The sequence below is a fragment of the Marmota monax genome, unplaced genomic scaffold, assembly GCF_021218885.2.
Source record: "Marmota monax isolate L192 unplaced genomic scaffold, Marmota_monax_Labrador192_F-V1.1 WCK01_AAM20220418_F8-fsc00149, whole genome shotgun sequence".
Lineage (NCBI taxonomy): Eukaryota > Metazoa > Chordata > Mammalia > Rodentia > Sciuridae > Marmota > Marmota monax.
The window spans coordinates 3574979-3704270 of NW_026693170.1; the positions used below are offsets into that span (position 1 = coordinate 3574979).

General features: G+C 53.4%; 8 protein-coding genes across 29 annotated transcripts in view; 4 read left to right on the plus strand and 4 right to left on the minus strand.

Annotated features, from left to right (window-relative positions):
* Positions 1 to 1573: 1573 nt before the first annotated feature.
* On the minus strand, positions 1574 to 11609 carry Gsk3a (glycogen synthase kinase 3 alpha). Its single transcript, XM_046455446.2, has 11 exons — positions 11303 to 11609; positions 9490 to 9677; positions 7334 to 7417; positions 7050 to 7160; positions 5261 to 5391; positions 5061 to 5167; positions 4028 to 4125; positions 3851 to 3946; positions 3258 to 3444; positions 2824 to 2916; positions 1574 to 2263 (listed from the first exon to the last, which is right to left on the minus strand). Exons 1-11 carry the CDS (start codon positions 11592 to 11594, stop codon positions 2190 to 2192), a joined length of 1461 nt encoding a protein of 486 aa, XP_046311402.1. The 5' UTR covers positions 11595 to 11609; the 3' UTR covers positions 1574 to 2189.
* Positions 11610 to 16465: 4856 nt separating this feature from the next.
* Erf (ETS2 repressor factor) lies at positions 16466 to 23414 on the minus strand. Of its 2 annotated transcripts, none has more exons than XM_046455447.2 (4): positions 23276 to 23414; positions 18503 to 18737; positions 18022 to 18137; positions 16466 to 17925 (listed from the first exon to the last, which is right to left on the minus strand). In XM_046455447.2, the coding sequence occupies exons 1-4, from the start codon at positions 23295 to 23297 to the stop codon at positions 16649 to 16651; spliced, it is 1650 nt and encodes a 549-aa protein (XP_046311403.1). In that variant the 5' UTR covers positions 23298 to 23414; the 3' UTR covers positions 16466 to 16648. The 2 variants fall into 2 exon arrangements, with proteins under 2 accessions (XP_046311403.1, XP_046311404.1); XM_046455448.2 differs by lacking the exon at positions 23276 to 23414 and adding an exon at positions 21762 to 22002 and having other exon boundaries at positions 16467 to 17925.
* Positions 23415 to 35494: 12080 nt separating this feature from the next.
* On the plus strand, positions 35495 to 62195 carry Cic (capicua transcriptional repressor). 7 transcript variants are annotated; one of them, XM_046455616.2, is made up of 21 exons: positions 35495 to 35627; positions 38784 to 41564; positions 53333 to 53482; positions 53569 to 53803; positions 53889 to 54018; positions 54110 to 54292; positions 54375 to 54540; positions 55411 to 55613; positions 55701 to 55926; positions 56351 to 56454; positions 56679 to 57912; positions 58004 to 58191; positions 58520 to 58641; positions 58734 to 58900; positions 59000 to 59293; positions 59394 to 59716; positions 59997 to 60253; positions 60352 to 60506; positions 60585 to 60716; positions 60985 to 61116; positions 61202 to 62195. In XM_046455616.2, the coding sequence occupies exons 2-21, from the start codon at positions 38795 to 38797 to the stop codon at positions 61567 to 61569; spliced, it is 7539 nt and encodes a 2512-aa protein (XP_046311572.1). In that variant the 5' UTR covers positions 35495 to 35627; positions 38784 to 38794; the 3' UTR covers positions 61570 to 62195. The 7 variants fall into 7 exon arrangements, with proteins under 7 accessions (XP_046311572.1, XP_046311571.1, XP_046311573.1 ...); XM_046455615.2 differs by lacking the exon at positions 35495 to 35627 and adding an exon at positions 36284 to 36413; XM_046455617.2 differs by lacking the exon at positions 35495 to 35627 and adding an exon at positions 36284 to 36413 and having other exon boundaries at positions 60355 to 60506.
* A 929-nt stretch (positions 62196 to 63124) lies between these two features.
* Pafah1b3 (platelet activating factor acetylhydrolase 1b catalytic subunit 3) lies at positions 63125 to 66000 on the minus strand. Of its 4 annotated transcripts, none has more exons than XM_046455848.2 (6): positions 65873 to 66000; positions 65399 to 65492; positions 65126 to 65215; positions 64369 to 64485; positions 64168 to 64290; positions 63125 to 63451 (listed from the first exon to the last, which is right to left on the minus strand). In XM_046455848.2, exons 2-6 carry the CDS (start codon positions 65474 to 65476, stop codon positions 63164 to 63166), a joined length of 696 nt encoding a protein of 231 aa, XP_046311804.1. In that variant the 5' UTR covers positions 65477 to 65492; positions 65873 to 66000; the 3' UTR covers positions 63125 to 63163. The 4 variants fall into 4 exon arrangements, with proteins under 4 accessions (XP_046311804.1, XP_046311805.1, XP_046311808.1 ...); XM_046455849.2 differs by lacking the exon at positions 65873 to 66000 and adding an exon at positions 65658 to 65796; XM_046455852.2 differs by lacking the exon at positions 65873 to 66000 and adding an exon at positions 65689 to 65789.
* Positions 66001 to 68263: 2263 nt separating this feature from the next.
* Prr19 (proline rich 19) lies at positions 68264 to 69605 on the plus strand. Its single transcript, XM_046455846.2, has 2 exons — positions 68264 to 68988; positions 69074 to 69605. The coding sequence occupies exons 1-2, from the start codon at positions 68367 to 68369 to the stop codon at positions 69544 to 69546; spliced, it is 1095 nt and encodes a 364-aa protein (XP_046311802.1). The 5' UTR covers positions 68264 to 68366; the 3' UTR covers positions 69547 to 69605.
* Positions 69606 to 71983: 2378 nt separating this feature from the next.
* On the plus strand, positions 71984 to 80657 carry Tmem145 (transmembrane protein 145). Of its 7 annotated transcripts, none has more exons than XM_046455493.2 (15): positions 71984 to 72144; positions 72891 to 72965; positions 73082 to 73159; positions 73242 to 73328; positions 73412 to 73513; positions 73613 to 73697; positions 74243 to 74314; positions 74419 to 74487; positions 74756 to 74836; positions 74935 to 75013; positions 75144 to 75237; positions 75905 to 76077; positions 77022 to 77142; positions 79188 to 79775; positions 79888 to 80657. In XM_046455493.2, the coding sequence occupies exons 1-15, from the start codon at positions 72025 to 72027 to the stop codon at positions 80134 to 80136; spliced, it is 2073 nt and encodes a 690-aa protein (XP_046311449.1). In that variant the 5' UTR covers positions 71984 to 72024; the 3' UTR covers positions 80137 to 80657. The 7 variants fall into 7 exon arrangements, with proteins under 7 accessions (XP_046311449.1, XP_046311453.1, XP_058438990.1 ...); XM_046455497.2 differs by having other exon boundaries at positions 79188 to 79394; XM_058583007.1 differs by having other exon boundaries at positions 79188 to 79394; positions 80346 to 80657.
* Positions 80658 to 81078: 421 nt separating this feature from the next.
* Megf8 (multiple EGF like domains 8) lies at positions 81079 to 121412 on the plus strand. Of its 3 annotated transcripts, none has more exons than XM_046455490.1 (41): positions 81079 to 82038; positions 86926 to 87089; positions 87343 to 87549; positions 88226 to 88406; positions 88488 to 88576; positions 89056 to 89471; positions 89843 to 89988; positions 90114 to 90236; positions 92174 to 92328; positions 92635 to 92754; positions 93121 to 93265; positions 93349 to 93512; positions 94431 to 94631; positions 94983 to 95183; positions 95709 to 95945; positions 96658 to 96776; positions 96860 to 96991; positions 97083 to 97196; positions 97520 to 97768; positions 98216 to 98415; positions 98743 to 98953; positions 99049 to 99298; positions 99803 to 99935; positions 102077 to 102324; positions 102402 to 102512; positions 102670 to 102788; positions 103113 to 103320; positions 103793 to 103973; positions 104520 to 104683; positions 105287 to 105431; positions 106807 to 107038; positions 108192 to 108315; positions 108499 to 108712; positions 108838 to 109052; positions 112553 to 112760; positions 112938 to 113097; positions 113524 to 113716; positions 114177 to 114347; positions 114488 to 114618; positions 115039 to 115171; positions 118449 to 121412. In XM_046455490.1, exons 1-41 carry the CDS (start codon positions 81852 to 81854, stop codon positions 119715 to 119717), a joined length of 8370 nt encoding a protein of 2789 aa, XP_046311446.1. In that variant the 5' UTR covers positions 81079 to 81851; the 3' UTR covers positions 119718 to 121412. The 3 variants fall into 3 exon arrangements, with proteins under 3 accessions (XP_046311446.1, XP_046311447.1, XP_046311448.1); XM_046455491.1 differs by having other exon boundaries at positions 81079 to 81495; XM_046455492.2 differs by lacking the exons at positions 81079 to 82038; positions 86926 to 87089; positions 87343 to 87549; positions 88226 to 88406; positions 88488 to 88576 and having other exon boundaries at positions 89334 to 89471; positions 90080 to 90236.
* A 5984-nt stretch (positions 121413 to 127396) lies between these two features.
* Positions 127397 to 129292, minus strand: part of Cnfn (cornifelin) — a 2096-nt gene continuing 200 nt past the window's right edge. The window contains exons 2-5 of one of the 4 annotated variants that reach the window (XM_058583018.1): positions 128792 to 128924; positions 128234 to 128344; positions 127701 to 127837; positions 127397 to 127605 (exon numbers count right to left, since the gene is read on the minus strand). In XM_058583018.1, coding sequence (XP_058439001.1) covers positions 127516 to 127605; positions 127701 to 127837; positions 128234 to 128344; positions 128792 to 128828 — 375 coding nt within the window. In that variant the 5' untranslated portion in view covers positions 128829 to 128924 and the 3' untranslated portion in view covers positions 127397 to 127515. The remainder of the gene's footprint in view (positions 127606 to 127700; positions 127838 to 128233; positions 128345 to 128791; positions 128925 to 129292) is intronic. The other 3 variants (XM_058583020.1, XM_058583019.1, XM_046455823.2) reach the window with 3 other exon arrangements.

Here is a 129292-nt window from a genome sequence, read left to right on the forward strand (position 1 = left end):
ATTCATTCTAATTGGAGGAAAAATAATCTAGTGACAGAGAACAGTTGGGATTTGAGACCTTGAAAGATCAAGTTTTGGGAGCAGCTGGGTGTGATGGTACACACCTGTAATTCCAGCGGCTTGGGAGGCTGAGACAGGAGGACACGAGGTTCAAAGCCAGCCTCATCAACAGCAAGGCACTAAGATCCTGTCTCTAAATAAAATACAAAATAGGGCTGGGGATGTGGCTCAGTGGTCAAGTACTCCTGAGTTCAATCCCTGGTACCAAAAAAAAAAAAAAAAAGTATTGGGAGCAGAAAAGAATCTCCACTGTTTTACAAAAACTGGAGTAACAGTCTTTTGCTCCCTAAGCAGATGGGGGTGTTGTATGGCAGGTCGATAGGGCAGGCTCCCCCAGGCCTCTGTAGACCAAGGTGCTGGGAAGAAGGAAAATGCATCTGGGGCTCACAGTTGTCCCACAGGGATACCTAAGTAGGCCCTGGAAGTTGGGCTCAGTAGTTCAGGGAGGTATGTATGGTGGAGGAAAAGGTGTCATAACAGGGTGTCAAGTCTCCCTGGGATCAGAGTGAGGTGAGTGGGAGGGTGGCAATAGTCTAGCAAGGAGAGGATGGGGCAGAGCTGGGCAGAGGCTGTCAGGGAGGAGAGTGAGGGCCTCATGGCCAGCCACTGGGGACGAAGGGGTCCTCAGGAAGCTGAGGCCTCTCCTTTGATCATGTAATGGTCTGTGTATCCAATTTACAAACAGGATGGTGTTGAGCACAGGTGATACAAGGTCTGTCCTGGGCAATATAAAGATGCAGGTGTACACTGCTTGGAGAGCCCAGAGCCCTCAGGAACCATCCTGGCACTCCTGGGACATGTCCAAACCTTTTCCTTTTGTTCACAAGTGGATTCCAGCAGAGGACCCCTTCCCCTTCTGGAGCCTCCTGCCCACACTCATCACTTGGCATGATGTGAAGGAGATAACATTTCCTTCTGCTCATGGCCCCCACCATCTGGCCGCAGCATGTTTTAAAAGAGGAAAAGCCAAGCTCTCCACCCCAACCTTCCCAGGGTTATCATTTTCCAATATCCCCGAGAGGTGGAACAGTTAGGTATACCCTGCTGAAAACATGGAAACAAAACCTTGGGCTTGGGTTCTGGCCCTGTCCATAATCATGCCACCAAGAGTCTACAGGCAGGCTGTTTTGTCTTGAGTGACTCATCATCCAGTGTCCCTCCAGCCCCTAAAGCAGCAAGCAGCTTGGGCTGAAACTTATTTAATTCTTGACTTTGCCACTTGAGTTCTGTGGCCTTGACCTTTGAGAGGGATCCCCAGTTCTTGACTGGTCACTGAGGATGCTAATCCCTCCCTCAGCAAAAGCAGATGATTTGTGCTGAGTCAGGCAAGGCTCCTCCCAGGAGCATGTGCAGAGGGAAGCACTAAGGTGCAGGAAGGTTGAGTACCTGAGCTAGGGACTTAGGCCTCAGGCCTCCTAACGATCCCCTGCCTTAGACACAGCATACTCCTGATCTCAAATGGCTGTCCAAGTACCCCCCTCACCTTGGCAGAAACAGGTAGCCAGGCAGAAAGCAGGTTTTCATGCCAATAATTTATTGAACGGAGGTCTGTACACAGGCAAACCTTACTGTGGAAACTAAGACATCAGGAGCTCTCTCTACTCCCCTGGCCCTCCAGGGTGGGGAGAAGAGGGAGAAGGCCTTGGGAGCAGAGGACAGGAGGGGAGATACAGCTGTAGGAAGGGGCGGGGCCAAGTTGGATGGTGCGAATCGACGTTTTTCTTTAAGAAAAAAATTATAACAATCTATTTACACCCAGGGGCCAGGGAAGGGAAGAGGAGATGGGTTGGGCTGGTTCTATTTACAAGGGACACAGGAGGGGAGAGGGATTTGGAAGAGGTGGAGGCTTGGGGATAGGGGAGGGGGCCAAGGGGGTAGGAGGTCCTCATGCCCCCAACCCCCTGTCCTTCCTTCTCTTCCCTCCCCGCTACCAGTTAAAATCCTCTTAAAAAGCCCACCACAGGGGTGAGGCTGGTGAGGGAGGGACTAGAGGTGGGGATAGGGACTCATTTACCTCTGCCCTCTAGTCTAGATCCCCAGCCAGGGCAGGAGCTTGATGGGCTATGGCCCCCCTTCCCAGCCCCACTTGGAGCTCCCAGATGGACGTGGAAGGGTAGTTGGTGGGGCCCTCAGGAAGAGTTAGTGAGGGTAGGTGTGGCATCAGGCGCCTGCCAGTCTGGGCCGGTCTGAGTCTCAGTTAAAGCTGAAGGAAGGGGAAGGAAGGAGTTAGGCTTTGCCTTTGAGGACCACCCTCCCAAGAGTAGGAACTCAATGTAAGATGCTACATTAAAAGCTAAAAGCTGCCACTTTGGGTCCACGGTTGCAAACTCAAATACCAAGAGGCCAGCTGGATAAATGAGTGCCTCACACCAGAGAGCTAGGCTCCCCACAAGAAGGGGCAGCTGGATGCAGCTATGAGGACAGGCAGGTCCAGGACTGCTGCTTCTGGTTTTCTATTCCAGGGGAAAGAGGAAACCTGGATTTTAACCCAAAATTTCCCATTTTCAAACATGAACAATAACTGTTTGCTTGCTTAGACCAAATGCATTTCTTTGGTTCTCCAGTGAGGATTTAAAAACAAATGCAGGTAACAGTTCTTTATATAGGGTTGTTGACATGTTGTGAAATGCTCTTTCTATGCCATCAAAAAGTCACTAACTTAAAAATACCTGCAGGACACTCAAGTACTGTGAGTATAGTCCTGTCCCACCCCCAGGCTCACAAGTGCTATTTTAGCCCTCAGCAGATGGCCTCCCAACTTACCTTGTGAGGATGGGGTGAGGGTAGTAGTGCCCGACGGGGACCTCAAGTGAGGAGGGATGAGAATGGCATTGAGAGACGGTTGGATGGAAAGTTCTAAAGACAGGAATTGACAAACCTAGTCAGGGAGGAGGCAAGGGCAGGACTTCTGGAAACGCAGTTAGGTTTATGACTGGGCACCAAACAAGGAAATCAGTTTGTGGACACTTTTAGCTACAAATTTCTTTAAACATAAAACTGGAAAAAGCTACCAAAAGACAGATGGTGGAGTGCTACTGAGGCAACTATGGCTCTCACTCAATTAGGGAGACATCTTCCCAAGCCCAAAGCCTGCCTCATACCCCCTATAGAGCCCCATTCCTGTCTTCAACACAAAGTTCTTCTCCACATATCTGGCTGCCCCTCCAGCTCCACAGGTTCCCAAGCTGTGCCCTCACCACCAGGACTGAAGTTGAAGAGGGGGGGAAGCGGGCGATTGTTGGGGAGCTGGGTTCCGAGACATCGCAGTTCATCAAAGAAGCTGTGGGCGCAGGCCTCTAGTGGGGAGAGCCTTGAGGACGGCGTGTACTCCAGCAGGCTTGAGCAGAGCGCGATGGCCTCGGGTGGTGTCCGAGATTTGAACACCTGAGGGTAGGGTCTTGGAGTCATGAGGGTGAGAGGTGCCCCAGGCACCGGAGAACCATGCACATCGCAGATATAACCACCTGCCTCCCACAGACCCAAACTTCCAAATATGAAAACTGAGGCACAACCACAAAGAGGAAATCTGTTTTGAGTGGGCAACCAGCCCAGGTCCTGTGACTCCATGAGACCTGCTGTGAGCCTCAGTTTCCCTGCCATAAAAATGGGACTCTTGAATTCACCTGTTGGTCCTCAACTTTTAAAATACCATAAATTTTGAAATCTGATGAAAGTTATTGACTGACTCCCTGGATAACTTCAAATCCTCCCAATGATTCTGAAGCGAGGTCACCAGACCAGTTGGCCTCCAAGGGGACCCCCCCTTCAGCCATGCTACCTGAGTCCCTACCTTTGTCCAGGGGTGAGCTTTAATCTGGGGGAACTTGAACTCCGTGTAGTTGGGGTTCATCTCTCGGATTTGTTCCCGGGTTGGTGTTCCCAGTACCTGCAGGGAAAAGGAGAAAGCTGAGACAAGGGCCCCTTATCCCTACCCCCCACCCCCACCCCTCCCTGACCCTGCCCTCACCTTGATGATTTCCACCAGCTGGTCCACCCCACTGTCCCCAGGGAATATGGGCTGGCCGAGAAGGAGCTCAGCCAGTACGCAGCCGGCTGACCACACATCTGAAAGGGAATAGGGGAGATTCAAGGCTAGGCAGGCAGGGCCACCAAGGCCATCCCCTTGCAAACACGGCCATACTTCAAGGTGTCAAAGAGCTCCACGTTCTCAGGTCAGAGAAGAAGTGAAGTACCTGGCCCAAGGTCACACAACTTAGGAACATTTAATCCTGACCTTGACTCTCCAGGTCTACCCAATTTAGCTGCACTTTCCAGTCTAGGTGTGCTTCCAGTCCTCATTTCCTCGGCTCAGTAACCCGAAGGGTCCCTTTCTCTGCCTCTAGCCTAAGTCTATAAAAAGGTCTTAAATTTAAAAGGCTTAAACCCTGAACTGCCTTTTTTACCGCCCATCTCTCTGTTCCTCGTGGGAAGGGCTGCAATATGGTCCTCTTACCCTTCCCTGGTCTGTACCTTGATCCTACCACCCCAGTTCACATCTGAGGACCATATAGTCCCTCCTATATTTTGATGTTCTTTCAAACTTCTTCATGCTCATTCCCTCATTTCAGCTTTCCTCTCATGCCTGGTAGGTGGCATTGCCATCCCCACCAACAGAGAAGGACACAGAGACCCTGGGAGCAGGCTGCACCCTAAAGATGGCAAAGCCTTGCCTGCCAGTTTCCTCCAAGGTCACTGACAGCCCCTCCCCTCCAGCTGAGAACAGAGGGCTAACTGGGAAGTTCCAAAGCTGGGATGGACTCTAGAGTCGGGTCAGTTTTCAAATCCTAGCCTTGCCCAGTCCCAGCAATGCAACTGCAGGCAGGTGGCCTCACACCTCCCAGCCTTAGATTGCTTGTCAGGTATGAGGACTGATTGAGGACTAAGATTGAGGACTGGGTAAAAGAACAGAGGTTAAGCTTTTATCACCAAGTCTGGCAAACAGAACACAGAACTCAAAACTTACAAGACACATTCCCCAGCCACACCCTCCTATAACTAACCGATGGACGAGGTATAATCAGTGGCTCCAAAGATGAGCTCCGGGGCCCGATAGTAGCGAGAACAGATGTAGGAAACATTGGGCTCCCCCCGGACCAACTGCTTTGCACTGTGGGAAGAGATGGACAAGAGTAAACAAAAGCTGAAGGATGAGGCCCCCTCTTACCCTTTGAGCCACCCAGCACACCAAGGTCAGGCCCACCTGCCAAAATCACAGAGCTTGAGGACAGCAGTGTCAGGGTCCACCAGCAGGTTCTGGGGCTTGATGTCACGGTGACACACACCCTGGGAGTGGATGTAGGCCAAGCTCCGGAAGAGCTGGTACATGTATACCTGGGGCAGACAGAGGACAGCTGAACTCCAGCCCAGCTCTTCGCCACATAGCACACCACTGGCCCACTGTCTCAGCATGAAGAGCCCTTCCACACCATTCTCCCTGCTGGCCAATCAACAGCCTCAGGAAACTAATGTTTGAAACCTCTGGTTTTCAAACTGTAGTGTGCAGCACAATCACATGAAAGACTAGTTAAAACAAACTGCTGGGCCATGCTCCTAGAATTTAGATTCTGTGACCTCAGGATGGGCATCTGCAACAAGCCCTCTAGTGCTGATGCTGGTCCCTGGACCACACTCTGAGAACTACTGAGGTAATCGCACCCCTTAGCAGAAGCCTGATGAGTAAGACAGACACATCAGAAGGCCTTGTCATAAAGTAGGCTGGGGAGCTATACACTCAGCTTCCCCCTCACCAAAAACCATTGGTTCTCTAAGGGCTCAGCCTCCTCCATCCGACAGTCAAAACCACCCACGAGCCAACCCCCTCTCCAGCTCAATTTTCCTGCCTCTCTCTACCCACTGACTAGAACCTAAGTGCCAAGAGAACACGGACCTTTAAGTTTCAATCACTCTGCTTTCCCCAGACCCAGGCCACTACCTGGTGTGTACTAAGTGCTCAATTTCTTCACCACATGTAACCATTTTGAGTCCCCTCCTCTTTTATCCCAGAGATACCACAGATGCTGCTGCTTCTCCCTGCACCAGATCTCCTTCCAGAAGTCCTCCTTGACCCTTCTCAGTCCCAAGCCATGTTGGGCTAGGGCATGCCTGTTTCCAGAATTCCCTGTGCTCCCTCTAGTATAGGAGCAGCTGGTTTTACTGTTTCTGGACAGTGTCCGTCATCTCCACCAAATAGAGAGCTCTTCAAGGGCAAGGCCAGGGTCTCAGTCAGCTGTGCTTCTGGAGTTGCTCACTTCTGGGCCCAGTATTCAGACAGCATCAGCAAAACTTCACCCAACCAGAAAATTGCCCTCCCAAGTGAAGTCCAATAGCAGCAACCATGGGTACTACTGACACTGGCTCAACTAGGTATAGAGTGCTTAAAGCTAGTGGGAGAAGCAGCTGGGCCTGAGTGACCACTAGCAAAGGAATCTACCCACCTCACAATGTAGCAGCCTGTTCTCCATATCAACCCTCATTCACTAGTTCATTAATTAATTCATTCAGAGGATCCATAAACACTCAGGGTACAGTGCCACACATGCAAATCATCCCACAGAAGATACAGACAGATGCATGCCTGCCTCTGTGGTAGACACTAGACTTCCTACAATCACAATCCTAAATCCTTTCTAGCTGCCCCCAGATCAGACTCCAAAGGCTTAGACTCTGACCTCAGCGGCTCCCCCTCTACATTCTTGGCCCCCACTAACCCCAATACTACTGGTGTTACTGGGCTCCCAGTGTGCGTTACACCTTGTAGCCTCCTCAGCTCCCTGGTCAGGTTGCTTTCCTGATTCAGTCAGCCCTTGCCTTGGCCCACCCCTGTGTTTGGTGAACTCCAGCTGGGGAGATATGGGGACAGAGGTAGGGAACATGGGGACTCAAGAGACCAACATAAACTTGGAAGATGAGGGAATACAAAAAAAACCCCAGGAAGCTCCAGAGTCCCTGGTTTTGTGGGCCTAGGCCCAAGCAACCTGCAGTCTTCCTACCTTGACATAGATGATAGGGATGGTCAACTTGGCCTTGGTGAAATGGCGAGCCACCCGGTACACTGTCTCGGGCACATATTCCAGCACCAGATTTAGGTAAAGCTCATCTTTCTGTACAGAGCAAAGGAGATTTCGTGAGGCACTGTGAGGTTAAGAGTGAGGAAGGAAGAAGGCAAAGTGTATAGGGAACAGCAAGGGAAGGACTGGCCCTCATGAAAAAGGCAGGCAGGACAATAGAGTCAAAGTACGGCCACACACTCACCCCTAGCATCCCAAGGTCTCACCTTCTCCCCACTGGAGTAGAAAAAGTACCGCAGCCTCACAATATTGCAGTGGTCCAGTTTACGCATAATCTGCAGCTCTCGGTTCTTGGGGGCAAAGGGAGAGAATCTCAATACAACCAACCCCTGTCTCCCTTGCCTCATACCATCATCACCTAAGCTCTACTCCCACTCCTGCCAGCATAGCAGGAAGCTGCTCCCTGGGTCACATCAAGTTTCAAGGCCCCTTGGAAAGGGCATCCTTTAATTCCTTATCCCCAACCCCTTCCCCTCACACATAAACTGAAAGTCTGTGGGTTAATCCCAGACTACTTAGTTCGAGGCCAGTCTCAGCAATTTAGCAAGCCCCTAAGCAACTTAGTGAGACCCTATCTAAAAATAAAAGAGGGTTAGGGTGTAGCTCAGTGGTAAAGCACCCCTGGGTTCAATTCCCAGTACAAAAAAAAAGTCCTTAAGGGTCTAAAGATATAGCTCAGTGGTAGAGTGCTTGCCTAGCAAGTACAAGAATGCCCTCAGTTCCATCCTTAGCACTATAAATAAATAAATAAATGTATGTATGTATGTATGTCAAACTCCTGCACTTATAAAAAGCTAGTTCTCAGTCTTCCCTGAAAAATTAGATGAGGTGGCCACATGGCAACACCACATATGGCAGAAGCAACTATAGATCAGTGGTCATCCAGTCACCCTGGTCCCCACACTCCCAAATGCTTCCCCTTGGAAGCACTGGGGATCTTGAATGCTAGCTTGGATCCTGAGGCCCAGAACCCAAACATCTAATCCTCATCTTCTGATCCATATCTCAACCTCTTCCCAAAAGGCCCAGTCACAGTATTTCCCCCAATTCTTTTATTTCTCTCTGGGGCATCAGAGCTTCCTACACCTAGATCCCTCCCACTTATGGAACCCAATTCTAATTAAGTTATGTCTAACACCCTTGAGCTCCTCCTGCCAGAAAGTTCTCATTGCTGAGACCCAGGCCCTGATTGAGGCTCAGTTATCTCCCATCCGGACTTAGCCTAGGCCAGTCATCCAAACAATTATCCCTCTACTTCCATTGCCTCCTAGTGTCCTGGGCCTCTGCTAGCTCCTGCATTCATGAAAAAGGGCACTCTTTCCTCAGGTGCCACAAAGTTCCACACCAAGACAAGTGGTTTAGTGAGCACAGCACTGCAAAACACCTGGGCAGAGGGCAACCTTCAGAACCACCAGGATCAGCTTGATAGTTTCCTTTCACCTCTGGGAAGAAGTATAATCAACTGGTTAAAGTGAAGGGCTTGAGAGTCTGATCAGATGCTACTCTTGACTCGGACACTTACAAGTTTCATTTCTGCTTACTTAGAATGGGAATAACAATACCCAGGTTCAGTGGTGCATGCCTATAACCCCAGCTACTTGGAAAACTGAGGCAGGAGGCTAGCAAGTTTGAGGCCAGCCCCAGCAACTTAGCAAGACCCTATCTCAAAATAAAAAGGTCTAGGGCTGGGGTTGTGGTTCAGTGGTAGAGTGCTTGCCTAGCATGTGTGAGGCCCTGGGTTTGATTCTCAGCACCGCATATAAATAAATAAAATAAAGGTCCACTGACAACTAAAAAAACATTAAGAAGAAAAATAATTTCTTAAAATAAAAAATAAAAAGTTCTAGCTGGGCATGGTCGTGCACATCCGTAATCCCAGTGACCCAGGAGGCTGAGGCAGTGGGATTACAAGTTCAAAGCCAGCCTCAGCAATTTCACAAGGCCCTAAGCAACTTAGGGAGATACTGTCTCAAAATTAAAAAAAATTAAAGGGCTGAGGATGTAGCTCAGTGGTTAGGTACCACTGGGTTCAATCCCTGGTGTCAAAAATAAATGAATGGGTTCTATCCCCAGTACTGCAAAAAAAAAAAAAAAAAAAAAAAAAAAAAAACAAAGAAAAGAAAAGAATAATAGCATCAATCCTCAAAGAATCTTGTCAAGCACTTATACTAAATAAATGTCATCTATCTGCTCTCCTGGAATCCATGTTTCCCATCTTCCACACAACTTGTTCCTTTCCTTCCCCTTCTCCTCTGGTCCATGTTCAAGTCCCCCTCAAAACTCCAGGCTCCAGCACTGTTGCTGGGTACTCTCACCAGTCATGCCCAGTCCCCAAATCACATCTCCATTCCCCCCAAGCTACCTTGAACCTCTTGTCCTGAAGAACCTTCTTTATGGCCACCAGTTCCCTTGTATCTGCCAGCCGTGCCTGGTACACAACCCCAAATGAGCCATTGCCAATCACTTTGATGTCTGTGTAAGCCACCTCTTGGGAGCGCTCTGGGCCTTGGCCTACAGTGGCTACCACTGTAGTCACCTTCCCGCTGTCACCTGGGGAACAAAGGGGACACACAATCCATAGACCTTTCCCCTCTTGTACCACTCAATCGGAGAGCTGTGGGAGGGAAGGAAATCTGCAAAAAGTTCACTGGGGCTTCTTTGTCCCTTTTTACTCTCTGAGGAAAGGTGGCTGCTAGGATGCCCTCCCCCACCTGCCCACTGACCTTTCCCATTTTCCTTTCAAGGATCCCTAAATCCTGTCTCCTCCCATGTGAGAGGACAATGACACCTAAACCTCTCTGCTGTTCAAGGGTTGGCATCCTTTAATTTCTATTTCTAGGAAGCAGCAAATCATGGTATTGGGAGACACTAACATCCCCAGATGTTGAATCCAACTATTGTGAGCCCACTGTCCTCCAGCCCCTCCTGTAATCATGACCTAACATCTTCCACTAAAGGGAGCAGAAACCCTTAAGTACTCTTACTTTGGGAAAGCCCTGACCATTTTCAGAGCCTGGAGGACAGTGAGCTTTAAATCCTCCCTGGAGGAGCTGGTTCTTGGTGACAAAAATGAATGTACTCTCCTGGCACTAGTGCAGGGCACTTTGGGGGATAGATATCCCTGCCAAATACTTTGTAGTACAACAGACAATGACCTGATCTCTTCATCTGTGTGATCCAGAGTAGAACCAAATGTGAGAATGGTGAACCTGATCTCTCTCTTTAGTGGGGCTAATCTGGCCTCAGGCCTCTGAAGGAAAGCTCTGCTTCCCAATTCCGGTTTTCTTAATGGCAACACAACTTGGTACCATTCCTAGGGGATAGTTACCCCTTTCCTATGGAAAACTGATGAACCAAATCCATTTTGAGGGGCCAGTAGCACATTCTCTTGGAAGGAGATAACCATACCTTGCTGTTTTTTTCAGAACTAATGACACCATACTCCAGGAATGATTACAGTTATCATCTTAGATCCATATTTCATGGGGAGTTGTGACCCACCCTAATTCCATTTTTTTTTTAAGGAATACTAACAATAGATTTGGTCTAAAAGGTATGCTTATTCTCAATCTGTCCTTACTGCTAAGCAAAAGTAACAACTATTAATTGCCACCACTGGCATAAAGCTCTATATATTTTCAGTGGATAATAATGTCAGGCCTTGTTTTAAACCTGGCCCTGTTCTTTGGGGACAAGTAACCACAAATCCCTAATTCTAAGAGATATTCAGTCCAAATCCCCATCCTCTGAAAGAGAAAATGCTGATCCCCTTTTTGTGGTGGTGGTGGTGGTGGGGTGCTGATAGTGATCTTATTCTTGTTTTCTTAGGGGACAAAATCCTAGATCCCCATTTGCAAGTGACTATGACCTCTGATCCTGTTCTCTAATGGATGGCAACGTCAGATCTGTTTTTAAGGCTCAAGGATCCAAGACCTTGTTACTAGAAGAATAAGAACTTGTGACCCCTGTTTCTCTGAGTGTTAGTAATTCTGATCCTAAACTGTAAGTGATGGCAACCCCTAAACCCCTTTCTCTGGGAGAGAGAGAATTCAAATCCCAGGTTGGAGAAGCACAGTGACCTCGAGCTCCTATGTGGGCATGTGAAAGAACCCGAACGATGTTTAGAGAACTAGGGAAACAGATCACCATCCCACACGGGGTCCCCTAGTACTCACGGCCCAGCTTCACTCCGGGCGGCGGGAAGCTAGTGCCCGCGCCGGGGCCACCAGGGCCGCCGCTGCCTGTTCCGCCGCTGCCGCTGGGGCCACCCCCGGAGCTCGAGGCTCCCACGCCCCCACCCATGGCACCGACCGACGCCTTCCCACCGCCGGTGCCGCCTGGGCCAGAGGCCGAGCCCCCGGGGCCACCGCCACCGCCACCGCCTCCGCCGCCTGGCTCCGCGAACGAGCTGGTCCGCGCCCGGCCCGAGCCCCCAGGGCCTCCTCCCGAAGGCCCGCCGCCGCTCATGGCGCCGAGCGCAGGCCCAGGTCGCGGGGCTCGGGCTGCCCCCGCCGCCGCCGCTGCCGCCGCCTCCCCGGGGCTCCGGCCTCTTCCAGGCCGCGCCGCTCGGGCTCCGGCTCCGGCCCAGCGCCCGCCGCGGGGCACGCCGGGAGATGAAGTCCGCCTGCCGACCGCGCCGCCGTCGCCGCCCTCGGCAGGCACAGAAGCCCGCGTGGCACGCCGGGAAATGGAGTCTGCAAAGGCCTCAGAGTACACGGCGCGGGTGACGGGTCGCGCAGCACGTCGGGAAATAAAATCCTGGAAAATCTGTCAGTCTGCTGTGCCGAAGGCGGACCCTCTAGTTTTTAGGAAATAGAACCGCGCACTCCCTCCACTGCGGCAACAGGAAGCCTCGAGGAGTACCTCAGAAATGTAGTCGCAGCCGCTTTGAGTTGTGCAGTCCTGAAGCACGCCGGGAAACGGAGTCCAGTCGTTCACTTAAAGTCTTTTGGCTGCGTGTCTCGCGCAGCCAGGTGCCCTCTGGGAAATCGAGTCGGCGTCGGTAAACCTGCAGACCTCCGGCCGTAAGGCAAGCTGGGAAATGGAGTCGTCACCACGCCCTCACCGCATTGCAGGTGTAAAGCGAATTCCAAAGCACTACGGGAAATGGAGTTCCAGGTAGTCCTCAAATCCCAAGAGGATATCGCAGTTCCACAGATAGGCCAGAAGCAGGGTAGGCATCGCGCTCCCCATGCCAGGTACGCTGAGCCGCATTCCTTGCTGGGAAATGTAATCGGCGGTGAAATGTAGTCTAAGGTTTCAGGGCAGTTGTTACAGCAAACCCCGGTGCCTTCTGGGTAATGGAGTTCAAGGCAGCCTCCCCATGAACGAAGGGGGCGTGATCGACCATGCGCCCGAAGCCTGCTGGGAACTGTCCACAGCGGATCCTCCCTCTTTGTGAGGCTAGATTCCGAGGCTTGCTGGGAAGTGAAGTCCACTGGGTACCATCGGGATAGTGTGGGTAAAAGGTTAAGGACGGCAGATCTCTAGGGAGACCGGGAAGTGCCTATGCTTTCTTCCTCGCCCCCAAGTACTCAGAATGAGTCCAAGTCGGTCAGTGACTGCTGGAAAAAGGTTCAAGCACCTCTTTAGATCCACGTGCACACATATAAGGAAGGGAAAAACCCCCTCCCCGTCCCCAGGAAGGGCTTGGGAAACAAAGTTCTTTCTCCAGAGCACTTGTCTTCGGATACAGTCTAGCTTTTTTCTAGCAATGTGGAAGCGGAGCCGAGCATTAAAAAGACAGAACCTCTTGTCTTGAACCCCCATTCGGCTTTGTTTTTGTTTTGCGTTCTCGCGCTTCCTAAATTAAAGGATTCTGGGCTGGGGGTGTGGCTCAAGCGGTAGCGCGCTCGCCTGGCATGCGTGCGGCCCGGGTTCGATCCTCAGCACCACATACAAACAAAGATGTTGTGTCCGCCGAGAATTAAAATAAATAAATAAATATTTAAAAAAATAAATAAATAAAAAAAATAAATTAAAGGATTCTGGATAGCCCAAACCAAGGAAGACAGCTGAAAGAAGTAGCTTTGGGTTTGAGAGCTCGTTCACTCGCTCCATTTATTGATTAATACCCGGAAGAAGAGCATCCCCAAAGGGCGCTGGGAAATAGAGTTCTTGTGTCTTTCCCCTCACCCTTCCCTCTCCCGGAAATGCTTGGAACTAGAATGAAAGCGCTCTCCATCCCTCCCACCTAGAGAATGGTGGGAAATGGAGTCTCTGAACTTCACTTTAATCCAAGCCTGGGTTCATACTGTCTTGGCCTTTCTAAAGCCTTAAAAATAAGTCCTGTTCGCTAGGTCTGTTCCTGACTGCAATTCCCAGAGGACACAGAATGGCGACAGATGGTAACGCTAAAGCCTTTTCAGACTACGTTATCCAGAAGGCAAAGTACGGACACTCTCCTGCTCCCTTTGCGAAGCCTGCAGGCGAATCAGCACAGATCCAAGTGGGTGTTTCTGGGACCTGTAGTTGCCCAGCCAAACGGTGGTTGCTGCCCTCTGATGGCAGTTCCAAGTCGAAAAAGTTAAATTTTGAGTTAAGCCCTAAGGCCTAGGGAATCGCAGAAAGGACCTAGCAGGGCGGCGGTGCATGGCAAGATAGCGACGTTACTTAACCGCCAGAACCCGTGGGACATGCGTAGTGGGCCGCGCGTGGGCAACCGCCACAAAAGGATTGGGGTCCGTAGGAGTTTGAAGGCGATGGATGGAAATCTAATAGGATGTCAGTAGGGAATGCGAACATTCTCAAGAGAGGTGCTGGGTCGGGGGTGGGGGGTAGGGGAGTTGTAAGTGTGTAAAAGGGGCCGTGATGTGTGGAGGGACTGACGGTAGTGGTGAAGAGGTGCTCTTTGATGGGCTATGGAGAACAACTACTGGGAGTCAGTGGAAGATTCTGAGGGGATTTAGGTTTTCTATGAAAGATCTGTGGAAGACTGAGAAATTACTGATCACTGAGATCTCTAACGGGGCAAAAGATGACTAAAAAACATCAAGGGCTTTGGGGATCTATATAGGTGCCAAGGGGCTATAGGTGCAAAGGGGGTTTATGTCATGGTTCCTCTGTGTCCCTGAGATCTGTGAAGGGCTTTCTGCTTGAAAGCCAGGATCTCAAAGAGTATGGGCTGGACCAAGAAGTCTTCTGTAGGAACCTTTCAGGCCTGCAAATGGATTTTGGTAAACCATTTAAAGATTGAGGGAGCCACTGGAGATTTTAAAACCTCATGCTACCTGTGCCATCCCATACAGCCGGGGCAGCAAGTTTGGTGAGACCACATTCTGACCTGGAAAGTAGTCCTGGAGCTGAGCCTTTAGGAATCATATGGTTAAAAGTGTTTTGAAGTCACTGGGGTCAGGTTAAGGTTAACCAGGGTCCTGCTACCCTCCCTCCAGTGACGACATCCACCTTTCTCCATCATTGCACCACCAGTTTAGCTGCATCTATGTTGCCAGGAGATATGCCTCATCCCAACTTCCAGAAATAGCCCAGCGGCCCCCACCCTAGGGAGTGACTTACATCACCCAGGAGAGGGAGCAGTTGCCCGTAGGCCGGAATAGAAGCCTCTGTTTCTTGCCAGTACCCCAGCCCTGGATCCTCTCCTGCCAACCAGCAACATCATCTGGGACCACACACCCTAGACTGCCAAGGTTTAAGCTCAAGTGGGTAGCAGTTACCAATGTTCTGTCCCCTCTTGAGGTTGCGCAGGGTGGGGTTTCACTGTGAAGCCAGTTCAACAGACCCTAACCCTCAGTTCCCACTCCATCTCTTAGCAGCTGTGACCTTAGGGAAACCCCTTCCCTTTGGCTATTCACCTGCATTATCCAGGTTGGGCTTGTCTCTACAGGCAATTCCAGCCTGAATTCCTCTTGACTCAACTCCCCAGTCTGGGATCCTAGCTTTATGAGCTCATCTCTCAGATTCTGTGATTCCCAGAGACCCTGATTTAGATCCAACAATCTTGGCTTTAGGGAGGAAAATTCAGGAGTTGTCAAAAGAACATGGCTCAGAATTAAGGTCCTAGGCAAGTCATTTAACTGAGCCAGTTGCTCTTCCTTGTATGATGAACTAAAGCACTGCAGGTTCTAATTAGGTCTATGGTCCATAGTAAGCTAATCAGTGCTGACTAATGAGCCAGACCCTTGTCAAGCAGTTTGGCTAGGAGTGTTAGGCTGGTAAAACTCAACAGTCAGTTACCCTGCAAGGTTTACATTTTAAGAAACACTGCAGGCCTTGTCTCCAAAGGACTCCCAGCTTAACCCAAAGCACCTTATGGGCACTGATGTGGGCAGAGTGTACAAAGAGTGCAAAAAGGAGCTCTTGGCCTTCACTGGGAACCTGGGGATATGGCTAGGAAATCAAAGTTGGAAAGCATTTTAGGAAAAGGACCAAGGTCAATAGGGTGGTGGTGAAGGTAAGGAGTTTCCAAGGACATGCAGATTCCCATAGAACAGGACCAAATATAGGCCTTAATCATCAATTTCTGGAGTTTGTGACACCCAAGGTCAGGCAATCATTCCCCAAGCCTGGGTTCGACCCATTCAGAGGGACTAGGCCCTCTGGCCATAGAACTACCAGGGTCCAGCCTTGCCTTGTCCTTCCCAATCAGGCAGAGACCATCATCCTGCAGCGGCTGCACCTAGCACCTAGGACAGATCACCGCATGCAAAGGTCCAAAGTTTTATTGTTTTGAATACATTATCCAGCAGCCCCCTACTTCCCTCCCCCGCCCTCCTTCCCAATACAGAGTAAGGCTTGACCCAGTCCCCCACCACCCCAGGGGCCCCAGCTGGGAGGCAGAGGGGGCTTCCAGTTTGGTTTCAGGGTACCCCCTTCCCATCCTCTCACCCGCCTGCCCATGGGCCAGTCCTAGGAGCAGCTGGGGGTAAAGGGATTGGACCTATGCTGGGGTGGGGAGGGAGAGCAGGCACTTGTAGTTTTGTGGCCCATGGGCGGCACCCCTCACCCTCCTCCACCCCAATCCCCCACACCATGGAATTTTTGGTTCATCAAAAAATTGTCCCTCCCTCCCCTGTTGCAACCTTGTGGGATATGAAAAACCCAGGCACTCACGGCCCCTGGAGGGGCAAGGAAGGCAGGGTTGGGGCTGAGGGTGCTCGTGGGGCAGAGAGGGAGAGGTACAAGAGGCAGAGAACAGGGAGGGAGACAAGGCTTTACTTCCTAAGCGATTGTAATAAAAAATTTCCTGGGTTTTAAGGCCAAAGCCTCAATTCAAATATAAATTCCCCAGAATGGAGGTGGCCCCCTTAATGCCCCCCTCCCTCCCCCAACCACCACTTTGCCCAGAACTTAGAAACAGGACAGCCCCTAGCCCTGGGCACCCACCCACCCCCACCATTAAAAAAAAAAAAAATTAAAGTTTTATACAAAATGTGGGGAGGGGAGGGGAGAGGGAGGAGGCAGGGAGGAGACTAGAGAGCTGCCCTCACCTCCAGGACTTTGGGGGGGTTAAGGCAGCAAAAGCATGGGGAGTGGGGGGAACCTCAGCCCCCTGCCCACAGCCCTCAGGAATCTCGATGCTCCAGTGAGAGCTGGGCTGTTGCATGCTGGAGGTCAGAACTCACCCGCCTTGGAGTGAGGGGACCCCCTGCCTCCCCAGGCCCATCCCCACGCACCTTCTTGTCCTCACCCTCATCCTCAAGGCCCCCAGCAGGGCCTCCACCCCCCTCTAGGCGACAGTCTTCACTCCAGCGCCGCTTAAAGCGCAGCTTGAGGGGCATGCACTGGGCCGCCCCAGGTGCCTCGCCAGGCTCGGGCTTGGGGGGTGCGGGTGGGGCACGGGGCGTCTTGAACACCTCCCCATCTTCCTCATCCTCATCGCTGATATCAGTCACCTCCACCTCCTCTGATTCACCTTCTGAGATGGGTTCCACCTTGATCTGTGGTGGTGGTGGTGGTGGGGCCAGTGTCCCCGGCCCCTCAGCCAGCCCGCCAGTGCTGCTGCCACTGCTCTGGTCAGCACCTCCTGAAGCCTTCTCCCCAGCTGCCCGCTGACGGCGTCCTAGTGGGGGCGGCTGGAGCTTAAACTTGAATGGGGAAGAGGAGGAGGAAGAGGATGACGAGGCTGAGGAAGGGACCGGTGGGGTCTCAGGTGCCATGGGCGGCAGTGGGCACTTGTCAGGACGCTGTGGCTGGGGCACCACCAGCCCAGGGTAGTGCAGAAAGGCGCGGGGGCTGAGGTGGTAGTTGTAGACGCTTTGGGTGTGGGCCTGCAGGTACCGTTTCATGTCCTCAGGGCTAAAGGAAAAGTGGGAGCCTCCACCTGAGCCACTGGGGCCGCCACCACCACTGGGGTACATAGGGCTCAAGGTGGGAGAGGGTGTGTAGGCCAGGTGAGTGGGTGTCATGGGCAAAGCCGGTGAGAGCTGAGGGGGTAGCAGGGAGCCAGGCCCAGCCAGAGGTGATACAGGAAAGGGACTGAGGGGCTCAGGGCCACCCCGGGGCCGGGGGTAGACTCGGAAGACGCCAGGGTCATGGGGCAGGCGGGCCAGAGGGGGCCCTCGGAAAGCACCCAGCTCTGGAGGGCCAGGTGGTCGTGCCCGGGGGTCCTCGCCCAGTGGTTCTTCCAGCTCTGATGTGCCATCACTACAGTCACTGACTGAGCCTCGGCCCAGACGGCGGGCCACCACAGCTGAGAAGAGTGAGGAGGAGGACGAAGAGCAGGCCGGTGGTGAGCGGGGGTCCTCGGTGGGGGAGAGCACCTCGGAGGGCGTTGAGGGAGGGAAGCGGAAGTGGCTGCCGCCCGATGGCACTGGAGGGGCACTCTGCGGCACCGCACCCCCTGACAGAGTGGGGATACTTGGTGTCAAGGCCCCTGGCCTAGCCTGGACAGACAAACCCTCTCTTCCCTCCAAGGCCATGCATCCCTGGTACTCACCAGCCAACCCCACATCGATGAAAGGATAATTAACCAGCACCAGTTTGTTGAAGTTGAACTTGTAAGTGAACCGTTTCCCCTTGGTCTTGTGCAGAATGCGCTTATTATAATAATATCTGTGGGTGTAGAGAGGCCATGATATCATTGATCAGTCAGTACTTATTGGGACTCAGTTCTAGACTCCATACCTTGATGCATGCTTGTGTGCTGCTCACAAAGGTACAGTAACCAAGAAACATGAGCCATTTAAAGAAGCTAAGTACCCAGAAGATGGGGCCCAGACTAGAGGCCTTGTGGGTGATGCCATTCTCTCCCCCAACCCCTTTGTTACCAATGGACTCAGAAAAGTGCTAGGACTTGTCCAAGGTCACACAGCTAGGATCTGGCAGAGCCAGGTGCCAAACCTGTTCCCATGGGTCAGGAGCTTCCTAACCAGTGGGAACTGACCACATGTGCTCCAGGGCCCACAGTCCCTCCTTACCGCAGGGCCCGGCTCAGCTTGTCATAGTTCATCTGGGGCTTGCACTTGCGAACACCCCAGAGCCGAGCTACCTCGTCGGGGTCTTTGATGACGAACTCCCCATAGTCACCCTGCCAGGCAATGACACCCTGGTACTCCTCCTTCCTTAGCAGCTCCAGAATAAAGTGCCACAGCTGAATTTGCCTTGAGCCAGGGGACGATTCCGGCTTGTAGGCCCAATCCGGGAAGGCAAACCCTGGGGATGGGAAGCAGGGAGGGAGCGGCCTGGGGTCAGGATGCCAAGTCTGGGATCTGGGTCATTTCCCAGGATCCACCTTCTACCCCACCCTCATGGTAGGGAAATCCCTTTTCTCTCAGCCAAGTGAAGACCTGAGTTAGGAAGACTGTGTGTCTGTTTGAGGGGGCTAGACAGGAGCTGGGGGGAGGGGAAGCTGGAGCCTGCTCCAGGGACACCGGGAGAAACAGGAAACCGTCGGCGGCGGGTCCCGGGGCCAGTGCCAGGGGGCCAGGCACCAAGCCAGGCCGGCGGGCAGAGCTGCCAGTGGGGGAGGGGCAGGAAAGGGCACACGTGGCCAGTCCAGTTGAGGCACAGTCCCCCAGTCCACCCCCATATCCATCCAAAGCCAAATTGCACCCCCCGAGGTCCTCTGGTCCCCTCTTTAGGAACATACACTATCTTCCCCAACAAAACCTAAAAGAACCCCCTACTCCCACCTCAAGACCCAGAGGATTTTTTTTTCTTCTTAAAAGGACCAGGAGGGGTGGGGTGGCTGGTTGACGATGAGGTCAGCACTTGCACACACAGAGGCTTCTGTCTTCCCTGGAGAGTGAAACCCAGACTGTCTGAGAGCCCCCCCCAACCCGCACCAAGCCCTGGACCCTCTAAGTTGCACTGCCCTCCCCAGACCCAGAGGCATCCAGGCCAGACCTGGCTAGAGGGCCCTGTTCAGGGCAAAGACCAAGCAAGCACAGTGGCGTTGTCACCCTCTTCCCACTTCTGCCTTCTCATCCTCAGCTTCTTCCCTGCCCACCTGCCTGCCCGCCCCCAGCATTAACCTTGGGTAGAGGTTGGTGGTGGGCTGGCTGGTCCCTGGAGGGGGTGGGCAGCCTGGAGTGGGGGGGCTGCGGTTGTTGTCATTTCCCAAACCCCCGGGTAATCAGGGACCATCAATAATTCAGCACTAGGCAGCCGGTAATGGAGGGGTGGGAGGAGGGAAAGGGAGGAAGAGAAGGAGGGGGAAGGCAGGGCAGAGGCCCTGGTGCCACTAGTGAAGAGAAGGCCAAGGTGGATGGTGGGTAGATAAAGATGGATGGTGGTAGATGGGTGTGGTGGTACACACATTTTGTCCCATTAGTGGGGAGCCTGCAGTGGGAAGACTGAGCTCAGGAGTTTGTGACCAGCCCAGGCAACACAGCAAGACCTCCTCAAAAAAAAAAAAAAAAAAGATGGGTGGGGTTCCAAAACCTGGTCTGCAAGTCTGAAGGGGTCAGTCTCCCTCTCTTGGCCCTAGCTCAAACAGGTACCAACCAGGCCTCTGGGCAAAACTGAGCCTCCCCAAACACTCCACCCCAGTCTGGAATTCAACCCAGGATCCTTCCTCTTGGGAACACCAGGGATCAACAGTACCTGCTCACACTGGGACCACCCCCTTCAAATCCAAAGCTCACTGTCTCCCACAGGGACCCAAGTGCCCAACTCCTGATAGACTATCATGGCCAGTACTGCACTCCCTACCTAGTCCCTACCCTATTCAGAAATCCTAGTCTCAAACCAGCCCCTCAGGGCTCCAGGAATATGACCTCCAGCTGGTCAGGCCCAGAGTCCTGGACCAGGAACCCTGCTCCATTTAGCAGGGATAGTCCCTGAAAACCTCTCCCAAGGACCCTAGCATCCAAAGCCCCATGCCTCTCTTGGGAATTCAGTTGCTCACCCCATTATCCTCATCCTGCTAGACAGCAGAGGTCCCAAGGTCTCCCTGTGCCCTGAGGTTTTTGGGAACCCAAGTGACCAAATCACCAAGGTACAAACGCAAAGTACCCTGAGAGCCTTCTCAAAAAAGCTCCTGGCCCTCTCAGGGTACCAAGCTCCATGCTGCTCCCACTTCAGCCCCAATTTGGCTCCCAGACCTAGGAGGGGGGCTGAAGCCCCTGAGACATCCGTTTGGGGGTTTGAGGGTAGAGGAGTATATTGACTTCTACCCTCCCCCCCCAAATTAAAGCCACCCTTCCCAGCCCACCCGCCCCAGCCTCCATGTCCCGGTAACCAGGCAACGTGTGTGCAGCGACAGTCCTGGGAGCGGGGGAGCAGGAGGCTAAAAATAAACTTTGCAGAAGAGAGGGAGTGAGAGAGACTACATGCAACACAAAGGGAACTCGCAAAGGAGGTGGGGGGGCTCTGGAAAGGCCTCAAGCCGCATTCTGAGAGCTGTCCCAGGCCCCCTAGTTAACCTCCTTCCCTGAGAGACACCCCCCAGGGCCTAGACCCTGGCTGCCACTCCTGGCAGAGACCCTTCCCCACACCCAGGCCCACCCCAACACTAGTTTTCCTCATCGGACACAGCATACATGAGGGCCTGTTCCCAGCTTTGGGGGGGCAGAATGAAAGGGGGTGACGTCAGGGAGTCTCAATGGGGCTCTGTTCCCCAAGCCTTGGAGCCAGGAGCCAGGCACGGGCAAGGGGAGCATGTGTGAGTATATGCTGTATGTGGGTCCACGTGCTTAAATCAGAGAAACACCAGCTCTGCACCGAAAGCTTGGGGGGTACAGTACTTCTGGAGCATGGGGGACCAGTGAGGCAGGGAGATGGAGAAAGCAGTTGCACTCAAAGAGAGGTTCAAGAAACACAGATCGGGTGTAAAGGTGGCAGCAGACAGGAAGGGCTGAGATGGCTAGGTCCCAGAAAGCACACCTGGATCTCAGAGGTAGGGTAGGGATTCTCCCAGACTAAAAGACTGGGTGGGGGCAGAATTCCTGGGCACCCCCCAACTTCATGTGGCTGCCCAAACTTTTTCAAGAGACTATGGGGGTCGGAAGGGAGGGGTGATGGTAGAGGAAGAGCCCGCCGGCCTCCAGGGGGGCCCCACCACCTCCCCCACTCTAGGCAGCCCTCGATGGCGCCAGAGCCGGGAAGAAAACAGGAAGTGGGAAACAGCCGCGGCAGAAGAGAGGGGCTGGGATGGAGAATCAGATGGAGGGGCTCACAGCCGCCGGCACACGTAAAGATCGACTGATCCGGAGGCCATTCCAGGCGCCCTCTTACCAGCTCCCACTCCCCGAAGCAGAGAACCCACACACGACTCGAACCCTAACCAGGGTTGTAAAGCTGCCCAGCAGGTCCCAATGGATCAAGGCCCCTGGTAGGGAGGAAAGGCAGGCGGAGTTGTTTGGGCGCCTCGGTCCCCTCCCCGAGTGAGGAGAGGCTCTCGCTGCCCCCAAGGCCCAGCGGCCCGGGAGCCTGTGGGAGCCAGGGAGTAAGTGGGACGCACGTGACTGACCCTACAGCACTCCGCACCCCTGCCCCACCCTCAGCCCCCCTCCCAGGCCCCAATCCCCTGGCGCCGTAGTCCTGCTCCGAGCCCTTTAAGAGCCGCCCCCACCCGCCGAGCAGGGGGGGGGGTGGGGTGGGGTGGGGTGGGTGGGCCGGTCGGGGCACACACCCGCACACTGGAGTCCTAGCCGCGGCCGCCGCCGGGGAAAGGAAACAAGTTTGAACAGCGGCGCCCGGCCCCCTTCCCCCTCCCCCGTCCCCGCCCCGGGCCGGATTCCGACAGGGTAGACGGGCAGGGGGCGGCTAGGACCCCTCCCCCCGCGCACCCGGGCGCAAAGTCCAGCCCGCGCGAGCCCGGGGGCGGCGGGGGAAGGGAGGGGGGGAAAGTCCGAGCGGGAGGGGGGTTAATCCCGATGCCCCCCGCCCGCCGACCAAGGGGGGAGGGGAACCCAGGCCCCTTAAGGAGGAGCAAGTTGGCGGGGAAGAGAGGCGGAGGGAAAGACGGCCCGCTGAAAGAGAAGAGCTGGATCGGGAGGGAGAAAGAGGGGGGAGCGTCTGCGTCCCCCCCCGCCTTCCCCACCCTTCTCAACCCCGGGCCTCCGACGGCGCGGGAGGAGGGTACCCAGGTCTTCCCCCGAGCCACCTTAAAGCAGCGCGTTCTAAGGTCGGAAACAAAAAGTTCCTTTTTCGAACGTTCGGGCTGCGCTTTGGAACTTTGCGACTCGGTGCGGGCGGGGGAGCGAGGAGCCGGCGGAGACGGGCGGGGGAGGGGCAGCGCAGCCCGGACCCCGAGTCCCGGGCTCCCCACTCACGCCCTCCTGGAGGCCATCCGTGTCCCCCACTAACCCGGTGCGGGGCACGCGCAGCTGTGAAGGTCACGGGCCGGACCGCGCAGCGCAGAACCGGGGATAGCGGGCCCCGTGGACCAACCTCCCCCCGCCCCGCACACGTCCCGGCCCCCAGAGTGCAACGTGACAGAACGGCAGGGAGGGACCCCGCCACCCCCGTGATCCAAGGAGTGGGGGAGAGCCCAGCTTGTGAGGTTCGGGCATGAGGAGACGATTAGGATCCGCAACACCCACACCACTCCGACCGGAGCCCAAAATTGGGGGTCCCAGGCAGCACCCCCTTTCGCTCCGCAAGAAGCAACAGGTCTTGAGTGCTTGGGGGTCCCCCAGAACTAGGAATCACTGGGGCTCCCCCGGACCCCTTTAGCCCCCCCAAAGTTTTCTGCCTGGTTTCCCGGGGCAACAAGTCTCCCCCACACGTGCTGCCCCCGCCCCCACCTGTGTCCGCCGGGGTCTTCATGCTGGGGGGCCCGGGGCAAGGCACCCCGACTCCGGGCCGTGGCTCCGGCTCCCGCGCTGCCCCGTCCCGTCCCGCGCCCGTCGGGCCGCCCTCGCCGCCTCACCCGGCCTCGCCTCTCTGAGCCTCTCCCCTCCCCGCCGCCGCCTCCCGGGTTAATATCGCACTCCGGGGCCGGGACGCCCACGCCCCCCGGCCGGCGACGTCACCGCCGCGTCGCCATGGAGACACTGCGCCCGCCCCCTCCCCGCGCACTCACACACACGCTTGCCGGCGCGCAGCCACTGAGGACCCGCCGGCTCTGGGCTTAAAGGGGCCGCGCGGCGGGGGAGGGAGGAAGAAGAGGGCGGGTAGAGAGGATGGGGTCCTAGGGGTCATGACCCGTCATGGAGGCGCCCAGTCTGCTGATAACTAAAGTCCTCGGCGCTTGCTACCTGCAGCGCCTCCTCCTCTCCTGCCCTCTGCGGCCTGCAGAGTTTCTTTGGGGAACCAGAGGGTAGGGGAGTACCCTATAAGTGGGGTCAAAAACTTTTGTGGGGAGGGACATGGACCTTTGGGGAGGAAGCAGAGTCTTCTCTGCAGGAGGACAGAGTCAGGGCTTGGAGAATAATAATCCAGACCACCGCATTTTCCAGCCTGGCCTTACCCAGCCCCCCAACCCTGAGCCTGAATGGGGCAGCTGTCCAGGGGTGGGGTAGAATGGGTGGGAAGCATTTCCCAGCATCGGAAATGGAGAGGCGGTGTGCCCTCCGCTCCTGTGGGGATGGGGTCTTGGCCTTCCTGTTAGCCCCCAGTCCAGCTGGGGAGGAAGTGATCAGAGAGAATGAATTCTGGAACCTGCAGCTGTCCTGGAGACACGACTGGCGCCGGAGGTACCTCCACCTCCTCCATTAGGGCAGGGGGTTCCGTAGGTGGGGCCAGGATGTGAGGAGGCGATCCAAATCTGAACAAATGTGCTCCCAAGGAGAACTGAGGGTCGCCAGGAGAGAGGAAGACAAGGCTTAAGACCTAAGGCTGGAGCGTAGGGGAAGTGTTAAGCTTGTTGTCCGCAGCAGCTGGGAGGGATGGATGGAGCCTGAGGCTCGGGAAACAGGAAATCAGAGTGCAGATCGGATGGACTGAGGCAGGGAGCCAGAAGCAGGGTAGAGGGCAAATAGAAGCAATATTCACAGACGGATCCTAGACACAGTCTCAAAAATGCCTCTTAAGGGGGCTGAAGCTGTAGCTCAGTGGTAAAGTGCTTGCCTCATATGTGTGAGGCACTGGGTTCAATCCTCAGCACCACATAAAAATAAATATACTGTGTGTTCATCTACAACTAAATAAACATTTTAAAAAATGACTCTTGAGTTACCAAAGGAGGAGAGTATGGGGACAAAGAGACAAGAAGGAAATCCAAAAGTTGGATCAAGACAAGCCAGAAGGAGAAAAAGCCAACCAACAGGGGCCACACTCTGAGTGTTTAGGACTTCAAACACAGCCTCCTCCTTTGCTGGGTTCCTAGTCTGCCTTAGACTAGCTCCTCAGCGGGCCCTCAGACAAGTCTCAGACCTCCTCCTTGGGGAAACCAAGGTCTCCAGGGAAGCATTCATCCCCTTGGGAAATTATGTAACCTTGCCTACGGACACTACAGCTCCCCCACGGATATTGTAACCCTCTGGGAGCAGTGTGGTCCAGCAATAATAATAATCATCATTGTTAGAATAACAGCTCCTGATTCTGAGTGCTCACAGTGTGCCAGGCACTGGGCCAAGCATTGTCAGAGGCATCTTCTAGTTTAATCCTCACAAAATCCTAGTGAGGGAGTTACAATTGTTATCCCAATTTGCAGATTATGAAAATGAGGCTCTGAAAGAGGAAATTAGTCTGACAAAGTTCTTTAGCGAGGAAGTGCTGGGATTAGGGTTCAAACCCAGATCCATACCCTTAACCATTACACCACCTCCCCAATACAAAGTTTCATAGATATAAGACCAGTAACAGCCCCAGTGACTCCCCCGCACTCCCTTCAGTAAGGAAGAGACCTGAGTTACAACCCCAGCTCTGCTTTCCTGTGTCTGTGAAAAAGGGCAAGCGACCTTCTCTGAGCCTCAGATTCTTCATCCATAGTGGAGCAGGGTGGTGCATGCCTGTAATCCCAGCAATTCAGGAGGCTGAAGCAAGAAGATCCCAAGTTTGAGGTCAGCCTGGGCAATTTATTGAAGCCCTAAGCAACTTAGTGAGACTCTGTTTCAAAATAAAAAATAACTAAATAAAAAGGACTGGAGATGTGGTTCAGTGGTTAGGCGCCCCAGGTTCAATTCCCAGTACTAAAAAAAAGAAAAGAAATATTCATCTGTAAAATGGGGTGCTTTTTTTTTTGTACTGGGGATTGAACTCAGGGATACTGGACCACTGAACCACATACCCAGACCTATTTTGTATTTTAGTTAGATACAGGATCTCACTGAGTTGCTTAGCACCTCGAAGTTGCTGAGGCTGGCTTTGAACTTGTAATTCTCCTGTCTCAGCCTCCCAAACAGCTGAGTTACAGGCATGCACCACCGCTCCCAGCTGGGGAATATTTTTTAAAAATTGTTTATTAGTTATTGATGGACCTTTATTTATTTATTTGGTTGTTGAGAATCGAACTCAGTGCCTCATACATGCTAGGCAAGTGCTCTGCCACTGAGCCACAACCCCAGCCTCCAAATGGGGCTATTAATAGATCCTACACAATCGTTTTATTATGAGAAATCAGGAAAGTGAAGTACACAATAAATATTGGGCTGGGCATGTAGCTTAGTGATAGAGCTTGTGCTTGGCATGTGGTTTGATCTCTAGCACAAAAACATAAATAAGTAAAAATAAAAACTGGTAATAATTATTAGCAGAGGAAAAAACATATTATTAGATATTATTAGCAGAAGTAACTATATACCCCATAGATAATGTGAGCACCCTTATCCTATAGCCTACAGACTCCAACTATAAACTAAATAAACACACAGCACTGACAGTGTGAAATTGCCTATTAATGTCATAATCCCACCCAGACCTAGTTGGCCAGTTCATTGCCACTGTTTCTTTCTTTCTTTTTTCTTTTTTTTTTTTTTTTTTTTTTGGTAACAGAGATTGAACTCAGGGTCGCTTAACCACAGAACCATATCCCCAGCCATGGGCATTGTGTCTTTGGTGGTTTATGCAAACTTCTCCACAGGTATTGTAATCTGTCAGGGGTCTGTGTTACTCCACCACAGAAATATGGATCCTGTGGAATAGTTCAGTTGACTCAGGGATGCTGAGACTCATCCTCAAAGATGATAGCAATGGTGATCCTGACCATTAATGAGATAACCTGGATAGTGTGAATTTGTGATCAGAACTATTCCTCAGCTGGGCATGATATAATACCAGTGAATTGGAAGGTTGAAGCAGGAAAATCACAAATTCAAGTTCAGACTCAGCAATTTAGTGAGTCCTGTTTCAAAATAAAAACCCAGGGTCTGGGTTTGTGGCGCAGTGGTAGAGCTCTTGCCTCACATGTGTAAGGCACTGGGCTCAATTCTCAGCACCACATACAAATAAATAGATTTTTTACAAGTCCATCAACAACTAAAAAATATTTTAAAAATAAAATAAAATAAAAACCCAAAAGGCCTGGGCATGGTAGATCACATCTGCAATCCTAGAAACTCAGGAGGCTGAAGCAGGAAGATTGCAGGTTCTAGGTCAGCCTCAGCAACTTAGTGAGGCCCTAAGCAACTTATCTAGACCCTGTCCAAAATAAAAAATAAAGGACTGGGAAGTGACTCAGTGGTTAAGCCCTTTGACCCCCACACTCCCACCCTGGTTCAATCCCTGGTATCAAAAAAAAAGGGGCGGCCTGGGAAGTAAAGTAAAGTGCCCCTTGGTTCAATTGTCAGTACCAAAACCAAAAACAACACCAAAAAAATGTTCACCACTGTTCAGTCCTTGAAGAGAGGCCATGCAGTGCAACCATTGGTGATTCAGCTCCAATGAACGAGAGGTCACCCCTACCCTCATTTCACTATGGAAAGCCTTCGCATACCCAGTGAAAAGTGTAGCCTCTTCTGTACTCAAGACACACTTGCAATGAAAGGTATAAACAACTCTGTCCAGACAGTGAGGACACCCCTCCTCCCATAGCCCTGGTAGTCCTTGTTCCAGTTTGCCACCCTGGCACAGATAATATTTAACCTGCTGTTGTCAGGCAGAGGCATTGACAGGACCTGTCCCTATAGAAGACTCAAATTTTTTTTTTTTTTTTTGATACTGGGGATTGAACCCAGGGACATTTTACCACTGAGCCATATCTCCAGTCTGTTTTATTTTTTAATTTTGAGACAGGGTCTTGCTAAACTGTTGATGGCCTCACTAAGTTACAGAGGCTGGACTTGAACTTGTGATTCTCCTGCCTCAGCTTCCTGAGCCACTGAGATTATATGTGTGTGCCATGATGCATAGTGAGTCCCAACATTTCAGACTCGTCACCTCACTTCTGAAAAGGAAACTATGTGGACAACCCACTCTTCAGCCATATGAGCAACAATGAACCATCAAGACCTCAAGACCCTAAGAATAAAGAGTAGGAGTAGTAGCCTACTGATAGAGCACTTGCCTAGCATGCACAAGATCCTGGGTTCAGTCCCCAGCATGAGGGGGAACGGGGGAGACAGACCATTAAAGCATTGTACTTCCCTTAACAGCAGTATGACCCACCCAACAGTAGACATAGTAGACACCACAAATGGTGGACTATTCCTAGGTAGAGGATGTAACTTCCCTATAGTATCATCCATTCTCCTCTCCCTGATTCAGATGTGGGAGGCCTCAGGCTCCATCCCAGGCCCTCTACTCCCCCATTTACACTCATCATTTACACTCATTCCTCCATGGCTCCATCCTGTGGGAGATACCCTGATTACTGCCACATTTTTATCTCTAGCTAGAGACTCTTCCCTGAATTCCAACCCTATACATCTCTCAGGAACATGCAATTCCATTTTGCTGGTTGCTCAGAATGAATATTTTGGAATCATCATTGTGTCTTTTCTCTCATCCAACATCCAAAGTGAAAGGAATTTCCGGAAGTTCTATCTTCAGCTATTCCAGAATCTGCTCCCTTTTTCCCCTTTTCTGTTCCTTTTTTTTTAATATTTATTTATTTAGTTTTCGGTGGACACAACATCTTTGTTTGTATGTGGTGCTGAGGATCGAACCCGGGCCACACGCATGCCAGGCAAGTGCGTTACCGCTTGAGCCACATCCCCAGCCCTCTGTTCCTTTTTCTGACAACAGGTCTCCCGATGTTGTTCAGGCTGGCCTTGAACTCCTGCACTCAAGTGATCTTCCCACCTAACCCTCCAGAGGAGCTAAAACAAGTGTGTACCTACTTCCATTAAAATTGCTACTCCATTGATCACCACCCTCTCCCTGGTCTGGGATATTCTCACCGTACTTCCTGCTGCCACTGGCCTCTAGTCTACACTCCACCCATAGCCAGAGGGATCCCCAAAAATTAGATCACATTTCTTTGATGCCCCAAACCTCCCAGTGGCCCCTCTACTCATTGGGAGTAAAAGTCATGCAATGGTCTTGCAAAGACCTGCAATGCTCTATGAGGCCCATCTGGACCTCACCTCCCAGCTTTCCCCACCATTTCCACTTCAGTTCCACTTTGTCTCTTTGCTGTCCCTTGGACATGTCAGGCCCATTCCTGGCTCAGGGACTTTGCCTATGCTGTTCCGTCCAATAGGAAAGCTTTTCCCCAAGATGCCTACATAGCTCTGTCCTTCATCCCCTTCAGGCTCTTACTCACAAACAAGCATCCCAATAAGACCCAGCCTGACAACTTGATTTTAAATTTCAGCCCCCTTTCTACATCCTTCTCTGTTATTTTTCTCCACAGAAAATCCTTTCCTGATATATATATATATATATATATATATATATATATATATATATATATATTTCCATAACGTTATTACCTTACTGCCTGAATCCCTTCCCCTATGGTAATAGACCAAAGGATTTTTTTTTTTGGTACCAGATTCTGAACACAGGGGTCCTTAACCACTGAGACACATTGCCAGTTCTTTTTATATTTTATTTTGAGAGAGGGTCTTGCTAAGTTGCTTGGGGCCTTATTAAATTGCTGAGGCAACTTTGAACTTGTGATCCTCCTGCCTCAGCCTCCCCAGCCATTGGGATTACAGACCTGTGCCATCACACTCAGTGAGACCAGAGATTTTTCACTTGTTTTGCTTCCTGCATTAATCCCCAAACTTGGCACAAATGTCTGGTAATCTATGATGAATGAATAAGCCCATGGTTAAACAGTGAACCCCCAGATACTGCAATATGATAAATATAGCCCCATACACAGAGGGATCCTCATGGACAATCGGTGACAATGCAACCCTCTAAAGAGGGTGAACCCATGGGGCTGGGGATGTGGCTCAAGCAGTAGCGCGCTTGCCTGGCATGCGTGCGGCCCAGGTTCGATCCTCAGCACCACATACAAACAAAGATGTTGTGTCCGCTGAGAACTAAAAAATAAATATTAAAAAATTATCTCTCTCTCTCTTAAGAAAATAAAAAAATAAAGAGGGTGAACCCATAAATAGAAGCCTCCCCCATACATAAGGGGGGTGATTGTCCTCTCAAATATCAGCTCCATGAAGACCAGCATTTGCCCTGTTTTTTTCCCTGCCTTATTACAGGTACCTAGCCCTTTGTCTGGCATTAAATAGATTGACAATATCCACTTGAAGTGAACAGAGTCCACCACATACAGTGGTACAGCCTCATGATAGTTTGAAAACCATGCGGATGGCAGTGTCTACAACTAATATAATCCCAAATATGTGGTGTAGCTCTCAGACACACAGTGGAAATCCCAGACACTCAAAAAAGTGTGAATTCCAATATATGTAGTGTGATCCTCATAAATAATGTACCCCCCCATAAAGATAGTATGACCCTCATAAATATCCTGAGCTCCATGTAACTGGTGAGACAGCATATAAACAATGTATGTTCCCATGTAATTCCCTCATTAGATGATCTACCAGAGGCAATACAACAACAATCACCCCTCCTCCTCCTCCTCCACTCCTGAACCAAGGGGTTTTACCACTGAGCTACATGCTCCCTCTTTATTTTTTTAATATATTAAACAAAATTTTAAATATATTTTAGTTGTTGATGGCCCTTTTATTTTATTCACTTGTTTGCATGCGGTGCTGAGAATTTAACCCAGTGCCTCAAATATGCCAGGCAAGTGCTCTACCAAAAAGCCACATCCCAGCCCCTTTTTACTTATTTATTTTTTTATTTTGAGACAGGATCTGGGCTGGGGATGTGGCTCAAGCGGTAGCGCAGTTGCCTGGCATGCGTGTGACCTGGGTTCGATCCTCAGCACCACATACAAACAAAGATGTTGTGTCTGCCGAAAACTAGAAAATAAATATTGAAAAATTCTCTCTCTCTCCCTCTCTCTCTCTAACTCTCTTTAAAAAAAAAAAAAAAGAGACTGGATCTCACCAAATGCTGAGGCTAGCGTCAAACTTATGATCCTCCTACCTCACCCTCCTGAGTTACTGGGACTACAAGTGTACACAACTGTACCCAGCTAATTAGCTAATATTACTTCTTTAACATGATAAAAATTCTTCTCTCAACTGGATCAATTCCCATAACCTGGGTAACCCCATATACACAGTGTAGACAAACATATAAATAGGGTCACTTCCAACTGGGTGCAGTGGCGCATGCCTGTAATTTCAGCGGCTCAGGAGGCTGAGGCAGGAGGATCACAAGTTCAAAGCCAGCCTCAGCAACAGCGAGGCTCTAAGCACCTCAATGAGATCCTGTCTCTACTAAAATACAAAATAGGGCTGGGTATGTGGCTCAGTGGTTGAGTGCCCCTGAGTTCAATTCCCAGTATCAAAAAGTAAATAAATAAATAGGGTCACTTCCATAAACAATGTGACTCAGTGTACACAGTGTGAACAGCGTAACCCCATAATCACATGGCTTTACACGGTACAACCCATGGACAATGCCACTCCCCTGGGTGGACCACCAATGGGTACATTATAGAGTGTGAACAATTTAGACTCATCAATGGTTGCAGCAAACCCTAATATTAGTATGTCAATTTCATTAACATTATAGAGAAAGAAACTCTTATATACAGGTAGAAATTTCATGTTCTATTTAATGATGAATGAATAAGCCCAGGATTAAATAATGAACCCCCAGATACCCAATGTAATATGATAAATATAGCCCCATACACAGAGAGATCCTCATGGACAGTTGGTGACAATGCAACCCTCTAAAGAGGGTGAAACCATAAATAGAAGCCTCCCCCATATATAAGGGGAGTGATTGTCCTCCCAAATCTGGGAGTTTGTAATCTTTATAACATTGTATGATCTGATCCCAGCCAAAATTTACTTCTCTTACAAAAATCCAACTTCCCTTCTACACATACATATTAAGACACTATGAGTTTGCTGGGCATGGAGGATGCACACCTACAATTCCAGTGATTTGGGAGGCTGAGGTAGGAGAATAGCAAGCTCAAGGCCAGCTTCAATAACTGAGCTGAAATCCTATCTCAAAATAAAAACTAAAAAGAGTTGGGTATGTTCAAATCCCAGCACCACAAAAGATAAAACAAAACACATACATTATTATTATTAGAGAGAGAGAATTTTTATTTATTATTTTTTTAGTTTTTTGGCGGACACAACATCTTTGTTTGTATGTGGTGCTGAGGATCGAACCCGGCCAGGGCACGCATGCCAGGAGAGCGCGCTACCGCTTGAGCCACATCCCCAGCCCCATACATTATTATTATTAAAAATATTTAGTTTTTAGTTGTAGTTAGACACGATACCTTTATTTTATTTATTTTTTTTTATGTGGTGCTGAGGATTGAACCCAGGGCCTCGCATGTGCTAGGCAAACGCTCTACCACTGAGCCACACCCCCTGCTCCCATACATTATTATTTAAAAAAAAAAAAAAAAAGAGTTGGGGATGTAGCTCAGGGGTAGAGTGCTCCTGGGTTCAACCCCAGTACCAAAAAATAAAAAAAAAAGTAATCACAATAAGCTAATATTTTTGAGAACTTACTCTGCTTACACTGATCTTTTTCTTTCTTTATTTTTTAATTTAATTCGCTTAATTTTGGGGGGGAGGTGCTAGGGATTGAACATAGGGTCTTGTATATGCTAAGCACACTATTACTGAGTCATATCTCCAGCCTATTTTATTTTTTAAATTAAATGTATTTATTTTAAATGATACTTAAAAACTGTTGGGTACGGTGGTGCTCACCTGTAATCCTAGCAACTCAACAGGCTGAGGCATGAGAATCATAAGTTCGAGGCTAGCCTTAGCAATTTAGTAAGGCCTTAAGCAATTGAGTGAGACCCTGCTTCAAAATAAAAACATAAAATAGGGCAGGGGAGGGCTGGGGTTGTGGCTCAGTGATAGAGCACTTGCTTAGCATGTGTAAGGAACTGGCTTAATTCCTCAGCACCACATAAAAAATAAATAAATAAATAAAGTTAGTACATCCATCTACAACTAAAAATTATATATTAAAAAAAAGGCTGGGAATATAGCTCTGGGTTTAATCCCTAGTGTTGAACAAAAACAAAAAAACCATAAAGACTGCACACATGTGTGGGGTATCATGTGATATTTCAATACATAAATACATTGTGTCATGTACAAATCAGGTTGCAGTATCTCCTTAAACACATATCATTTCTTTAAATTTATTTCATTTATTTAGCAATACTAGGAATCAAATCTAGGGTCTCATTTGAAACCCTTTTTAAAATATTTTATATTTTTTGATACCAGGGATTGAACCCAGGGATGCTTACTCACCTAGCCACATCCCCAGCCCTTTATTTTATTTTTTATTTTGAAAAAGGGTCTTGCTAAACTGCTGAGGGCCTTGCCTCAGCCTTCCAAGTTGCTAGGATTACTGGCATGAGCCACTGTGCCCAGCTACTTTGTAATAGCATATGCTTACACTCTTCTAAATGTTTTGTACATGTTAACTTATTATTATTATTATTATTATTATTATTATTATTATTATTACATGTTATCTAATTATTTAATTTTTAAAAATTATTTTATTTTTTGTAGTGCTGGTGATGGAACCCACGGACTCATGCCAGGTCAGTTCTCTGCCACTGAAGTACACCCACAGACTTATTATCGCCTTTTAAAAAAGGGTGGAAATCAAGGCACAGAGGAATTAAGTGACCTTCTCAACATCACATAGCTGGGAAGAAGCCCACCTGGGATTTGACCTGAGGGCAGGCAGCCTGGTTAGACCTGTGTTATTCTACCTCCTGTAACATCACCCCTCACCCCATTGACAGTGTAATTTTAATGAACTGTGTAACTAAGTTAACTATGGTTTATGTAATTCTCCCAGGGACAGGGTGCAGCTCCCTGCTTTCCTCTCTGACATGACAAGGGAAATAGGCCTTTGACATTGTGAATTCCCACTGATAGGTTTCTTTCATGCATGATATAACTTGCATAAGCAATGGGGATCCCTCTGTGGACATTATATATACATCAAGGCCAGGGGTTGGGAATGTAGCTCAGTAGTAGAGTGCTTGTCTAGCATGTATGAGGCCCTGAGTTCCATCCCCAGTACTGTAATAAGCAAACAAACAAATAATAAACACATCACAGCCAGAGACAGTCCCTGATAGTGGAGACCCTCTTTCACTGCAGCAGAATAGTCTAGGGAGGATGAGTTCCTTTGTGGAGAATACAGACTTCCCCCCAGTCTAATTCTCCGTCACTTCTGATGCTAACTGATCTTGCAACATGAAACCCATTCTGATCAATAGAAATCTCCCTCAAACATAACTTAAGCTCCTATGGCAGTGTGAACTTCTGCCCAGTATTAGCCTTCCTATGGATAGTGTAATTTTTGGATCTAGCACAAAGGTAACACAGTTTACATCTGCATGCATAAGGGAACTTCCTGTGGCAGCTGTGAAATTCTTTTGTGACAGCATACACCATTCCCCAACTGTCTACCTAAGTGGACAGTATAAACTCTCTCTTGAGTACAAAATTTTCCCAGACTCAGCGTCTACCTGATATGCATAGCATAATGGCCTTATAAAATTTTCTTCAATTCTGAGTCAACCTAGTATGGAAGTAGGAATGATCTTTAAGAAAATTAAAATAGATACAAGTAGTATTAGATTATGAAAGCAATATACCAGAATAACTATTCCTTCTTAGTGCATGCGAACTCCTTGTGGACAGTGAAAAATCTCCCAATTTCTGTGGACAGTGGGAGTTTCCCAAAGATAATGTGAATCTCTCCCATAATCAGTGTATCCCATTGGACAACTAATCATTCCTCCAGGCCCTGTGAAAGACTTATGCTACAGCACTTTCACAAGCAATGCGAATGTTACTTGCACAGTATTACCTGCAATAGGCTAAATGCATTTCCCTCACAGCTATTGTGAGTCTTGAGTAGATAAGTACTGTGAATTCATCGCAAAAAACAGAAACCTTCCCAAAGGCCAGTGTACATTGTTCCCCATTTCCCTTGATGCACAGTAAATCTGATATGAAGGATATGCATGTACATAGACAAATTCACACCTGGTGTAAACCCCATATTTGGACAGCAGGCATCCATTACTAATACCCTCTCCTCTACACTTCCAGTGTGATATCTCATCCCACGACCTTTAAAAAATCTCCCTTCTCCAGGTGAGAACACTACAGTGTACTTCCCAGAATGCAGTGTGAAGTACCATGAAGCTTCGGGGGGTTGTCAGAAAACCGAGCTGACCTAAATGTCAAAATCTTTGAGGTGATGACTTGTCCGCAGGGCCCCTAAGCCCCAGGCCGTGAGCGTTGCCTACACAGTAGCGCGCGCCACCCGACAAGCGCGCGTTCTCTCTCCTCGCGGTGGCAACAGGGCTTTCCGCGGGGCCGCGCCAGACTTTTCGAGATCGTTGATTGGTTGTAGTCTTGACCACCCGACAGCCAATCGAGCAGGGGAAAGGTGACATCACTGTCTCTCCTCCCATCCCCCCCCACCCCAAACTTCCCTACTCCGGCTACCGGCAGCAACAACCACGTGGGGGAGGGGCAAGAGAGTAGAACCGGTGAGGTCATTGCACCGCCCAGGCCCCTGCTGATTGGCTGCGGGGCTCGTGGCTGGCGGTTGGCTGCTCCTCGCACCTCCCCCTCGTGCCGCTACCGCCGCCACTGAGAGGAGCTACTGGCGACGCCAGAGCCGAGAATCCAGGTGAGTTGGGGCCCTGGGTCTAAGATGTTCTTGGTGTCCAGAGAGACGCACAAGGAACAGCCCTTTCCGACTTTTTCTCCTCGCCCGGGTTCTTTGGTGCTCTGGGCACTCTGTCACATGGGAGTTGTAGTCTGCCTTGTACTGTCGACTACCTGCTGGAGACGTGAGAAGACTACTATTCCCAGCAGGAATTGCGACTAGCCGGTCAACAAACGCTCGGGCCACGCCTTCTAAGCCTGCTCATTGGAGAGTCTGTTCCTTAGCCCCTCCTTCGTTCATTAATTGGCTACTGTCCCTCACAGAGGTTGGGTTCCGGCCTAGAGTGCATGGTGATTGGGTACTGTATTAGTCATTGGGCACTAAACTGACCTGCAATTGGTCAAGGCTAGTGTCCATCACTTGTTGTAGGGCCGGGCTCTAGGCAGATCAGGCGGTCGTAGGCTCAGGTTGGTGTCGGTCCCGGAGGGAGGCCGGTCTTGGATTTTGGCCCTTCCTCCTAGCGCTGCCGCAAGGGTACGATTGGTCGTTGCGAGCGTCGCTCGTCGCTGGGAGGCGGAGCCGACTAGGCTGCGAATATCTATTGGACTAGGCTGGCGCCAGTCAGCGGGGTTGTGACCGCTGATTGGCTGGTCACTCCAGCTGTTGCAGGTCCATTCACCATTTTGTGTGTTGGAGTAAAAAAAAAAGGGAGAATCGAGAGGGAGAGCTGGAGGGGGGGCGGGGAGGGACCGGACCGGACCAAGCCTGGGCCACGGCCCCCCGCCCCGAAACCTCGCCGAGTTCAAGGTGAGGGGCGGGGCCGGGGCTGACATGGGCAGCGGTGGTGTGGGGGACTGGGGGTCGAGGGGGGACAGGTGGCAGGACACGGAAAAGGGGGTACAGGGGGAAAGAGGTGGGAGGAATGGTGGGAAGGGGACACGGAGTGGAAGAAGTGGTGGAGAGAGGAGTGATAGAAGAGGGTTGATGGGGGGGAGGGGTGGTAGGCAGAGAACCGGTAACAGGAATGGAGGGGTGACAGGACTGGATCAGGGTGACAGGGGGAGGGAGGGGTCAGAGTTGGAGGGGGTGACTAGGAGAGGTGATGGAGAGAGAAGGTGTCAGGTCCAGAGATGGCTGACAGGAGGGTGACTGGGAGGAATAGGTGATAGAGATAAATGGAGGTGCCAGGGAGAGGGTAACAGAGGAGGGGCCTTAGGGCCTGTGAGGAGAGAGGTAGAGGTGGTGACAGGATAGAAAGAGAGTGGCAGAGAAGCTGGTGCCAGGAAGGTTGATGGGAACAGAGGGAATGAGACTCCACAGAGCCAGGGCCTAGGCTGGCCTGGGCTTCAGGAGTTGCTGCTCAGATCCTGAGGGAGGGGAGGACCCTGAGTGGGAGTTTTCCAGAGAGGGGTGGATGGGAAGAAAGCAGGCCCTCAGGGAAAAAAGGGGCTTAGCTTCTGGGGTGAAGAGGGTGGGCCGGGCAGCAGGGTCTAGGGGTGCCTGGCTGTGGTTGTAGGCCCAGGGTGGGGTATCTAAAGGTTTGTGTTTAGACAGGACTGGGGCCAGATCTTAGTCCCCAGAAATGTTGCCTAGCCCATCAAAGGGGAGAAGGTGGTGATGGCTGTTGAACTGCTGGGCATTTGGGTGCCATTCCCTGGCCTTCTATGCTTTGCCTATGAGAACCACAGGATTGGCCCATAGAAGGGACAGGCCTGGGACTACAGGGTCCGTAGGAGGAACAGGGCCCAAGTGGGAGAGCATGAGGCCAGGGATCCCTGGGGAGCCTGAAGACTGTCAGGGGTGCCTCTGACTGTGTTTATCTTCTGCTCCTGGGCCCTCCCAACCATCCTGGAAGCCCTCTTTTGAGAGTGACTTGAGAGTAAAGTTTTTTCCCTTTCTCAGGGCAGCTTGAAAGGGGGCGGGCAGTAATGACTGTTCAGGAAGTGGGTGAGGTTGGTTTATTGGGCTTGTCCTGCTTTTTTTGACCTTATCCTATTTATCCCCACCTGGATTTGGAGGGCATATTTGGCGACCCCCGGGTGGGGGAGCAGCCTACTGGGCCATACTGTCAGAGCCAGCCCAGTCAGGGTTGAGATGCATGCAGGCCAGAAGGAGGGGGCTGGGCTTGTGGGTATCACAGTTGTGCTGTGGGGGAGGGGCAGGTTCCTGTCCAGTGGGTCAGAGAAACCCTGGGGTACAGCTCTGTGTCCCACTGTGTGATGACTGATGACATGAGTGTGTGCCTGTGTTTGTTTGTGTACATGTGCTTATGCATGGCATTGTGGCAGCACTGGCTGTGAGCTCTTGCCCCAGATATGCCCCTGGCTGCTCCCTGCCAGGATCTGGGGAGATGGCTGTATCTGGCAAGCTTGAGGTGCAGATCAGAGTGGGCAGCCATCCTTTGAGACTCTCTTTACCCACTCCTTTCCACAGTGCCTGGCCATGCCCAGCTGCCCAGAGGGATGAAGGGAAGGTAGAGGGAGAGAGGCTCACATCACAGCCCAGTCATCTCCTTTTCTCTGGCCTGGTGCTTATATATGTGTGTGCATTTGAGTGTGTGTACTCTCTGGATGGTGACAGTGAGACTAAGCATGCCCTCTGGATCATGTGACAGGCAGCACACTGAAATGGTTAGGAGTGCAGATTCTGGAGGCAGATTGCTTGGGTTCAGACCCTAGCTTTGCCATTTCCTAGCTGGATGATCTTGGTCAAGTTGCCTAATCTCTCTGTGCCGTTTGTTTCCTCAAATATAAAATGGGGCTGATAGTAGCACCCACCTCTTAGGGTTGTTGGAGGATGAAATGAGTTAGCAAAGGCAAGCTTAGCACAGGGCTCAGACAAAGCGGTGCTCCATAGGTGTGAACTGTCAGTGCTCCTCACATCCCCTTGGGGCTGTTGGAGCATGTGCATGCACATTCTGTGTCCTCTGCAGAGAGAGCAGGTACATGTGAGTATTCCCCAAGGAGCCAGAGTGTATATGCTCAGGGAATGCAAGTGCCAGTCTGTATCTGGGTGACAGCTAGGGCCCACATGAGTTGAGAACAGCCAGGGAGAAGGCTCTGGGGATCATGGACTTGAGGCAATGGACTCAGCAAGTAAGAAATATTGGGGGACACTGGGTCTGGGGGGTTTCCTAAGTTTCTCCCAGTGATCCCCGTCTGCTCTCCCATGTTGTAGGTGGACAAAAGATGAAGCCAATGAAGAAAGCATGCACTGGCCTTTCAGGTCCTGGCAATGGCAACAAGTCCCCACCAGCCACCAGGGCCAAGGCTCTGAGGCGGCGAGGGGTTGGGGAGGGTGACAAGCCAGAGGAGGAGGATGAAGAGGCACAGCCACAACAGCAACTGGGGCTAGAAGAGGCTGAAGAAGGCGAGGAGGAAGAGACTGAGCGGGGCCTTGGGGCTGAGGGGCCACCCCCAGAGCTACACCCCAGTGACCCAACCCCAGGTCCAGCTGAGGACCCAAAGGGGGATGGGGAGGCAGGCCGATGGGAACCCTCACTCAGCCGTAAGACAGCCACATTCAAGTCTCGTGCGCCCAAGAAGAAGTATGTAGAGGAGCATGGGGCTGGCAACAGTGGGGTGGCTGGGGTCCCTGAAGAACAAGAACGGACCCCTGAGGAGGCCAGCACCTTGGGTGTGCCTCCACGGCTACCCACCTCCACCCGTTCTTCCTCCACTGACACAGCCAGTGAGCACTCAGCCGACCTGGAGGATGAGTCTGTTGAGGCTTGTGGTCCAGGTCCCTGGCCCCCTGGAGGCACCAGTGGCGGCTATGACCTGCGGCAACTGCGGTCCCAGCGGGTGCTGGCTAGGCGTGGTGATGGCCTCTTCCTGCCTGCTGTGGTGCGCCAGGTGCGCCGAAGCCAGGATCTAGGTGTGCAGTTCCCTGGTGACAGGGCCCTGACTTTCTATGAGGGGGTGCCAGGTGGTGGTGTGGATGTGGTTTTGGATGCCACACCACCACCGGGTGCACTGGTGGTGGGTACAGCTGTCTGTACCTGTGTGGAGCCTGGCGTGGCTGCCTACCGTGAGGGCGTGGTGGTGGAGGTGGCTACTAAGCCAGCTGCCTACAAGGTCCGCCTCAGCCCTGGCTCAGGCGCCCTACCACAGCCCCAGCAGCCGCTGCATCGTGAACCTGAGGAGGCTGTGTGGGTGGCTCGCTCTAGCCTACGCCTGTTGCGGCCACCATGGGAACCTGAAGCCCTGCTGAGGAAACCCCCCATAGGCCCTGAGGAAGAGCAGGCCGAGGCTGGGTCTGCCCTTCCACCCTGCCCTGCTGCCATGGACCCCAAACAGCCCGAGGATGCTGAGGTCTCCAAGATCAGCTTCGGTGGCAACCTTGGGGCTCACTGTGAGGAGGGTGAGGAGAAGCACCCACCAGCCCTGGGCACCCCAGCCCTGCTCCCACTGCCCCCACCCCAACTCCTGTCACCTCCCCCCAAATCCCCAGCCTTTGCTGGCCCTGGCCGCCCTGGTGAGCAGCCCTCGCCCTGCCAGGAGGGGAGCCAGGGTGGCAGCCGGAGTAGCAGTGTGGCTTCACTGGAGAAGGGGGCTGCACCAGCAGCCCGAGCCCGCACACCACTGACGGCTGCCCAGCAGAAGTACAAGAAGGGCGATGTCGTCTGCACACCCAATGGAATACGGAAAAAGTTCAATGGCAAACAATGGCGGCGGCTGTGTTCACGAGATGGCTGCATGAAGGAGTCACAGAGGCGGGGCTATTGCTCACGTCACCTGTCCATGCGGACCAAGGAGATGGAGGGCCTGGCTGACGGTGGGCCCGGTGGGGCTGGGCGACCAGCTGGCGTGGCGGCCCGTGAGGGCAGCACCGAGTTTGACTGGGGTGATGAGACATCAAGGGACAGTGAGGCCAGTAGCGTGGCAGCCCGGGGAGACTCACGCCCACGCCTGGTGGCCCCCACTGACCTGTCACGCTTTGAGTTCGATGAGTGTGAGGCCGCTGTGATGCTGGTGTCCTTGGGCAGTTCCCGCTCCGGTACACCCTCCTTCTCACCCGTTTCTACGCAGTCACCCTTCTCGCCTGCCCCGTCACCCTCACCCTCACCACTCTTCGGCTTCCGCCCTGCCAACTTCAGCCCCATCAATGCCTCTCCAGTCATCCAGCGCACCGCTGTTCGCAGTCGTCATCTGAGTGCCAGCACCCCTAAGGCAGGCGTTCTGACACCACCAGACCTGGGTCCCCATCCACCACCGCCTGCCCCTCGAGAGCGCCATTCCTCTGGCATTCTACCCACTTTCCAGACCAACCTAACCTTTACCGTGCCCATCAGCCCCGGGAGACGAAAGACCGAGCTGCTGCCCCACCCAGGGTCATTGGGGGCCCCTGGCACAGGGGGTGGAGGAGCTGCCCCAGACTTCCCCAAGGGCGACAGCTTAGACTCTAGTGTGGACTCCGTGTCCCACACACCTACACCCTCCACACCGGCTGGCTTCCGGGCCGTATCACCTGCTGTGCCCTTCTCTCGCTCCCGCCAGCCTTCGCCATTGCTGCTGTTGCCCCCACCTGCCGGCCTAACCTCGGATCCAGGGCCCTCAGTTCGCAGGGTGCCTGCTGTGCAGCGGGACTCACCTGTCATTGTCCGTAACCCTGATGTGCCGCTGCCCTCCAAATTCCCTGGGGATGTGGGCACTGCTGGTGAGGCACGGGCTGGGGGACCTGGGCGGGGCTGCCGTGAGACCCCAGTGCCCCCTGGGGTGGCCAGTGGGAAGCCTGGCCTGCCCCCACCTCTGCCGGCCCCTGTGCCCATCACCGTGCCTCCAGCTGCGCCAACTGCTGTGGCCCAGCCGATGCCCACCTTTGGCCTGGCTTCTTCGCCCTTCCAGCCTGTGGCCTTCCATCCCTCACCTGCTGCCCTGTTGCCTGTCCTGGTGCCCAGCAGCTATACCAGCCACCCTGCCCCCAAGAAGGAAGTCATCATGGGCCGGCCTGGAACAGGTAAGAGGGCAGGTGGGTGGGCTGGGCAAGGGCTAACTTTGAATAGGCCTCTTCAAGGTTTTGTGGAGAGGCTGGCTTCCCTCTCTGCTCAGATGTTGCTGTATATGCCTCAGGCAGGGGACTGGACTTTCAAGGTTTGATGTGTGTTTCCAGATGCTGCCTATTATGGACCATGCTCTCAGGGGGTCCATCAATCAGCAGTTCTCTATTGAATGTACACTCCATGTCAGGCCCCTGTTGGGGCTGATAATCATGGTGACAGTTCCCATGTCTTGGACTGGGCAGGGGCATCTCTGTGATAAGCACTGCATGTGGGTTATCTCAACAAGTTTTCACACCCATTCCATAATATAGCATTCACATACATGTCCTATTCTAAACACTTGTAAAATGTTAGCTCCTTTTGTTTGTATAACAACTCCAACAGGAGGCTGACATGATTATTCTGGTTTTTTTGTTTTGTTTTGTTTTTTTGAGACATGGTCTCGCTAAGTTGCTCAGGTCCTCATTAAGTTGCTGAGGCTGGCTTTGAACTTGCAGTCCTCTGCCTCAACTCCTGAGCTGCTGGGATTACAGGCATGTGCCAATCAGCCCAGCCTGTTTATTCTTGTTCAGAAGAAACTGAGGCCAAGTTAGTGGCTTGCCCAGGGTCTCATGACTAATGAATCCTGGAGCTACCCTTCAAACCTAGGCAGACCAGCTTATGACCACTGGATTATAATACTGTTTTGCAGATGGAAAAACCAAGGCTTTAACAGGTCCTTTCCAGGCAGTGGCAGGACCAAAGACTGGAGCCCATTAAACATTACAGATGTGGTCAGTACCATGGAGGGAGCCAGGGTGTGCTGCACACCCCTCCAGGTGTGAATCCAGTCTGGCAACACTTGGGTCAGAGTGGGTAAACCAAGAGTTATCTTAATTGATGAGTCCAAACCAGCAACTCTAGGGTTGGAAGAGCCTCCTGAAGGGGGCCTGTGGGAAGGCTCCAAGGTGGAAGGAGGACAGCCTAGGAAGAGAGGGGAGGAAGTCTGTGGCTGCAGGGCTGAGGCTGGGGCTGGAAGAGTGGCGCTTCTGAGATGGTGCTGGAGAGCCAGGGGTCCAGACCAGCTTGGGCCTTTAGGAGCAACTCAGAGCAAGGATGACAGAACTGTCACCAGCCCTAGCAACCATTTTATTTATCTATTGTTGGCACAAGGCCTCCTCTTTGTCTATCTGTCCCCAGCCCTGTGCTGGATGATGCTGTAGACACATCCCTGCCCTCACATGGCTCACAATCCCTGGAGTCAACAGACCTATAATGGACAGTGACAGTCTAGCATGGTCAGGGATAGGCTGGGGGAAGTCCAGGAGGCCTTGGAAGCCCAGAGAAGAAGCTGATCCAGTCTGAAAATTCAGGAAAGGCTTCTTGGAGCAGGGACCCGAGGCCTGTGAACTAAAACCTGAAGGCTCTACAGGTGTGAGCAGGGCGAGGTAGGCAGGCAGAAGGAAGAGTCTGGGCAAAGATTGAAAGGTGGAAGGACATAATTACAGGACATTACAGGACGTTGAAGTCAAGGGCTATGGATGGTGGGTGAGTGTTGGGATGTGCAGCTGTATTAGAGAGCAAGGGTCCAGTTGCAGAGGGCCATTAGAAGACTTATGAACTTTATCCTGAGAGTACTAGGGAGCTGTAGAATGTTTTGAGCAGATTCAACCACAGCTGCACCAAATCCCTGAGACCAGAGGCAGGGTGACCATGGATAAAGGAAGGTGTGGATGTGGGTAGGAGTTGCTGTAGCTTCAGCTGGGACAGTGCCAATTCAGGATGGAACCAGGCCCTGCCTTCACACAGCTCCAGCCCAGGCCTGTCTCCAGAGCCAGGGCACAGGGCATGGGCTATGCCTACTCCCCAACTCACATTTTGAGGTAGTTAGCATTGTGTTTCACCCCTCCCTTGACCCTTGCATTTGTTGGTATAGTTGATATGAGCAAAATTCCTCAGAAGTAGGCATGACAAGATTTCTGCCTTTGGGCAGAAGAAGAAACTAAAGTAGAGGGTCTCCAACCACCCCTTCACTACCCACCGCCCACACGCCCACAATCCCTTCACTGGCCCTAGAGCATTGTCTCAGATGACCCTCACTGCTGCAGAGTGGGGAGGGTTGGCACTGCTGCCGGTGATGCTGAGGCCTTCCAAGCAGGTGCTTTTACCATCATTTTCCAAAGTAGAAGTGAGGTCAAAAAGGAAGTCATCCCGTTTGAGGTCTCCAGCCAGGGAGGGGCAGGCCCAGACCTTGAACCAGGTCTGCCAATCACCATATTGCACTAAGAGCTAGTAATGACTTACTGAGCACTGGGGATGCCTGTGCCTCATAAGCTGTTCCAGATCCCTGCTGAGCTTTTCATGATTGAGTCCTTGAAACGCCCCCTGGAGGTCAGTTCCATTGGCCAGAGAAGGAAACTGCAGTCCAGAGAGGTCACCAAGCTAAGAAGCAAGCCAGGATTTGAACTCAAGCTATCTGACCCAAGATCTCAGGCTTTTAAGCACTATCAATAAAAACAATAATAAACCTTTTTTTAATTGAGCATATAGCATAAGCTCAACCCCAGGCTTGGGGACATTTCATCAAATCCACCTGATGCTGTGAAGCAAGGATTACCAGCCCTATGGTCCAGGGATAGAACTGAAGTTCAGAAAAACGAGGCCTTTTGTTGGAGGCTACCTGGTTGTCAGAACTTGTCCAGTTCCTGTCCTGGCAGTTCTGAACAGCGCCTCCCTAACAACACTCATGCTGAGGTATCCAGGCTGTACACCCCCGCCCCCCCAGTCAGCTGGCCCTTTCATTCTTCTCCCAGAGACTTCTCTAAAACCTTGGGAGGTGGGTACCTTGGGACCTCCTCCCTCTCAGGCCCAAATAGAGCAGACTGCCTCCATTGGCACAGTGAGACCGCAGTCCTGGCCCCCTTTACCCATCTGTGCGAGGGTTAGCAGGTGTGAGGGGGTGGCCCAGGGCAGCCTGCCTGCTCCTGCCCCCCGCCAGGCATTTGCTTCCTCTGGGGGATGTGCTGGGGCAGGCTGCCGGCATTCTCTGCATTCTGTGCATGGCATGGCTAGCCAGCTGCCTTTGCCACCTCCCTCTGACTATTCCCGCCTGCTCTCAAGGAGAAGAACCCCACCCAAGCCTTTAGTCCCAGCCTAGGAGGCCAGATGTCTCAGTTCCATTCCTGGCGCAGTCTCCCTCCCAGCTCCAGCTTCCTGCATGGCTTCCCTTTATTGACAAGCATTGCCTCTTCTCTGGACTTCTGTCTCCCTTCAAACCACTGTATGTCTGTCTTGCCCCTGGGTTCCTACATGTCCCTGTTCTCTTATTTCTCTATTTCTGTATCTCTCTTGAACCTCAGGCTGCCTGAGTGAGTCTGGCTTTTTACCTTTGTGGGTTTGTCCCTCTCTAGACTTCAGTCCTTGTTAGAGCTTCCAGCCCAAGCTGTTTTGGTTCTCAGTCTTAGGGTCCTCTTCTCCCTGGGCCTGCATGGCCTGACCCCTTGGCTCTCTCCTAGTCTTTACACATTGTTGCTGCCCCCATCCCAAACTCACACCCCATCCTATACACACATCGCATACACACACACACACACATTTTTTTGGTACTAGGGATTGAACCCAAGGATGCTTAGCTAATGCACTACATCCCTAGCCCTTTTTGAGACAAGATCTTGCTAAGTTGCTTTGAACTTGGCAATCCTCCTGCCTCAGCCTTCCAAGTCACTGGGATTATGGGTATGCACCATTGTGCCTGGCTCTCTGATCTTATTTTAAGTCAGTGAGCAACTGCTAAGCACCAGGTCCCCTATTCCTTCTTGGGAAGTACTGGGAGGTTGTCTGGGCATGGGGGCCCCCCTCTTACTCCTTCACAAATCAACTGCCCACTATTGTCCTCATAATCTCCAGAGAAGTGTTAGGCTCCATCTTGCAGTCATCCGGGCACCTGTTCCCCAGACAGGCAGGAAGGCGGGGGCTGTATGGGCCAAGCTAGGAGATCCGGCTGTGGAGGGTGGCAGGAAAGCAGCTCCTGTGGCCACCCACCTGCTAGAGGGCATGACCCAGATCAACCCCACCTCTGCCTCCCAGGGGATGCTTGTGGTGCCAACTTAGAGTCAGGGCAGTACCCATCAACTATAGCTGGGCAGGTAGGGTAAATGAGGCCTGGAGAGGGACTGAGGGTGTTGAGCCTGGGTCTCCTGACTCCCAAATCCAGGCTCTTCCTAGTACTAATTTCCATTTTTTCTCAAACAGTTCTTTCTCAAATCAGTTCTTTCCTGCTACCTCTGCCAGGTCTAGGACTGAGTAGTCTTGGGACAAGTGCCTGGGGAAGGCAGATGTGATGATGGAGGCACAGAAAAGGATGAGCCAAAGGAAGTATTGACTATAGGGAATCCTGAGGATAGAGGCAACTCATTTGCTCATAGGGGCTTGAGAAGGAGGTTCAGGTAGACTTTTCATCGGAGGTGCCATTTGAACTGAAGTATGAAGAATGAGCAGGTTTCAGAGTAGTGAAAGGAAGGACAGAGCAATCCAGGCCAAGGTAGGTTTATAAGCAAAGGCCAGGCGCGGTCAAAGTGCATGAACTCTTTGAGTGGCTAGCTAAGGCTGGAACCGACACAAGAACCCAGGCTTGGTGGAAGGGTGCCATGGACATGGAGGACAGGTCCAGCCAGGTCAGGCTTGAATGCCAGACTGAGAAGCTGGGGCTGTATTCTGGAGCCCCTAAATAGCCAAGACAGGGTTTAGAGCTGGGGAGGGAAGACGTGGTATCTAGGTGTCAAAGATCCCTGGAGACTGCTCTGGAAAAGGAAGGAGACCCTAGTTTGGGAAGAGCTTGGGGGAGAGGACTGGAGGGGGAAGGACAATTCGTGAGGTTGCAGGGGTTTATGAGTCAATGGTGACTTAAAGCTTGCTCCCCCAGTTTAGCAGACCCCAGCACTAGGCCCTTGAAGGGGTCAGGCTGCCTCCTGGTGGCTGCAGGCCGCGGGGCAGCAGGTGCGCGCATGCGCAGCGGGGGAGGTGGGGGGGTATGTCCTGGAGCCCCCAGCGCCCGGGCATTAATGACTCCATTAGTGGCCGGGAGGGAGGCGCATTAGCGGCGGCGACGGCGTCTGGCTCTCATTACCAACGGCGGCAGCGGTTGCACCACAGGCGGCTGGACCCTCGCCCACCGAGTCGCCTCCTCCGCCCGCACTCCGTCCCTTGTTCCTGCCCCCCACCAGGTTGCGAGCAGGCAACCCCCGTCCCCTCATTTAGGCAGAAAAGCCAGGCAAACGGGTTCAAATGTAGGTCGTGCCACCATCTGACTGCGAGATTACCCCCCTTTGAGCCTGCTGATCGCGAAGTAGATAGAAACCGTGCACCTGGAGCTTCGTAGATGCAGACAGGCTCGGTGTGAGGACCGCGCCCTACCCCGGTCTGCACCTAGGGGTGCAGGTTCCCGCGCGCCTCAGGGGGTAGGCCCCAAGCGTGAGGCATTGGTCCTTCCCATTGGCTGACGTTGCACCCGCCGACCGCCGATTGGCCGAAGCCCACTCCCTCCGCCCCGGCGCAGTTAACCCCTACGCGACTGCGTCTTCGCGCTGGGTGCCCCCACCCCCGGGCCCTGCAGACGGCTCGGGTGCCAGCTGGCCCGCGCCCCGCAGCGGCCCGCGTGGGTGTCAGGCCGGTGGGGCGGCCGCCCGCCTTCCCAGCACAAAGCGGCTTTGTGGGGCCTGCCGGGGTCTGGCTGGGGGCCAGGCAGCGAGTGGAAAATCTCGTGAGCGCTGGGAGGGGAGGGGAACACAGGGCGGCGCCCCCTCCTCCGCCCGGGCGTTGGCGCCTCCCTTAGCTCGCGCCGACCAGCCTTCACAGTCCTGGCGCCTGTACACCCCTCTCTGCCCCGCACCTTTCCACCCACAAGGCCCTATCCCGCTTTTCATCCACATCCTGCCCTTCTTAGACCCTGGGGATTTTCCCTTGCTCCTTTCTCTTGCCTTTTTTCGCTCCTGGTTCTCCTGCCTACCCCAGCCCCACTCACACTGACTCACTGTGGCGCTATTTTTAGGCCCCTATCCCTGCCGAGCCTCACCAGCCCAATCCTGGGCTCGTTCCCCAGGCAACCCTGGCCGTCGCCGACGCCACCCGGGGTGGGTGGGTGTGTATGTGGAGAGCGGGTGAGGGGAGCTGGGGACACCCAGGCGGGGACTGGGCCTAGAGAGCAGGGTGGGGAGCCGCGGGTGGGGGCGGAGTGCCTTGCGGGGTCAATAAATGGGGCCCCGTAAGTTCAGAGCTTGTCTGCTAGTCGCTCTGCCTGTTAGCATCCCTGGCTGGTCGCCCCAGGCGTCTGGGCAGGCTCATGCCTGCACTAACCTTGGTGGCTGTTGGTGTCTCTGTCTGGCCTCCCTGTCCCCAGGCCAGGGTGGGGTGGTACTGTGGGAGCTGTTTAGTTTAGGGGTCAAACCTATGTGGAATTAGGAGTAGTTCACATCACAGTTCTGCCCAGTACCTGCTTTGAGTCACAGATGGCTGTGTACCTCCTCTCAGACTGGGCTGGGGCCCTGGTTTGGGGAACCTCAGTCTTTTCCAGCTAGGGAGGACCCAAGTAGGGTTGAGGATGGCTGGAGAGAGGGAGTTGTCTGGGGATAGGTCCTGCTCCCTCTCCTCCACTCCTAATCCACCCCCACCCAGGGTTCCTCCACCCTGAACAATAGAAGCTAAGTATAGGGCTGGCCCTGCGCCCAGGGCAGGGGGGCCCTTCCCGCCCGGATTCCTGCCCCTCCCTGCCAGGCTGGGCCCCCACTTGGTTGTACCCTGTCCCAAAAGGGGCCTCTTCTCATACTTTTTCCACGGGCACTGTGTATTCTAACAGATGTGCAGTCCTCCCAGATGTGTGGGGCCCTCTTTCCCTGCTGTGCCATGCCTGGCTCTTCTCTTCCAACAGAAGTGGAGGAGCATGGTTCCTCTGAGCTCTGTCCCTGAGCTTCACTGTAGTGGAGAAGGGGTTAACTTACCAATAGGTGACTCACTCACCGGTGGGAAGAGGAGGGGGCAGTGGTGGGGAGATAGCAGGCCACATTGATTTCAGCCTCAATTTCTGCCTCACATTGCAGTCCCTGGGGCAGTGAGGTAATGGAGGGTCTGAGTCTGGGGCTGCATGGGGAGGAGGGGGCAGTCACCTAATAGTCCCTCTGGTAGCTCCTCCAGGCTCAAAGCCAAGTGTCTGGCCTTGCCATCTTTGGAGGTCAGAAGGCTGCAGACCTTTCTTTTGCCTCTTGATCAGGTTACCCAGTTTTTGCCCCATTTCTATGTCTTCAGCTCCTTATGTAGGTGGGGCAGGCTGGGAAAGGGGTTTACCTGCTCTTGTGGAAGTTCTGCCTGTGTAGGAGCCTAGTCTTGGTCCATCTGAGCCTGTGCAACCTTTACCTGCCCAGGTGTGAATTCAGGCCCCTACCTCTCCTGGGTGTGGTCTCAGGATCCCTCTTGGGTGATACAGGGCCTCTGCATCTTTGTCTGGTGGTGGTTTCCAGACCCTTCCCTGTATCTCTGTGTACCTGCTCACATTTCTGTAGTTCACTAGTCTCTCTGTATCATTGATTGATCATATTCCTGGGCCTCTCTTTGGAATTCTCTGCTTGTGTCCATCTTGAGGATTATTTTGAGTAAAGGCCAGAACACTTGAGTTTGAGCACTGGACTAGTATCATCCATTCTGCATGATCATATACACTTTATTCAGCCTGACTCTCATTTTCTCACTAGAAAAACAGGCATAATAAAGCCAATTTCCCCAGGAGGCTGTGAGGATTCAGTGAACAGGAAAATACAAGCTCCCAGCACAACAACCCCAGTGTTAACTTCCTTTCTTCCTCTTGGCCCTTTCCTCCCTTTCCTGGAGGTAGGATGTTGCAGGAGGGATAGCCAATTGTCCCCTGCTTTACACTGCTAGGTAGTGTCACAAGTGGTAGATGAGTCAAGCCTGGTAGCTGAGTGATGATGGTGCAAGGCCACAGGGCTCTGTACAACTGATGGGTCCTGGTACTTAAGTATGAATATAGTGTCTGTGAGGGTAAGTTTATAGAGTGTGGTGTGTTGGTGTCGGGGTGTGAGTGCTAGGGAGGCTTTATGAGAATGTGTGTGGTTGTGTGGGAGGAATGTGGGGTGTGTGTAGTGGACAAGCAGTGACTGTGCTGAGGTCTGACTGTTTGACGTGTTGTTTTGCAGGCTGGGGAGTGAGGCCATGGCCTCATATTAGGCAAATGCTGTTACACTGAGTGTGGAACCTGATATGTTAGTTTGTGATTCATGTGGGCTAGTGGAAGTGTGATGAAGATGTGTTGGTGAAGTATTGTGACAGGGCATGTACAAAATGGGTGATTTAAGGAGTATGGGAGTATGAGAATTGAGTGTGCACGACTGATGGGGAATGAAGGACCTTGAGTGTATGTTAGTACATCAGTATGAGCAGGTGTACGGGGTATGACTTCGCGTGTGACAGTGTGGGTGTAAGACGGAGGGCATATGGTGCCCGTGCTGTGTGTGATAATGGGGTGTGGCATGGAAGTCTGTCTATGAGGAGTGTGTGCGCGTATAAGTTAGGAGGCATCAGGGATGGCTCGCCCACCCTACGCGATTTGTCTGCCCAGCGTGGCCGGACGCGCCCAGGAGAGCCGCGCGTGAGCGTTTCTATTGCGAGCTGGACACAGAGCACCGTAGTCAACCCAGGGCCTCCGCAGCAGCGCAGCACCCCGAACCGCCCCCTGGCTCACTGCCTTTGCTGCAGTGCGCCCTCCTGCCACCCTCCTACCGCGGGCCCGCCCCCGGACGGCTCCGGGCCAACCGGAGCCCGCCCCGCCCTGCCTCTATTTGCATATGACTGACGTTCCCCCGGGGCGGCCAATGGGGGCGGGCGCGGCGGGGCCTGACCCGCGCGCGGCAGCGGCAGCCAATGGGATTATTCGCGGGGGGCCGGGCTTGCGCGGAAGGCCGCGGGGGAAGCGGGGAAGGGGCGGGGGGAGGCGCGGCGGGGGGAGGGGAGCGCGTAGTAGTGGCGGGGCGGGGAGGCGGCGGTGGTTCGGCGCGGGGCTTGCTCGGAGCGCACGGACACACACACGCTGGTCCTTCTGCCTGCCTGGGGCCGGAGGTCGACCAGGCGCTGAGCCGCGGGCCCGGGGCCTGGAAAGGCGGGGCGGGCGGCGCTAGCAGCCGGGGCGTGCGGGGCCAGAGCCGTTACCCGCCGGAGCTTCGAGGGAGGGAGGGAGCGAGAGAGCGAGGAAGCCAGCAAGCCAGCCAGCGGGGAAGGGAGGGGGCCGCCCCCGCGCACGCGCGCCGCGCCCCGCCCCGCCTGCCCCGCCCGCCGGACTCCGCGAGGGAGGAGGGAGAGGGAGGGGGCGGCGCCGATGGCCCCCGTGCCGCGCGCCCCGTGACGGCCCCCGCGCGCGCCGGGGGGCGGGGCGGGGCCGGCGCGCTCTGACCTCCCCCGCCCCCCGGGCGGCGGGAGGCAGGCGGCGCTGTGCGCAGGCGCGCCCGGCGGAGACCCCCGCGTGGGGCGGCCGAAGGGGGGCGGTGGGGGGGGCATGCGGCGACGGCCTCCCGTTCCCCCCGGGCCCAAGCGGCGACGGCCGAGGAGCCGGCTGCGGGCGGAGCGGCAACGGTCGCTGAGGAGGTGCGAGCCCCTGCCGGGGCTCCCCCGTGCCGGACCATGTACTCGGCCCACAGGCCCCTGATGCCCGCGTCCGGCGCGGCCTCCCGTGGCCTCGGCATGTTCGGTCAGTAGCACCGGGTCCCTGGACTGCAGGGGTCAAGGTGTCGGGGTGTTAAGTCTGGAATAACGGTGATGGGGCTGTAGTACGAGAACCGTAGAGGCAGAGTAAAGGGGTACCGGGAAAGTTACGGAGCCCGACGGGGCCGAGCGGTTAGTAACGGCAGGTGGGAACGTGATGGAGCGATAGGAGTGAGAGGGGAGTACCTGGGGACAGCTGTTTTTAAGTGATGGGGTGAACAGGTCCGTGGTGAGATGGGAGGCGAGGGTACAGAGTGTCTTTGGAGCCTGAATTAGAATCGGAGCTGCCTGAGACCTGCTGGTGGAAGGTGTGGAATCGGAAGGGGGAGGGTTCTTTGAGTAGTGGGCTCAGGATAAGCGTAGCTCGGGAAGTGAGACACTGTTGCTCAAAACAAGACTGGAGTGTTTGTGTGCACCTTGACAAAAAAGAGATACAGACTGGGACACCTGGAGGGTAGTGTACTAGAGAGGTTGTAGGACCAAAGGACTGCCCGCCATTGTCTGTTGAGCCCCTCTTTTCCCACTTCCTAGGAAAGGAGGAGGCCCTGATGAGATTTTGTGAAGAAAGGAACAGGTCTAGGTCCCTGGGGGCTGCTGTGGGGTTGGAGGGCCCAGCAGGCTTTTGGGGCCCCCAAGGGTAAGGGACAGGGTTGTCATTTAGTCTTGAGTATTCTCCAGTGCTGTCTTCCAGATCCCCATTTCTCTGTTTCTTTGAGAGCTACTTTTTCTTTGTTAGTCCCTCAAAAATCAGGTCTTGAGGCCAATTCCTTACACATAGCTCCCCCAGTCTAGGTTTCTGAAGGCATGGGGGGGTCACCTCAGGTCAGGTTGATCTGGATCAAGGGGCTGCCTGGAATGATGGAGACCAGGGCTAGGGCGTTTCCCTCCTTTCCTCTTAGTCTTCCCCTAGCGGGGGCCTCTCTCCTCCAGTGCTCTGCTAGTTCCACTTCTCCCCGGACCTGGGCAGTGAGAGGGGAAAACCCCCTCCTGGCTAGGCTACCCAGAGGTCTAGCCGGGGCGGGTCCAGCTCAGGCCCGCCCTCCTGTGCCAGCTCAGGGAGCTGAAGGTTGGACCCCTGGGGTGGCCTCTTGGTGAGGGTAGTGTCTTCCTGTCTTAGCCTCAAGGAAACACCTGGCACTTTTTGCCTTTTCTGAGCAGAGACTTATAACAGTTCTCTCTTTTGCCCTATTGTCTGTGCCTTTTCTTCTGAGTTTACCACACCCTCGCCTCTTTCTGGGCAAGGAGGCTGGATACTGGGCTGAAGATAAGCTTGGGGGTTTAGGGGAGGGAGGGAGGTTGGGAGGTTTCTTTATGGGCTCTGGAAGTCTCTGGGGAAGGGGGGAGAGCTGCTGGAGCCACCTGAGCCCCGCCCAGGAAGGGCAGGTTGGCCCTCTGGGGTCTTGGGGGAGGAAGTCCAAGAAGATCTTATATACCAGGGGCTGGTCTGTGTGAGACCCCCACAACCCTGGGGGAACAGAGAATTGAAAGGGGAGGGAAGACAGGGCCATCTGCCTCTGGAGAGGGAAAGGGAATTGTGAACCCAATGTGAGGGGCTGTCAGATGGCAACATGGGGTGCTGGGAATGTGTTGTGACAGGCATGGGGGTCCCCAATCCCATAGAAGTCTTGGGGCATCAGGAGTGTGGAATGGCAGCTGAGTGACCTCATTTGTGGCAGGAGCCAGTCGTTCCTCTGGTCTGTTCCCTGGTGGCAGGGCTGGTGGTGGTGTGTGTGTGGGGGGAGTGGGTTGTGAGTACTATTCCCTTTTCTGTTTTCTTTTTTTCTTTTTTATAAATCTAGAGATCTTTCAGGGAGGAGTTTTTCCTGAGTGACATCTCACTGACAAGCCCAAGAGGCTCTAGGGTTTAGGGAAAGGGGTGTAAAGAAGGGACAGAGCCACCTTACCTTGTCCAGGGTTGGGCAGAGCTTCAGTTGGGGGTCAGGGCCAAGTTCTCCTGCTACCCAGCTCACCTGTCTCTTTCCCACAGTGTGGACAAATGTGGAACCTCGCTCTGTGGCTGTGTTCCCCTGGCACTCCTTAGTTCCCTTTCTGGCACCCAGCCAGCCAGACCCCTCGGTGCAGCCGAGTGAAGCCCAGCAACCTGCCAGCCACCCGGTGGCCTCCAATCAGAGCAAAGGTGAGGGGTAGGGTTCTGTGGGAAGGCCTGTGGATGGGGAGAAGTAGGTGGTTCAGTGGCCCTCTGATGTACCTCTGTGTTTTCAGAACCTGCTGAGTCGGCAGCTGTTGCTCATGAGCAATCATCAGGAGGGTCAGGGAATGCTGACCCTGGGCAACCTCCTGGAGCCACATGCCCTGAGAGCCCAGGGCCTGGACCCCCACATACTTTGGGGGTGGTGGAACCTGGTAAAGGTCCCCCTCCTACCACTGAGGAAGAGGCTTCTGGCCCCCCAGGAGAGCCCCGGCTGGATAGTGAGACAGAGAGTGACCATGATGATGCGTGAGTGCATCACAACTTGGGACAAGTTGGTGGGGGGAGAGGGTAGCCAAAGCCATGGTCCTCATTGTCCCTGATGCTCCCCCAGCTTCCTTTCCATCATGTCTCCGGAGATCCAGTTGCCTCTGCCACCTGGAAAACGTCGGACACAGTCCCTCAGTGCCCTGCCCAAGGAACGAGACTCATCTTCTGAGAAGGATGGACGCAGCCCCAATAAGGTGCCTCTTTTCTATCTGTTTTACTCATAATGTGGTCATCCAAGCATGTTTCCCTGGTCCTAACCACCTTGCTCTGGACTGTTTACTATAGCGGGAGAAGGACCATATACGGCGACCTATGAATGCCTTTATGATCTTCAGTAAGCGGCACCGGGCCCTGGTCCACCAGCGCCACCCCAACCAGGACAACCGGACCGTCAGCAAGATTCTGGGAGAGTGGTGGTACGCCCTGGGGCCCAAAGAGAAGCAGAAGTACCATGACCTGGCCTTCCAGGTAATGCTTCCTCCTCTTGACTGTTCCTGATTTGCTCTGGTGGGGCGGGTAAATGAAGGGTCGCCCTGCCCTCTCCTGCCAGGTGAAGGAGGCCCACTTCAAGGCCCACCCAGATTGGAAGTGGTGCAACAAGGACCGAAAGAAGTCCAGCTCAGAGGCCAAGCCCACGAGCCTGGGGCTGGCAGGAGGGCACAAGGAGACGCGGGAGCGGAGCATGTCGGAGACGGGCACTGCCGCCGCCCCTGGGGGTTAGTCAGCCCCTTGGCTCTCCCACCCCGCCACCTCTCTCCCTGAGAGCTGCCAGCTACCTGCTTGCTTGCTCACTCCCTGCCCCAGCAGCATCTTTCTGCTTTGTTGCTTTTATTTGAGGAGCATTACCCATAAAGGAACTTGCAGTTGATGTATGTGAAGGAGCCAGGGAGATACAGATGAGATATCCAAATAAATCTCATTATGAACTGCTGTTTATTGATCATTTTCTACATGCCAGACATCATGGGGCATGTGTTGTCTTGTACTCAAAACCACAGCCCTTTCCAGATGAGGAAACAGGCTCAAAAAGACAAAGTCATTTGTTTAAAGTCACCAACTGGTAAGCGGCACAGCCAAAATTTTAAACTTCAGCTTGGTTGGTTCTCAAGACCATAGTTGGAACTGCTGCAGCTCATAATGCCCCTGATGTGCTGCTTCTACTTGACAAAGAGTATCTGGAGTGCCCGGCAGTGTTCTGGGGTGCTTTTTTGGTGTGATCTTTTGGATTTGATCTTCTGACTCTTTGAGGGAGTGATATTACTGCCTCTCTGAGGTGAGAAAACTGATGCTCAGACAGGCCAATTGTTAGCAGCCATCATTACAAGGATAAGTCTCCAGGCTTGCTTGCTCTTAGAAGGTCTGCCTCCCTGGGAATGGACTTGCTTCTTATAGCCCCAGAGGGCAAGAACCAGCAGGAGGGAGATGCTGGGCTGGTGGGTGATTTATTTTTCCTACCAGGTGGCCCAGGAATTCCAGCCTGCTTCTCCCTAGTATCTAGAATTATCTGTGGGTGGATTAGCTAGTATAGATGCTGGTGAGAGGCTTCTTGCCTCTGTGACAGCCAGATTTCCTCTTCTGCTTTACAGTGTCCTCTGAGCTCCTGTCCGTTGCAGCCCAGACACTCCTGAGCTCCGACACCAAGGCTCCAGGGAGTGGCTCCTGTGGAACAGAACGGCTGCACACAGTTGGGGGACCTGGCTCGGCCCGACCTCGAGCCTTCTCCCACAGTGGTGTACACAGCCTGGATGGTGGGGAAGTTGACAGCCAGGCACTGCAAGAGTTGACTCAGGTGTGGGGTGCAGCCACCAGGGGTGGACAGGGAGGGCTTCCAAAAGCAATAGACCTGGCTGAACCCTTCTTGCCACTTGTCTTGCAGATGGTGTCTGGCCCCACGTCATACTCTGGCCCAAAGCCTTCCACCCAGTATGGCCCTCCAGGTCCCTTCACAGCCCCTGGTGAAGGAGGTGCCTTAGCAGCCAGTGGGCGGCCTCCACTGTTGCCTACCCGAGCCTCTCGTTCCCAGCGTGCTGCTAGTGAAGACATGACAAGTGATGAGGAACGCATGGTCATCTGTGAGGAGGAAGGGGACGATGATGTCATTGGTGAGCAGCGCAGGGCTGATAATCCTGCTGGTGACCAGAAAGCTGAGGGTTGGAGGGTGAGCAGAATTCAGGCTGATTGGCTCCTTATTTCTTTTTTACATTTGTTTATGACCACATGCCATCCGTGCGGGTCAGGCAGAGTGAACCCAACCCTACCCTCAAGGAAGCTATCATGCCAGGCAGGAGACCTGAGACAGGCATTGTTGAGCATAGCACTAGATGCTGTTATGCGTTACTCCTCCCCCAACATGCTTTTAGGCTCCTCCAGTTGGGCAGGTATTCATTGTCCTGGGTTTAGGACTAGTGTCTTGGACAATACCACCAGCTTGGGGCAGTTGAGACTAGAGCCCAGGTTCCAGACTATAAACTCCTAGGCAGACCTGCACCTAGCCCCTTGCCCACACTATTCTCTCTGTTTCCTTAGCTGATGATGGCTTTGGCACAACTGACATTGATCTAAAGTGCAAGGAGCGGGTGACTGACAGCGAGAGTGGAGACAGCTCTGGGGAGGACCCAGAGGGCAACAAGGTGAGGCTTGGTGCTGTTCAGTCACACAGGGGATGAGGGAGGTTAGGATCTGGAAAGGGCAAGCTCCTACCCCCTTGGAGTTGGGTCACAGCCAAGATGAATTGAGGCCTTCAGCTGGCAGGGGTGTATTAGGCTGGCCTGGCCAACAGGCTTGCTGGGTATCTAGGGTTGTCCAGGTGTCTGCATTTCTTTGACTTGAATGTCTCTCTTTTTCTTCAACCCAGGGCTTTGGCCGCAAGGTGTTTTCACCAGTGATCCGTTCCTCCTTTACCCATTGCCGTCCAGCATTGGACCCTGAGCCACCAGGGCCCCCAGATCCACCTGCAGCCTTCAACAAAGGCTATGGTCCCACCCCATCCTCCTCCTCCTCATCACCTGCCGTCTCCTCAGCCTTGGTAGCCACTTCCTTCTCTCTGGGCTCTGGAACCTTCAAGGCCCAGGAGTCTGGTCAGGGCAGTGCAGCAGGACCACTTCGGCCTCCACCTCCTGGGTCTGGCGGCCCAGCTACACCTTCCAAGACCACCCGGTTCCTCCCAACGGATCCTGCCACTTTCCGGCGCAAGAGACCTGAAAGCGTTGGGGGCCTGGAGCCACCAGGTCCCTCAGTCATTGCAGCACCTCCCAGTGGAGGAGGAAACATTCTGCAGACATTGGTCCTGCCCCCAAACAAGGAGGAGCGGGAGGGCAGTGGGGCCCGAGTACCCTCAGCCCCAACCCCATCGCTGGCCTATGGGGCCCCAGCAGCCCCCCTGTCCCGCCCTGCTGCCACCATGGTCACCAATGTGGTGCGACCTGTTAGCAGCACTCCTGTGCCCATTGCCTCTAAGCCCTTCCCCACTTCTGGCCGGGCTGAGGCATCTCCAAATGACACGGCAAGTGGCAGAACTGAAGTAGGCACTGGGTCTCGAGTGCCTGGGGGCTCCCCACTGGGTGTTAGCTTAGTGTATTCGGACAAGAAGTCAGCAGCGGCCGCCCCACCAGCCCCACACTTGGTGGCTGGGCCCCTCTTGGGCACTGTGGGGAAGGCACCTGCCACTGTTACCAACCTACTTGTGGGTACCCCAGGCTATGGGGCCCCTGCACCCCCTGCTGTTCAGTTCATTGCCCAGGGAACCCCTAGTAGTGGGACCACTGTGGGCTCAGGAGCAGGTGCTGGGAGTGGACCCAATGGGCCAGTACCCCTGGGTATCCTGCAACCAGGTGCCCTGGGCAAGTCTGGGGGAATCACCCAGGTACAGTACATCCTGCCCACGCTGCCCCAGCAGCTTCAAGTGGCACCTGCCCCAGCACCAGCCCCTGGGACCAAGGCAGCGGCTCCCAGCGGCCCTGCACCCACCACCAGCATCCGTTTCACCCTTCCGCCGGGCACCTCCACCAACGGCAAGGTCCTGGCCGCCACTGCACCCACTCCTGGCATTCCCATCCTGCAGTCTGTACCCTCCGCCCCACCCCCTAAAGGTGAGGCCTGGCCTGGGCAGCAGCAGGATTGGGGCTGTAGGCCTGTTTGGCTTTCTTGTAACCTTTCTCTTTCTTGCCTCTTAACTTCCAGCCCAGTCAGTTTCTCCTGTGCAGGCCCCGCCCCCAGGTGGCTCAGCCCAGCTGCTGCCTGGGAAGGTACTAGTGCCCCTGGCGGCCCCTAGCATGTCAGTGCGGGGTGGCGGGGCTGGCCAGCCGCTGCCCTTGGTGAGTCCACCTTTCTCAGTACCTGTGCAGAATGGTGCCCAGCCACCTAGCAAGGTAAGGGCATGTTCGCTATGGCTCCACGTTTCCCTCCTCTTTCTGCTGCATGTCAGTCCCTATAGACCATTGTTTCTGCTTTCTCCTGATTCTTTCTTCCTGGGGTTCCACCTTGCCATCTTTACTTCCTGTCTGTGTCCAGCTGTTTTTCTCAGTATCTTCACCTATTCTTTTTGTGTGTCCTCCACCTCTTTGTCAGCTTTCCTATCCTGTCTTAATCCCAAATTCTGAGGTTCCCACTTTTGCTTAGCTCCCACCTAGGTGTCATTTCTCTCCTTCCCCCTTTTGGTCCTAGCTCACCTCAGCCTGTGGGTGCTTCTACCCACAGATTATCCAGCTGACTCCCGTGCCTGTGAGCACACCCAGCGGCCTGGTGCCGCCCTTGAGCCCAGCCACACTCCCCGGACCCACCTCACAGCCTCAGAAAGTCTTGTTGCCCTCCTCTACCAGGTGAGTACAGTTGAGCCCTTCCCCAGAGACCAGGGGAGGGGTGGGATAGGGATGGCTCACCTCACTCTTCCTTTTTCCTCTCCCTATGGCAGAATCACCTATGTGCAGTCGGCAGGTGGGCACACGCTGCCCTTGGGCACCAGCCCTACATCCAGCCAGGCTGGAGCAGTCACCTCATATGGGCCTACAAGTTCTGTAGCTCTAGGTTTCACCTCACTGGGGCCCAGCGGCCCTGCCTTCGTGCAGCCCCTGCTCTCAGGTGAGGGGTGGCCTGGCAGGCAGTGCTGGGGACCCAGGGTGGGGCTGAGACAGCCTGGGCCCTGACTTGGTCCCCCACCTTTCGCTTGCTCTCTCTCAGCAGGCCAAGCCCCATTGCTGGCTCCCGGCCAAGTGGGCGTGTCACCTGTGCCCAGCCCTCAGCTGCCTCCTGCCTGTGCAGCCCCTGGAGGTCCTGTCATAACAGCATTTTATCCTGGCAGCCCTGTACCCACCTCCTCAGCACCCCTGGCCCAGGCATCCCAGGCACCCCCCAGCCTGGTCTACACTGTGGCCACTAGCACCACCCCACCTGCTGCCACCATTCTGCCCAAGGGCCCACCGGCTCCTGCCACTGCCACCCCAGCCCCCAGTAGCCCTTTTCCTAGTGCCACAGGTGGGTGTCAGACCAACTCAGGGCATGGTATATTGGGAAACCCAGGGGATGGGCCCCCAGTTAGGCCTGGCATAGCAAACACATTTGTACCCACCAACAGGCTCCATGACCTACAGCTTAGTGGCCCCCAAGGCCCAGCGGCCCAGCCCAAAGGCCCCCCAGAAAGTGAAGGCAGCCATCGCCAGCATTCCCGTGGGCTCCTTTGAGGCAGGTGCCTCTGGGCGGCCTGGCCCTGCACCCCGGCAGCCCCTGGAGCCTGGCCCAGCCAGAGAACCACCTGCTCCAGAGTCTGAGCTTGAGGGGCAGCCTACACAACCAGCCCCTCCACCACTCCCAGAGACCTGGCCTTCCACGGCCCGGAGCAGCCCCCCCCCACCCCTGCCTGCTGAAGAGCGGACTGGCACCAAGGGCCCTGAGACCATGGTGAGCATCCAGCAGCCCACAGGCGGGTTTCCCCTGGTGCTTTTCACTGCACTCTGCTCATTTTTGTTTTTTGTCCTGCTCCTCATCTCTTCATGCCTGTTTGTGCTTTGTATTTTTTTATTGTATGCCTTCTCACCTGGGGCCTATGTCCTGGCCTTCCTGAGGCCATGGGACTGGGTTTTCTCCCAGGTGTTGGGGTGTCTCAGCATTTATCTGTTTCTGGCCATTGCCCCCATGCATCTGATCCCAGTGTTGTTCTCCCTGTCTGTCTGCATCCCAGGCCAGCAAATTCCCCAGCTCGTCTTCAGACTGGCGCGTCCCTGGGCTGGGCCTGGAGAGTCGTGGGGAACCCCCCACTCCTCCCAGCCCGGCCCCAGCTCCAGCCTCAGCCTCTGGTGGCAGCAGCAGTGGCAGCAGTGAGGGCAGCAGTGGGAGGGCGGCCGGGGACACACCAGAGCGCAAGGAGACGGCTAGTACCGGCAAGAAGGTGAAGGTGCGGCCCCCGCCCCTGAAGAAGACCTTTGACTCTGTGGACAAGTGAGCAGGGGCTGGGGTCCTTGGAGGAGTGTGTGGGGTTGGTGGGAAAGAGGGCACCACAGGCCAAGGCAGGGGAAGTGATCCTGCCTGCCTTCCAGCAGGGTCCTGTCAGAGGTGGACTTTGAAGAGCGCTTTGCTGAGCTGCCTGAATTTCGGCCAGAGGAGGTGCTTCCCTCACCCACCTTGCAGTCTCTGGCCACCTCACCCCGAGCCATCCTGGGCTCTTACCGCAAAAAGAGAAAGAACTCGACTGGTAGGCAAGCGCTGGTTCCTAGGTAGGTAGCAGAACAGACCTGGACCAATTTTACTGAGCTTGCTTATGTTTGGACAGACCTGGACTCAGCACCTGAAGACCCCACCTCACCCAAGCGCAAGATGAGGAGACGATCCAGCTGCAGCTCAGAGCCCAACACCCCCAAGAGTGCCAAGTGCGAGGGGGATATCTTCACCTTTGACCGCACAGGTGCAGGCACTGTGGGGACCCTAGGATCTGTAAGAGTGGTGTTGGGGGGGCAGTAGAGGAACAGTGGAGTGGGTATTGCTGAGAGGAAGGACAACAAATCAAGAGTAAGTTCTGGAGACCAGGTCCCTAATCACCATGCGACTTTGGGTGGGTCCTACTCTGACTCCCCTGTGAAATAGAATTCAAGGAGCATTGGTGGACACTTGGATAGTGGTCGGGAGACTTGGCTGCTGCTGTGGCCCTAACCATGCTCCTTGTGCCCTCACAGGTACAGAAGCTGAGGATGTACTTGGGGAGCTGGAATATGAGAAGGTGCCATACTCATCACTGCGACGCACCCTGGACCAGCGCCGGGCCCTGGTTATGCAGCTCTTTCAGGACCATGGCTTCTTCCCATCAGGTATGTCTTGAAGTCTTGGGGGTTACTTGGACAGATCCTGTCTGTCTGTATACCTCATCCTGCCCTCTCTGCTTTCTGTCCCCAGCTCAGGCCACAGCAGCTTTCCAGGCCCGCTACGCGGACATCTTCCCATCCAAGGTTTGTCTGCAGTTGAAGATCCGTGAGGTGCGCCAGAAGATTATGCAGGCAGCCACTCCCACAGAGCAGCCTCCTGGAGCTGAAGCCTCCCTCCCTGGACCTTCCCCCACTGGCACCGCTGCTACCCCTGCTCCCACTCCCAGCCCTGCTGGGGGCCCTGACCCCACCTCACCTGGCTCGGACTCTGGCACAGCCCAGGCTGCCCCACCACTGCCTCCACCCCCAGAGCCAGGACCTGGACAGCCTGGTTGGGAGGGGGCCCCCCAGCCCTCTCCCCCACCCTCAGGCCCCTCCACAGCTGCTACAGGCAGGTGAAGGGTTCTCCAGTAGATCCCAGGGCCCACAGTACCCCCTCAGGACACAGAGTGTAGGTGGCAGGAATGGGGGTGCAGTAGGATGGTTACCTCCTTCCCAGTAAAGCCATTTCGTCCTTTCCAGTTTGGGGCGGAATGAGGCCTGCTCCCATTGTATGTACTTCCTCCTCCCCAGCTCCCTCCCTGTGCTGGGGGGCAGCTGAGGGAAGCCAGGGCAGTCTCCTGCCACTGAGCCCCTGTATATAACCTGGAGCGTGTGACCTTCAGAGCTTTTCACTTGTACTTTATGCAAAATGGCTCATGTGAGGGCTGCAAGCTGGAGGGTAATGTGGGCCTTGGGCCACAGGGAGGTGCCTGTGGAGTAGGGGGGAGTTCATGCACCCCTTTTTTCCCCAGAGGGGCTGGACTCAGGTTAGTTTTGGGGGTTGGGGGCTCCTGCACTTTGCCACAGGCACGGGGAGGGTTCTCTCCCCACCCCCTCTGCCCTCCCAACTTGGGTTGTACTTTCTAAGAAGGTGATTTTCCCCTACGATGCCCCCATCCCCAGAACAAAACATGTTGATCATGTGCAATATTTCTTACTGTGCCGAGAAGCCGCAATGACTGAGATTAAAGCTGTTTAACACATGTGTGTGGCTGCTTGCTTGGAAGGGGAAGGAGTGTTGTGCGTTCCAGGCTGGTTCCCAGATGGTTGTGGAGCAGTGCGCTTTCCTACAAAGTGAAGGAGCAACTCCTAGACCACCCCAACATCAGAGGGACACCATGGACAGAGGTCCCTACCTCTAGATAAGGCAGCCTCTGCAGTCAGGGCCATTGTTTCCTCAGGGAACCTCATTACCCTTCTCAGCCACCCAGTGAGGAAGCTTGGGGAAGGCCTGAGATGAAGGGCTGCAAGAAAAGCAGTTCACACTTACCAGTCCAGGAATCTTACTCAAGAAAAAGGCCCCAAGAGATCCTAGCTCACAAGTAGCACTTGAGGCCAATCTGTCCATCATACAGGGCTGTCCTCAGAGTGACCTCTGCTACCCCCATGTGGCCTGAGCTAGCACTGCAGCCACATATGAGCCTCTTTGGGTTTGATCATTTTGGCTCAAGCCTGTGGACTATACTAAGTACCAACCTGAGACACCCACCCATACCTGCACTGTGTGGAGGGACTTACTCAGGAGGGACTACCAAAGGGTCAGGGAACCTACACAGGAAGTGGTAGGTATCTACTTAAGAGTGGGCAACAGGAAGTTCCAGCTAAGGGAATGGCATTTGCAAAGATGAGGGATGGGCTTTGACTGTTGGATTGCTCAGTTCCAAGAATTCCTGCTTGACCTTGATCCTAACAAGGTAATGCTGACAAGCTAGTTTCACTCAGTGTTTACTAATTGACCACCTGCCTGAAGCACACAACTGTGATAGTGAAAATTAAACTAATTGCAAGAACAAGTGTGCCTTGATATGTTAGTGATACCTCAGGCAGAAAAAAGCACCCCAGAGAACTGCAGGCTCATGGATTATCTGGTGGTGGCACCCTAAGAGCTTGGCCATAAAAGCAGGAAACAGGAGACTGAGAAAGAAGGATTTAATGTGGGAAGGCAGGATGTCTAGGATGTGGGTTCTGGCAGAGGGACACCCTGGCCCTGGTCTTGGGCCAGCAGACGCAGAAGCAGGGAATGCAAGGCCCGGCAGACCGGTGTATAGCCCAGGCGACTCAGATGCAGGTAATCATACATATCATGGTGGCTGATGGTGCCATCGGAGTGCACGAACCCAGGATCTGCATCCAAAAAGTGGGCACGTGGGTGGCCAGCCAGTGCTGCCCGTACCAGCTCATTCACCTGTCGGTTCTTCTCCCGAAGTGGGTTGGGGTGCTGACCCCTTGGAAGCAGGCCCTGAGGAGGAATTCCAAAAATTTTAAGATGTCCTATCAACATTTGGCTATTAAGCTCTGTACTAAACTGCTTCTTCCCATTTTATTCCCAGCTGCAAAATACACCAGGTATAGGAAAGTGGGGAGGACAGAAGGGAGGTTCCTGAAACCATGTCCTAGCTCCCATTCAGCAAGAAACTTCTGGGTGTCAGTCTCTTTCCAATTCAAAAATGCTGACATAGGAGCTGGGATTGTGGATCAGTGGTAGAGCACTTGCCTAGCATATGTGAGGCACTGGGTTCGGTTCTCAGCACCACATATAAATAAACGAATAAAATAAAGGTCCATCAACATCTAAAAAATTTTTTTTAAATGCTGACATAGCAAGGGGTAAATGCCCTCATTCAAAGGAAAACCTTAACTAGAAGTGATGGAGCCTACACTCTAGGAATATCTGACAAATTTTAGCTATGCAAGTGTGTTTTTTTTTTTTGTTTGTTTGTTTTTAGTTTTTCAACACTCCCAGTATCTCCAGCAGTCTCTTGAATGAAAAGGGCTAATGGTTCCTAAATACATCCTCAATCACAGTCAATCATGAAAGTAGCAATCTTCCATGTGTGCTTTTGCCTGAAAGTCACTGTCCTTTGCCATAGTTGCCCAGAACTGTGCCTGCTGGTCTATATCTAGGATGTCCCAGACCACCACCATTCTTCTTTTCCCACACTCCCAGCCTCTCACCAGCACCACGACCCGGGCCTGGGGCTGCCTCTGGTTCACCAGTTGCACAATGGCCTTGATGCCACCAGTCACCTGCTCTGCTGTATGCCCGTGGTTGTTGGTGCCCACCCAGACCACCACGATCTGTGGAAAGAGGGGTGGGAAGCAGTGGTGAAGAGGCAAGCAAAGGGTGCTTCAGCTCCCCAGCCAAGCCCCACTCACCTTGGGCCGGATGTGTTCCAGTTCCCCATTCTTCAGCCGCCACAGTACATGCTGTGTGCTGTCACCACCAATGCCAAAATTGAGGGCATGCAGGGGAGAAAAGAGCTCCCTCCATATCTGTGGATGAGAAATGGTGTGAGCATAGGCCTAGGCTCAGGCTGGGTCACCATCCTCTGTCCAGGTGTTAACCAAATACCATTATAGAAAAGCCTTGCTTTATGGAAGTGGTCTGGTTAAATGTCACCTTGAGCAAATCCCAGTATGGCTTAACCTCACTTCATAAAAAACAATATGGTCTCACTTTAAACCAAACCCCGCAGAAGAAGACTTACATTATGGAAATCCATCTGCTTGAGCCTTGCATGGAGCCAACAACATTATATTTGAAACTTATTTTGAGGAATACCATTATGGCTGAACCTTGCTTAGTGGAAAGTTTATGATTGAGCCTTTTTTGTGAAGCACCATTACAGTTAATCTTTACTTTGGGTAAACCTAAAAGTAGGGCTGTGAACTACTTGAAGCAAATGAAGAGCTTCACCTTAGGCAATCTTGTAGGAAAGCGTCTAAGTCTTTTATACAGAGACTCAATCTGACAAACTCATTTCCTCCTCCACATTATGTTGCACTTACACGGAGATTCTTGATGACCAGCGGCCTCAGGCCATTTTGAGCACCCCACATCTAGCTGGCCTGGATCCTGAGCTTAGTTAGGGCACAAGCCAGGATGGGGCAGGAGGAAGGGGACAGCCCTCACCTCACATTGGTGCATTAGCTGGACCAAGGAGTCCCCGATGAAGACGACTTCGGGTTCCTTATCTTTGCTGTCGGCCACGAACCGATGGTGCTGGAGGACACAACAGGAGGAGTCAAAGGGACGCGCGATCCAGGCCCCGCCCCACTTCCTTAGGCAGCACGACCCCAACAGTTCTCAGCTTCTCAGGTGGCAGGTGTTGAGACCCGCAAGAATCAGCATTTTGCTTTAGCCCCGAAACCACCCGACCCGAACGCAATGGGCGGAATCGCTCACCAGGGACATCCAGCGCCCGTCCCCCTGCACGTCTTGCACCGGTGTGGGCCTGCTGGCTGGATTCTCCTCTCCGCTCATGTTGGCGTCGCAGCTCCTGCGGAGGAACAAGTGAGGTGGGCCCGGGAGTGCTCCCAGGAGGAGGTGACTCCGCCACGCCCACTCCTACCCCTCCAGGCAACAATGGACTGTCCCGACGATCTCTCTCAGGCAGAGGACGAAGGCCGATCTAGGGCGCCGCCTCTTCCCCAGGGGCGGAAACCTTCACTTTGGAGCGAGGTGGAATTAGGAACCTTCGCTTCCCCCACGGCGGCCGCGCGGTGGGCTCGTCCGGCGCTTCCCGCCCGGGCCACTCACTAGTTGGCGGTGGCGGCGGCTAGCGCACCCCGGTACGGGGGGAGGGACAGGCGAGACCATCCCTGTGGCGGGGGAGGTGGGAGAAACCACCCACTGGTGCCACGGGGAGGGGCGATTTACCTGAAAAGCCGAGAGTGGGCAAGGAAAACCTATCGCTTTTCCTTGGTGGAAGAAACCATTTGCAGTACGAAAAGAAAAGTGATGAAAGGACCACCTACGGTGTGGGGGGGTGTGCCTCATTCACGTGTTGGCGGCGGGTGGGGGGGAGAGGCAAGCGAATGGACGAGTTCATTCTTAGATCCCTTGAGGGGGCGGCTCCTATGCACCTGGCAAGAGGGACGTTCCTATTTTCTACTGTTGTAGGGGACAGAAAAGATGGCAAAACGTGAAAATGAGAGGAACAGTTCTTTGGAGACACTCTAAGGCAGAACCAGAGCTTTAGGGAATCTCTCTGTTCGTGGGTTTCACTCAAAACACCAGGGTGTTTGTTTTTGTTTTATGGTATAAAATCTAACCTACGTATCTGTAAGTTTAAAACACCAGAATACCTACAAGGTGCAGAAAAAGAAAGGAAATTGGAGATGTCTGCAGGGCTCAGGTCCATCTTGGCACTTCTTCTGCAGATCAACTTGCAGATCTGTCGCCTCTGCTCCTTTTGTAAACATAGAGGCCGACCAACACCTTCAATTGGGTGTGTCTGTCCTCTGAAACAGATCCACAGCCAAGGCCACCTAGGGTTGCACCCCTCCACCTCCCTGCTCTAAATTAATCTCAGATTTTAATGTCTTCTCACATCTCCCTGTTCTCAGGGACCTGGTGGGGGGTCTCACTCTCTCCTACACATTTTGATCATTTTCTTGTGGCCCACCTCCAAGTTGGACCTTACCTACTATTCATTGCTTCTGGATAGATTAATAACGGAGTCAGAGATGAGTGCTATTTATTGTGTTTATGTTCTGCTGAATCTACTTTCCTGGAACCAAGCCTGGCATAGTGGCTGCTCAACAAATACAATACTTGCTGAATGAATTTTGCATGAATGTGTCGGATCCTGGCCTTATCCGTGTTTTGGGGAGACAGATAACAAACATGGAGCTATGAGAAGTCAAAGTTGAGACTGAGGGAAGTACAGGGGACTTCTGGAGGAGGAAAAGAAGCATTCTGAGTGCCATTTTTTTTTTTTTAAAGAAGCAGTATCTGAGCAGGATTTGAGATATAATGAAGACTGGGCAAACAGAAAGAAAAGAAATTTGGTTATACTATTACTTATGCATGGGAAATATCTTGGCATTGTTTGATTTTAAAGTCTGAGGAAACATGTACAGACAGATAACCTGGAGAGGTGGGGGATGGGGTAGTTCCTGAAGCAAAGCTGAGTGAGAAACAAAGCTTCCAAGCATTCATTCATTCATTTATTCAGTAGGCACTGTTTCAAGTTAGATGTATTGATTCTTTCCAACCTTCTAGCAACCATTTGAGGGAGGCTCTGAGCAATTTAAAAAATTTCCAAGGTCAAATATACTTGTTTGGGTGTTTGAACCTAGATCATTAAGCTTCAGAGACTGTGAATGACAACACCACAGTATGATTCTCCAAGGATCAGGTCTGTGTCAGGAAACTGGGAAGACAAAGCTCTTCTCCTCAGCCCGCTCATCTTGACTTCTAGACAGTCCGCCAATAGCTGTCTAGACCAATCAGCAGTCAGGAATGGGGCGGGCCTAGGGTAATCTCACAGCCAATTGGTGGGCAGGAGATGCTGAGGCCAAGTAAGGCTGGGAGGGCGGGGCTATAACTGGCACTTTGGGAGCCTCCCTCCTCTATAGGGCGCCTGAAAGTCAAAGGGCGTGGCAGGGACACACGCATGCGTATAATGTGCCTGAGGCCCGGAAGAGCGCGGGCGGCTTCGAGGCTCGGGTGTGAAAGAAGCCATTGCTCTCCACAGCCACGTGGAGTGAGTTGGGGGCAGGTTCGTTGGTATAGAAGAGGGTACGGTGCCCCTCCCCCACTCTGCCTCTACGCACTCCCCTCATTCTGCCCCCCTGCTCTGCCTCAACTGCGCTAGTCTGCCCCTTGCCCCAGGCCTCCCCTCATAACCAGTCCCTGTCCCTGATAGCTCTCTGTCTTCCTTTCTGTCCTCCAGGGTCTTTCAGGCTCTCCAACTTCTTTTGATGTTCTTTCTCCTGTCTTTCTCTAAGGTTTTTATTTCACTTTCTGCATCTTCTTGTAACCCCTCAACTCCTGGATTTCTCCTCTGTCCAAAATTCCATTCTGATCCCTAGATCTCTCCAATTTCATGATCCATTTGTCTGTCATGTTTCATCTTTTAACTATATCCCCATGTTCCAGTTCCCAGTTGTCTCTTCTCTATCCCTTGACATCTCTTCTTATGTTACTACTATCTCAACCTCATTTAGGATTCCTTCTCTGGACAAATCCTTTTCAGCTGCTCTCTGTTCTCTGTCCACTTCTTTCTTTTTTTCTTCTTCTTCTTTTTTTTTTTTTTTTGGCTTTTTTCTTTAAATAGTATTCCTCACTCAACTATCATTTCTCACTTTACTACTACCCTGACTTACCTGCATCTGATGACTAGCCTATTTTCATCTTTCAGGACATTATGGAGTCCCTGCGGCCAGCACCTCAGCCTTTCCAGCAACCTGAGAAACCTGGCCGTGTCCGCCGACGGAAGACCAGGAGGGAGAGAAATGCCCTTGTGGGCAGCCGCCGGGGGAGCCGTCAGGATCCTGTGGCTCCCTGGAATCCTGTGGCCCCCCGGGATCCTGTGGCCCCCCGGGATCCTGTGGCCCCTTCTGCCTCCAAGCTTGTGGTCATAACTCAGGGCCGGCTGAGCCGGGAGCACCGGGGTCTCTTCAACCATGAGGTGAAATCTCTGGATGTGGCCCGATTGCTTAGCAGTGGGTCCCTGGAATCAGGAACTCTCTTTCTCCAAACCAAACCCTCCCCAAACCCAGACAGGGTCCAAGAACCAGAACAGTCAAAGGGCAAGGAGAATCAGGTGCCTGGAGACTTGGGTCCAGGCCCCCCACATTCCCCAGAGCTCCCTTGCTTGGGGAAACTGTTGGGTGAGCTGCAGTGCCAGCTGATTCTGCCACAGGCCTTCCCCAGGAGGAACCTGGTACAGGAGGCCAGGGATGTCATCGTGGGAAACTTACAGGCCTGCCATGGCTGTGTACCTGACCTTTCCCTGGTGCTCCGAGGCTGCCACCCACCCTTGCCAGGTGAGCCCACTTCCTGTTCCTGTGTTTCCTTTCCCTTCTCTGCTGTAGCTCAGCTCTCTCCCATACTTTTTTTCCTCTGTACAAGGGACCAAGCCTGGAATCTCTGAGAAACAAAGGATGACACCCTCCTGGATCAACAGCCCTGAGCAAGCCCCAAGGGAAGAGAGGCAAAGGAGACTTCGGGGAACAAAGGAGTTCACCTTTTCCATGCCTCATACCTCCAGCCCTCCCGTTGCACACAGGGTTAGCCTGGTGCCACCAGGAGGTCCCTGGCCACCCACTTTGCCCTCCTTGCCTTCACCATCCGGGGCAGCCTGGGGCCCTCCAACAGCTTTTGACCTACTGAAAAGCATCTGGCTAGTAGCCACACCATCCCTTCCCAGACCCTGGGCTGTCGGCCCACCTCAGCCCCTGCCTCAGCCACTATCACCCTTGTTGCCCAGAACCTCTGCTCTGGACTGGAGCCCCAGCCCCCTTGCCCCACTGCCCAGCCTCTCCTGGGTGGTAGCTCAGAGCAGTCCAGAAGCCTGGTCCTTTCCACCCATGAGACTGTACTGAGAGTGCTGAGGCCAGGATTGGGGCAGTTACCTGCACTCATTCACCTCAATAAAGTAACTTCTTCATGGTCCTCTTGATTTTCAGTGACTGGCTGATCCAGCAGAGCAGCTTTCCTTAGCACTGAGTCCTTAGGCTAAGATGAAGGGGAAGGTACTGTCATTAGTCACCTTCCTGGAGCCTGCGGGGTTAGAAAAATGGAGGAACTTGGGGAATAGTCCTTCTAACACATATACTCACTATGGCCAAATACGTGCCTGACTCTAAGCTCTGGTGATGCTAAACCCCAGAGTCAGTGAGACCAAGATGCCCAGTCTGGGGGCGAACACACACAATCCCAGCTCCAGAGATTGCATCTGGAAGAGAGGATCAGGGGCTGGGGAATCCAAGGAGGAAGTAATGACTTTACAGAGGAGCTAATAGATCTGTATTAATAAAAGTTGGTAGAAACTGCTAGTTGGCTAAAAAGAACATTTAAGGCAATGGGAACAGCATGTACAAGACCTGGAGGAGGGCAAACAGGGTGTGGGACATTTTCATTCAGCCCATATCCTTAGGCCATGCTGGGACCTAGAGTCACATCTAGGCCTGTCCTTGAGAAATTCCTGCTCTGATGAACACAAGGAACAGTATATGTGCAGGATCAAGGCAGGAGAGGTAGATCGGGGCTGAATCTGGACCACAGGCTTTTTTCTTTTGCACATGATATATTAAATGTTAGATCCAATTGTCTACATTAGGCATCAAGTAGTTTTGCTTCTTAAAAAAAAAAATTCACTGGGCACAGTAGTTTATGCCTGTAATCCCAGTGACTCCGAAGGCTGAGGCAGGAGGATCTCGACTTCAAAGCCAGTCTCAGGCCTTCCCCAGGAGGAGCCTGGTACAGAAGGCCAGGGATGTCATCGTGGGAAACTTACAGGCCTGCCATGGCTGTATACCTGACCTTTCCCTGGTGCTCCGAGGCTGCCACCCAAGCAACTAAGTGAGACCCTGTTTTTAAATAAAATACAGAAAACGGCTGGGGATGTAGCTCAGTGGTTAAGTGCCCCTGGGTTCAATCCCCGGTACCAAAAAACCACTCAGGAGGCTTAGTCAGAAGGATCACAAGTTTTAGCCTTGCAACCACTGAGGGAGACCCTATTTCAAAAGAAAAACTAAAAAAAAAAAAAAAAAAAAAAAAGCTGGGATTGTAGCATCCCTCAGTGTTCAATCCCCACTACTGAAAACACACACACACACACACACAGAAAACAAAAAGGATGTGGCAGCAGATTTCTCCTGGCAACAACTGGCCATAGAGCAAAGACCTCATGTTCTACATTGAAGATATTTCATGCACTGGTTTTCCACTTGGCCTTTTGGCTTAGAAAGTGTAAAAAGATGTTTTTTTTTTGTTTGTTTGTTTGTTTTTAGGTATTGGTAATTGAACCCGGGGGTGCTCTACCATTGAGCTGTATCCCCAGACGTTTATATTTTTGAGACAGGGTCTTGCTAAGTTGATGAGGCTGGCCTCAAATTTGGAATCTTCCTGCCTCAACCTCCTGAGTTGCTGGAACCACAGGTATGTGCAACTGTGTCTGGCTAAAAAATAGTATTTTGAGCAGCAGGAAATTTTCTCTAGTGGAGAGGCGGGGACAAAACTAGGAATTTTGTTGGAGTCTGGTAAGAGAAAACAAGCCAAAGTGCATTGATTCTACCCCGAATAGCCTTTCTAGGCTTTTGCATTGCTCATTGTGAAACCACAGGCCAAAGAGACTGGGTGATCACAGGGCTGAATGACTTGGCTAAGGTGATGGTGGGTAAGTGGCAATGCTGGAATTTGAACCCAGACAACTTGAGTCTCTGCTCCTGGATATCTCACACTTCTGTTTCACAGCAACCATGTTTCACACTTTAGTAGAAGTGATAGGATAGGGTCAGGCATTCAGGTCTGATGGTTGTGGTATAGTGCTCTGCCACCTCCACCTCCATGTTGTGTGACCCAGAACAAATAGCTTGTCCTCTGTGCCTCTGCAGAAACTTCACATGGTGCATTGGAACTAGGGCCCTGGCAACCCAGAGATGGGTATGGAGCTAAGGGGGGCTGCATGGTTGGAGGGATGGTTAATCGAAGAATCTTTTGGGGAGTAAAGGGTAGGGAGGTCAGGATAGATCTCGCATCTGGGAGGTTGGTGCCATGCTGGAGTCTGGAAGAGGACAGCTAGAGGAATTTGAGTTCAGTTGAGGACTCAAAGAACCAAAGATTTCCGCGAGACCCCCAGAGTAGAGAACTGGAGCTGGGGCGGAGTGCCAAAAGATGGGCAAGGGGGCTTCCCCTTTCTAGTGGGAAGAGTAGGCTCCAGCTTGGGTAGGAGGGGGCGGGGACCGCTGCGCCCGGCGGCCCCTTTAATCGGGGGCGCGCTCTGGCCGGCCCGCGCGCTCTCGCCTCCGTCTCCCGGCCGGAGCGGGAGCCGAAGCGGAGCCCGGGCCAGAGCCGGCGGAATGGAGCCCCCGCGAGCGCCCGCGCTGCGCCGCCTGCTCCCGCCGTTGCTGCTCTTACTGCTGCCACTGCCCCCCCGCGCCCGGGCCAAGTATGTGCGGGGCAACCTCAGCTCCAAGGAGGTGAGCACGCCGAGCCCTCCTCATCGGCGGCTGAGACCCGGGGACCTGAGAGGAGAGGGTGCGCCCCGCCCCCTGCTGCCCCTCCCGGGTGGACCTGGGACTGGAGCCGGGCGGATGGAGGATTGGGCAGGGTCGAGGCCGCGGGGACCCTGGGCTTGAGGCCAGACTTGGGGGTTGTATTAGGGACGTTGAGGTCAGCTGGGTGGGGTGGTGGCAGGGTTGGGAAAGGCGGAGTTGGTGGGAGTTGGGGGCGCACCGAGGTGGTGCTGAAGGGACAGCACTCTTCACTCCTGCAGAGAGCCCGAGTTCACCGCACCCGCGCTCAGGGCCAGGAGGGGCGGGGTGGAAGCATGGATGGTCTTTGGAACCACCGGGGTGTGTGTGTGTGTGTGTGTGTGTGTGTGTCCGCGCGCGCGAGCTCGGCTAACTGGGGTAATGCTGATGGGACGGTGGCCTGGACAGAAGTGGCTTCTATGGGCACCTGGCCCTCCAGGGCCCTCCATGGGAAATGCAGGAAGGAGTGCTCAAGGGGAGGAAACTTGGGGGTCATCTGAGGTAGAAAACCGGGGCAGCAGGAATCCTGGACCCATGCAAAAGGGAAGTGAAAAGAATTTTGGAGGTGACTTGGTCTCCTTGTGGTATTGGGAAGCCAGTTATCTGGGTAGGGAAGACAAGTTGCGGGTCTATTAAATGGAGGAGCGTTCTGGATGGACTCAGAAGAGAGTCTGATTGGGTCCCATTGCCAGGACTGGGTATTCTTGACAAGATTTTGTTTCCTCTCGGATTATGGTCGACTGGACTTCCGCTTCCGCTACCCTGAGGTGAGTCTCCCCCAACTACTTGCCAAACTGAGGCTGGATAATCCCTAGGCCTCCCATGGTAAGGGCTACCATAGCTCCATGCACTTCCCCAAACCCCCAAATCTCTGGGTTTGCAGGCCAAGTGCTGTCAGAACATCCTCCTCTATTTCGATGATCCATCCCAGTGGCCAGCAGTGTACAAGGCAGGAGACAAGGTGAGGGCTGTGAGGAGGGTACAGGGGGAGGAGGCAGAGGTTGTGGGTGACCACAGAGTGACCCTATCTCTGCCTTCCTCAGGACTGCCTGGCCAAGGAATCAGTGATCAGGCCGGAGAACAACCAGGTCATCAATCTCACCACCCAGTATGCCTGGTCAGGCTGTCAGGTGCGGGGGAGTGGGCAGGTGCTGAAAGTTGAGGCCTGGGGACATTGAGGACAGGCTTCAGCCTTTTCCTGGCTCCTCCCCAGGTGGTGTCAGAAGAGGGAACCCGCTACCTGAGTTGCTCCAGTGGCCGAAGCTTCCGCTCTGTGCGTGAAAGGTGGTGGTACATCGCACTCAGCAAGTGTGGGGTATGGGGCTGGGATGGCCACCTGGGCCTTCTCCTCTTTATCTTCCTGCTGACTCCCTACCTGCCCAGGACCCCCCTTAGGCCTCCACTTTCCCTACAGGGAGATGGGCTGCAGCTGGAATATGAGATGGTCCTCACCAATGGCAAGTCATTCTGGACAAGGCACTTCTCTGCTGATGAGTTTGGTGAGCAGATATCTGGAAAACAGGATTCAGGGTCTCTGTGGGAGCCAGGTGCATTGGTACACACCTGTAATCCCAGGAACTCAGGAGGTTGAGGCAGGAGAATCACAAATTAGCAAGACCCTGTCTCAAAATAAAACAAAAAGGGCTGGGGGGTGTGGCTTAGTGGTAGAGCACCCACAGGTTCAATCCCTAGTACCACAAAAATTAACCAAGTAGCTGGGCTCTGTGGCGCATGCCTGTAATCCCTGTGGCTCAGGAGGCTGAGGCAGGAGCATCGAGAGTTCAAAGCCAGCCTGAGCAATTCGGAGAGGCTCTAAGCAACTTAGCGAGACCCTGTCCCTAAATAAAATATTTTTTAAAAAGGGCTGGGGATGTAGCTCAGTGGTTGAGTGCTCCTAAATTCAATCCCCCATACCAAAAAACAAAAACAAACTAATCAAATAAACAAATATTTTTAACAAAAGAATCTCTATGGAAGCCCAGAGTGGGTACCTGCTGAGAGATACCCACTCTGGGAACCATGTTCTCCTTCCACCAAATCCTAGGGATCTTGGAGACAGATGTGACCTTCCTCCTCATCTTCATCCTCATCTTCTTCATCTCCTGTTACTTTGGATGTGAGTCCAGCACATAGAGGTGGGAGAGGAGATATGGGGGAGCAGGGTTGGGGAAATGGGCTACCCTCCCCTCTTTGAACAGCCTTTCCCTGCCTGCTTCCCAGATTTGTTGAAAGGTCGTCAGTTGCTTCACACAACTTATAAAATGTTCATGGCCGCAGCAGGAGTGGAGGGTGAGGTTTAGTGTCCCAGCTTTTGAGTCCTGGGGGAGGAGGGACTTGTGGCCCAGACATGGGGATCTAAGGCAAGACTCCTGGGTCTGATGGAGAGGGGCTGGAGGCTGTGGACTCCTGGGTATCCTAGCAGGTAGGTGCGGGTGGGTGGTCTAGAGTCTTGATGGGGGTGGAGGAGGACTCAAACCATATGGATCACAATGCGAGAGGACAGTGATGCTCCAAAGCCAGTTTTTGTCCTTTCCTCTCTCTGCCCATCCTTTTCCAGTCCTAAGCCTCCTGTTTTTCTGCATCTACTGGGGCCAGTATGCTACTGATGGCATTGGCAATGAGAGTGTGAAGATCCTGGGTAAGAATGGAGTGGGGCCATGGGAGGGTGGAGCCCTTGGCTCAGGTCTGGCATCTTCTCTGAGCTAGTCTCTGAGCCACCCTCTCCTCCCTCCCCAGCCAAGCTGCTCTTCTCCTCCAGCTTCCTCATCTTCCTGCTCATGCTCATCCTTCTGGGGAAGGGATTCACGGTGACACGGTGCCCGGGCAGGGAGTGCTTGTGGGGTGGCTGGGCTGGGGAGTAGGGCAGGGAGGGTGGGCGTGGGGTGGCTTCCCCCTCTCCCTGACAGCCCCCACTCCTGCTGTCTTTCTTCATGGCCTGCTGCCAGGGGCCGCATCAGTCATTCGGGCTCTGTGAAGTTGTCTGTGTACATGACCCTGTACACCCTCACCCACGTGGTGCTGCTTATCTACGAGGCTGAAGTGAGTCCCCATGGCCCTGCCAAGCCTCACCCCCTGCCCCCGTGCTTTCGGTGGCCTCCTCCTCCTTGACCTGTATGTTGCCCTTCCCCACACAGCATCCTCCCGGCTCGCTCTCTCTCCTACTCTGCAATTTTCCACCTTCCCATTTGTCTCTAAGTGATTCTTTCCCTCTTCACCATCTGAGTAGGTTTCTTCCTCCTCCCTCGGTTTCTTACTGTCTGTCACTTTAAGCTCCCTGTCTGTGATTTCAGGAGTTATACAGACCTGGATTCCACTCCTGTAGCCTTAGCTGGCTGACCTTGGGTGATGACCCCCTCTTTGACCCATTACCTTCTCTAAAAAGTGGAGGATCTTATCCTCCCTAAAGGCTTCCCTCCTAGCCTTACTTTCCTCCTCTGTGAAAAGGGGTGACAGTAAGACCTCTCTCATTGAGTTGATGCTAATGGGAAAGCTCATTCATGGTAGGTGTTTGGCCCCATGTTGGGCACAGGGTAGCTAATGCATGTCTTCTCATTTGTTTCATCCTCTCTATCTATATTCTTCTCTCTCCATCCCTGACTCCCCTGCTGCTTCTGTCCCGACCTGGTACCTCTGCTCCCTGGGTGCCCAGGGGTGGGGTCCAGGGCAGGAGGCCAGGGCTATGATGAACCCTCTCCTTGGGACCCAGTTCTTTGACCCAGGTCAGGTACTGTACACCTATGAGTCTCCGGCGGGCTATGGACTCATCGGGCTGCAGGTGGCAGCCTACGTGTGGTTCTGCTATGCTGTGCTCATCTCCCTGCGACATTTCCCTGAGAAGCAGCCCTTTTACGTGCCCTTCTTTGCTGCCTACACCCTCTGGTGAGAAGTGGTGTCCTCCATTGTTTCTCTCCCCCACCTAACTCAGACCCTCCTCAGTAAGGAAGAAGAGCTTTCAAGTTAGGTAGTTGTCACCTGAAATCTGTCACTTTTTCACTTTATAACCTTGAAAAAATTAGTCTCCCAAAGTAAAACTCAGCAAAGGTTAAAAAAAAAAAATAAAAACAAGAACTTACTTTTGGATTGGTGATATAGCTTAGTGGTAGAGTGCTAGCATACATAGGCCCTGGGTTCAATCCCCAGCACTGAAAAAAAAAATTACTTTCACAGACAGTGCCTTAGATTGTTTACCCACAAAACAAGGTCTTCAGTAATATCTTGGAAATAATTATCTCGAGCATGCATTGGGTAATATTGCAGACTTAGTATCTGGCACACAGTAAATGCTCAATAAAAACTCATTACCATTCAACAATACAATAGTAAAATAGGCAAACTCTGAGCCAAGTAGCTTGGGTTTGGATCCCAGCTCTAAAGCTTATTAACTGTGTGACCTCAGATAAATTCATTAACTTCTTTTTGCCTTAGCTTCCTCATCTGTTAATGGGGATGGAAACTGTACCTACTTCATAAACTCACTGTGAGAGTTAAAAGTTTTATATGTAGAACACTTAGAAACAGGCCTGACATGCAGTAAATTCTTGTTTGTTAATTCAATCATCAAACATTTACTGATTTCCAATCAGATGCCAGGAATTTGGGTGGGTGGAACCAAGTTAAATTCAACCTAGTCTTTGTCCCGTAGGATTTCCAGATTAGTAGCATTTCTGTTCCTTTGCAATCTCTGGCTTTTGAGGGCCACACTGGCTGCCCTTTAGTTTGGGACCTGCCTAGGGCCTGTGTATATGCATGGTGTGGTGGGGGTGGGGCTAAGGGATGGCGGGAGGGCAGGGGCAATCTCTACGCACCCAATACCTCTTGTACAGGTTCTTTGCAGTTCCCGTCATGGCCCTAATCGCCAATTTTGGGATCCCCAAGTGGGCCCGGGAGAAGATTGTCAATGGCATCCAGTTGGGAATCCACCTGTATGCCCATGGAGTCTTCCTGGTAAGGATGGGCCTCCAGGGAGGGATGGGAAACTGAAGGGCAGAGGATGGGTGAGGCTCCCACCCCTGATCTGCCTGAGTGTCTGAGCTCTGGACCCATCTCCCCTTTAGTCATTTGCCCTTTAGTCATTGAGGAGACTCCTCAATTGATAGCCTGCTGGGTAGTCTACTGTGTCCTCTAGAGTCTACCCTCTTCTACTATTCCTCTCTGCCGTCTCGTGTCCTGCCTTCTCCCCCACATCTTTATTTTCATTCCTGATCCTGTCCCTGGTCTCTCACATTTCCCTTTGTGTCCCTTCTGCCCTTCTGAAACCCCTAATCTCTACCCCATCCTTCCCCCACGAATTCTCATCACAAGCCATTGTTCAGGAAGAAGTAGCTGGGAAGGGACAGGATGGGGCTTCTGGGACCCTAGATCTGAATGGTGTTGTTTAGACAGAGGCATCAGGGGTTCCCAGCACCACATCTATTTTTTGTCTTGGTTCACATCCTGTCTGACCTTCTTGACAAGGGTTCTCATATTCATTCATTTATCCATCCATCAACTGTTCGCTGGACACCTGTCTTGAAGCAGCCTATTTCTTGCCAGGGACATCCATGTTCATTTATTCCTACTCTCCAATTGTCAGAGCAACCTCAGGAGAGGACAGATAACAGTCATTGTACCCACTATACAGAGAGGGAAAGTTAAGGCACAGAGAAGGAAGATGACCTCCAGGGCTCCATGGCCTTTAACAGCCGGGCAGGCACTTCAAACCCTGTCCTCTGGCAGACCACAAAGTCTCACATAGGGGAATCCCAAAAGGAAAATAGGCATCACTGAGGGCCCCAGTTCCTGAGGGACTCACAATATGTGTTTAGGGAAGTACTCAGCTTGAAACTCTGTAGGAATTCAGAACGAGATAAAGAGAAGAAATGATGCCAGAAGCAGTGGTACATGTCCATTAATCCAGCTGCTCTGGAGGCTGAGATAGGAAGATTGTAAGTTCAAGGCCAACTTGGGTAATTTATCCAGGCCTTGTCTCAAAACAAAACAAGAGGAAGGAGGAGGGTTGGGGACATAGTTCAGTAGTAGAGTGTTTGCCCAGCATGCACCAAGGCCCTGGATTTGGATCTCTAATACCGCAAAAAAAAAAAAAAGAAAGAAAGAAAAAGAAATTCTGAGAACCCACCATGTGCCAGGCTCCGCACCAGTGGTTTTCATTTCCACCCTCTCATCTTTCCAAATAGGCACTATAATCCCTCTTGGCTGGTGAGGCTCAGAATTTAATCATTGTGTCCCAGATCCCATACAGAGAGCGATGGAGCCGAGATGTAAAGCAGGCTCAGACTGCCAGATGCAGTGCCCTTACTATCATTTCACCTTCAGCCAGCTTCCTTCCTAACATGCTCAGCAGGCATCCAACTGCTCACTGGCTTCAGCTCCTTGCTAACGCATTCAGCACAACTTAAGAAGGGTTGTGCTGTGTTTCTGGGGTGTGGTGCAGTCCCTGGCTTCATGGTCTGCCCGACTATAGGGAGACATCCAGGCACTGCTCTGGAAGGTTCTGGGGATTCAATAGGGAACAGAAGAATCAAGTTCCAGCCTCCATGGAGCTAACATTCTAGAGTGCATTAACTGCTATTTAATTGAACTTTGGGTTTTATGGAAATATTCTGTTATCTGTGCTCTCCATTATGGTGGCTTATAAGCACTTGAATATGGGTAGAGTAGTGCCCTGTGAATGAAAAGCTAAACTTTATTTTGATGAAGCCACATGTGGCTAGAAGCTATCAACTTGGACCACACAGGAGAAGAACCTTAACAAGTGACAGCCCAGGGCTCTGAAGAAGGAAGCACAAGCAGAGTAATAAAAGATGTGTAGAGGGGAAAGGTCAGAATCCCGGGCACCATGGGAGCCCAGAGGTGACAGCTAACCCAGTCTGGACATTCGCAGGAAAGTGTGGGGGATGTCACCTGGAGGGAAATCTTTAGAACCCCCAAGTTTATGGAAACATCCCGGGCCCTGGATAGTGATCTCCAACCTGTCTTGCCTCTTGCCCCAGATCATGACTCGCCCATCTGCGGCCAACAAGAACTTCCCGTACCACGTACGCACATCGCAGATCGCCTCCGCAGGGGCTCCGGGCACCGGAGGGAGCCAATCCACAGACAAGGCCTTTCCGCAGCACGTCTATGGGAATGTGACCTTCATTAGCGACTCGGTGCCCAACTTCACGGAGCTCTTCTCCATCCCCCCGCCCACCTCCTCCGTAAGCCCTGCGGCCCCGGCGCCCGAGGAGCTGCTGGCGCCGCCCCTGGAGTACCTGACCCCTCTCCCAGCCCCGCCGCCGCCCCCGCCCCCAGTGTTGGGGCGCCTGAGCCCGCCCCCTGCCTTTCGCACGCCCCGCGCCCCAACGCCGCGCCGTCACCGTCCCCTGGCGCCCGCGCCTACCCTTCCGGACTGGGTCCTGGCGCTACTGCGCACGCCCCCTCAAACGCCACGCGCGGTGCCCCCACCGCCCGCCTTCCGAGGCTCTCCCCCAGCTCCCAGGCTGCAGCCGGAGTTTGTCCGGCGCACCCCATCGCCTCCCCTTGAGTACCTGGCTCCGCTGCCCAGGCGTCCCGCTACCCACTCCTTCCCTGACGGACACGTGCGTCCATCCTTGGGGTAGTTGGGTCTTCTTGGGGAGGGGGACGGGCCTTCGGGGCCGTATCTGCCCCCTGAGGGTTCCGAACGGCCTCTGACCCTGACCCCCCTCCCAGGCCGGGAAGCAGGTGGAGGAGACAGCGGTAGCGGCGGCAGTGGCCCCGAGGGGCCGTGTGGTGACCACGGCCGAGCCGGGCGCAACCTCCCCGCCCCCTCCCGCTCGGTTCCCCAAGGCGGCCGACCCGGGCTGGGATGGCCCGACGCCGCCTTACCAGCCGCTCGTGCCCCAGACGGCGGCGCCACACACCGGCTTCACCGAATACTTCAGCATGCACACGGCCGGGGGCTCCGTACCCCCGGTCTGAGCACCCCTGGTCGCCCCTGTCCCATGGGCCACGCACCGGGCCCCGGCTGGGCTCCGGACCCCCAGCTCTGTCCCTTCCCCAGGGCTTGGCCAACCCTCCCAACTCTCCCCACCCCGCGTACCCAGGTTGGGTGCGCTGCGTCCCCCCCCCCCCTTCCCCTTTGTGCCAAACGGTCCCGCGGGAGCCGCTCTCCCCGTCCCCTCCCTCAGCCCCTGCCCCGAACGGCGCCGGATTCTGGGCTCCCGCTGTTCCGTGATCTTCGACCCCCCGATCCCCTCCGAGACCTCTGACCCCGTCGGACTCCGGCACACCCACGACGACCGCCGGGACCCAGCTCGTGACTCCAGGATTCTGCGACCCCGAGGACGGATATTGTGAAGCTGGTCTGACTCAAACCCTCCCTCGGACCTGTGACTTCGGACCCGTGCTCTCTGCCCCTATCAGCATCCGGGGGCCTTCCCTCGGTCCCTTGCACAAAGACTCCCCCGCCCCTTGCCAAAATAAAAGAGGATTCGTTTTTATTTATAATGTGGCTTCTTTTACATCTTGATGGTGCTGAGCTGCAGGGTTGAGCAAGAACCGTTTCAGGTTCGGGATTACAGTGTGTCTGTCTGTGAAATGACATTTTGGGACCCGAGGCAAGGGGTTACATAATCTGAACTTCGTGTTGACTCGGAATCTGGGAGCACAGAAGATTTCAATCATCTGGCAGAGCCCTGTATTGCACTGCTCCTTTATTTTTACCTTCTTTTCCAATCGGATGTAGAGGCGCCCTCCAGTGGCAAAAGCTTTGCTTAGCTACTGCTTTGCTCTCCCAGATTTTGCGGTATGCTCTTGCCGCTGCGCATGCGTGATTCTCTTGCTCCGCCAGCCACAGAGGTCGCTGATGCGCATGCGGTCGAGTACAGATGGGCGGGGAGATCTCCGGAAGTCTCTCTTTGCGGAGGGGTGGGGTTGGATCCTCCGTAGTCCTCCCAGGGCCGCTCTGACCTGCCGGTCTTCAACTTCTCGCCTTCTCTTGGCGGGTTCTCCCAGAGCGGCCTCTTGGTTCCCGCCCCCACGCCCTCCCGGCGGGTCTTCCCCAGGCCTCTCTGGCCCGACCATCCCCTAGTCTCTCTGGTCTGGCCTATCCGGCTCGGGAGGGAGGCGCCGGAGGGTGAGAGCTAAGTGAGTGCGCCTATGGAATCCGGGCCCGAGCCGTGAAGACAGGCTCCGCCCCTGGCACCCGCTCGCGCCCCGCCCCCACCTGGAGGGGTCTCCCTGGGACCTACCTACCTGGCCGGTCCGGGCCTGCACCCTTTATGGAGCCCCTGCCGGGCCTTAGAACCCTTGGACCCTGGGGACCTTCCCGTCTATAAGGTCTGTTTTGGCCTGCAGCGGCCTGAGTTTAACCCCTGGACACTATTTATGGGGTCGGCCCCCCTATGGGGGCCCGTGTCTATCAGGGACCCTTTCGGTCCCTAAGCGTCGACCCCATCCAAAACGACCCTGTTTACAGGGCCTTCCATGGGTGGATAGAGCCCGCTCCTCGGCTTCCAGAGCCCATCAACAGCGGCTGTTCCCTTCGCGGGGACTGCGTCTGCTGGACCTCCCCGGTCTACAAGGCCATGCTACCCCTATAGAGGTCGCATTTGCAGGGACTCACCCCAGTAGAGGGTCCTCTCCGGGTCTTTAAGGCCCTTCCCGTCTCCAAGGAGTCAGTGCCGCAGGCGGCGATGGCCTTGGGCCAGGCTCTGGGAGCGGTACTGGCCCTGGCCTTGGCTATGCTGGGGCCGCTGTCCCCTGGGGCCCTGGCCGGGGACTGCAAGGGGCAGCGGCAGGTGCTACGGGAGGCACCAGGCTTCGTGACGGATGGTGCGGGCAACTACAGCGTCAATGGCAACTGCGAATGGCTTATCGAGGGTGAGTGGGGCCGCGTGGGTCACTCACTCATTCGCTAGTCCATTCATTTGTGCATCCATCCACCCAGCACATTGCCAGAGCCCTGATCTGGTCCAGAGCGGTTACTCTAAAATGCAGGACACCCAGTGTTGTAATCTGAGCCCCATTCTGGAGGTCTGAAAGTCTGGTGGGAGAGGTGTGTGCAGACCAACCAACAGCATCAGTGAGGGGTATTCTGAGTAATTGCTGAACACTAAGGCTCTCGGTTCAGTCACTTGGTTTAGAATTTAGGCTATGTATGGTCTGTGACTTTGAGCAGTTGACTTACTTTCTCTGAGGTTTGACTTCTCTTACCCCAAATGGGGATGACAATTGTAGTCACCTCCTAGGGATGTTAGAATTAAATGAAACCAGGTATTTAACATACCCGATGCCTGATTCATAATAAATGTTTAATAAATGATATTAGGATTATTATTATTATGTTTAAATTATTTCAATAAACGCATTTGTTTTTAGTCATTCGTGTGCTACACATATTTGCCACCAGAACATAACAGGAGTGACTTAGGGCTTGGAATCTAGTGGGGGAGACAAATACAGCTCAGAGTGGTCTGTGATGGTGAAACCCTAGGGCCTGGGAGAGCAGAGAGGCTTCCTGGAGGAGATGTCAAAGCTGAGATCTAAGTGACCAATGGGAATCAGCCAGGAATGGGAAGAAGAGCATTCCAGAAACAGGGAAAGGTCTGTACAAAGACCTCAACCCTACTCTTATGGGCTCCCAGAGAATAGGGGGCGGGGCAAAGCCATTCCTGGGGAGTGGGAAGCCCAGAGAAGACATCTGACTTAACCTGGGGATTGGCTGAGACCAGTGACATGGGTAAGAAGTGGAAAAAAACATTCTTGGCAAGGAAAGCAGCCTGCAAAGGCCTGGAAGTGGGAGAGTGTGATGCTTTTGAGCAACTGGAAATTGGATATACTGAAACAGAGTGTCAGATAGTAACCATCAAACCAGAGTTTGGGGGGTTGGGAGAAACTAGAGGGTATAGGACTTTGTGATTTTGAACTGTATCCTGAAGGCAATATGGAGGGAGAAGAGAAGTCCAAAGACAGTGTCTAGAAAATTCCAGGAAGTCCTCACAGGGCAGTAGGTTTGGCAGTAGCCTACAAGGAGAGGTAGGAGACCCTGGGCAAAGGCCAGAGGGATAGCAGAGCCTGAGTCATGTAGGACTTTCTTTGGTTGGTAGACTGTGGAGCTTGTTATTTTTTTAATCTTGGGGACACTGGGGAGCTTCAGAAAGGTTTTGATAAGTAAGAGGAAGGGCATGATTTATGTTTTAGAAGATCTCTTTGTCTGCTTTGTGGGGTATGGATGAAGGCATATGTCTTGGGGTAAGCATGTCTGCCTGACCCAGTATGGGAGCCGTTTCTGTCAGATTGTAGGATGAGAACAGCATGAGTGTGGTGGTGGGGGGCGGAAATCACTCTCTGACCCTGAAGATTCCCAAACGTGTTGGCAATGGTGGGGCTAGGTATGACATGAGGCCCCCAGTCTGCCACTGAGGCTGAATGTGCTTAGGGGAAGGTGAAGAATCTGCTGGAAATCATAGAGGAGGAGCCTCTGAAACAGGGTTCTGAAGTACACATAGGAGTTTACAGAGTTGGAAATGGGAACAGCCTCTATGCAGACATGAGTGAGGCAGGTATCGCTCAGGATCCTTCTGGGTTTGTCCGGTCTGGCTGCACTGTAGACTGGGACTTGAGGAGGGAGCCCAGAGCTGGGGAAGATGGGCCTTGAATGTCACGCTGAGCAGCTTGACCTTTCTCTTGGGATTGCTAGGGAGCCACTGAAAGATTTTGGGCATGGCTCTCAGGCTGGGTGGGGATGCTGATCTATAGGAGAGAGTGAGTTCTGAATTAGGCAGGGGCTGGGGCATGGTCATGAGGTGTGGAGATTGCAGGGAGATGTTTGTGGAGTTTCACCAATGACACTTGGGGACCAACTATAGGGATATTGGGGTGAAGGAAATATCTGGGAGGCCTCTAGACCTCTCTTGATCTTCCATCTTCCCAAGCCTTGTCACCTCTGAGAACCAGTATCTCCCTCTATATTTGAAAAATCAGCAACCAGTCCACTTTTATGCCAAGTTCACAGTTTTATCTAGTCCCAGCCCTCAGGAGTAAGAGAATCCTGCTTTGGAGCAGGGGTGGGGGTGGGGGTGGCAGGGGTGGTGGTTTGGGATCAGATTTCTGTCAGGAATCATGTGTGGATTGGGTGGAAACAGGAGACCTTGAACTTAGGGAGGAACTTGGGGGAAGGCAGATGGTGAGCTGGCCTCTAGCAGGCACTTGACAAAGATGTTCTTGTGATTCCAGGAACAGAGCTGTGTAGTTTGGTTGAGGCTAGTGAGATTCTGGGAGGTCTGGTTGCCTGGTCCAGCTGAATGGGTTTTCTGCCTTCCCCAGGCCACGGGTGGGGATCTTTATGTGGTGTTCCCTGGGGGCTCTGGTCAGAGCCTGAGAGCTGCCAGCTTCAGAAGTCTTCCTTTTGTGCATTTCTTCATTCCAGCATTTGCTGAGCCCTTGCTCAGTGCCAGGCCTGTGTTGGGCAGTGCTGGGAAGGGAATGAGGCCCAGGCCCAGGTCCTGCTCTGTGGGCCTCCTAGGCTGAAGGGGAAGTAGACCTGACCCAGAGGAATGAAGGTTGTAGTGAGACATGAGAACCCTGAAGGGGGACTCCTAACCCAGCTAGGGGCCATCAGGGAAGGCTTCCTGGGTGGGGAGGGGAAGCTTGCTACTAAGAGAAGGATGTACTCCAGGCAGAGCTTGCACAAAGGCCCTGCTCCATAGAGCTGTGAGCATTGGGGTGATGTGACAAGATGGGCCTCCAAACACCAAGTTAGGGAGCTGGATTTTCTCCCAGGGTGGTGAGGAACCACACAGGACTTTTGAGTAGAGGAAGGACAGGGCCAGATGTCACGTTGGAAAGACCCATTTTAGAGCAAGACTGGAGGCCAGGCCTGGAAGGAATCTGAATCAGTGGTCCTGGTGAGAGAGGACAAGGATGAGGGCTGGGCAGTGCATATTACTGAGCACCCTGGCTCTGGGCTGGCAGGTTAGAGTTATCATCTTCCTGAATGTTCACATTAGCCATGGTAGACGAGGAGAATTATTCCTGTTTTACAGTTATAGAAACTGAGGCTCAGAGAGCCCGTGGAACTGGTTCACAAACACACAGTCAGAGGGAGTGTTAAATCTGTAGGATCCAGATGGGAGTGCTGAGTGGTTGTGGGTGAAGGGCTTTCCCAGGATCCTCCAGCAGGTCAGGGTCAGAGCTGGAACCCAGCTTCTAGTTTCCTCAGCATGTAGGACTCCTCTGAGCTGCCTGCAGTGTCTCATAGGGACACCTAGTTTGGGATGTGGAATGAGAGTCTTCTGGAGCCAGGACCTGGCTGAGAGCAAGAATAGTGACAGTATTAAGCTCTTGCTGTGATAAGCTAGACTCCATCATAAGCACTTTATGGGCATTATTGCCTCTCACACAGTCACTCAGATGTCAGCTGGAGCTGTAGTCACCTGAATGCTCACCTGGGCTGGATGTCCAAGGAGGTCCCTCCCAGGGATGGCAGCTGATTTGATTCTGGCTGTCAGCTGAAAGCTCAGCTGGGGATATTGGCTGGAACACATAGTGTGGACTATCCACGTGGCTTTGGCTTTCTGTAGCATGGTGCTGCGTTCTGAGAGCAGTCCACGAAGCCCAGGTAAAATATGCAGCCTTTTTACTTCCTAGCATCAGCAGTTCCAGAATGTTTTGCTACTTTTTTTTGGTCAGGCCAGGCATCAAAGGCTTTTCAGCTAGAAGGGAATCAGCACTACTTTTTTTTTTTTTTGGGGGGGGGGTAGCAGGGATTGAACTCAGGGGTGCTTAATCACTGAGCCACATCCCCAGTGGTTTTTTTTTTTTTTTAAATATTTTTATTTAGAGATAGGATCTCACTGAGTTGCTTAGGGCCTTGCTAAGTTGCTAAGGCTGGCATTGAATTCACAGTCCTCATGCCTCAGTCTCCTAAGTCTCTGGGATTACAGGCCTCGCCACCATGCCTGGCAGCACTCACCTTTAAATGTGAGAAATGGCCAAAAAATTTGTTTGTTCTGTGATCCTGGGGAGGGAACCCAGAGCCTTATGCACCTTGGGCTAGTGCTCTTCCACTGAGCTCTATCCCCAGCCTTGGCCTAAAAGCTACTGATCCACAATACACTGCAGTATCATTATATCCCCAGAGTCAGGGAAGGTAGGTGACTTGTCCAAAGGCATGTAGCTATTAGCTCTTCAGTGGCAGAGTCAGGATTCAAGCCCAGGCAGATCAGTTTGTGCCTGTAACCACTGCAGTAAACAAAGATATGAAACTCTGGGTAGGGGCAGAGAACTGTGACACTCCAGGATTATACCTTTGTTCAGGTGGAGTAGACAGGTCTTCCCTTGGAGTTTTTTCAGTTTGGCACAGGGCAAGTCTCATGTCTGCTAGGGCTTGGGCCCTGACCCTCAGCCTAGCCTGTCTGAAGCTCATGCAGACAGGACATGTGCAATATCAGGGACACTTCAGCTTTCTGACCACTGGGCTGGGTTTTCCTCTGCACATTAGTTTCCCCATCTGACCAGCGAGGAGATGTTCAGCCTGATTGCAGGACTGACACTGTGATTCCTTCTCTATACTCCTGTCCTTCTGGCTGTCACAGATCTGACCTCCTTGAGCCATAAGCCTGGGAGTCCTTTCAAGGTGGGGTCTAAGCCTGACTCACCCATGAGCCCCACATTATTCAGAGCAGAGTTTGGAGTCTGTGGGTGGGTGGTGTGGAGGGGTGGGGAGAAGGTCCACATGAGAACCTGGTCCCTCTGCTCACCTCCCAGCTCCAAGCCCCCAGCACCGGATCCTACTGGACTTCCTTTTCCTGGACACAGAATGCACATATGACTACCTGTTTGTGTATGACGGTGACTCTCCCAGAGGCCCGCTGCTTGCAAGTCTGAGTGGCAGCACACGCCCTCCACCCATTGAGGCTTCCTCGGGCAAGGTTAGTGGAGATGTGCTGCATGGCTGAAGCTGGAAGATCTAGTGGGACCTGGGGGAGAGAGGAGTACAGAGGGAAACGAGACCACGAGGAACAGAGAGGCAGCCAGAGGACATCAGAGAGAAGGACACGGGCAAAGTAGGTGGAAAGAGACAGAGAAAGGCAGAGGGGTCGTGGGTCCCTTCTGTGGGCGGGTCATCCTCCTTGTCTAGTCTCCAGAGCCTACCTGCTATGCCCAGTCCCCTTGTACCCACAGATGCTGCTGCACCTCTTCAGTGACGCCAACTACAACCTGCTGGGCTTTAATGCCTCCTTCCGTTTCTCCCTGTGCCCGGGGGGCTGTCAGAACCATGGGCAGTGCCAGCCCTCTGGAGTGTGTGTCTGCGAGCCAGGCTGGGGGGGCCCTGACTGCAGCCTGCAGGAGTGTTCAGCCTACTGTGGCAGCCATGGTACCTGTGCCTCGGTGAGCTGTCCCCAGTCGTGTCCACCTAAGGTCCTGATCTGTGAAACCACTCCCAGCTCTGAGATGGGATCTTGCTCCTGCCTGAAGCTCCCTAGGCTCTAGCCACCCACTCTACTCTCCTTCCAGATGCCACCCAACCTTGACTCTAGCCCTGCTCTATGCCCACCTTCAGGCCTCATCTCCCACTCCATCCTCCCCCATATCCCCCCTCACCTGGGAGCACTGTCCTCTTTCCTCCCTCCTGTTCTGTGTGGCGTTGGGTTCCCTGCCATGTCTTTTGTCCTTTTACCCGGGACCTTGGCCCTGAGCCCTTGGCAACTAGATTGTGCCTTGGGCTGAGCATTGACCTCCATGCTGTCCTCCTACCTGTCTTCCTACCTGTCCTCTTTGTCTTCTTGCCTGTCCCTTTGTGGGCCCCTCCCTTTTTCTGCTGATCTTTGCTACTTCTCTGCCTTTTCTGATTGTGTCTCTGTGTGCCCTGTTTCTCTCCCTTTGTGTCTTTGCCCATCTCCTCCTTCCTATCTTTTTTTACCCCTCTGTCTCTTCCATTCTTTCCCTTCCTGTCTGTCTCTCTCCTTCTCCCTTTCTGTCCCCCCGTCTCTCTCCGCTTATTTCTCTCTGTGTATCTTCTCTCCGCTCTCTTTCTCTTCCTGCCTTTATGTCTCCTTCTCCTCAGCCCCTGGGACCATGCCGTTGTGAGCCTGGCTTTCTGGGACGTGCCTGTGATCTGCACCTGTGGGAGAACCAGGGGGCTGGCTGGTGGCACAACGTGAGTGCTGGGGACCCTGCCTTCTCTGCCCGTATTGGGGCAGCTGGTGCCTTCCTGTCCCCACCAGGGCTGCTGGCTGTTTTTGGAGGTGAGCTGATGGGTTGACTGAGTGGGGTCTGGAGGCCTGGCAGCCTGTGACCAGGGCTTAAGACCGTCAACCCCTCTGCAGGCCAAGACCTCAACAAGGCCCTGGGTGACCTTGTCCTGTACAACTTCTCTGCCAACACCTGGGAGTGCTGGGACCTGAGTCCTGCCCCGGTATGGCCCCTCCCCTGTCTTGGCTAGAGGAACCTGTCCACCTGTCAGACCCAGCCAGGGCTCCCTACAATGACCCCATTACCCCGAATGCCCCTTACCCCCACAATTTTACATAGGAACCCGCTTCTGCCTTTGTCTGTCTCATTTTCTGTTTCTGGCTCATCTTTATTTTCTTGCTAGGAATTGAACCCAGGCCTTGCCTGTGCTGGGCAAGCACTCTACCAGGAGTGCTGTTTGTCTCCTTGCTTCTTCCCTTTCTTACTGCGTTTCTTTGTCTCACCTTCTCTGTTTGTATTTTCTGTCTTTCTATGTCTGTCTCTCCTTTCCCTCTCTGCATATCCCTGTCTTTCTCTTTCTGTCTCTGTCTCACCATCTGTCTGTCTTTCTCTGTCTCTACATTTATATCTCTGTCTGGCTCTGGCTCTCTGTGTCACCATCTGTTTCCCTCTCCATCTCTGTCTTCTTTTCTTTTCCCACAGGCTGCCCGTCACTCCCACGTGGCCGTGGCCTGGGCTGGCTCCCTGGTGCTGATGGGTGGTGAGCTGGCTGATGGCTCGCTTACCAATGATGTGTGGGCCTTCAGTCCTCTGGGTGGGGGCCGCTGGGAGCTCTTGGCACAAACTTCCTCCAGCTCCTCTGCGCCCCCAGGCCTGGCAGGCCATGCAGCTGCCCTGGTGGATGACATCTGGCTGTATGTGTCTGGTGGCCGCACCCAGCACGACCTCTTCTCCTCTGGCCTCTTCCGTTTCCGCCTTGACAGTACCAGTGGGGGCTATTGGGAGCAGGTGATCCCAGCAGGTGGGCGGCCCCCTGCCGCCACTGGCCACTCCATGGTGTTCCATGCTCCCTCCCGTGCCCTGTTGGTTCATGGTGGACACCGGCCCTCCACTGCCCGGTGAGTGACCTACCCCTGAACTTCTGGAACTTTAGCTTAACAGATTCCTGTGTTCATTTAGTCTCTCCTTCACTCATTCATTTATTACTCATTCGTTTCCTTACTCTCATACCTTCTCTGATCTTTTATTCAATCTCTTAGTTACTTTCTCCCCCACAGTTCCACTCATTTATCCATTCGTTAAGGTCCTACTTAGTGTCCAGCCTTTGCCAGATTACGTAGGTAACTCAGAGATGAGCTAGACCTGGGTCCTGCCCACAGAGAGCACCGAGTGGCCAGTCTCCATCCTGGGTGTTCACAGAGCTCTTAAGAGCCCAGAGGAGGGAGAGAGGCCCTTCCTGCCCTGAACCCTTCTTGCCTCTCCCCTGTAGGTTTTCTGTGCGGGTCAACTCCACTGAGCTCTTCCATGTGGATCGTCGGGTGTGGACAACTCTAAAGGGTCGGGATGGGCTTCAGGGCCCACGGGAGCGAGCCTTCCACACAGCCAGTGTCCTGGGCAACTACATGGTGGTCTATGGTGAGGAGGCTCCCCAGTCCTGCTTGCCTTCCAGGGGCCTGAACCAACCCTTAACTGAGGCTCCCTGCATGGATGTCCCCACCTCCCCCAGGCTTGCCAGCTGTGCCCCTTTCCTCCTTTCCCAGGGGGCAACGTGCACACCCATTACCAGGAGGAAAAATGTTATGAAGACGGCATCTTTTTTTACCACCTTGGCTGCCATCAGTGGGTGTCAGGGGCTGAACTTGCCCCCCCAGGAACCCCTGAGGGTGAGTGGCCCCTCTCTTTCCCTGAGGGCTCCTGAGAGTCCCGTCCTCCCACCTCCTCACAGTGAATCTGTACTTGAACTATTGAGGTCCTTGTGGGATGACATCCTATTGGAGCTGGCCTTAGGAGGCAAGCCTGGGCTGGAGACAGGACTAGGGTATCATTACCATGGAGATGGGAGCATCAGTCAGCAGCACCGGACCTAGGTTTCAATTGAGGGCTTGCCATTTTTCCTGCTTCCCCAAGGAACTGCCCAGGAAGCAGTAACTTCTAGGCCACAGTGGACGAGTGGAAGAACGAAGATGGCTGGCTTCAACAGCCATCTGCACACAAACTGTCATTTAATCTCTGTGCCTCACTCTCCTCGTCTATGAAATGGGGATTATGAGAACGTTAAACTGTTAGACGGATGTGAGAGCATATTGAGATGGTGCATGAATTATGAAGAATGCTGTGAAGGGCTCAACATGTTTGTTTGTTTGTTCTTTCTTAAATTTTCTTTATTACTTTTTTCTTTTGTTTCCCCCTGTATTTTTCCTGATACTTTGTTTTTCTGATAGCAATGAGGGGCCTGCTATAGGACATAGGGCTCACTAGGGAGGGGGTGTGGAGCACCCTTCCAAAATCATTAGATCTTAGTTTTGAGATTGGGAAGAAAACCACAAGCTCTCTCCTCAGAAGATGCTAAATTCACAAACTGGGAATATCTTTTCAGGAAACTCTGGACTCCCGGGGCCCATCTGTCCTCCCCTCCCTACTGAAAAGGAGACCAAGGACAGAGGACTGAGGCATGAGGAAGAACATAATACTTAGGGGCCAGGAAGGAAGAAGGGTCAGAAGGGAACCCTGTGTGACCATCAGGAGTAAAGCTCAGGCCTGGTGTTCAAGGCCCTTAGTGTGCCAGGGCTCTTCTGCCTCTCCCTGTTCTTCCCTTCAGTCCCTTTACTTGGAGGATCAGAATGTGAAATTTCTGGAAGCCTCTTCCTTTTTCAAATTAGCAATTCCCTGGGAAAATTCCCATGTGTTTACAGGTCACATGGATCAGAGGAGGGTGCAGAGTCACCATTCACTGACCAGTTACCTTTCTGTCAGGACTCTTGGTTTTAAGTGACAGAAACCTGACCCAGTGGTATAAGCAGAAAAGAGAATGTTTTGGCTCACTTGGGTCACAACTCAAGGCTGGGCTGGAGTTAGGTGTTCACATCACAGTGTCTGCCATTCTTCCTCCATTTCTCAGTCTCTAGCTGTTTGCCTTTTGTAGATGGTTACTAATAGCTCTTGGATTTTATTCTACTCCCTTAAAATTCCTAGAGAATTTCTTTTTCCCAAGAATTGTTGGAACTGGGTCCTGTACCCATCCTTGAACTAGTTTCTGAGACTGAGGCCTGGGCTAAGACACTACTTTTGCCAGAGGCAGGGATAGCGCCACTCAAGTCTCTAGAATTAGGAATGGGAAAGGGTTATTTTCCAGAAGAAAATGGGGCTGTCACCAGAGGGGAGGCTGGTGCTGACAGATCTGGGTAGCTCTCCTTTACTCCCCATTTCCCAAAAGTGGGTTGGTGGTGCCATTTATAGAGGAAAAAACCGACTCAGAGAAGTTGAGTCTCCTTCCTAAAGCCACACAGCTAGTAGTTGAACCATGATTTGAACCCAAGTAAGTAATAGATTCAGGATTTGAACCCAACTCTTTCTGACCTCAAAAATCATGTTCTTTCTGAAAGATGATTTGGGCAGGGACATTGGGGTTCAGAGAAATGAGCGAATTATAACCAGTGTGAAGTCAGGCAACCTGGGAGGGTTTCCTTGGGCAGATGAAATTGAAGCAGCAACAAGAAGGCTGAGCCGAGTCCCAGGAGAGTCAAGGTAACCCTTGACAGGGAAGCCATGGAAATGGAGTTGGGGGTTTGGGCTCTCATGTTGTGGTTCTGTATCTTTCTAGGCCGAGCAGCACCTCCTAGTGGTCGGTACTCACATGTGGCGGCAGTGCTTGGTGGCAGTGTCCTGTTGGTGGCTGGAGGGTACAGTGGCCGGCCTCGTGGGGATTTGATGGCCTACAAAGTGCCCCCCTTCGTGTTCCAGGCACCTGCCCTGGATGTGAGCACTGGGGTGGTAGGGGAGAGGGTGGCTGGGTGAGGAGGTAGCATGGTTTCCATGGGTGAGAGAAAAAGTGTGGAGGGTTCCTCTGGGGGTAGGGGGATCCCTAGAGCCACGAGAGGAGGGACAGAATCCCTGGGGTTGAGGGAAGAGGAGCTAGAGGGTCCCTGGTCTGGGGGAGGAATGAAGGGTCCTTGTGGTGTTGAGCAATTAGGGGTCCCTGGGATGATCACAGTGAGCGAGGGGTTGGGTGGCAAGCCCCAGCTCTGAGCAGCTTCCTCCTCTGTCTCCACCCCCTCCCTACAGTACCACCTGGACTATTGTTCCATGTACACAGACCACAGCGTCTGCTCCCGAGACCCTGAATGCAGTTGGTGTCAGGGAGCCTGCCAAGCTGCACCCCCTCCTGGGACACCCTCAGGGGCTGTGAGTGACTGCCCTAACCCTTCTGTCCCCTATCAGAGAGACATGCCCTCAGCTTCCCTCTGCCTAAACCAAGTGGTCAGGGACCTTCCCCTGACTGGAAGACTTATTTTCACACCCAAGATCCTAGTTCCTGCCTACCTGTTAATCCCTGAACCTTTGTCTCCCCACTAACCTGATCCTTTGAGTCTTTGACCCTGTCCTGGGCTCCCCAGTGCCTGTCTTTGATAACCACATTCCAGCCCTGCTTTCAATTCCCCATTCTCCAATTTCCTGGCTCCTTATACCCAGGACCCTTGTATCTATAGCCCTTCCCTGTTCCCTTGAGCTCCAGTGGACACTGAACCCTGTCCCGTCCTGTCCTTGCAGTGTCCAGCTGCTAGCTGCCTGGGTCTGGGCCGCCTGCTGGGTGACTGCCAGGCATGCCTGGCCTTTAGTAGTCCCACAACCCCTCCCCGGTGGCCTGGTGCCCTGGGCTGGTGTGTGCACAATGAGAGCTGCCTCCCTCGACCTGGTGAGTGTCCAGGGCAGTGGGGAGGAGGGGTGGCAGAGCACCCTACACTGATCCCCCAACTCTACATACCCTTGTCCTCTCAGAGCAGGCCCGCTGCCGAGGGGAGCAGATCTCAGGCACTGTGGGCTGGTGGGGGCCAGCACCTGTCTTCGTCACATCTCTAGAGGCCTGTGTCACCCAGAGCTTCCTGCCCGGCCTCCACCTGCTCACCTTCCAGCAGCCACCCAATGCCTCCCAGCCTGACAAGGTGGGCAACCAGCTAGGCGCTCCGGGGGTGTTGATATTCCAGGGCCTAGGGTTTATTTTTTTTCAAGTGGATATTGGTGGTGGTGGTGGTGGTGTGTGTGTGTGTGTGTGTGTGTGTGTATTGGTGGTGCTAGGGATGGAACCCAAGGCCTTGCACTTAGCTGAATGTGCACTTCATCTCTGAGTTACATGCCCTGCAGTAAATGGAGCTGTATCACCCTAAAAGTCTTTTCATTCAAAGGTCTGATTTACCTTATGAACTTAAAAAGAATATATATAGGTAGGTAGGGTGGGGCATGCCTGCAATCTCAGCTACTTGGGAGGGTGAGCAGGAGGATCACAAGCTTGAAGCCAGGCTTGGCAATTTAGCAAGACCCTGTTTCAACATAAAAAATAAAAGGGGATGGAGGCTGGGGATATAGCTCAGTGGTGGAGTGCTTGTCTAGCAGTATGAGGTGCTGGGTTCAATCACCAGCACCGTGAACCAAACCAAACCAAACAAAATCCCAAATCACACACTAATAGAATGAATCATGTACTGTGTCCGTCATTTGGAACATTTAGGCCTAAGCTTGGAAAAACTTAGGTGTGAAGGTGGCATAGTGTGTCAGGGAAGAGGACCTGAAGGGGCCAGTCCTGGAGGTTTAATGTGACCTAGAGATGAGTGGGAGCTGGAGTCAAGTTGGGCTCTAGGACCCTGTTTGTCTGACATCCAAGTTTGAGTCCTGACTCTTCTCCCAGAAGGATGGTGGGCAAGCTGCCTAACCCCTGCCCCTACCTCATTTTCTTTTTTGCTAAAATGGGGAAGAAGTTTTCGTCGATCAGCCTTCTTTGGCTCTGATATGGCCTGGAAGGTGTGTGGACTTGGGATTAATCCAGAGAGGGACTCACATGTTCACCCCACCTCTGGCTGCTATAGGTCTCGATTGTCCGCAGTACAACCATCACCCTGACCCCCAGCGCAGAGACAGATGTATCCCTGGTCTACCGTGGCTTCATCCACCCTTTGCTGCCTGGAGGACCAGGTGGGCCGGGGGCTGAGGATGTGGCAGTGTGGGCCCGGGCCCAACGCCTACACGTCCTGGCCCGGATGGCCCGTGGCCCTGACACAGAGAACATGGTGAGGAAGCCTGAGACGTTTGCGGTGTGTTTTTGGTAAAGAGGGGCTTGAGGTGTGGTGCAGGGCATCTGTGGTTCCAGGGGAAGACTGGGGATGTGTCCTCAGAGGAGGAGGACAGCACTGGGGTTTTCAACTGTGAACAGATTTGAAGAAGGTGGGGACGGTTTGAGTTACCAGGTCAGACTCCCCTGGGAGGAGGTGGGTCACGGGGTGACTTGGAGGTTGTCAGGGTCTAGGGAAGAGGACCTGAAGGGGCCAGTCCTGGAGGTGTGGTTGGTGCCTGAGTAGTGCCACCTGCCACCTGCGCCATGTCGGGGCGCACTGCCTCTGAGGCCTTTATCCTCTTCTCAGGAGGAGGTGGGGCGCTGGGTGGCACAGCAGGAGAAGGAGACGAGGCGACTGCAGCGTCCAGGGTCTGCTCGCCTCTTCCCACTGCCTGGGCGAGGCCACAAGTACGCAGTGGAGATCCGGGGCCAGCTCAATGGCTCAGCAGGCCCTGGGCACAGTGAACTCACTTTGCTGTGGGATCGGACTGGTGTGCCAGGCGGCAGTGTGAGTGCCCAACCCAGCTTCTAACCTGAGTCCCTGGACTTTCTGAAGTCCATCCACAAACTCTTAATTCCCTGGATCCTGACCTCTGACTCTTTAACCTTTGGCCTCTGAACTCTGGACCTTACTTTGAACCCTCCTAGACCCTGACCTCTGCCCCAGAACCTGGCCCAATACCATATTTTTATATATATATATATATATATATTCCTCCCCTCCCCCACCCCGTAATGCTTGGGGTGGAACCCAGAGCCTCAAGCATGCTAAACAAGTGCTCTACCACTAAGCTACACCCCAACCCAGATCCCATATTCTGACCCCATCCACATTTTCTGACTCTTCCTGCCCTGACCCTTGCCCTCCATACATTGACTTCTTGTCTCTAGGGTCTCTGGGACTTGATCCTCATTTGCCTGTTGATTTTCTCTCCTGACTTTCTATTCTCTAAACCCTTAATTCCAGTTGTTAGTTCCAAATTCAGACCCTTTCCCGGAAGTTTGATTCCTGACCTTCATGTCACCTTTCCAGGAGATCTCCTTCTTCTTCCTGGAGCCCTACCGCTCCTCGGCCTGCGCCTCCTATTCCTCCTGCCTGGGCTGCCTGGCAGATCAGGGCTGTGGTTGGTGCCTGAGTAGTGCCACCTGCCACCTGCGCCAGGTTGGGGCACACTGCGAGGATGATGGGTCCGGCGGGTCCCTGCTGGTGCTAGTGCCTGCCCTCTGCCCACTCTGCGAGGAGCATCGTGACTGCCATGCCTGCACCCAGGTGCCCACCAGGCCCAGAGTGGGGATGTCAAGACTGAGGCAGCCAGAGTAGCCCACTGAGACAGGGCCCCTTGGAGCTGGCACGGGCAGCCAAGGGGACCTGGTGGTGAGGAGCAGATGGCTGGGGCAGTTGTCCTTTGTGTAAAGGGAAGAGCCAGGTGGAGAGTAGAGGAAATGGGCCTGGAAAGATGACCTGGGAGTCAGAATATGCCTTGCTGAAGGGACAGAAAATGCAGTTGATTCCCTGTCCCCAGAAGAGTCACTGTTCTAGTGACTGGCAGGGGAGACAGGGCTCCAGACTTCCAGCCTGCAACTCAGCATCAAGGGGAAAGTGCCTTCCTCTTTCTGTTGCCACCTCACCCCGCTCCACTGGCAGTTCTAGGACTTCTGCTGAGAAGTCCCAGAATCACATTTCATTGGCTCTGGTTGGGTTTTGCAAGCTCCTGATGAAGTCACTGGGATTGGGAGGGAGCGTGGCCCCTTGCCCACCTCTGGATCGCAAGGATGAATCTGCCCCACTGGGTCCTCATAGAAAGGTACTATTGCCCAAAGAAGGGTGGGTGCTGGTCAAGCAGAACAAACTTGTGGCTGAAGGGAAGGTGCAGAGGGGACAGCAGGAGAGGGAGGTGTTGCTTGTTGAGCGGTGATGGATGGATACCAGGAGCTCAGGGGAGTGGGCTGAGCTGAGCGCTGACTCTTTGTCCAACCCCCAGGACCCCTTCTGTGAGTGGCATCAGAGCACCAGCCGCAAAGGGGATGCAGCATGCAGTCGTCGGGGCCGGGGTCGGGGTGCCCTGAAGAGCCCAGAGGAGTGTCCCCCACTCTGCAGCCAGTGAGCTCAGCTGGTCCCAGGGAGCGGGTGGGTATGCGTGGGGGGCATGGGCTGGAGTGACATGGCCTCTGCTCCCGTCCTAGGCGTCTGACCTGTGAGGACTGCCTGGCCAACTCCAGCCAGTGTGCCTGGTGCCAGTCTACCCACACCTGCTTCCTGTTTGCCGCCTACCTGGCCCGGTACCCACATGGAGGCTGTCGTGGCTGGGACGACAGGTGCGGGCCTGGGGGTAGGGCTGATGGAGCGAGGGTTCAAGCTGGCAGAGGGCCCAGTCCCTGATCCCTCCCACACACCTGCACCCCACAGTGTGCACTCAGAACCAAGGTGCCGGAGCTGTGATGGCTTCCTGACCTGCCATGAGTGTCTGCAGAGCCACGAGTGCGGCTGGTGTGGCAATGAGGACAACCCCACGCTGGGACGGTGAGCACAGGTGGGGCCGGTGGGGTAGGACACCTGGCTGTCCCTCCTCAGTGACTAACGGCCTCTGTTTCTCTGCCTCTTTGCCCTGTCCCGATCCTGTGGCTGCTTTTCCTTTTCCTGCTGCCTCCACCTCTGCTTTCCTCCCTCCTCCTTCTCCCCATTTCTCTTCCTCCTCCATTCCCCTTCTCCCTTGCCCTTCCCTGGTTTACTTTCTGCTCACTGTTCTGTGTCTGTCTCTTCTCTCTCCCTGTCACCTTTTCCTTTTCCCCTGTCTCTGGGCCCTGTTTCTATGTTCTTCTCTCCTTCGATCTCTCTCCCCACAGGTGCCTACAGGGGGACTTCTCCGGGCCCTTGGGTGGGGGTAACTGCTCCCTGTGGGTGGGGGAGGGCCTGGGGCTGCCTGTGGCTCTCCCTGCCCGCTGGGCTTATGCCCGCTGTCCAGATGTGGATGAATGTCGCCTGGGCCTGGCACGGTGTCACCCGCGGGCAACCTGCTTAAACACACCCCTCAGCTATGAGTGTCACTGCCAGCGTGGCTACCAGGGTGATGGCATCACACACTGCAACCGCACGTGAGTGAGGCATGGGTTGCTATGGAGATATCGCTTCAGGACTGGGGCTGGGAGGTGGAGGAAGCCATCCTGGTGCTGGGCTCCCTCCTGTGATTCTAGTATCTCTAGTTAGCCTGGGGGTTTTACCCTGTAGACTAGGACCTCTTTTAAGTGGCAGGGTTCCCAAGGTAACCCTAGTTACTATGGAAACAGGACACTCATAGACAATGGGCTATAACCTTTAGCGTTGCTGTGGAGATGGAGGAGGACCCAGTTGAAAGGGAGTTTTTACAGTGCTGATATGTGGTTACTATGGAGACAAGCTTCACCACGTGTAATGAAGTTACTGTGGAGACTGGGTCACTCAGGACAGTGGAAACTGGCAGTCATTTGTGATAGTGTTCTGGTGGGTGGGATGAGGGGGATGCTTTGGGAGTCCTGGGCCTGCTCATTCCCATGTGGTCCCAGGTGCTTAGAGGACTGTGGCCATGGTGTATGCAGTGGACCCCCAGACTTCACCTGTGTATGTGACCTGGGCTGGACATCTGACTTGCCCCCACCCACGCCTGCCCCAGGGCCCCCTGCCCCTCGCTGCTCCCGAGATTGTGGCTGCAATTTCCATAGTCACTGCCGCAAACGGGGGCCTGGCTTCTGTGATGAGTGCCAGGGTGAGCAGCCCTTATCCAAAGACCCTGGGATGGGTTTGGGGGGTTCCAACTTTGTCTTCTGTGAGTGGGCTTTGGTCTCCCTGCATGCATTTCTGGGTCCCTCTGCCCATTTACCTGCTCCTGACCCAAACAGTCTTCAGTGCCACTATCTTTCTGGTTGGGCTCAGTCCCCCTTTTGGGACTTGCTATTTCTCTCCCAGTCAGGGGCCTTGGTTTCATTCCTTTGATGTGAGGCGGGTGGGATCAGTAATCCTCTGAGCCAGTTAGTCTGGGCCCATTTCTGTCCTTATCCCTGACTTTGTGTCCCGTCTGCTGCGGTCTTCACAGACTGGACGTGGGGGGAGCACTGTGAACGGTGCCGTCCTGGCAGCTTTGGCAATGCCACAGGCTCAGGAGGCTGTCGGCCCTGCCAGTGCAATGGTCATGGGGACCCACGCCGTGGCCACTGTGACAACCTCAGCGGGCTCTGCTTCTGCCAGGACCACACAGAGGGAGCCCACTGCCAGCTTTGCTCACCAGGCTACTACGGGGACCCCCGGTGAGCCAGGGGCCAGCAGACTTTGAGTAGGGTGGGCTTAGGGACACAGTGGGCCGGGGCAGGACTGGTCTGATTCTGGCTCTCCTCTTCCCCAGGGCTGGTGGCTCCTGCTTCCGGGAATGTGGGGGACGAGCTCTCCTCACCAACGTGTCCTCAGTGGCTCTGGGTTCCCGCCGGTTTGGGGGACTGCTGCCTCCAGGTGGTGGGGCTGCAAGGGCCGGGCCTGGCCTGTCCTATTGTGTGTGGGTTGTCTCAGCCACTGAGGTGCTACAGCCCTGTGCCCCAGGGACCCTGTGTCCCCCACTCACCCTTACCTTCTCCCCTGACAGCAGCACCCCTTGCACGGTGAGTACCGAAGGGACTAGGGTTCAAGCCAGAACCATGCCCTGCCCCGACCCCTGCCCTGCCCAGACTTCAGATCCCAAGCTGTTCCTTAGACTGCCCAGCCCCTCTTCCTAAGCCTACAGGTCTTCCCATTTCCCAGTTCTCTTCATGTTTCCTGAAATCCTTTCCCCCATCCTCCAGATCCTCAGACTCCCCTTCCCTAGACCAGGGATGGTAATTATTAAACCTGTGTACCAATTCTGATTGTTTGGTGGTGGCTGCCGGGAGCTATGTATTGAGAAAGAGGCTCAAGGCAGGAGTGGCCAGTCAGCTAGCCATGTCTGCTTTGAAATGGCATTGGGAGCGGTGGTCTCCATGCTGCAGTTTGACATTTGCCCTGAATGTTCAGACAGCCCCTGTCAGTCTCAGATTGCCCTCCTGTCCTGAGGCCTTCCTCCTCCTAGACCCAAGTGCACTTTTTCTTCACCTCATGGTCCTCTAACCCTTGACTCTACACCCCTCCAGCTGAGCTACGTCCTGGCCTTTGATGGATTCCCACGCTTCCTGGACACTGGTGTTGTCCAGTCGGACCGTAGCCTCATAGCTGCCTTCTGCGGCCAGCGGCGGGACAGGCCCCTCACTGTGCAGGCCCTGTCTGGTATGGGGGCTGGGGAAGTAGGGTCTCTTTGTGCTGGGCTTTGTATCCTTTGCTCCTGCATTTGTGATCTGATTGGGCTGAGGATCCAGGTTCAGCCCAGGGACTGTTGCTGACTTTGTGGGTGACACAGTCCCTTGCCTGGAGGGTGGCGCAGTTCCTCTCCATTTCTGGGCCCCAATTTTTTCAGTGGAAAATAGAGAGGATTTTGCAGGCTGTGCCGGCTCTGGAGAGAGGGGCTGAGCAGGGCATGTGTGTCTTTGGGACACAGAGAATGTGGCTGAGCATCTCCTTAGCCTAGTGATTCTCAAAAGGGGTGATTTTTTTTTTTTAAGTTGTCAGTGGACCTTTATTTATATGCAGTGCTGAGATTTGAACCCAGTGCCTTGCATATGCTAGGCAAGTGCTCTACCACTGAGCTACAAACAGTCCTAGGGGTGATTTTTGTTGCCCAGGGAATATATCATAACATTTAGGTAGGTATGTTTTAGTACAGGGATACTTTATCACTAAGCTACATCTCCAGTCCTTTTTATTTTTAGTTTTTATTTTTCGTTTTGACAGGGTCTCACTAAGTTGCCAAGGCTGGCCTCCAACTTGCAATCCTCCTTCCTCAGCCTCCCCAGTTGCCAGGATTATAGCATATACCACCAGTTCCAGCTTCTACAGATATTTTGACAGTCATGATTAGGGGTGCTATAGGCATCTAGTGGGTGGAAAGCAGAGATGGGGCTGTTAGGACAGCCTCTATGACAAAGAACCACCTAGGACTGAGAGGTTGAGAAATTGCTGAATGGATGGGGATGCTCTGGAGAGGATTGGTTGCCTCAGGCAATTAAAGAGCCAGAGTTTGGAAATGCTTTCTTCCTTCTTGTGAGTCAGAGGCTGGTGCTGGAGGCCAAGAGAGAGATCTACTTGACCTGATGGAAATGAACCCCAGGCTTCCCCAGTGACGCCCATAGAAATGAGAGGATTTCATTGTGCCCAGCAGATATTTCCAGAACACCCACACTGAGCTCACCTGAGCTCTACACGGTGTAGCCGAGAACAGGGACACAGGCACTGCCTTCAAGAACCTGGGGAGGCAAGGGGGTGCCCGAACAAAGCATTAGACTCAGCATAGTAACTCTCTCCTGAGGCTGGGAAAAGGAGTGGCACTGGCCTGGCTGGGGCTGGAGCTAGGGAGGACTTTTGTGTGGGGTGAGTTTGGCTGGAGGTGGGAAGCTGGAGGCATGGTGGGAGCACCTTCTCCAGGTGGAGGAGTAGCAGATGCCAAGTCCCTGAGAGCAGGATGGTGGGCCAGGCTGACGCTAGGGCATACTGGATGAGAAAGTGGGAGGTCCTGAGGTCAGGGTTCTGCAGGGCCTTAGGCTCCAGAAGGGGTCTCTTAAAAAATACAACTTTATTGAGGTGTATTTTACATGTCATATCTTGTAATTAATTTCTGTTTCCTACTTATGGCAAACCTGCTAATCTTTATAAGTCTTACCTAAGAGTAGTGGGAGCTGTAGAAGGTTTAGAACTTGCCTGTGATGGGGTCAAAATTCTTGTTTTTAAGAATTGCATGGGGGGGCCGGGGTTGTGGCTCAGTGGTAGAGCGCTTGCCTTGCATGCATAAGGCACTGGGTTGATCCTCAGCACCACATAAAAATAAATAAAATAAAGATATTGTGTCCATCTACAACTAAAAAATATATATATTAAAAAAAAAAAAGAATTGCATGGGCTGCTGGGAGAGCAGAGTGTAGGGCAACCAGGACGACAGTGGGAAGATGGCACTGATGTCCAGATGAGATGCGATGTTGTCTTGGACAGCCGCTGAGAAGGTGGCAAGAAGTAGGTTAATATGAGAGATTTAGGTTTTATTTTTATTTTTAATTTTTATTTTTTTGGTGCCTGGGATTGAATCCACTGCCTTGTGCGTGCTGAACACACGCTGTACCACTGAGCTACACCCTTCACCTGAGATTTAGGTTTTAAGGTGGATGGAACTTGATGGGTTGGTCAAGGGACGGGCGTACAGAGAGACCGTAAACCACGGCAGTGACTGTACATGACCAGGGTACCTCCCTGCCTGGGTGCGCTGGGTTTTCTCCATGCCTGGGGGTGGAGCAGTGTCCAGAACACGTCCTCTCTCTCCACAGGGCTGCTTGTGCTGCACTGGGAAGCCAATGGCTCCTCGTCCTGGGGCTTCAATGCCTCAGTGGGCTCTGCCCGTTGTGGGTCAGGGGGCCCAGGGAGTTGCCCTGTCCCCCAGGAGTGTGTGCCCCAGGATGGGGCTGCAGGTGCTGGGCTCTGCCGGTGTCCCCAGGGCTGGGCTGGCCCACACTGCCGCATGGCTCTGTGTCCTGAAAACTGCAATGCCCACACTGGGGCCGGGATTTGTAACCAGGTACAGGTGGGACAGGGTCAGCCAAGTGGGACGGGTGGTGACCAGGACTCCCCTGAGCCTCCTTTTGCTGTCTCCAGAGCCTGGGTGTGTGCATCTGTGCTGAGGGCTTCGGGGGCCCCGACTGTGCCACGAAGCTGGATGGCGGGCAGCTGGTCTGGGAGACCCTCATGGACAGCCGCCTCTCAGCTGTGAGTTCTGGGTACCACCTCTCTGAGGAAATGCCACACAATCTGTCTTGTGGATCATTTTTCCAACCTGCTTTCCTGGCCACTTCAGACTGTCCACCCATGCCTGACACTGTTCTGACCTTAGCCTGACCCCTGATACCTCTGCCCCCACCTCCAGGACACTGCTAGCCGTTTCCTACACCGCCTGGGACACACTATGGTGGAGGGACCTGATGCCACCTTGTGGATGTTTGGGGGCCTGGGCTTGCCCCAGGGGCTTCTGGGAAACCTGTACAGGTGAGGACTGTGCTGAGGAGGTGGGATACCTGAAATAAGAGAAGGTTACCCTAGGGATTGCTGAGATGTCTGTCATCCAAGAGTCACCTCAAAGGAATATAGAAAACCTCTAAGGTGAGGGACACTCAAAAGATTCTGGGACACTCATCACAGGCAGCTCACCTAGGACTGGAATACTCTTTGGGTGGTGCTCCCCAGGAGATGATAAGGTAACTGTTATAAAGATCACCCCAAGGGAGGCTGGGGCATCTGCCAGGTAGGGTCACTCTTAGGGTTGCTGGGTTGATTGTACAGCGAGGCTGCTGTTCTGCATCTTGGCCCCAGGTACTCGGTGAGTGAGCGACGGTGGACACAGATGCTGGCTGGAGCTGAGGATGGAGGCCCAGGCCCAACACCCCGCTCCTTCCACGCAGCTGCCTATGTGCCTGCTGGGCGTGGTGCTATGTACCTGCTTGGGGGACTCACAGCTGGGGGTGTCACCCGAGACTTCTGGGTCCTTAATCTCACCACCCTACAGTGGCGGCAGGAGAAGGTGAGCACCTGTCTCCATCCCCCAGGCAAAGAGGGCCACAGCAGCTCTTGTAAGCTTTCCACCAAAGGAAGCCATCTCCCAGAGTTTCAGCAGGAGTCCCCAAGTTGAACTGCACTTGCTGTCTTGGGTTACATTGTAGTCGCAAGCCAATCTCTGGCCACAGGCTTGTGATGCTTTGGCTTATGAGGCTGGAACACAGGCTCACCCGAGAAGAGAAGCAGGGGCTTCCCACAGGCACACCAGGCTGCTTGGGCCTGGAGAAGTGGAGGAGGAGTGGGCAGAACTGACCAGAGTCTGCTGCACACCTGCCAGGGCTCTGTTTTCTTAGAAGGTCAAGGTCTGACCAGCCCCAGGAGCTCACTCCCTCCTTAGCAGTTCAGAGGGAAGGGACTGTGGGACTGAGTCTTGTTTCTATCCACAATGTAACTCCAACTTCTGGCCCCCTTGATGACCTTGACCCTTTATCCCTCAGGCCCCTCAGACCGTGGAGTTGCCAGCCGTTGCTGGTCATACTCTTACTGCCCGCCGAGGCCTGTCTCTGATCCTGGTAGGCGGTTACTCCCCTGAAAGCGGTTTCAACCAGCAGTTGCTTGAGTACCAGCTGGCGACTGGCACCTGGGTGTCTGGACCCCAAAGCGGGACACCTCCAACAGGTGGGGCTGGGGCTGGGCTTTGCGTAGGCTGTCCGCTCCCATACTCTGGTTGCTGCCCACTGTACCCTTGTTATTTCCCTTCCCGGACCCTAACCTCATCCAGAATCTCAGGAAACCATCTCTGGTGATGTTCAGTTTCTGTTTAACTCTCCCCCACTTCATGATGACCTGCCCACCTCCTGCCCATTGTGGCCATTCTCTCCCCCCACCCCCAGGTTCTAAGATCACTGTCCCTCAGGGGCTGTCCTTTCCCTATCATGCTTTTACATGCTTTTATCATTGTCCCCTGGACGTTCTGTCACCCTGTCTCCCTCCTATGAGCTGTTCATAATCACCCAACTGTTGCTTTCTCTCTTCCCTTTCTCCATGTCTCTATTGTCCTTTAGAACCCAAGGAGAGGGAGAGGTTGAGAAGGATTCCTTGGTCTCTGGCTTCAGGGTGTGGTGGGGTAGTGGTGTGGTCACCAGAAGGGGAGCCCAGGAGGTGGGGGGGCATTGCTGGTCAGCTTTTCTCTGCCATCTCTGTGGCCATTCTGCCCCCCTCCAGGTCTCTATGGTCATTCTGCGGTCTACCATGAGGCCACCGACTCCCTGTATGTGTTTGGGGGCTTCCGCTTCCACGTGGAACTGGCAGCCCCTTCCCCAGAGCTCTACTCCCTGCACTGTCCTGACCGCACCTGGAGCCTGCTGGCCCCTTCTCAGGGGGCAAAGGTCAGGAAAAATGGTCCAGATAGATGACTATGGGGAAGGAGGTGCCCAGGGACTGGTTTCCTCCTCAATTCCAGCCTCCCTTCCTTTCCAGTCCCTACACTGAACCGTAACATCCTTAGATCTCCTCTTTTTCCATCCCTGATTTGGAGGAAAGAATCCTCTCCAGGAGGTCAGAGGCATGGGTTCTGCCCTTTCTCTGCCCTGACTTTCTGTGTGGCCCTGGCAGGTCCCTTCCTCTTCCTGGGCCTCCAGGCTATAAAAAGTAGAACTGGGACCCCTAGTTCTTTCTGCCTTACCAGGTCAAGGAGGTGGGTGTGAGAGAATAAGGAACCTTCTGTACTGGTAGGAACAATGGCTTGTGCAGTTTCTAAGTCCCTCAGGGCAGGGAGAGGCAAAAGAAGGCACTCCAGGGAGCCTCAGGCCCTCCGGTGGCAGGAATGTTGTTGTTCATCTTAGGGGGTCTGAGCCAAGTCCCTGGGGATGACTGGGGGAGCTGGTGGGGGGTAGGAAGGGAAATTCAGGGGTGGCAGGTGGGGGGATAGAGCACATGGAACAAGGGACAGGGCTCTGACAGGCCATCCCTACTGTGTGTTTCCCCAATAGCCCCGTCCCCGACTTTTCCATGCTTCAGCTCTGCTAGGGGACACTATGGTGGTCCTCGGTGGGCGCTCAGACCCTGATGAGTTCAGCAGCGATGTCCTGCTCTACCAGGTCAACTGCAATGCCTGGCTTCTGCCCGACCTCACCCGTAAGTCCCCTTTGATCTCCCTGAGAGAGTGGGGAACACCCTGGAGGAGGCTTGTCCCTGTCCTGGGACCCCCCACTCATTAGAAGTCAATCTGATTTCCTGGGACTCACCAGCAAAGCACCCACCCCCCATATAATCTAAAGACCATGGGGATGCTCTCTTTTTTTTTCCCTTAGAAAATTTGCTTTTTATTGTGACTGTAAAAGTAATAATATTCATTGTATATAATTTATAAAACAGGAAGGAAAAAAACACCCAGAATCCTACTCTTTAGAGAGAACCCCTGTTGGATGCGGGGCGTTTCCTCCCAGACTTTGCTGTTCATGGGTTAGAAGTGGGCTTTTTTTTTTTTTTTAAACCATTTATTTTTTAGTTTTAGGTGGACACAATATCTTTATTTTACATTTATGTGGTGCGAGGATTGAACCCAGTGCCTCATGCATGCTAGGCGAGCGCTCTACCACTGAGCCACAACCCCAGCCCCTAGAAGTGGGCTTATATCTTGCCCTTTTTTCTCTTTTCTTTGCCATGCTGGAAATCAAGCCCAGGCCTCACTCATGCTAGCCAAGTGCTCTACCCCCAGCAGCACCCCAGCCCTTGTATTTCACTTAGCAGAGGGAGTGACTGTGTGTGCTTCTGGGCCTGTCTCCTTTCCTTTTTGCTTCTTTTTCTGACCCTAATGCACTTTTTCTCTTAATCTACCCTTCCTGCTATTCTCTCTCTCTCTCTCTCTCTTTTGAGAATTAAAAAAAGAAAACAAACAAACAACAACAACAAAAACCCCTGCTAGGCGTGGTGGCGCACACCTACAATCCTGGCTGCTCAGGAGGCTGAGGTGAGAGGATTGCAAGGTTGATTGCAGCCTGGGCAATTCAGTGAGACCTGCTTTCGAAGCAAAAACTAAAAAGAGCTGGGAAGGTAGCTCAGTGGTAAAGTTCCCCGCATTCAATTCAGTACCACACAAAACCAACCAGCCCACAAAAAACTGAGGTGAAATTTGTGTAACATAAAACTCCAGATAGGACTGGAGGGGCAGCTCAGTGGGAGAGTGCTCGCCTAATATGTGCAAGGCCCAGGGTTCAATTCCTAGCACCACAAAAATAGGTCAATAAAAATGATCAACTCCTTGGCATCTAGAGCCGTTGCAGTGGTGCTCAGCCACCATTTTCCTCTGCCCTTGTCCTCTCTGGCTGCCTTTTTCTGTTTGGTCTGCCTTCCTCTTCCTCTCTTTTGCTGTCTGATTCTCCTGCCCCTTTGTCCTTGTCTGTCGCTTCACTGCCTTTCTCCTTTGACCCTCCCTGGCTTTTCCTTCTCTGGGTGTCCCTCCTTGACTGACCTCTTGGGTGGTCTCTTTGAACACCCTATCTTTCCTCAGGCCCAGCCTCTGTGGGACCCCCAATGGAGGAGTCTGTGGCCCACGCGGTGGCAGCAGTTGGGAGCCGCCTGTACATCTCTGGGGGATTTGGTGGAGTGGCCCTGGGCCGCCTCCTGGCACTGGCCCTGCCCCCTGACCCCTGTCGCCTGCTGCCCTCACCCGAAGCTTGTAACCAGACTGGAGCCTGCTCTTGGTGTCATGGGGCCTGCCTTTCCGGGGACCAGGCCCATAGGTAACCACAGTGACCAAGAGCCCATTGTAGGTAGTAGTGGTTCCTGTTGAGGGTAACTGCACCATGGGCTGGGAGGGGACCTCAGGAGTATAATGATGTGGTTCAGGGTACTGGCTTTCATGTGGGAAAGTGGGTGAATCATCACTGGTGGGGCAGCCTGAGCCAGCTCCAGCCGGGAGCCTTGTTTGTGGGCTCGGGTCTCATTCTGGAGGAGCTGGTTCTGAATTGAGCCTAAATGAAAGATAACAGTTTAGAGCAGCAAAGTCTAAAAGCGGGCTCTGTGTGGCATGTTTGGGAGATAATCTGACCTGAGGGAGAGTGAGACTGACAGGGTGAGTGGGGTCATCTCAGAAAGGGCTTCCACTGCCTGACTGAGGCACTGGGCTCTGTCCAGCTCCACAGTCCCTTACCTGAAGTTTGGGATCCAAACATTTCTGCAGGCCCAGGGGTTCATAAATTCGCTCCAGCTCACTCATTTGGCTGCTGGATTATCCTGAACTGACTCAAAGCTATTTGTGGGCTTTGTTTGTCCCAAGAAGTGTGTCATTACATTAACTGCAGGAATATTAATGGGTTTGATTATTGGGGGTGGGAGAAGCACCTGAGTGTGTGTGTAATAGTGGGAGCACCTACTGATTTTTTAAAACCTGGAAAATTCTAAAACCTATGCACCTCCAAGGATTTAGGGGAAGGGATTGTGGATCTGCACTGTGGGCAGCGGGGAGCCATGGAGGGTTTGAACAGGAAGGGGGAGGTCAGGCCTGGGCAGGGAGATCCCTGGAGCTGTTGTGAGAGGTGGAGTAATGAAGAGAGGCAGCAAGGGGACTCAGGTGCTGGCTGTGGGGAGAGGAAGAGCCCTGAATTGGGCAAGGGCCTGTAGGGAAGGGGAGAGGAGATGGTCAGAGAAAAAAATTCAGGAAGCAGAGGGCTCAGTGGCTGAAGGGGCAGGAGGGCGTGGGGTATTTTCTGATATTGCTGGCCAGGGTGACAGGTGAAAGTGATACCATCTGTCACAAGTGGTGGGGAGGACAAGGATCGGGAGGCCTGTGCAGGGTCCATCTCAGGATACGGTATGGGGGAACAGTAGGACCACATCCAAGAAGCCGAAGGATGGGCCTGGCTGAGTATGTGAGCCACACCTCATGACCTCCAGGTTAGGCTGTGGAGGTGCCCCCTGCTCCCCAATGCCTCGATCCCCAGAGGAATGTCGACGACTCCGGACCTGCAGTGAGTGCCTGGCCCGCCATCCCCGCACCCTACAGCCTGGAGATGGAGAGGTGAGTGGCTTGTGCAGGGAATAGCAAGGAGTGGCAGGTAGAGGGGCAGGAGGTGGAGATCTGTGGCCAGCTGTCCAGGGTCTCGGGAACCACTGAGCCCTTCAGCAGTGATTGGATGGGAAAGACTGTCAGAAGGGGAACTGAGAGCCCTGCAGACCCCACCAAGCCTGCCTCCTCCTCCAGGCATCAGCCCCCCGCTGTAAGTGGTGTACCAACTGCCCCGAGGGTGCCTGCATTGGGCGCAATGGGTCCTGCACCTCAGAGAATGACTGTCGCATCAACCAGCGAGAGGTCTTCTGGGCCGGAAACTGCTCAGAGGCGGCGTGTGGGGCTGCTGACTGTGAGCAGTGCACCAGGGAGGGCAAGTGCATGTGGACACGGCAGTTCAAGAGGACAGGTGAGCCTGAGGGCTTGGGGGCCTGCACTCCCAGGTCTGAGGGAGGAAGCCTGGGCCTGGACCCCTGGCCCTGAGGCAGGAGGGCTGGGGGCCAGACTGAGTTCTAATCTGTGTCCTCTACCCAGGGGAGACACGCCGCATCCTCTCAGTGCAGCCCACCTATGACTGGACATGCTTCAGCCACTCTCTGCTCAATGTGTCTCCAATGCCCGTGGAATCATCACCCCCACTGCCCTGCCCCACCCCCTGTCACCTCCTGCCCAACTGCACCTCGTGCCTGGACTCCAAGGGTGCCGACGGGGGCTGGCAGCACTGTGTCTGGAGCAGCAGCCTCCAACAGGTACTACCCCTTGCCTCTCTGCCCTCAGTGGGTTTTCTTTCTCCCCTGTCCTCCTCCTTCCATCTCCCTGGCTGTAGCCCCGCCATGCCTTCTTCCTCCTCACACCACCTCCTTCCCTCTTACACATTCCCTGCTGTTTTCTGTGCCTCCTTCCCGGACTCCCCAGCCCCTGTGTCTCTCCATTGCTCATTCATGGTCTCCTCTCCGCTTTCTTTCCATAACTGTCGTTTCATGCCCCCTCAACCTCCCTTTTCTGCTTTCCTGCTCCATCTGTCTACATTGGGAGCTTCTGGTTGCAAGAAATGCTGCCACCCAGCTGCTTTCGTAATAAGGAGGTGGGGTGTTCAGTAGAACAAGGAGTATTGCTGCTCTCTGGCTCTTGGGCCACACTGCCTGTGGTCTCAGTGATTCTCCATACATCTGTGTCCTTCGATTTCCTTCAGCTTCATCATCAACAAACAGGGCCTCAGTCTATATACTTTCTCATAGGGCCCTCTCATGATGAGTTTGCTTACATTTTCAAGGGGAAACTCTGACCCAGCTTGTGAGGCAGGTGTCCAGCTGTGGTCCACTGAGACATGGCTGGGGAGGGCCGGGAGCATGTGGTTCCAATGGGGCAGGGCAGGTGAGAGCTAGTCTGTATTCTTGGGTTGGAGGGGTGATTGGTGTGGGCAAAGCAAGCACCATGTGTCCAGGAAAGCCTGTCCCTTGATTGCCCAGCACATCCTCTCAGCTTCCAGAAAGTTCATTCCAAAGATGCCTTCACCAAGTGTGATTTAGCTGTCTCAGGTACAAAGGTGTTTGCCTCCTACTCCACCCCAGTGGGGGACAAGACAGATTCACCTTCCACCATCATCTCTAGTAGGAAATGAGTCTCTGATTCCCCCCAACATCTGTTCCTCATTCACACCTTGATTGTGCAAGACCCAATAGAGTCCTGCCTCCTCGTTGGCCACAGCCCACGAGCTGGTGATCACCTCAGCCACCACCCTCTCACCTTGGACAGCAGTGCAGGGAAAATGGGACACTTACCATTAGAACTTCCATTTTGAGAGGTGACAATAATATCCAACCTGTTCCAGCCCAGGAGGTCAGGGTGTGTAGGACCTCAGGCATCTATGGCTAGATGCCTGCAAGTGGCATCTTGGCTCATTTGTCTTGTGATCACGGGCTAAGGTTCCAAGCTCAGGGTCCAAGCTCAGCTGGGCCTGGGTTTAAATCCAACCTTGTCACTTTCCAGCTGTTTGACTTTGATTGAGTGACTTGTCCTCTCTTAAATCTCAGTAAGTAATGGGAAATGGGAATCATTATCAACAGCTTATTCCATAAGGAGGTCATATCAGTTAAGTAGGAGAATTTACTTAGAGCACAGAACAGTACCTGCCATCCAGTAAGGAGTCATAGCTAGTTACCGCTGCTGGTGTAATGAGCACTGGTGGGAGGACTGATCTACTATCCTGAGTTCCACCCACTAGGAGGATTCTTTACCTCCATGTCAGATACTCCCAGAGGATACCCGTGAGGGTTCCTCAGAGGACTATCAGTGTGGCAGAAGGTCAGAGGACCCTCTGGTGTTGGTCTGCTGCAAACAGAGGCCCTTTGCCTTCAAACCTGAGGTCCTGGCAGTACAAGGCCTCCCCAAATATTCTTGAGATTTCTATAATTTGTCTTTGTGGGGATTTTTGGGACCAGAAGGCAACACCCGAGCATCTGCTGTCTCACACAGCTCCCCCAGCCCCTCCCAGTTCCTCCACACCCGCTAGGCTTAGATGCCTGAACAGCCCAGGCAGCTCAGGAGATGAGGAAGCTCCAGGCAGGAGGCAGGAGGATGTGTGGGGCCTGTGAATCGGAGGGACAGCCTGTCCACGAGCCAGGCAGCACAGGTTGATGCTGTGTGTGAATACAAGGGGACTTTTGTCTGATATGATTTCTATGAAATCTCCTAGCTTTAAGATGTTGGCTCAGATCTTTAAAGAACATCCCCCACATAGGTCAAATATCCCCACATAGGTCAATAGCTGTGGGCTCTAAACCTGTTATGATTTGTTCAGAGACTGCCAGATTCGAACTATTTGCATTGTTCTCTGTAATGGCTTTAACCTCACCCATGGCAGGCAGCTGAGTGCTCTCCTCCCTGGCCTGGCTCCTTCCCTCCTCCCTCCTTTCCTCCCCCCCCTTCAATAACTTCATTATCGAGCACCTTGCACTTTGCTAATCCATGGTGTATGTCAACAGGCAAGCTGGGATTGTCTCTGGAACTTACTGTTCACCTATTCTTTCTAGGAACACAGGAAATGCAGGGTAGGTTGTTGGGCCTTATTGTTCGCCGCTAGGAAGGTCACAGCGGGAAGTTCTGAAGTGCTTTTCAGGACCCAGGACTCTCATTGCCTGCTCCTGGATTGCCCCACCATCTGCCAGTGCACGCACTAAATTTAGATCTGGAAGCCTAGCCTGGTAGAGAATATTTTTGAGATTTTTTTTTTTTAACAAGAAAAAGAACACGCAGGATTTATTACATGCCTTAGGCATGGCAGTATTAGACTCCTTGGCAGAGAGTCTGCCTCTGGCAGTTCCGCAAGACACGGCTCCTGGCAGGCCCAACCCTCAGTGCGCTCAGAGCTCTGACCACGGCAGCCAGGTTTTCTATTTCAGGATTGCAAGGCTGCTTTTGCTTTTTCTTAAGTGCTTTCAGGCAGCCAGACGGGTTAAATGTCTTCCCTCGTCTACTTCACTTAGGGTCTGTGCAGTAAATAAAAAGTGTATAAACCCAGGAAGTTCCCAAGGGTCTAAACCTCACTGTGCACACCGTCTGGGTCCCCACACAGAGTGAAGGCTTCTGAATCGCTGCCGGGCCCCTCATCCAGGACTCGGCCTCCCAGCTGGGAGGGGAGGACCTTTTTGCCTTGCAGCCAGGACCACATTTGTTCTAAGCAACTGTGGTTCACGGCCCTGCTTCTGACCCTCTTCTGTTTGATCCTGGGTGGTTGCCTTCAGAGCTACCAGGAACAGAAGCACCTGAGCTGGGTAGGGAAGAGGAACTTGCTGCCCCAAGACAGTGGTACCTTTAGGACATGGGATATAAAGTCCACGCTGCCCTCATGAGGGGCTGGGAATGGAGCCTGGAAAACTGCCTCTCCTTCTGCCTCTCCTGTCTTTGGGATATGAGGTCTCGTCTCCATCTCTCTGGCTACTGCCTTCTGTGTCCTGTTCATTTGGTGTGTTTTCTGCTCATCCAGACGTCCTCCAGCCCCAAATGTTCCCCCAGCCCAAGTCTATGTGATCTCCCACTTCCTCTGACCTCCTGGCCCCACTTCCAGTCCTGATGTCTAGTTACAAAGGCTTGAGTGAGAACACGTGATGGCCCAGCTAATGTCCTGGGCTGACTGTGGCCAGGGAGGGGGGAAACTCAGAGAAGAGGTGCTGTCCTGGGCAAGCGCCACAGTGTTTGATTTTCTTTCTCTGCCTCTCTCTCCCCATCCCCATGTCTCCTTCCTGAACAGTGTCTGAGCCCTTCCTACCTGCCCCTGAGATGTATGGCTGGAGGCTGCGGGCGGCTGCTCCGGGGCCCTGAGAGCTGCTCCCTGGGCTGTGCGCAGGCAACCCAGTGTGCCCTTTGTCTGCGGCGCCCTCATTGTGGCTGGTGTGCCTGGGGGGGCCAGGATGGGGGCGGCCGCTGCATGGAGGGTGGACTCAGCGGCCCCCGTGATGGTGAGAAGGGTATGGGAGCCAGGCAAGAAGGCCGGTTTGGGTCTGGGGCAGAGAACATGGGGACACTGGGGTTCATCTCAGAAATGGAGCTCAGAGGAAGCAGGGACAATGACCCGGGTGGCTGGGAGCGGGTGGTGTAGAGGTTCCCCAGGCTAAGCCTTGTATTCCTGGGGCCAGGGCTGACATGTGGGCGTCCTGCGGCATCCTGGGCCTTCCTGTCCTGCCCCCCTGAGGACGAGTGTGCAAATGGGCACCATGACTGCAATGAGACCCAGAATTGCCATGATCAGCCCCACGGCTACGAGTGCAGCTGCAAGACGGGCTACACCATGGACAAGTGAGGCTGTAGGCCCTGTGGGATGTGGGTAGGAGGGATGGGCTGGCCAGACTGGGGGGAGACCCCGTGGGAGCAGTGAGGGAAGAAGTCCAGAGCTTAGCCAGACAGGAAGGATGAGCAGCCCGAGGCGGGAGGTAGTGGTATTGATCCAGGGAGGAGGAGAGTGGTGAGCTTGGCTGGGGTGGGACAGGATGGTGAGGGAGACCAGGGATGGATGAATGTCACAGGGCCCCAAGAAGAGGGAGGATTGTGGGCTAGCTCCTGGAGGAGGTGGTGGGTGGACCCCAGAGGGCAAGTGGTGGAATAGACGGGGGCTGAGCAATCAGGTGGAAAGAAGATAGGCAGCTTGGAAGGGCCAGGCCATGGTGTTTGGAGACAGGCCCCCGCCAGGGCCACCTGCCCTGACCTTTGCCCTGACCCCTGCAGTGTGACAGGCCTGTGCCGCCCCGTGTGCGCCCAGGGTTGTGTGAATGGCTCCTGTGTGGAGCCTGACCACTGCCGCTGCCACTTCGGCTTTGTTGGCCGCAACTGCTCCACAGAGTGTCGCTGCAACCGCCACAGTGAGTGCGCAGGCGTGGGGGCCCGCGACCACTGCCTGCTCTGCCGCAACCACACCAAGGTGGGCACCCAGGGCCGCCTGACCTTGGGACCCAGGCCTTTGCTTGCTTTTAGCCTGTGCTCAGGCTCCCCCCGCCCCCCAGATGCTAGGGCTAGAACCCAGGGCCACCTGCATGCTAGGCAGTCACCCTGCAACTGAGCTACACCCCAGCCCTTGAACTTAGGCATTTTGAGCCTCATTCTGAGCCCTGATAAGCCACTCATGGGGAAGCAGTGGCAGAGTCCTGTCCCAGGGAGATGTGAGAAAACTTTGGGGACACTGTTGTCGTGGACAGTGGGGAGACTGGGCCAGGGAGGGTGAGCATGTGGCGCTCAGGACACAGGGCTGGAAGTGAGCCCGTGAAGGCAGGGGCAAAGTGGCGGACAGGCTGGGACCGTACATACCAAGTGCCAAGGCTGCGTGTCCCCCGCCCTGTGATTCTGCAGCCCTTCTGACCACTCACTCTATCCTGGGTTTCCAGGGCAGCCACTGTGAGCAGTGCCTCCCGCTGTTCGTGGGCTCAGCCGTGGGGGGCGGCACCTGCCGGCCCTGCCATGCCTTCTGTCGTGGTAATAGCCACGTCTGCGTCTCCAGGAAGGAGCTTGAAATGGCCAGGAGGGAGCCAGAAAAGTACTCCCTGGATCCAGAGGAGGTGAGAGTCTGGGTCTGAGGGATGTGGGAGCAGGTGGCCTGGACTCCAGGGTCCTAGAGGAAGAGGGGGATGGAGCTTGGACACCTGGATCCCAGGGAGGAGGGGGCTGCTCCATTTGTAATCACCCTGTGCTTTTCCAGATTGAAAACTGGGTGACAGAGGGTCCTAGTGAAGACGAAGCTGTGTGTGTGAACTGCCAGAATAACAGCTATGGGGACAAATGCGAGAGCTGCCTCCACGGCTACTTCCTCCTGGATGGCAAATGCACCAAGTGAGAGGAAGGGGGTTGGGGCCTTGCCTTTGCCCTAGGAATCATTCTGGACCCCCCAGCCTCCAGTCTTCTGCTCTCAGTCAGAAGAAGATAAAGTCCCCAGGGGGCTCTAGGCCGGGGCAGGGTTGGGAAAATGAGCTGAGCTCAGACGAGAGGCCCCCTCCCTTAGAAGCCAGAGCTGCGGAGCAGCCCGGATGGAGACAAGATGGGGGAGCAAGGAGAGAGGGTTGCTGAGGGGAAAGGTCCCCAAATGACCTTCCCATTCCATGTTTTCCTTCCAAATGTTCAGGGAGCTGGAGTCAGTCCAACCTAGGTTCCAACCCTGACTGCCATTTAATGACTCTGCGGCCTTGGCTTGACCTCTGTGAACCTCAGAGGTCATGGGAGCTCTATAACCCCCATTCTCTTCTCCATCCTCAGATGCCAGTGCAATGGCCATGCAGACACCTGTAACGAGCAGGACGGGACGGGCTGCCCATGCCAGAACAACACAGAGACTGGCACGTGCCAGGGCAGCTCCCCCAGTGATCGCCGAGACTGCTACAAGTACCAGGTGAGGCTGGAGAGGCAAGTTATGGGCCAAGTCCATATCTGCAAAGGGTCAGAGGTGGGATGAGGTACCAGTCCTGGGCAGAACTGACACATGGTTCTGAACCTGTGGTCTTTGGATCAAGATCAGCTTAATAAATTGTTTCTGAGTCAGTTTCAGGCCCTGGGCAGTGATCTGAGGACCCAGACAGGCCTCTGGGATTTCCCAGACTGGTGCAGAAACTATCTCCTTTATATAGTCATAATTCAGAGGTTGCAGGTAATGGAAAACCCATCTCATGGTAATTTAAGGAGAAAAGAAAATGTATTGAATCTCAAAACTGACGTCTGGGTCTACCACTGCCCACAGGGGAGAATGCGAAGTTCGTGGTGTGCTGGGCACTTCTGAACCTCATGTTCCTTGTTCCCAAGTAGACGTCCTACTCTCTGACCTCACTGTGCTTTCCCTGTTTTCATGAACAGCCCAGGCCCTTTCATGGCTCCTTGCTTTGCCTCATTGCCACTACTCAGAATGTACCCTCTCTCTCGTTGGGTGTGGTGGCGCACGTCTGTAATCCCAGCGGCTCTCGAGCTGGGGTAGAAGGATCGCGAGTTCAAAACCAGCCTCAGCAAAAGCGAGGCTGCTGAGCAACTCAGTAAGACCCTGACTTTAAATAAAATGCAAAATAGGACTGTGGATGTGGCTCAGTGGTTGAGTGCCCCTGGGACCCCAATCCCTGGTACCATCCTCCCTCCCCTACAAAAAAAAAAGAATGCACCCTCTCCCATCTTGTCTTTTTGGCAACTCCCACTTTGAGATGCAGCATAAACACCGTCTCTGTGAAACTCTTCCCAATTATTCCAGATTTCCCCCAAATTTCTTGTTTTGCCATTTCCTATTGCACTTTGTACATTTGTTATAGTAATATTTGGGAATCAGTTTTGAAACACTCTTCCCTCATGGCTTCTCAGGCAGGGACCTGGCATGTAGCCCTTGGATATGTGCTTGTGGAATGCTTCTTCACTTAGAATGGTCAACAGGTTGGCAAAATTTAGTTTTCTTTGACATTGTATTCTCTCCCCCTGAGGGATTAAGTAAAAGCTCCCAATGGGGAGTTCACAAGGTTTACTGTTACTGATTTAACCACATTTTGAGGTGTTTTTTTTTTTTCTTATCAATAATCAAATGTAAAACTTGGGCTCATGGAACACGTGGTTAGAAAGCATTGGCCTTTGCCAATGGCGTTCTCCTAAAATGTCCCCTTCGAGATAGTGTATAAGCTGAGATTTGGTAAAAGACAGAAGTGGGTCTTGGCTGTGTTCAGTCTACAAATTACTGAGTTAATGACAGATGGGGTGGGGTAGAGGGTGGTCCTTTGAATTGTGCAGGGTGAGGGTTGTTTTGAGAAAGAAGATTAAAAAAATTGAGGTCTGGGTTCTGCCTTCAGGAATGGCCACATTCACGTTTCACACAGTGGCCTCAGGAGTCTCCTTGTGTCTGGACTCTGCTTTGCTCAGTGTCGGCCTCTTTCTCAGGCAGGTTTTCCTCATGTGGCTGCTCCCACCCAGTGGCCTGGGGCTAACAGAGGATCTCCTAGCCATTCTAATACCCAGACCCAAACCCCCTTGAGTCCATTTCCCTTTTCTTCTGCAGAGAGGAGGCTCCTGGAGCACCTGGCTGCCAGGCCACAGGCTTACCTCCCCCAAGGAGGACAACTCATGCTCCCTCTTTGGAGCACAGCTCCACCACCCACCTTCTTTCTCCAGGGAAGAGAAATCTCTTGCTCACCTCAATCTCCTCCTCCCACCTACAGGAACACCCAATCTGCAGAATTACAACTCCACCCAAGGTGCCTGTTTCCAAGCCTTAAACCTCCAGCATTTCCATCCTGGACCAGAATTTTTGCTTTCTTGGTGTCCGACCAGAAGGCTCTTTGCCCTTTACTTGACAGTCCCAGAGATTAGTCCACACCTCTTGCTGTAGCAGCTCCATTGCCTGCTCTGAAGTGGCAGGTTTTTTCAGTTGTAATAATCAGCGGTAGTAATATGTGGCGAGTGCCTGCTGCTGAGCTGGGCCCTGCGCTGCAGAGACGGTGGCAACAGCTCAGAGGTGGAAGGCTTGTCAAGGCTGTGCAGGGGCCTTGGTGAAGTACAGACTTAAGAGGAAAATAGGCTCAGAGACATTCAGTGTTCTGCCCCAGCTCAGGCAGATGATAGTATTTGGAGCCTGGACGGACTTGAATGGTTTCCACAAAGCTGAGGAATCATAATAGTGATCATTCATCCAGTCAACAAATATTTATTGAGCACCTACTATATACCAAGCACTGTGGGAGGCACTGGGGACCCAGTGGAGAACAGCACAAACAAAAGGTTCTGTCCTTACAGAGTTTACATTCTCACAGAGAAGTCAGGAGTTAGCAGATGAGTAAGTCACACATTGTGTGTACACAGTGGTGAGTGGGAAGGAGAAAAACTAGGCAGAAGCTGGGGTAGGGCTTGTTAGGTAGTAGAAATGGTAGATACAGTGAATGAGGAAGAAATGGTAGATAGTGGCACTTGCAGCCAATGTGAGTGTGTCACATGAGTAGACATATGAGAATAAGCCATCTAGACAGAGGATCAGCCTGTGCAAAGATCCTACGGTTGAAATGTATCTAACAGTCCAGAAGCACCTATGTGGGCAGTTAAGATGGACAACCCTGTGCCAGGTGCTGTGTGTACGATATCAGAAGTCCCCTGAGCTGGGTGTGGTGGCACATGCCTATAATCCCAGAGATTTGGGAGGCCAAGGCAGGATTGCAAGTCCAAGGCCAGTCTGGCAACTTGTGAGACCCTGTCTCAAAAATAAGGATAAAAAGAGCTGAGGATGCAGCTCCATGGTAGAGCACCCCTGGGTTCAATCTCTCACACTGAAGGGAAATAAAAAGAAGTCTCCTGAGCAAGCGTTGGCTCCTGTCTACATATAGAGGAAGACTCAAGCTCAGAGAGGTTAGGGCACTGGTCTAGAGGACACAGCTAGTGAGGAGTTAGACCCCAACACAGCTCTGCACCGCTGAGCCTCAGAGTGCTGGAGCCACTGCAGGTGACACCAGGGACAGCAGTGCTGGAGAGTCAGGTTCTAGCCGTGTTCGCACTGTGGCTGGAACATTCTAGAGTCTCACATGACAGTGGCTGGGGCACTGGTGGGGACTTAAGGCTGTGGCTGCTGACAACAGGTGCAATGTTTCTGTCCTGCTTGGGGGCCAGCCCTGTACCATGCTCAGTCCTGATGCCCACCTTCCCCTGTGTCCTTCCCACAGTGTGCCAAATGCCGGGAGTCTTTCCACGGGAGCCCTCTGGGCGGCCAGCAGTGCTACCGTCTCATCTCGGTGGAGCAGGAGTGCTGCCTGGACCCCACCTCCCAGACCAACTGCTTTCATGAACCCAAGCGCCGGGCTCTGGGCCCCGGGCGCACTGTACTCTTTGGCGTGCAGCCCAAGTTCACCAACGTGGACATTCGCCTGACGCTGGATGTGACCTTTGGTGCTGTGGACCTCTACGTCTCCACCTCTTATGACACCTTTGTGGTCCGTGTGGCCCCTGACACCGGCGTCCACACTGTGCATATCCAGCCCCCACCGCCTCCACCCCCACCCCCGCCTCCTGCTGATGGAGGGCCGCGGGGGGCCGGAGATGCAAGTGGACCAGGGGTTGGGAGTGGGTCGGGCCCCCCAGCAGAGCCACGGGTTCGGGAGGTGTGGCCACGGGGCCTGATTACATACGTGACAGTGACGGAGCCATCGGCAGTATTGGTGGTGCGCAGTGTGCGGGACCGGCTGGTCATCACCTACCCACATGAACACCATGCTCTCAAGTCAAGCCGCTTCTACCTGCTGCTGCTGGGTGTGGGAGACCCAAGTGGGCCAGGCACCAATGGCTCAGCTGACTCACAAGGCCTGCTCTTCTTCCGGCAGGACCAGGCCCACATCGATCTGTTTGTCTTCTTCTCTGTGTTCTTCTCCTGCTTCTTCCTCTTCCTGTCACTTTGTGTGCTCCTCTGGAAAGCCAAGCAGGCCCTGGACCAGCGACAGGAGCAGCGCCGGCACTTGCAGGAGATGACCAAGATGGCCAGCCGCCCCTTTGCCAAAGTCACCGTCTGCTTCCCACCAGATCCTACTGCCCCAGCCCCTGCCTGGAAGCCACCTGGGCTCCCTCCACCTGCCTTTCGCCGCTCTGAGCCCTTCCTGGCACCCCTGTTGCTGACAGGGACTGGTGGCCCCTGGGGACCCATGGGAGGAGGCTGCTGCCCACCAGCCATCCCTGCCACCACCGCTGGCCTGCGAGCTGGGCCCATCACCCTGGAGCCCACAGAAGATGGCATGGCTGGTGTGGCCACACTGCTACTCCAGCTGCCTGGTGGGCCCCACGCGCCCAATGGTGCCTGCCTAGGGTCAGCCCTTGTCACGCTGCGGCATAGGCTGCATGAGTACTGTGGGGGTGGCGGGGGTGCTGGGGGCAGTGGGCACGGAGCTGGCGCAGGCCGGAAGGGACTGTTGAGCCAGGACAACCTCACCAGCATGTCCCTCTGACCTGCCAAGGGTCCTCAGCCACAGCAACCGAGTCACTTGATGGGACCACCCTGGACTGGGAACCCTTGGACACTGTCTCCTGAGAGACCACTGGTTCCCTCCCCTTCCCCCAGGGTCTCCTTTGTTCTGCATTCAGCAACTATTTATTGAGTACCTACTTTGTGCCAGGCACTGCTGTAGGCACAGAGCAAAGCAGGAAATGAGAGGATTCCTTGACCTTATCTGTTGGGTTCTAGTGAAGGGAGACAATCACACATACACACACACAGCAGGGTGGTTCCAAAGAGGGACAAGTGCTGTGAGGACTCAGCAGGCTGTGGCAGTGTGGGACTGGTGTAGTCGATTGTGCATTCAGAGAAGCTAGGCTGAGAAGCACAGGATGTGGCCATGGGAAGACCTTCAGGAAACATCTTTCAGACAGAGGCAAAAATAAAAAAGGCCAGGAGGTGGGGATCAGCTTGTTTTATTGGAAGGCCTAGAAAACTGGCCATTATGACCCAGATCAAGTGTGAAGAGATGAAATTAAGGACAGGTTGGATGTTCTGGTCCCAGGTAGGTTTTGGGTTTTATTCTCAGGGTAATGGAAAGCTGTTGGAGGGTTTGGGAGGGTGACAGGATCCATGACTGTTGAAGCAGTTGTTTAGCTGAGGTGTGGAGAATGGATTCGAGCAGGGGGAGAAGGGGTGGTGGTGAGTGGATCAGGGTGGTGGCAGTGGTGGCGAGAGTCGGAGCCAAGTGTAAGATAAGTGTAGAAAGGTTGCAGTGGTGTGGAGGTCAGGGTAGGAAGGGAGCACGTTCTGGGTGACCCTAACTCTAGCCTGAACCACAGGAGGAGAGTGGGTTCCTTTGTTAAGATGGGGAAAATGGGGCTTGTGGAGAAGATAAAGGGTCCAGGATTCAGGGATGAAGATATAGTCCAGTGGCGACACTTTTCTAACCACAGGGCTCTGGGCTCACTCCCCAGTACCACACACAAGCCCAAGTTTTAATTTGAGATGCATTTGACATCAACTTCGGTCAGGTCCAGGTGGGCATACAGAAACCAGCAAGAGTGTTTCAGCAGAAGGAATCGAGTAGTGGGAACTGGTGGTGCTGCTGAGAGCAGCGGCCGAGAACAGGTGGGACCGTGAGGTGGCCCAGCAGTGAACAAGAGCAGGAAGCAGTTCCTACCCCCCTTGGGCTGGAGGGACAAAGCTGAGTGGTAACATGACCTGGGACCAGGGTCACCTTGTGAAACCAGAAAGATGGGCCTATTGGAAGGGAGCCTCAGAGGGGACAACCCCTGCCTGAGATGCCCCCCAGGTGGGCATGGGTGTTGGTGAGGGCAGGGGTACCAAGGTTGGAGAGGGACTTGGTGGAGTGATCACCCTGCAGCTCTTCCAGACAGTGTTGCCTTGACAACTTTGGAGCACTCCCTAGGGGCCACCCTTACCCGAGCCCCGTCTTGGACTTCTGAGCTCCTCTACCCCTTGAAGGCCATTTCTAACCATCTTCCTGAACTTGGGACTCTCCCCCAAGACTCCAACCCCTAGTTGCTGTTTTGGTCCTTGTGTGACTGGGACCACATCCCCTTGCTGTGGGGTCTGCAGTCTGAGAGACCCCCCCATGTTACGTGCATGTCAGAGGCAGCAGGGACCACCTCATCTGAAGAGGAGGGGAGCTACTGAATCAACAAATAAAGAGTGTGGGGGACGACCCAGTGTCCCAGTGTGATCTTTGTGCAGGGGAGGGAGGAATGGACGTCAGCCCTGCACTGGGTCAGTTGGATAAGTGCCCATATTGTGGTGCACCTCCAAGTCCTGTGACCTGGGCTTGTTTCCTGTGTTGCTTGTAGGTGGTGGTGGTGGGAGGTGGATATGGTGGAACTCTTGCTTCCCAGAAGGAATGAACCAAGGGCAGCTGGGACAGGAAGTTCTTTGACCAGGAGCAGGGACCTTGCCTTAGGTGCCTGCCATAAGGAGAAAGTTTGGCTCAGAAGGGAAAACAGACTGCCTTCGTCCCAGGTTTTATTCTGGGCCCTAATGTAAGAAGAGTTCAAACCAGGCAGCATGGAGACTGAAATGAGGCCCTAGCAACATGATCTTTCTCTAGTTAAGTATACTCTCAAGGTCAAAACTGAAAGCATCATGGGAGGGTCCCAAACCCTTGGACAAGCAAGAGCCCGGACTGAGGGCAGGGAGCTAAAGACCTCTATTTTCCAAAAACCTGTATTGCCTGGGCACCTGCTGGGAGTGCTCAAAAGATCCCTTTCTGCCCAACCTGGCCCTGAGCACAAAGCTGGCTGCTTCAGGTGTGCAGGTGAGAACTTGGCAATATGTTAGGCTTGGGGAGTGCCTGAGTCCAGTGGCCCATGGATAATATGGTATTTGCAGACTTTGTGGGTAATTTAGGAGATTTTCAGGGATTACTCTGACCACAGTGCCTTTATGCACTGATGGTAGTACTACCCTCCAAGATGTATGTGACTATGAACTTGGTGTGTATTGAGTATCATGTGCTGGCGAGTTGGCTTGGCATGTTACTGCTGTGGCCTCATTTGATTTTCCCAAGAACTGGGTGAGGTAGGAGTTGTGTGATCCCCATTTTGAGGGGTGGGTATTGGGGATTGAACTCAGGGCACTCAACCACTGAGCCATATCCCCAGCCCTATTTTGTATTTTATTTAGAGAGAGGGTCTCACTGTCTTAGCCCCTTGCTTTTGCTGAGACTGGCTTTGAACTCACTATTCTCTTGCTTCAGCCTACCGAGCCACTGGGATTACAGATGTGTGCCACCACTCCTGGCTGTAATTCTCATTTTGCAGATGAGAAAGGATCATAGACATCACTTGGCTGTCGAGTGAGTGGCAGCTGCTATTTGAACCCTTGCCCAGTGTCTGCCCCGCATGCTGTCCTACATCCTGGGAAAGGAGCCCTTCCCTTAGCACAGGTCGCTGTAGCTGACAGCTTCCCAGCACGAAGCAGGCCCTAGAGCCAGGGTTCAAATTGGGATTTCTGTTTGGGATAAAGCAAGCAGAATTGACCAACCTGGGAGCTGAGGGTCAGCAGTGAGCCATGCTGCTTGGAGACAAGAAACCCTGAACCACAGGAGAGTATATCCTGCCTAGAAAGGAGCAAAAGTTCTTCAGGTCTCTGCATTATGCTTGGACTCTTTAGGTAGGGAACCTTCCTAGTAGTCACCCTGTAACTTAGCCTTCCTAAACAGAGCATATGCTCTATGACTGGCCCTTTTCTCTGTGACTCAGAGCCAGTCTTCCTTTGTCATCTGTCACTGACATGTGTATGCCCCTGTGTACTTGCCCTGTAGTGCATGCATATATACCCTTCAGGTTGATCTCTCAGCTCTCACTTCTCTCTGGACGCACTTGAATGCAAGAGGCTTGTATTCCCAGGGTGAACACCTGGGAATGGGAGGTCAGAGGCCTGGATTCTAACCCACTTGTGGCTGCCAACATAACACCCTGGAGACTTAGGGAAAGGGGGAACATTCTACCAAGGGTCTATAACCCTCCAGGCACTGTGCAGGGTGCTTGGCATGAGTGTTTCAGTTTTCCCAACATCAACACTGAAAAACTTATTCTCCTATTTTGTGGTTTTGAGAGCTAAGTCTCTTTAAAAACTCTGGGCAAATTAAGAGGCAAATTGGATTCTGATACAAACTGACTCCATTGCTCCACACAAAATCATCTTTTTTAAGCCTATGCCATCCACCTGGGATCACCTACACTGGGCCCCACACTATTCTGGGTGCTGGGGACACAGCAATGAACGAGGTCCCTACCTTTCTAGAGTTGATAAACCAATGAGGTACCTGATAATAAGTAAATTATGCCATATCTTGGAACGTGGCCAGAAAAGGCAGTAAAGGGAGGGAGGTTAATACTTGCAATTTAAGCCAAGTTGGGAAGAAAATTCCTCTCTATAAGATGATGCAAGCAGCAGTGGGGGTGAGCCAGACAGCATCTGAGGGAAGATCCAGAGCAAAGCCCCTGAGATAGGAGTATGCCTACCTCGCATTTAGAGAAGAACAGACCCACATGGTTAGAACAGAAGAAATGAAGGGGATACAGCCTGATATTTTCAGCCTGAAAAGGAGAGTGGATGGAACAAGATGGGGGCAGCACAGTGGGTAGGAGTGAGATTTGGGGTATATTCTGAAAGTAGAGCCAACAGAATCTGTTGACAGCTTGACACTGGAGGAAAGGGACAGGGACCTAGTAGCCGCCACAGAGCTTGCTATTTCCTAAGATTGGGGAGAATGTGGGAGGTGGAGGGGTGGGGTGGGCCAGAAGTTAGGTTGGAATATGTTAAATTTGAGGCAGCTCTTAGATATTCTAAGTGAAGATATCACTTGATGGTTACATATGCAGATTGGGGGGGAATAACATTAAATAAGAGTGACAATATGTTAATATGGGAATAGTCTACCATATACACATAATAGTAATATTAACAACAATGATTAATTGAAGTCACACTTTGGCCTTTCTTTCTGTTCTATCCCTTGTCCTTATAGTAGCATTTTGGCATATTAGGGATTGATATCCTCAGAGGACAAAACAAGCTCAGAAAGGTTTATGAATTCACCAAAATAACACAGCTAGTAAGTAGTAAGAGTTGAGATCAGATGCCAAGTCTGTCCAATTGTGAGACCTGAACATACTCTGACTTCCTAGTTGCTTTTGCAGAAAATGTTACTGAGCAAACATGGGTCTGCTTGCTGCACAATGGAGCCATTAGTTGAGTGGCAGGGTGGTGGGAGAGAAAGGCCTTTTATTCCAATGATGATCACAAGATGGCAGACCAGCAGTCTGTTATCCTAAAGGACCATCTTGCTGGAAGCTGATTTAGGAGTGGTTTATACATATAGGAGATGGCTGATTAGTCTGGTGGGTGCCTTTTGACAGGTGGGAGTTTGAGGCCAGAAGATGCTCAGCTGGTCTTTTTTTCTTTCTTTCTTTTTCTTTTTTTGTATTGGACACTAAACCCAGGGGCACTTTACTGCTGAGCCACATCTGCAGTCCTTTTTACTTTTATTTTGAGGTGGCCTCACTAAGTTGCCTAGGGTCTCACTAAGTTGCTGAGGCTGCCTCAAGCTTGTGATCCTCCTGCTTCAGCCTCCTGAGTCACTGGGATTACAGGCATATGCCACCATGTCTTGCCACATATGGTCTTAATAGTCAAATTATAAGACATTTTTCAATTCTATAGATCTCAACAAAAACAGTGGACTTACATGCAATTCAGTGGACAGGCCAGAAGCTCTGTTGCTGATCACTGTAGGAAATGAAAGAAAGCATACTGCCAGGCACACATGTGTTATCCCAGCTACTTGGAGGTTGAGACAGGAGAATCCCAAGTTTAAGGCCAGCCTCAGCAACTCAGCAAAACTGTCTTTAAATGAATGAATGAATAAATAAATAGGTCTGGAGGTGTGGCTCAGTGGGGCAGCCCTGGGTTTAATCTTTAGTACCATAAAAACAAAATAAAGCAAAAACACACTTCACCTGGCTATTGTCAGACAAGGGTCTGATAGAACAAGGGTCTGACTTGTCAGACAAGGGTCTGGCTATTGAAAGACAAGGGTCTAGTGAAGTTAAATATGGAGTTGGGCACGCTAAGGGAGAGAGAGAGTTCTCTCCCTTAATGCTTAGCTTCATAAAGAGGGTTGATTGAGGAGGGCAAGAACCAGAGCCCTGAAATTTCAAGGCACTAGGTGCTCCTGGAGAGGGTTTGCTGGGTGAGCTGGTTAAAACTCCTTGGAAAAGTGCCATCCCTCTCCCACTGACTCTGAGCTCAGAGACATAAGTAGAAGCCAGAATAGTCTATACCCCTGATCTGTTCTGTTGGCCAGCTTTGTCTTTCCCTGAGCTTGTCATTAGTCCTAGACCTGCAGATTTGGGGTCAACCAACAGAGGAGTTAACTTTCTTTGCACAGTCCTGCCATATACACTCAAACACAATGTGAAAACAAGTGCTCTGGGCAGTGCTTTCTGAGTAGCCTGAGGCCCCAACAACACAGGTCCTTGCAGAAGTCAAAATCCAGCTCCCAGAGGCTCCTTTATTCCAGACAAGCTCTGTCCTGGATGGGAAAGGCCATAGGACATTCCTCGGCAGGATTCTAGTCTTATTGGAGACTTGGGAGGGCAGCTTGGCCCCTGGGCTGCGCTGAATTAGGAAAATGGAAAATTGAGCCCACCATCAAATTGTGTTCCCAACTTCAGCCATTAGGGAGGGGTATTGCTAAAGATGGACTAGACAAAGTGCATTTAACCAGAGTACACATCGATTCCATTGAATTCTCAATTTCTGTTCTAGGTGCTATCAGGTGCTGTCATGTCCCCACCTCCTTCACCAAACCTCCCTCTCCACCCAGATTCCTTCCTAGGGAGAAAAAAAAAATGATGTAGGTGGAGTGAGTCTGAAAATTAAAAGTGACATTAAAAATATATTTGTGAAGTATAGACAAAAAAGACTCCCAATCACTGTTTAAAAATATTTTTTTAAAATTTATTTTTATGTGGTGCTGAGGACTGAACCCAGTGCCTCACATGTGAGGAGCAAGTACTGTACCACTGAGCCACAACCCCAGCCCTCCCAATCACTTTTTGTACCCAAATTTTATTTCCCTGAACTCTCTCTGTTTGGGACCATTGAAAGCAAGTTTCTTATGTTTTTAGGATTATTCTAAAATTTAGGTAATATGGGGAGAGAGAGAGATAGACACATTACTAGAAATGTCTTTAATTTTAAAAAATTAGGGGCTGGGGATTTAGCTCAGTTGGTAGAGTGCTTGCCTCGAATGCACAAGACCCTGGGTTCCATCCCCAGCCCCCCTCCCACACACACATATACACACACACATACAAAATTAGCTTGGTCTGGGGATGTAGCACAGTGGCAGCACACTTTCATAGCATGTATGAAGCCCTGGGTTCAATCCTCAGTACCATAGTAAAGGGAAAGAAAGAAAGAAAAGAGGGAAAAGAGGATTGATGAAGCCAGGTGCAGTGGCGCACCATTGTAATCCCAGCAACAAGAGAGGCTGAGGCAGGAGAATCACCAGTTCCAGGCTTCAGCAATTTAGCAAGGCCCTCAGCAGCTCAGAGAGAACTTGTCTCAAAATAAAGAGCTCAGTGGCAAAGTGCCCCTGGGTTCAATCCCCAGTACAAAAAAAAAAAAAAAGAGGTGGGAGTGGAGAGGTGGGGGAGTGTTCATTGAACTAGAAAATCCTTAGGATGCCTTTCAGTTCCATAGAGCCTTAAGCTTGGAAGTTCTTTGTTTTGGAGATAAAAGTTCCCCAAACCTGTTAGTAGAAGCATGAAGCCAAAAGTCCACACGTATTGACTGAATTTAGGGGAAGGCTTAGATTTTTTTTTTTGAACTTTACTGTTTGGACTCCGTCCAGACTGCCTTTCTAGTTTTGCTTATTTTCAGGATGTGGGCAGAGCTTCACAATGTGCTGCTAAGGGGTTTGTGGTTTTGCTGGGTTAGTAAGAATACTTGGCCTCAGAGAGGGAAGACTCACAAAAGCCATATACACAGCCTGTCCCATCAGACGCCAGACTCCACCAAACTCCGTGCGCACCTAGGCATCTGTCATGTCCCCACCTCCTTCACCAAACCTCCCTCTCCACCCAGATTCCTTCCTAGGGAGAAAAAAAAAGGATGTAGGCGGAGTTGGTTTTCAGGTTTTTATTGTGGGTGTATTTTGGGCGGTGAGACCGACGGCGGGGCAGGCTCTCCCGGGAGGGATAGGAGGCGTGAGTGGTGGACTAGGAGGAAGAAGGGGGACGTCTTTACTCTCGAATCTTCAGTTCCCGCGCCATCTGGCAGAGGGCGCAGGGCAGACAGAAAGTGAGGGCCGCCCAATCGTGCCCGACGGAACCCTGGGGGGTGAAAGAGAGAGGTCAGAGCGCTGCCTGGGGTCCCACGGTGCCAGTCCCCAGCCCCCGGCTCCCGCGGGGCTCCTCCTGGCGCGCACCTGGATGCGGTAGCGCTCGCGCATGCCTGTGCGGAGGGAGTGCAGGCCGCCGGGCAGGTACGGAGCGCAGCAGCACTCGCCGAAGTCGTCGGAGATGCGGCAGGCGAGGCACAGCGGGGCGAAAGTGCCACACAAACCTGGGCGGGGCGAGGGCCGTCAGGGGCGGAGCCGACGGGCGCCTCCCGCCCGCTGCGCCCCGGGTGAGGGTCCCGGAGGGAACGGGGAAAAGAGGTCCCAGGGGGAATTAGGGTCGAAGGAGGTGGTTTAGTGACAGAGAGCGTTTGAAGAGGGAGCGGGGTCACAACTGGGAAAGTTGAGGGTCCAGGGTGGTGGCTGAGGGGGGAGGTTGAGGGTTGTAAGATTGCGAGGTTGGGATCCTAGGCGTGTTGGGGGTCCCAAGAGGGGGCGAGGGTTAGAGTGGAACTCAGAGCCCGAAGAAGGGAGGTGGAGTGGGATTAGTAAGGTGGACGTCGGAGAGGCAAAGTGGCGTACAGGTGAGCTTCCCTCCCCTCCCTCCTTCCCAGGGCACTTACAGACGGGCATGTCATTGCAACAGTCCGTGAGACCCGTGTGCCAGTCACTGAGCTGGGTCTGATAGCAGCTGCTGGCGCACTGGGGCTGACTGGTCACCGGGTAGGACATGGCTGCAGAGGTGGGAGAAGAGGATCAGCAGGCAGCCTTAGTGCCTCCTGAGACCAGCGCCCCTGCCACCCTTCCCTCTGCCGGGCAGTCTGGGCAGGGCCACCAGGCCGCCCACTGAAGGGACACCATTGCTCCTCCCAGTTCTTTTCTGCCACATCTATGCGTCAACATCCCAGTCTGTCCCTGTTGCCGCCGCCTCCTGCACATCTGGTTGAGCTGAGGGTAGGGGGTTCCTGCTGGTCTGAGGAAAGATGGGCACCACATCTGGGCAGGGCCTGAACATGTAGCCTCCTCCTCCACGTCTGGGCCAGGGGTGCTGGGTTCCAGCATTTCAGGGACCTCTGGGATGGAAGCAGGTGCCATTTGTCTTCAAAGCCAGGATGCCCAGGGGAGGGAGACGGCCAGGTTCCAGGTACTGGGAGGGTTGCTGGTCCATCTAGCGATCCCACCTTTGCCTTTCACGTTGTCGTGCATCTCGAACTGCATTTTGCTGGCCCTGAGGATGTGGAGCTGTGGACGTCGAGGTGGCTGCGGCAACGGCTGCGGCAACAGCTGCGGAGTCTGTCCAAGGGTTGCGGGATACTGGGGAGGGGAGGGCAAGGGACTGGGGCACTGGGGGCAAGGCTTTCAGGGGAAGGGGAACTGGGGAGAAAGAGGCCAAGTCAGCCTGCCAGCTGGGAGAGACATGGAATCGGGGATGGATAGGGTGAGGGCGAGAGACTCGCCCATCTCTTTACAGCTGCCCGACAGATCCCAGAGGACCCTTCTCAAAGCAGAGGCAGAGATGAAGAGAGAGACCAAGAGAGAGATAGGCAGAGGCAGAGACAAGGGGAGAAGGAGATCACAGCCAGGTGCCCACAGAGGTCCAGCACCTCGATTCCTCTGCAAGCCCATTTCACAGAGGGAACACTGAGGCTCAGAGAGGTAAAGAGAAATGCCCCACTGTGATG

What these genes read in the sequence shown, in the direction of transcription:
- Pafah1b3 (XM_046455848.2), bottom strand. Translation starts at nt 65,476, where the DNA reads ATGAGCGGAGAGGAGAATCCAGCCAGCAGGCCCACACCGGTGCAAGAC. An exon ending in TGGAACACATCCGGCCCAAG is followed by an intron (nt 64,291 to 64,368) that starts GTGAGTGGGGCT and finishes CTCTTTCCACAG; the next exon opens with ATCGTGGTGGTCTGGGTGGG. An exon ending in AGGCCCGGGTCGTGGTGCTG is followed by an intron (nt 63,452 to 64,167) that starts GTGAGAGGCTGG and finishes ATTCCTCCTCAG; the next exon opens with GGCCTGCTTCCAAGGGGTCA.
- Megf8 (XM_046455490.1), top strand. Translation starts at nt 81,852, where the DNA reads ATGGCCTTGGGCCAGGCTCTGGGAGCGGTACTGGCCCTGGCCTTGGCT. An exon ending in ATGCCTCCCAGCCTGACAAG is followed by an intron (nt 93,513 to 94,430) that starts GTGGGCAACCAG and finishes TGGCTGCTATAG; the next exon opens with GTCTCGATTGTCCGCAGTAC. An exon ending in TACAGTGGCGGCAGGAGAAG is followed by an intron (nt 103,321 to 103,792) that starts GTGAGCACCTGT and finishes TTTATCCCTCAG; the next exon opens with GCCCCTCAGACCGTGGAGTT.
- Tmem145 (XM_046455493.2), top strand. Translation starts at nt 72,025, where the DNA reads ATGGAGCCCCCGCGAGCGCCCGCGCTGCGCCGCCTGCTCCCGCCGTTG. An exon ending in TCCGCTTCCGCTACCCTGAG is followed by an intron (nt 72,966 to 73,081) that starts GTGAGTCTCCCC and finishes CTGGGTTTGCAG; the next exon opens with GCCAAGTGCTGTCAGAACAT. An exon ending in ATGCCTGGTCAGGCTGTCAG is followed by an intron (nt 73,329 to 73,411) that starts GTGCGGGGGAGT and finishes GCTCCTCCCCAG; the next exon opens with GTGGTGTCAGAAGAGGGAAC.
- Prr19 (XM_046455846.2), top strand. Translation starts at nt 68,367, where the DNA reads ATGGAGTCCCTGCGGCCAGCACCTCAGCCTTTCCAGCAACCTGAGAAA. An exon ending in CTGCCACCCACCCTTGCCAG is followed by an intron (nt 68,989 to 69,073) that starts GTGAGCCCACTT and finishes CCTCTGTACAAG; the next exon opens with GGACCAAGCCTGGAATCTCT.
- Gsk3a (XM_046455446.2), bottom strand. Translation starts at nt 11,594, where the DNA reads ATGAGCGGCGGCGGGCCTTCGGGAGGAGGCCCTGGGGGCTCGGGCCGG. An exon ending in TGATTATACCTCGTCCATCG is followed by an intron (nt 4,126 to 5,060) that starts GTTAGTTATAGG and finishes ATTCCCTTTCAG; the next exon opens with ATGTGTGGTCAGCCGGCTGC. An exon ending in AAGCTCACCCCTGGACAAAG is followed by an intron (nt 3,445 to 3,850) that starts GTAGGGACTCAG and finishes CCCTACCCTCAG; the next exon opens with GTGTTCAAATCTCGGACACC.
- Cic (XM_046455616.2), top strand. Translation starts at nt 38,795, where the DNA reads ATGAAGCCAATGAAGAAAGCATGCACTGGCCTTTCAGGTCCTGGCAAT. An exon ending in CTCCGCCCCACCCCCTAAAG is followed by an intron (nt 57,913 to 58,003) that starts GTGAGGCCTGGC and finishes CTTAACTTCCAG; the next exon opens with CCCAGTCAGTTTCTCCTGTG. An exon ending in CCATGGCTTCTTCCCATCAG is followed by an intron (nt 61,117 to 61,201) that starts GTATGTCTTGAA and finishes TTCTGTCCCCAG; the next exon opens with CTCAGGCCACAGCAGCTTTC.
- Erf (XM_046455447.2), bottom strand. Translation starts at nt 23,297, where the DNA reads ATGAAGACCCCGGCGGACACAG. An exon ending in GAAGACCCCGGCGGACACAG is followed by an intron (nt 18,738 to 23,275) that starts GTGGGGGCGGGG and finishes TCCCATCCCCAG; the next exon opens with GGTTTGCCTTCCCGGATTGG. An exon ending in CATCGATGTGGGGTTGGCTG is followed by an intron (nt 17,926 to 18,021) that starts GTGAGTACCAGG and finishes CCACTCTGTCAG; the next exon opens with GGGGTGCGGTGCCGCAGAGT.